Consider the following 144179-nt stretch of genomic DNA (forward strand, 5'->3'; position numbering starts at 1 on the left):
TTGATATGATGCAGTCACTCTCGCTATTGGTCAGCCGTGGGGTTGCTACACCGTTAGAGAAGTTTGACTTTTCAGAAATTCTGTATTCAGCCGGTGGAAAAGTTATATTGGCGAATATGAAATACAGCGGAAATATGTCAAATGTAACAACGTTTCTATGTAACGAGTAGGAGGTGCTATAAAGCACATTGCAACTTTCTGAGTAGATGGTGGGTTTTACCTGGATTTAATAATGAGGAAATACAAGTTAATCTTGAAGCTTTTATAAAAAAATAAACATTAATGGGGATCAGAAAACAAAGCTTAAATTTGATTGTGTACAAATTACACTTTTCGCTGATCTAATCTAGGCTATATCAAGTCTACCAATATTTACCATTTCATGCAAATTGTATGACTGGCTCTGTTTTGATTCACTAACCCACAAATTAAGACATATGTAACATCTACACTAATGCATTGTGGCATTACCGCCTATATGTAAGTGATGTATTGAAACTTTGTTTAGTACCCTGCTCCATGTGTATCTTTCTGCAAATTACTACCACTGATTTCCTTTCTGATGAGATATTGTAAATGCAGTATATACCATATAATTAACAGCCCATCATTTATTAAAATGTATTCATCACAATACGGTTTCCTGATTACATGAGATTAAAAAATAATATCAAATATGCTATCACTTATTGCTTGCTTTAAAGAGACAGTAAACTGAATTTCTGCTAGAGATTCTAGACAGTTATTTCTAATGAGTGAAAAGTTTACTTCTTACCAGTGCTTCTCTGAGCGGAGCTGGCGCATCGCTACCAGGAGGAAGGGCGGCCTGGTTGGAAACAAGAAACGGTATTAGAGTGCTACCTGCTGGATGACTGATGAAGTGAAACTTGGTCATGTTTGATGCCGCTGAACCAAGGTTTTTATACTTAAGTATTAATCATAGACACTTACCTGACCTTAACAGTTACAGATTTGTTAGCAGGATATTATTTCCGAACCTACAGTATTGACTAGTAGTTGGCAGAATGTCAATGATTAAGGCGACACAAATATCTGTAGAAATTGTGTGTGAATGCTGAAATGTGTAATGATGAGTGAGAAATGAATTGAATGAATAAAATAAAATGAATACAAAAACTTTTTTTTTTTAAATACAATACAAATGAATAGTATGAGATGAAAAAGAGATTGGACTGAATTCTGTAATTCAAGTACAGATCATCTGCGCTTCCATTAAAACAGAAAAAAATGTGTTCCCATCACGTTGAATGCGGAATGGATTACATATGATATTACTTAGAATGGACACTGAATTATATTTAATTATACAGTGGAGCCTCGGTTTTCGAACGTCCTGGTTCTCGAACAATTCGGTATTCGAATAAAAAATTCGAGATTTTTTTGGGTTCAGATGTCGGACGAAATTCGGTTGTCGAACCTCGCGAGATGAGCCAAGAGGACCCGCATGCCAACTGACTCGGTTTGTTATTACATTCTCGTTACTCTGAGAATTGCATCAACTCTAATCAATGAAGCAAATGGGAGCAGTAAAGCCATCCTAAAACAAAAAGACGCTCCTAAAGCAATGCGACAGTGAGCGCCCGGCGCCCGCGCTGCGGTTGCGCGATCGGGCCAAATTAAGCTCCCTGCGCACTGAGGTCCACTTAAATTTCGGAAAGTCCATTCGGACTTTACAAATATTTTCTAAATTTTAGCGACCGCTCTGTAACAATAATGCGACCAGCGCGGTGCAGTTGCGCGGCCGGACACGCGCTACGGTTGCGCGTTTGGTGGTGCGCTGCAGTTGCTCGATCGGACAAGATTAAGCTCCCTGCGCACTGAGGTCCACTTAAATTTTGGAAAATACATCAGGACTTTAAAAATATTTTCTAAATCTCAGCGACGGCTCTGTCACAATAATGCGACCAACGCGGTGCAGTTGCGCGGTCGGTGACGCGCTACAGTTGCGCGGTCGGTGACGCGCTACAGTTGCGCGGTCGGTGACGCGCTACAGTTGCGCGATCACGCGATCGGTGACGCACTACAGTTGCGCGTTCGGCGGTGCGCTGCAGTTGCGCAATCGGACAAAATTAAACTTCCTGCGCACCGAGGTCCACTAAGATTTTGAAAAGTACATCAGAACTTTTAAAATATTTTCTAAATTTCAGCAGCCGCTCTGTCACAATAATGCGACCAACGCGGTGCAGTTGCGCGGTCGGTGACGCGCTACAGTTGCGCGGTCGGTGACGCGCTACAGTTGCGCGATCGGTGACGCGCTACAGTTGCGCGTTCGGCAGTGCGCTGCAGTTGCGCGATCGGACAAAATTAAACTTCCTGCGCACCGAGGTCCACTTAGATTTTGGAAAGTACATCAGAACTTCAAAAATATTTTCTAAATTTCAGCAGCCGCTCTGTCACAATAATGCGACCAGCGCGGTGAAGTTGCACTGTCGGCGACGCGCTACGGTTGCGCGTTCGGCGGCGCGCTGCAGTTGCGCGATCAGACAAAAATGCGCAAATGAAAAAAATGACGTTTTTTTCGGAATTTGAACGATTCACTTCTGAACAGCCTTCTGGCACGGATTGTGTTCAAAAACCGAGGCTCCACTGTAATGGTAAAACCCTTTCGCACTTGAAGCCTGTTAACCCATCCACCTTCCTCTGCATAGGCACAGGATACTTTCAAGCAATGACTATGGAACGTTACGTCTTATTAATGAGTATTAGCGTTAGATGGTTGCCAAAAGGGTGTTTATCACTCAAGGGAAATGAACAAGTGTCACGACTGAGCATTTATATTAAATATTGGATTTCTAGAAAAGGCCAATGACAACACCTTTGCTTCCCTGTTCCATGCATGTGACATCAAACATGTCAACATTGTGAGTATAATGGCTTCCCATCTTGGATGGTGCACCACGTTATGACGTTTTACTGCACCACAAAAAAAAGAAAGGGGCTTGTGTTCATTTGATTTAGTAGTCGATGGGTTGCGGAAGTTAATAAACAATCACAAAGACAGCAAACCTTGCCATCTTGACGAGGTCAACTTGTTAACTGTAGATCAACACAGTCCATGACACAGTCCATGACACAGTCCCTCTGCTCTAGTGACTAAATAATACGCAAAAATGGTTTGATGACATTTATGGCGTGGCAACTTTTGAACGCTTTCCAGAGCTACCGCACATTGCTAGCTAGCTATTCTGCAAACAATTCCTGAATAAAAGCAGCCAGACGAGACCAAATGTTATGGCATTTAAAGAACAGAGTGCACGCTGCAAGAGCGCATACTCGTGCATATGGATATTAACAGACAAGTGACATTATTGACCTGTGCTGGTGGATCAGATTGGTCCGTGGATGTCATCTTGCACTTATCAACAAGGCTGCTCGATGTTTGATTGCTTTTGTCTGAGCTCAAAGTCAAGCGCACTCGCTGACCGAAACCCAACATTAAATTTGAAGGCTCAATGAAAATATAGATATAGTTTGCATTTGAAACGGGGCATGCATTCCACCCACAGTTTGAACATATGGCTTCTTTAAGAAAGTAGTTTCTGTACTTTTAGGGGAAAGTGATGTGTACGCAAAGGGGACTACATATCCCACAATTCTTCTGGTCAACTGCGTTCCTGTATTTGAAACTGCCAGAGACTACCGAGAGCGCTCCTGGATTCTTAATAACTGTAATAGTTCTACGTTTCTGCGCACAATGGCGGATCGCAAGCCGTGTAAGGTATGCAATTTTACACGCCAGAAGTCATATGGCCTGGTCGTTCCTTCGCTCGAGGAGCTGAAGGTAAAAGGTGAGATATGCACACTTTGTTGATACTTCGCTTGATTTAACAACGTTGTAAAGCCCGTGCACGCAAAAAAAAAAAAAACAAGGCTAACATAGAATTCCATGTTAAAACTGGTTCATATGAACGACTCTGTGATCCCCATTCATCTTTTTTATTTACAATGTATAGAGCAGTAATGAATCCTACATTGACGTGTTACTGACAGTCGTCACAGCACTGCTGTCGTGGCCACAGAAGCTTATCCATGATCAAGAGCTGGCTATTTGTCTCACTACATTTCTAACGTGCTGAAACTTGCTGGAGCTCAACTTGAAACGAGTGAAAAAACATACCTCCCTCCTGTCCTCTCATTCCTTAAATGCTAGTCACCACCAGGCGTTGGCCAAAATCTTTGCCGGGGTTCAATGAGTTATTGTAGTGAAATTGAGAATTATTTATTTTTCTTTTCAAATAAACAACTACACACACACACACACACATTTCTGATCAGTATGTCCACAGCTGAGAGAAGCATTAAAAGATGTTAGTGAGCTGTGATCATTGTTCTTGTGATATCATCAAATTCCAATTGTTTCATTTCAGGAAGTGAGTTTCTTGGTTTCACACCACATGATCCAGTCACAGTGGTCTTAGAAGACGATGGGACAATAGTTGAGGACGAAGCCTATTTTTGGTGTTTACCTTTAAACACAAAGTTCATGTTGCTGCATGAAAAGGAAACGTGGTCGCCACTTCGCAGAGGTGAGCCTATTTGATTCGGCCCTAAAAAATATATACTGTTTTTATTTTTATTTTGCTTTTTTAATTTGAATAGCATTCTGTGCACCTCTTTGTGCCTTCCATTGCAGTTGATGGTGGCACAGCGTGGATGGCAAGGGATTCCGTGATACTTGAGAGCAACGACACTGTGGACGCAACTGATGGAACTACACCATGGTTGGACTTGGCCTTGCAGCTGAAACAAGACCTGGCCAACATCATCCTCATGTGTGAGGAAGACTTACAGGTGCCAGTCCTGTTTGTCACCGTGTGCATGCGTGCAGATAGATAGATAAATAGAGAGAGAGAGAGAGAGAGAGAGAGAGAGAGAGAGAGAGAGAGAGAGAGAGAGAGAGAGAGAGAGAGAGAGAGCGATACCCTCTCTCTGAGGTACAGTATCTGTAAAAGCCAATACAAACACTGTCTTCCATTATGTGTCATCTAAATGAGTACTTTGTGTAAAATCTGTGTCACATGTTCCAGTGCTTGGTGGATGTCCCCCGCCCTGAGCTAGCTTCTGCTCTTGGCTTCCAAGAAAAGAAGACTGAGAACCTACAAGAAACGCTACAGAGGGTTTTAGACCGTCGGGAGGAGGAGAGGCAATCAAAAGAGTTGCTCCAACTCTTCATCAAAGCAGTGGAGAAAGAAGACGGACAGCCACAAGAAGAGACAAGGCGGCCCAGTGAGGGAGGTAGGTTGAAAGCAGCTTCTTATTAAAATGAGAAATCTTCATTTTACAACAATCAAAATCTGGGCAGCACATTGGTGTTGTGGCAAACACAACAGCCCCACAGTCGGTGCAAATCTCGGCTAAGTCCTACCTGTGGAAAGTTTTCATGTTTTCCCTGTACTTGCGTGGCTTTTTCCCAGCTACTGTGGTTTCTTGCCACATTTTAAAAACATACATGTTCAATTGATTGAGAGCTTTTAACTCTCTGTAGATGTGAAACTTGTGGCAGGTTTAGCTCGAACCTCAGTTTTACATTCATCTAATGTGCCCTGATAGACTGGCATTATTATTATCAGTTACTGCATTTATTTTAGAAAAGTCACACTGATGCCACTAGGTGGAACTATTGTCACAGTTGAATAGTCTGATCTTCTGAAGCGATTGACTTATTGTCTAAGAATCTCTGCGAGCGACCATTTCTTCTGTTTATGTTGCAAATACTATAGGTGCTGATGTGCCTGACGCGATGGAGGTGGATCAAGCATCAGGATTCACTATCAGGACTATGATGGTCCTAAAAGGCAAAACAAGCCCAGAGACCAGGCTGTGCACTGAAGATCTCCAGGTAACAGCATTATGCAGTTCTTGGCACTTTCTTGAGCATTATATGTGTGTTGGTATAACTCAAGTGCTTTCTAGTTCATAATAATTTAGGATTTTCCCTGCCCACCCTTTGCTTTTTTTGTTATAATGACATTTTCCGATTTTTAAAAATAAATGTGATACGCGTACTACGAGGAACATTTTGTAGGAGTTCGTCTGTCGTGTTTCCATGCAGGCTGAAGCGATACATTATGAATATCCTAAAACATCTCAAGTGGATCGCAGGAGCAGGTTAGGGGTTAGCAGACTCTTCAGTGCTATGTCCTTAATAAGTTTTCACACGTTAAGTCTTCATTGCCGGATTTTCTCTCTCCACTGAATCATTAAGATCAACTTCAAACTAGTTGCTACAGTGCATTTTCAAGCATTGAGCAAGGTAGTCCCTCTTTGTAGTGGAAAATGGTTGGACCAATCCAAATTATGTTGGGTAGGGCTAAATCCAATTTATTTTAGGTTTGACCTGAAATAAAATGTGTGTGTCTTAAAATTATGAATTGTACAACTTTAGGCACGTCCAACGTTTGTTGAGGTATTTCTATTAAAATGAAACACTTTGTGTTTAAAGATGGTGGTGTCCAAAGGGGAGGAAGCTATGCAGCAGGTGCTAGGCTGGGACAAAGTCAGGACATCGACGCTGCTTCAAGACTGTGAATCGGAGCTAAAACAACGTCTTGAGCAGGTCCAGGCCGTGCAATCTATGAGGGGCAACGTGCCGCAAGGGGGCAGCAGCCGCCCGCCTCCTGAGAAGAGCGACGAGGAGAGCCAAGCAACGCCACCTCAACAGGGGAAATAGTCTCTTACATTACTTGAGCACAGACTCATAACTGCTTACGTGGACTGCTCCAGGGCCAGCAGAATGAATTCGCACTGCGTTACTGATACTATTTTTAAAGCCGGATCTCGTATGAATGTCAACAAGGTTGGTGTTTGTAGCATTTGGTACATCTTTCAAACTACTTCAATGCTTTTGCCTCAAGCAGAAGTGGAGGGCTTTGCACAAGTCTGACAACAATCACAGATATTCCCTATCTGGATGTGAAAAGAACATCACAAGCTTTTGTGTGTAATTTAATGTCTGCTGATATGAGAGGGAACATTACAGTTGACTTTAATGTGAAGAAATTGATCTCAGAGAATCACATGCAGATGTGTTTCTCTTCTTTATTTCTTGATTGAGGCCAGTCATTTTTTTTTAAATATTGAATCTTCCTTGACATTGTTTCCCATCTGTCCATAAAGCGCTCCATACAAGTCATCTCTTCTATTCTGTCATCAATAGAGTGATCTGGAGTCTATTCCAGCTGACATAGGGCAAAATGTGGTGTACCAGCTTGGACTGGTCACCAGAGACGAGAATCCAGCCCAGAATTTAGACCGTGACGCAGACAACAATTTTCCGCCTAACTTTCAAAACAATGTTGTGCTTTTGTGGCAGTATGTGATATTTGTAATCAGAGCGTGGGTGGGCATGACCACTCCTATGTTGCACGTTTGATTTCTAAGTACAGTTATGACGTTTTTTTTTTATCTTGTCGGGTTTCTATGTTATGGCTGATTGATTGAGTGACAGAAATGCATCTCAAGATCTGGGGGCGAGCAAAATGATTTCCAAGATATACAGTATGCAAATAGTGACTGTACATTTGCGTAGAGCCCGACCCTGCTTGATATCGCGTTATAGTTGAGTGCGCAGACTAATTTATCATTTTCCTAATAAAGAGTTAGACAAGATAAGATGTTCATCACTTTGTATATGCAAGCTTCATTGCACACGCACAGCCATCATGTGTGGGTAACAAAGATTCTGCTTCATCCTTGAATTATGTCAAGCCAGCGGTCTATAATACCATTATTATGAAACGTATCTTTTGCTTTGGTAGACACAAAATGCAGGTCCATGTGAGTCATGCACGACATGATCTTTTCTCCAGCTAACACACGTGTTCGATTGTTCCACAAGGGTGAGCCTTGCGCACACCGAGGTCTCCACGAGCTTGTTCGTAAGTATTTAAGATATGTGTGACGTGAACAACACGGTCCGTTAAAGCTGGAACTCTCACTTGACTTCCTCTCAGATGCCCTCTGCAACACATGTACAATAGTACAGTTTGTATTTTGGACATTATTGCAAAAAAAGGAAACTCATCACATCTTTATAGAATGGGACACCTCAACAAATACTCCAAGAAGTAAAATAAAAAATGAGAATTCAAGCCATCATGGGTGATATCACAGGAGACCATTGAAGTGTACCAGCTATGTCAAAAAGTGTGAAGAGATAGCAACAGACACTGAGCGGACATGGTTCTCATTGTGAAAATCAGTACTAGTTATAAACAGAATTAGTCATTTCCAGTAAAAACCCAAGGCTTTTTTCATTCCTGGATTTCCTATTAAACGTCACAAAATGGAAGCATCACTCTGGACATACCAATTCTTTTTGTTGATATGGCATATACAATTGTTAATTTAAAACATTTCATGAATACATTTTTATGACGCTGGTCAATTCACTTGATATAATTTTCTATGGGTAACATTTTAAATACATTATAATGTCTTATAATGTCAACCTACATAAGAGCAGAATACATTTGTCTGGGAGAAAAATACCATTGTTTCTGTCAAAAAGAATAAGTCATTTATAATCAGTGGCTGTATTTTGTCAATAAATTCATGCATATGATTCAGAATAGAAGTACCTTGGCAGGCAGCATGCTACTGCTAGACACCTTAATGGGTGTCATGGTGGGCGTAATTCCTGTGGAATTAGATCCGACTGGGCTGCTGTGGGAGCAGCCGATTGTGTCACGAGTGCATTTTTCAATCATACTGTGTAGTCTGAAACTCAAGTCAAGTCAAGTTTATTTGTATAGCCCTAAATCACAAGAAGTCTCAAAGGGCTTCACATAGACAATCAATTGACAATTATTCTCAAAGCATCCCCTGATCCTGGGCTCCCAAAAGGGCAAGGAAAAACTCAAAAAAACCCTACCAGGGGAAAAATGAGAAACCTTGAGAAGGGACCACAGATGGAAGGATCCCCCTTTCAGGATCATCAGGCTGCAATGGATGCAAAGAGGGCACATAATGTTTGCATTGAAAAAAATTTCAATTCTGCTCACTTTGTAAAAACATTTGCCATTGAGATCAACAGTATTTGCAATTATTTGGTCCACTGTATGTAACGGGTTAGCTCGTGCTTGATTCTGAATTATTTTGAATTCCTCCTTGTGTTAACAAGCGATAAGCATAAGGGAGTATCCAATCAGTTGCTAGAACATTGTCGTAGTCTGCATCTTAAGTCAGCGAGAGTTCTTGTGACAAACTGATGGACGCAACACCAAAATTATACAGAATGAAAAAAATTAGCAGTTACTATATGCTGATTTGTCATAATGTCAGCCAAATTCCACATTATTCACAGAGGAAGTCATAAAAAGAAATGACTAAATGAATACAAGGGTGCTTCTCTGGCACCTCAACACTTACTCTACATGTGCTCCTTTGCCCCATTTGCTCGATGGAGACGGATTAAATGTTAGTGAGCAAGTGCAAAGTGCCAAATTAGAAGCAATTTCATTATAGTGGAGCACCCTATAATAACTGTTTTGACAGAGAAGTAAAGCTGAAATTAGGTAGGAGGAAACGGCATAATGGATGAAGGTTAAAGAAGTATCTTTCACAGATCATATGCTGCTTTTCCCCCCCTTCTCTCTCACTGAAAGCGAACTGATGGGCATTAAATGCCTCTGTGTCGCAACGAAAACAAAGCACTATTTGATCAGCTCATTCACAATGAAGAATTACCATGGTATGTCAAAGACCCAGTCCGATCACAGACCATCATAAAACATTTTATTTTAAATATGGTCTCAATTGTGAACGCAAGGGCATTCTTCATTCCCATAAAATATACAATTCAACAAAAATACCTCTACACCAAATATGGTTTTGTCTACAATACATAACCATGGATGTCAAACAAATTTTTGTTACTGGCTACATCATGACTAAATACCTTAAGGTTTTAAAAAGAGAAGACAATCTGGATGACTTGGATATTTTCGCAAGAAAAATAAAATCGATGCAGATAATTTGCTCTCGTGGGCCATATAACATGATGTGGCGGGCCAGATTTGACCCCTCTGCCTTAGGTTTTTTTCACTAGTGCGCTACAGAGTCAAGTTTCAGTTAGACTTCATACTCGTGTACTTGATCATCCATCCTGTGTTTTTCCCACTCGAATCAGACCTGAATGCAACATGTACTTGATGACCTCCGTCTTGGATGCCGTCTGGTTTAGTCGCTCCGCAGTACGGTCCGTATTCTCGTACCACTGTCGAAATCTTGCGAATAACAATCAGTGAGGGTGATTTATAAAACATATTACTGCCGGTGAATATGCAGCAAACCACATGACCCAACAGTACATCACCTTAGCAGGGCGAAGGCAGCGACTGACTGCCCACGCACACATGTGGACGAATAAATTGTTGGGTCACTACTTGCAAGTCACATGACTAACCTTCAACATATCGTATGGACAGGGGACGTCTGGGTGTCCCTCTATGTCAAAAGGCTCCATAAAGTCCAGGATTATTTTGTAGCCCTCCGGAAGACGGATGGTGTGGTTGCAGTGACTCATGGGCGGATATGGGTTCGGGTAGCCTGGACTTGTCAGATGTCCTGACATGTTGGTCAACAATTGGCTGAGGCATGTCACTGTTGGGATACAACATTCAAACATACCGCTGTGTCAGTTCCAGTTGTGTTCACAAAACGTTGCTGCAACCCATCGCACCAAAGTCATCCATGGCCTTATTTAATGTTGAGGGCTCCAAGAATGTTTCAACAATGTATTTTGTTTTTTTGCCTGCCAAAAAAACCCCAGCAGGCGCCAGCATTCCAGTTTTTTTATCCAATCTGAAACAAATAGCGTATTGCTTTTTAATCATTGTCATAGTTCACCTAACTGTCAAGTATTTTTACTGAATGCTTACAAAAGTGCGACTATTTTTGCCGCTCTCTGCGTCACCCAAATGATGGCGGTATTAACAAAATGCCTAAAATTGCCTTTGGAAGGAACATATACTGTACATTAGACAGTAAGTGAGCATTGGCCATATTATCTTAATATGTAGCCAACCAATTATGTACAGAACGATAGCGTTTCAACTTTTAATTTAGAAGCATCTCCAAATGGTTTCTTTGACTGAAGTTGTTTGGAAAAACAAGAGTTTTTTTTTTTTTTTTTAATAAAGGGTAGTACATATTTTAATCGACTCCTTTTGGCGCCATAATTAATGGCATTCATTAAGGTTGCATTAGTGACGCAGCAAGTGTGCAGATGTCCCAGACAATACAAATGATGGTTGCACAAAAGTTGTCATTTATGTATATAATTAGTAAAATCTGTGGGTAGATAATCTTTTTTTGCCTATTCATTGCATGATTTATTTTGTCTCCATTCTTCCTCCCCCAGCAAATAATGATCAAGTCAAGGCACGTCAAATCAGTAATTGTGATGCATTACCTGATGTCAGCACATTATTAGTGTTGCATACAGGTATCAATTTTTAATACCAATTTGATGTAGCTTCTCACTGGAGAATCAACAGTAATTAGCCTTGTCTTTTGGCAGTTGGCAGAGATCGAATGCTTTATGCAATTTGACTAAAATTTCTCAACACATGCCAGCTGGAATGAAATGTACACCTCATAAAAATGAACTAAACTGTATGGTTATTATTAATAGTAATAATATAATGTAATGTAATGTTATATTAAATTATATTACTATATGATTTTTTTATGGTTTTGGCAATCTACTATTGTTGCATTAAGTCAGACATCATCTTGCTCACCTGTACAAGATCTTTTATTGAGATGAAGAAGATATCCTGGCTTGCATGTGCAGTAATAGCCACCAATATAATTGTGGCAGAAATGGTCACAAGTTCTCCCTTCATGCATACTGGACAGACACTCATTGATATCTGCAGAAGACGCAGAAGAAGAATCATGCTGGGTGACTCCTTTTTGTCATGGTTATCAACTGATTGCATAATATTGGTCTTAATTGGAGTTTGAGGGTCAAGGCTGCAGCAAGCCCCCAGGTAGTATATTGGCATTATTATTTTTTTATGTCCAATTAAAAAGGACATTTATATTGGACTGAAGAATCTTAAACCTGAGCTCGATAGCAAGACAGGCCATCAAATAGATCAATTACTCTTTGAGACTGTGTGTGTGTGTGTGTGTATGTGTGTGTGTGGTGGGGGGGGTGTATGTGTGTGTGTTACTAAATCTAAGTTATAATTTTACAAGAGGCTATTTTACCATTCATAATTTGACAAAGATACAGAAAAGAAAAAGTTCAAACAAGTAACAAGCAAGCAAAAAAAAAAAAGGTGTCACTATTTTACATCACCTTCAGAGGTGTAAAATGCTTGGAAGCCAGTGAATCGCTCCTCGTTAGAGTAGTCACTCCTAAAGACCACTGACATGCGGTTGCCGGCTGACAGGATGACGGTGTTCCTCGGGGTACTTTCATCGTTCTTCTCTTCTTCTCCACAAAACCTCACGGTATCGTTGCCCTTTGCTAAAACCTGTTTGGACAGGGTCAAGGCACTCGTAACCAACAATCAAATAGAGTAAGAAGGTCGTACCTGGGTGTAGTCGTATTCGCACAGATTTGAGGGTTCAATGCTGAAGTGGGTGAAATAGAGTTTGACCCTGTGGCCCTGTGGGACAGTGATGTTCCACTCCATGTATGTGTTGTCAGGGTATGGCTGGGGGAAGTTGGGGGTGGTAAAGTTGCCATATAAGCCTGTCAATTCCACACTCAGCGACACATGGAAAAAGCAGAATAGGACAAATACGCAGCCGCTACTATCACATTTATGTGTGAGTGCAACCATTTTAAGGAATATCTGTTAGGGGGGAAAAATATGGATACTCACCTGGTCATATTGACATCGGTCGTCAAATATGTTCTCTCTTTCGGAATTGTGCCCCCCTCAGCTCAGTGCTCTCTGGGTAATTGAACCTTTGTGTCCCTCCCAGCTGACAGTTAGGTAAACAAAGTGCGACAGGCACATGATCAGCGTCACCATCACCCACCTCCCCTGGTCACAGATGTCAGAGGAGCTACACATCAATAGTGTGGTGAAAGTTCAAATCTTGCTGCTTCATCAGAGCTTTACAAGTGGGAAGGAGGACTGATGGCTCATCACCGACTTTATAAAACATACAACACCTTTATAAAAAGAAATGACGCCAGAAGTCAAATGTCACTTTTTGCAATGACTCAGCACTAAATGAAACACTTTTCCTACCCTCTGTGTTTTCCAAGTAACCAATGCAAATTACAGTTAAGCGCCAAATGGTAATGCTGGTCAAATTTGCTGTACATTTGTTGTGCAACATACATGCGTCTATCCCATTTGCAGGTGTGCTCAACCATCCCTACATTGAATCCTAGTAGCCCCCAAAATTGTCACCCATCCATCCGTTCTCCGTTCATTCATTCATTCATTCATTCATTCATTCATTCATTCATTCATTCATTCAATCACGAAACAATTGTGTACATTAAAAAAACAACTACAACACCTCTGAGCAGAATAATACGCTGCTTATACAGTCATGTGTACATGTAAGTACATGGTTCAAAACATAATATGTGATACATATGATACGTATAACCACGACCAACATGCTACTATCATTATCAAGCTTATTGTTCTTGGAATTCAGCTGGCATTTTTTTCTAGCTAAGAAACGTTTGGTGCCAGTGACAACCTATAATTGGATGCTCATTAACATGATAACACCTACTAAGACACAAAGGGAGCATTCAAAAAATTTCTATGTCAATTTTTTACTAAATGAGTTTAAAAAGGCTCAACATCCACCCTTAAACCTGCTAGGTTAAAAACGGGATAGAAAAACAAACACTTTTTTGGGGTTGGTTTGTGCAAGTTGTAGGCCCAATTTTTCACCCAAATTGGGTTATTTTTGACCCAGCAGTTTTAAGAGTGTTGTAAAATGTCACTACTCTGATACTACAATTGCCAATTTTGCACATATCCTTGAGAAGGAAATGATACAACAAAAGAGAAAAGAAAGACTGGAATGACATGTTAAGACTAATACAGGGTTATCAACAATCAGCAATGACAACATTGGTTTGGAGGAGGTGTGTAAATTGTTATTCAGATGCGAAAGGACTGGTCGAACATTGATGCAAATCAGAAATGACTCGCACAGATAATTATTTCAGAGTCTGCTCTATTGGGTATCAAATGGTGAGCTGGTTAAATAAAAGCCCCAGACCAATAATGACACTTTTTTTCCCTCCCATTGCTTTCAGCAGACAATCTCCTTTTGTTCAGACATAATCACAGCATACCGTTAGTCATAGTAACAACACTTTACAAGGAAACCTGGAAACGCGGATGATTGTTTGTTGCCTGTGTCTGTACTATGCTTGATATCTTTGTCTGTTTTTAAGCTCGAAATAATATTGATCAATCAATCAATCAATAAAATGTAAGACTTTGTTATAATAACTTATGTATTAGCAGAATAATAAATGATGTCTGTTTTGATGAAATGCATTTTGACAACATTCAATGGGTGCAAGCGTAGGGCAGTTTGTAAACATTTAATACCCAAGCGCATATTTCCCAGCCAACAGTGAATTACTATAATTATGAACATAAACATCATTGTTAACTCTCATTTGCATGTGACCTCTTTGACGCTTTCAAAAGGATGCCATAACATATTTTTTTCAGCCGCAATGCTGGGCACAATTTGATGGCAGATGTTCTCTTCTATATTTCTAATGCTATCCAGCTGTCAGTCTGCCTTTGACGCTCCAGAATGTCACCCTCTGACTCTAAACAAATAGTTCCTGGAAAAATAAATCACAAGTAACGTATTGATGCTTTTTTCTTTTACTTTTATGGCTTATTAGTCATCCGGGTCTGCCGTCTCATTTTCGTTTCCTGTGGTATGGAAAATACATTTAGAAGTGTCAATATGTCGCTTTTTTTTCTCTATCATTAGGCACCGGTTGTATGGTCGTGCATTGCAGTCAGAGTGATTACATCAGTTTTTCAAATTATTTGCAGCTTTTGACAACGCTAAAAAGTTGCTGCTGGGTGACATGATGTTCTAATTAGCACTTTTGTGACATCATAATCTGTGTCAGCCCTTTCACACATGCCTGCTTGTGACATGCTCATCAACCATGCTTTCATACAAATACAGGTACTTTTTCATTGTAGTAATTATAGTGAAAATAGCAGCATTAGTACAAGCATTTAGTACCTGGGCTTTCAAAGAGCAATCCATCTCTTAACACCACCACTACTATGTTGCAATCATCAAAACCATCAATAATATACAAAACAGTTTAAAATTAATATTTATCTAATAAGATGTGATACTAACCAGAGATGCTGATTATTAAATGTATTAATATATGCTGATTGCTAAAGACATGTTTTGGTAGCCAACGTTGGCCATAATTTGTTTTGCTCTGACCAACCAATCAGAGGGCAAAACAATATTTTACTAACAGTCACAATTTTATTATTTACTCAAATATCCAATTATGTGATGAGATAATTGACCCCTCCCCCTAAAAAATACCCTAAAAAGAACAAACATAAAGGAATACATTTCAATCGTAGGGCAAGCAAAGGCTGAACGAATGTATCAAATAATATAGGCTGGTTTATGATGTATATCAGGGGTCACCAATTTTACTAAAACTGACTTTTTTTGCATACTGATGAATGCAAAGCGATATCAGTTTGATCATATTTCTGAAACAACAAGTTTCCTTAAATAAACCATTATTTTTTTAATAGTTTATGTGTCCCAATGATCATAGGAGCGACTGTGGCTTCTAGGTGAGGGACCAGACAAAGCACGACTTAGATTCGGGCAAGCCACCAGCGGTAAGGGTCAAGCTCAGGAAGAGGTACGATTTGGTTTTTGTGGCCTTTGGGGCTCCAGAGGCATCCGATGGGTACCAGCTGGTGAAGCGGAATGCCGCTTTGCCTGTCACAAAGATAAATACTCAGGCACGGGATGAGTTAAGGCTTTGAGGAAATTCTGGTGCACCGTACAGCTTCTCTGAAGCGGGAATCACTGCACCATCGATACTCTGTATAACGAGAATGCAGCGCTGCCAACTTGGCCTGACTCGGTGGGGAGATGACCTGCCAATTCTACCGACACACCTTCCTATAGTCACGACCTGGGGGTCATGACTGAATGAACGTTTTTAATGTAGCTCTTCTGTCGTTCTTTTAATGTGTACCTATTGAAGATTTTTTTTGACTCTGTATGTGCTTTATAATTCCCCAAAGTCAGAACACATTTGTTCTCGAAATGTCTCAACTCTTGCATCAAATAATATCTCAAGGCAATATTTCAATTTTAGACCTTTGCCAAGTGACTGAATATCACTTGAGGGCTTGACACTCAAATGCCACAATGATTAGACATTCCAGGACAGAGAACTACTCGTTCATGTTTTAATGCTTGGATGTTTTATTGACATAATTGTAAAGATTAATAGCATACAGAGAGTACAGGCTTGGGTGACCCACAATAAATTGCACACTGAAAGTGTCCATTAAAACATCTACGGGTGCTGGACAATCTGTTCAAGCCAGGTGGTCTCATAAATTTACTAAGAAGTGTAGCTAGACAGCTTACACGTGCGTCAGAGGTGAGGGGCATTTACAGGACATTGAGGCTGCACGAGCTTGTGCACATTGCATTAATAATTGAAACAAGTCACACGCACACAAGCAAGTCCAAACTTGCGGGGTGCAAGGAGGATGTCGGCTGTCTGTGACCTGTGCTCACGCTTGTGCGCGCTAGTGTACCTTACACAAAGTGCTTTCTTAGAGGAAGTCAGCCAGTCATTAATTACGCAGCAACCAAATGAAAAGATGAAAGAGCCAGTGACTGTGTCTGCAGAGTGCACAAAAGATGAGACCGAAGCCTTGGAATAAAACAAAATCTGGTTTTGAAAGCTTTTTGCTTTATTATGCATGTTGGTCATTTCCTTCTGCTGGCGTCAACCCTGCCGTGGTGCCTGTCTCTTGTACAAGAAAGATAATATTTTCCTGTATTCATCAAATCCTTTGCCATCTTCATCCCTCCTCCACTCAACCGCCACCTACCTCTGTCGTTTTCCTTTGCATAGGCTGCAATCAAGGTCCCTTCAGCCACCCGCATGCTAAATTGTACACGTAATTATGGACTTGAGCAAGTGGGGCTGTGTCACCTGAACACTGAGGAAATGCAGACTTAAGCCACTGTAATTTGCTCATCCTCTGCGACTGCGATGATGAGGTAAAGAAGTGATGCTTTTTACACAGTAGCTACCGTGCTACCTTAACGTCATGCAAATGACTTTGCCAAATGAAGCTGATGTTGGCATTGCATACTCTTCTTGAGTAACAACAGCTTTGATTGATTGAAGTGATTCCCTCCAGCAAAGTCTCATTTGTTAGCTTAAACATATCAGGAGCCGACTTACCACCGAAATAAAAAAATGTAATATTTGTTCCATGAAATTCTTTGAATTGACTCCTAAAATAGTATCTTCCCCTTGGGGTGGAGGGAAAACATTTAGGAATTCTTGGCAAATATTGAACCTCTGATTCGCTGGCTTGGATGTCCCTTACAATGACAGAGACAGGATGCCCTGTCCTGAGATTTCATCAAGAGCAGAATATCACTATTTCATCTCCAAGTTTTTGTAATGTAAAAAATGTGTCTTCACACAATGAAAGTGGGAAACACTACCAGTTCATTGTTGCTAGTCCCGCGATGCAAACATTCCCATGTCAGTCCATGTCCATGTCAGTCATTGTCTTGCTCAAGGGATAGTTTTTTAATCAACTTTGATATGAACAATAGGTGCAGCAATTGATGAAAAGTTATAGGTGCATTAGTTACTGTTCCAAGAGTCACAATGAGTTGGACTTGATGATGTATTGCCCTCCCTGTTTCAGAACATCCCCCGGTGCTATTGATCAAAAACAATCTCTGATGAATTAATGTTGAGGCTTTCTGTGCTGGATTCCGTTCCTGACGTCAGCTCCATTACTCTTTCAATTTGGATCGCCTCAGGTGCCTTTTGCCACACATAACCAATACGGTCATTTCCTCGTTAATTCATATCCAGTCTCATGTTGAGCAGCAGGAGGCTCACACCGTGACATTGCTACCAGACAGCAATGATGAGACGTGTCGCCCAGGTGCGGCGCTGGCCTCGGATCCCTCCATTATGTTGCTTTACCACCATTACGCCACAAACTGCTTATCATTCAGGGCCAACGCAAGACTTTTAAATGGGAAAGACCACAATGGACAAGTACTCTACAAACCCGTGAGAGGCCGATTTTTAAAGCAGATATCATTGTTAGAAAATTAAACAAGAATTGCGACAGACCATGATTCAATAACTCTGATGGGGGTATGGTTTATTTTGAGTATAATTGATGGGGGACATTTTCTGGTCTATTAGGCTGGAGAAGAATGGTATTAACATGAAACATGGATTTCCAATATACAAAGCAATGGTGTTGCCGGCAGTGAGGAGTTCCCGTGCCATTAATTCACAGCAGCCGTCACCTATGGTGCGCTGACATTTAGGATCCCAGTGGTCACCCTCGTGTAAAAAGTGTATGAGTGTGTGTGTGTGTGTGTGTGTGTGTGTGTGTGTGTGTGTGTGTGTGTGTGTGTGTGTGTGTGTGTGTGTGTGTGTGTGTGTGTGTGTGTGTGTGTCCGTTTGAGCACAACCATGTCTGTGTTGCGCATTGTCGTGGCCTGACCATTTAACAAAATAGGATTTCATGTTGTTACAGCAACTTCAATCAGATGTATTGCCATGCCACAAGGGCCCAATTGTCCTGAAAATAGTCTTAAGCAGGCCATTGTGGGATCCTCATCAGCTGCTGTGGCAACAAATCTATTATAGGTGCAAAGGCTAGGCCAGACGAGGACTGCTTTAGTCCTAAGGTGTGTGATTAGACAGCCGTATGGTACATATTGCGCAGGACTTTGCAGTACTTCAAAAGCAGCTTTTGGTGGCTTTTTACTCCCTCTCTGTACTCTTATTTCTTTAATGACTTTGTTTAGATGAGTGACACTCAGTCAGGAACAGAAACAATACAAAATCTAGCACAATCTAATGAACGGAGCAATGTCCAAGCTTTATAAATATGGCTTCCACCCATTCTGACAAATGGAAGGAACACAAACAACTCCTACAATAGTATAATACCTGCAAGATATTGTGTTTCAATTTATGTACCAGCAAAACAAGTTGGAAAACAATATATAGTTGACGTGACGTTTGCTTAAATGACATGCAACGCAAGCTCATTTCAAATGACCATAACAGCTTGAAACGTTTATATTTTATTTCATGTGTATCTTTTATTCAAATGGTACGTGTAGTATGTGTTTTTGTGTGTGTTGAATGTTAGGACTGTTATTAATCATATTGAAACTCTATTAATCAACCCTTACCAACTTAAGCTTCTCAATATGTCAAATATAGTCATTTACTTTGGTTCGTGATCAGGAAAACGATGTTTTAGTGACTTCATGTTTTTATTTGATAATTTCTGACTTAAGTTTGAATTTAAGGAGATTCAGTTATTCCCACAAGGTCAACATTCCTGTTGCAGCAACAGGTCATCCAGGTGATTTTTTTTTAACATTTTGATCATAACACATTGCACTTTTTAAAAATGTCATTATTCCCCCCCAAAAATCTTGACAACCTGTTCCTTACTCTGTGTGCTTAAGGCCACAGACCTGCAAATTGGCATCCAAATTGGAACAGGGTCACCATACGTGCCTAGCATTTAAGATGCCTGTTCCTCATGTGGGAGGCAGCTCATTTTCTGGGGGCTGAGCTTTAGCGGCGAAAGAGCACTCAGGGCCCTGTCATGATCAGCTTAGTTTAGCGAGGGCATTGTGCACTTGAATAAGCCATCAGCCGTCATTTGGCTCAGCTGGAAAAAAAAAAAAAAAAAGCTCTCCATTCCCATCACCAAAGCCAAACAAGAAGAGAACTATCAAAGCGAAATACATCATAGGTACTTCAGCGTGGTGCGGGAGAATGCAGAGAGCTTTCAGTCCGAGCTATTCTTGATGACATGACCGTGAAATGCTTGCTATCTTCTAAATGGAGGTGGAGAGTAATCGTCGGCCAAAAGTCACCAAATAACTGCTCTACTGTTTTACAAAAATACACACCCTTTACTTTCACTAGTAATGTCCCTTCTTCAATGATGAATTTCTCTTTGTGTTGTTCTCCACAGCGATTCAGTGTTAAGCACAGAAGCCGTCCAAAATTTTGCAAATGAACGAAGTGAGCCTGGCTGACAGAGATGGATAACAGCGTTATGGGCATGGTGTCCTGGATGCTGGTTGATAAAATACATTTAACCTTCATCACAGCAAGAGGGCGGAAAACCATGTAAAACTTCAGCCAATTTTCAGGAATCTGTTTTTATTTTTCTGAGGACTTTTTATGATCACTGCGAACACAATGTAAAAAAATCCATAAATAGCGAGATGGTTGAGATCCTCATTGATTGAGATCTGTGGAGCTTGTAAGGCAGAAACAACAGCAGGACGCCAGCATCAGAGAGGACTGGAACAAGGGAGCATTAACAATGACCCCAACCGAAGGAGCAAGCCTGGAGTATTGTATAATGCTGGCGAGATGCAACAACTGGAAGTAATTTGCTGCAGTCAACACTATCAAGGAACGAAAGTTTTAAATTTTAAGCGTAAAGCCTCGTTCACATGACAGGATTATCGACCAGATTTTAGCCCCAAATTTCCCCTCCCGATTCTAGCAATGGCTTCAAATTGGCAGGCATATATTTCAGCTGATCATCCGTTCCTGATACTTTGTAGCATTGCTGTGAAATTTCACTGCAAACATAGAACGATTCACTCTTGAAAACAATGACCTAATATTTTGGTTTAAAAGTTTTGAAGATGTTTTTATACCCCGTTAGGATTGCCAATAACACTTTTCAAGCTGCCATGTCCTGTCTGCCCCTTTAAGATCAAAAGGATGGCAAACAAAATGTTTGGCTTTCAGGCATCTACTTTGATGTTGCTCCTGCGCACGCTCATTTGTGCTCCGTTGAATGAAGCTCTGCAGTGACCAGCACCTCAAATTGTATAGTTTTTAGAATCTCAGTTGCTCTTTTTGAGTGCCTTTGTCAAGAGGCCATAACTGATTATTTTTTGTTTGCCCATTTTGTTATCATTGCATGGCCAGGCAGATGCAGCGATGAGTATCAATAAAAGTGTACAATGAGGTGCTGCTGATATATACTGGTGAAGCTCTGCTTGCCAGGGATTCTCAAAGTTTTGGGATCCACCGATCCCAATTAAATATAACTACCATATGCGTCCCTCAAAATGCAGGAGCAATGACTTATTTTTCACCAACATTTTAACCAAACAGAACATGTTTCATAATTTGGATTCTTCAAAGTCAGCACTTTTGCACGGTTAATAAATACATTTGCAAATTTGGGGATTTTATCAGTCTGATGCTTTATAACTTGGCTTTGATTTTACAGCTGTTCATTAAAGAGCATAGGTTGAATTTCCTGCTTTCTTTGGGACCATTCGAATTAGAAGGTGTTTCCAAACGTCTGACTGGTTCAGTACATATAATTGCTTCAGATCCGCTTCGGCTCAACATCTCCTAGATTATATACTCCATTTCTAAAAGAATCTCTATTTGGTAATGATATTGCTGCTTTGATTCAACACCGCAACTCCCACGTGTTTGTGATCAATTCGTTTTGCTACAATCTGATGGATGCCACTTTATGAAAGAATAATAATCCTGCAGATGCCTTGATCCACACAACAGTCAAAGGATGCAATTACATGGCTTTGAGCACTTACTCATCATCTTGTGACTTTGTGATTTTGCAAGATGGGTCATTAAAGAGCTTTTCTTGCGAGCCCAAACTACACAAAGAGAAGAATTATATCACTCCAACCTTAAATGTTCCAGTCATGATTCAGTCAGTGCTGTGAACAATGTTAACTCAACCTTTGCACCTGTGAAACGAACACATTTCTGACTCATTATCTCTTATTCATCCTGTTCTGGGCAGTGAGAAAGTGATCCAGTAGTGCAACACCTTTCTTGCTTGTTAGCAAATTCAAAATGAATAGTATAGAAATAAATGAATAAATAAACATTTAAAAAAAGTTGTCACCGGAGCGTGCGTTTTGTGTGTCTCTCTCACGGTCATGACATTCTGTGTTCAAATCTTGACTCATATTATGCAGTAGAGTCGGCATATATTGCTATTCCAGCTTCCTGTCACGTTCCTAACATTCAGTTTAGGCTATCTATTTTTCTATTTTTTTTATCTATTTATCTATTTTTTCCTTTCATTTTTAGGTGGTGCAAACTTTAACCACAGTAATAAACTTTTAAATTCCATATAGATAAATTTTGTAATACTGTACAATCAATCATGCAAGAAATGAATCTTTCTTGGAACAGAATGACAAAAATACCAGATGGTTTTATTCTGCAGAATGATTCCACTTAAAGTGCTCGTGTGTTTATTAAATGTTCCTTGTATAACGAGGAACAAGATTAGCCATTTACACACAACATATTCAGTCATAAATCCACATTAAGATGTTTTGCCAGTAAATCATGCACATGAGAAATGAACTTGTAGGAGAGTGTGTCAGATGAAGCACTAATAGCATGGTGATGGGGCAGAAACTTTCCTTTTTTTATCTTTCTTGACAGCGGGAATTCAAATTTGACGGCATTCCGTAAACTGGAAAATGAATTCTTCTTCTCAGGCTTAATGACCCATGATAAGTCATAGGAGCACATAGCCGTGAATAATTAAGAAGTGCTGTCAGGATTGGATGGTAGCTACAAGGGATCTGCATTGATGACATAATGACAATAAATGCAAAGATTCCTTGTTGTTTGCTAAAGGATGATTATCTTTTACATCTGCAATCTGGGCATGTTTAGATTTCATGAAATTAGTCAGATCACATTTGGTGATACTGACACAATCTCACTGTCTTTTGCTTGATTATTAATATGCAGCTCTGGGGGGGAAAAAAAGAGCCTAGAAAACATTAGTGTTTTGTGTGTGTGTGTGGGGGGGGGATTTGAACCATTTATCTTCTGAAAACACAAGCTCTAATGCTTTAGGAGTGATGCCAAAAATTTAGTTTTTACTCAAACATGTACAGTACCTTTTCATAGTGCTTAATGTATTTGTAGAACGGTATATATGTTTTCTTGAATACTTCTAAATTGTTTTGCTTTGCATGTTTATGAGCTCAGCTTTTTATGACAGTCTTACAATTATATGCAACAATAAAGCCCAAGTCATGCATTTTGCCAATCAACACTTCTATTTTCTAAGCAGGTGGAAAGACAGATGTATTTATTTTACCATATCCAAATGTTACAAGATTTTTTCAGAACTCTAAAAAGAAAATAAACACATCCATAAATACATACATAGTATACACAAATAAATCGGTACATAAATACAGTGCACGTATTAATAAGAGACACAGTGTGTCCCATGAAGTCCATCAATGCTGCGTGTCTGACAAGTGGAGGTGATGTGCAGAGCTGAGTTCCACCACAGTTCATGAGGGGCTGGAAGTGGGTTGCGCTGATTCTTTTTTTTTCTGTTAGCAGGAGGTGAAGGTTTTCCAGAAGAAGTTTTTACAGGGCGCCTTGCGGTCACGCTGAGGCAGTGATAGCCTGTTGTAGACAGCCCTCTCCTCCAGCCGCGACTCCAGCGGCTCCTCCAGCTCTTCGGGTGACGTCTCTTCTGGGAGCACGTTGGTGTCCAATGCCCCCTCTAGCAAGCTGGACACCAGTTTCAGGATCAGCTCTTTGCGCTGTTTGCTTAGGTCCTGTCCCTATAGGAACAGAGTAGCACGGCATAGTTACAGATACTTTCCTTTTCCATTTATCGATCACTGTCTGTCTGCCTGTCCATATTGGACATGGTATGAGCTACACCTGCTCAATATGATCATCTTCAATTCAAGCGATGCTTCCACAATTTGTCATCTGGGTCTCAGGTGTCGCCGACAGTTATTTAACAATATATTAATTATTCTGGTTGAAAACTGCTTCTAAATATAAAAAACATTAATGAAGTAGAGTTCTACATTAGTTACACATGTATTTTGCTACTGTATATGTATGTTTAATATACCTGTCCGTGTGTATTGATATAAAATTACATATGCAAACATATATATGTAAATGCATACGCACAAACATAAATCTTGAATTAGCTGTAAAAAAAGTTGCATGAATGCCTCTTTGCTATTACTATGTAACACACTTGTCAAACAAATGAACTACAATAATAAACATATTGAAATATTGATTTTATATTTTCATTTACTATGCATAGTAAATGCATAGGCCTATACAAATGGCCTATACATATATAAACCATTAAGACTCAAGTTATTTGTATTCGTTTTTCATCGATTTTGTTTTGTGTTTTTCTTGCATTAGCTGTGAAGAAAAGTTGTACGTATGCCTCTTTGCTATTACGTAATGCATTTGCCGAACAAATAAAACACAATAATAAACATATTGTTAAGTAACCACCTCTCTGACAACGTCAATCAAAAATGGAACATTTTAGCTCCATAAAGACAATTCTGCAGGTGTACTGTATCCAATGTTGTCTGCAGACTAGTCTGTGAACTCATCCAAAACTGGTCAATAAAAGAAAAAGTGTTTCATCCTCACCCTGTTCAGCCCCTGCATGGGGCTCCTGTCCTCCATAGGAAGCACGGCGGCTGCTCTGACACTGAGCAGAACCCCCATGAAAGCTGATAACACCACCAGGATCTGCATGCTGGGACTTTGGAGAGAGCCGCTGGGACCAGGCAGAAATCCAGAGCAGGAGATGGAAGCAGTAGCTCAGCCGATGGCCACCAAGATTTGGAAGTCGAGAGGTACTGCTTTTCCTCTAAGCCCCTCACTCCTTTTATACGGCTGTCTGACGTGGAAGGTGGTGGGAGTATGACGGAGTGGGTATGCGTGTGTATGAGTTTGGGGGGGCGGAGGGGAAGGGTCAGAGCAGAACAAATGGAAGGAGAGAACAGTTAACTTTTCATCATCCACATCCATGTGGTTCATCTGCAGTAGTGGATGCGTCACCACCCCCACAAAAAAAGATTTAAAAAATCTTAGGTGATGATCCACAAACATAGCCAATCCAAAGGTCATATTTTCCTCCAAAGCACCACTCAAACATATAGATGATGAGAAGCTGACTTCTTGTCAATGATGCAGCATCCGTGTCAAACAGCTTCTAATGGGCTGTGTGACACCTTCAAATGACAATCGAATGGTCCTACACCGGACCTAACAAGACGGTGAAATATGGCCCGAGGAAACGTTTGGAAAGAAGGACCGAGACAATTTTCTTCAGCAAGGAGATGGAGTTAAGGTTTAACCTTACACTTCAATCTAACCATCTAATTTTCATGTACTGTCATGAACAATGGTGCTCTAACAGGTGCTGAGTGTACTTTGAAAAGAACTTCAGCTGTCATAGTGAGACAGTCAGTCGCTGTCGTATTGCAACTGTATCTAATGCAATTCAGTCTGTTTTGATTGCAGTGAATAAGTTATATCAGAAAACGTTTACTATGTAACAAGTTTCTATCCCGGTGAGGCAGCCATCTATTTAATCTACTTTAGGCTGAGAGGAGGGAAAGAGGAAATATTGTCTACTTAGGGCAATAGAAGATGGTGGCAAATGTTTATTTTTTTTAATGAAAAATCCTTAACTCACATCAACATTATACCATGGCACCAAGATGCCATCAGAGGGAGCACCAAAACAGCACATAGGTGATTTTTTTCCAGAGAGAGAGGGGAAATACACAAATGGGCGAATTCACAAATACCAAACTGCGAATATGCACGCGATGACTCTACAACAAACATGTCTTTTCTTTCCAAAAGTTTGATGCAAATCATTTTTCCTAGGTAAACACACACACACGTTTTGCTTGAAAAAGTTTGTACATTTGAAAAACGTGATTAAAAGTTGCTAATATCTGCAATAGCTACGTTTTCATTGTGTGACACCTGACAATTAAGATGTCATGACGTGCGCAGACGAAGCCACCTACGGGGATCAGAGCCTCCTTCCGTTCCAGTCGGTCCATCTTGGTTGCTGTGTAAAAATTGATTGGCTGTGCTTTCGGATCTGTTTTTAACATGGTTGGCTCACTCACTACTTGATGTCTGGATGGCCCTGAGCCAATTCGGAGATTAAACCAGAGATGAAAAAACTACAAATAAAGTGAAGTATTGAGTGGTGTCCACAAAGTTTGTCTACTGTGCAAGAGATGACATCACTTGGCATGGCGTGAATTGATGTGATTATTACAGTTAATATGTTGGCTATTCTGGTTTTGCATGTCAGTATTAATGTCACCCCTTAATAATGGAATGGTGACACTGAGGCCGATGTTGTCTGCATGAATTATGGGTGATGTACCTGACTTCATGACTTCCAGTGCTAGCACACGCGCTATGAAAGAGGATTAGGGCCATGTTGGTAAAAATCAATCAATAGAAAATGACATGCAAGTTGTATATGTTTTTGAATGGAAAAAAAAGTAACATATTTGAGAAAAGTGTCAATCTTATGGTAAAAAAAATAGCTTCTTTTTTATTAAAAATTTGTATTTTCTATAAAACATTATATTTTGCAAAAATGGTCATGCATCTTCTACAAATAAAGTCTCAGTCTTGTAATATTTTCTAAAAAGGTAGCTGCATATTTTGTAGGAAAGGTTTGTATACTAATGTGCTTTGGAGAACAAGTTATATGTATATTAAGATATATAAGATATATATTCAGATAAATATTGGTCCATCATAAGAACTTCATTATTTTTTGTGAAAGACTTGTAGGTAGGAATGTCCCGATCAGCATTTTAGGCCCCCAATCCCTATCCGTTTTTTTAACTTCAAATCCGATCCGATTTCGAGTCCTGATCCAATATTTTGCCTTTAATATTGAAATTTATAAAACTGACATTTATTTTGAGCAAGTAACTCAACTTTTTATAAGAGTTCATCAATAAGTATTACTATTATTATTATAAATCCCATGAAATCAAAATCTCACTGAGAATTAAAGGTGAGCTTCAATTGAACATTTTAGACAAAAGTAAAAAGAAAAACACTGACTTGGTACAGTATTATCAAAAAGAAAGCACTCTCCAAGTGCACTTTGCACTCTTGTTTTCGTTGGAGTATTTGTCTCTCCTCAAAGCGAGCGTTCAGCATTTGTTGCTTTGCTTTAGCAAGATTTCCATCTGCAGCTTTAAAAAAAACGCTTTATACACATTGTCATGTTTTATCCTCAGATGACAAATCACGTTTGTAGTGTTAAATGTACCTTCTCTTGAAATTGCCATGTTGCAGACATTGCAACTACATTTAGGACAGTCTTCACTCTTGAAAGTAAAATATTTCTGCAATTCTAACATGCATTGCTTGCTTTGCACAGCCACGGAGGTTTGAATTGCGGCACGACTCGTCAACTAATGCAGCCGATTTCCGATCACCGGAAAATAGGAAAAGATCGGGTCCATCCAATATCGAGATTGGGACATCCCTTCTTGTGGGCTGTATTTTTTTTTTAAAGATTGCAGTTTCTTTATTATATAGCGCACATTCATCAGCTTTTATTTATTCATGTATTTATTATTTCTGTATTATTTACCAGAATTTCTGCTCATGCACTTTTTTGAAGTTCAGTTTTATGCTTGCCTGGCTTTGCTTGTCTTGGTAATATTTTCACAATACACTTTTTTTCCTTTGTTCTGAAAAAAAAAAAGTAATAAGATCTTATAACCTTTACACCAAAGAGAACAAATTGTTTCTGAGATTTCTCTTTGCAAATCTCTGTGCAATTCAGATAACTACTGTCATCTGCTGGCATAGCAAAAATTACAATACAAAAATGTTACATCTGTAAAATCACCACGAGGAAATCAATAACTGACAGTACAGTCAATAACAAATACATTCAACAATAATTTGCAAAAATATTAAATGGAGAAATGCAAAAACATTGAAACCTCACTTGGACCGACATCAAATTAAAGGCTGTCATCTAGTGTCTGGAAGATGAAAGTGCAACAGAGACAGAAATCCCTTCCCAAAAAATGTCTGTACTTCTATTTGTTATATTTTTGTAACATTACCTCAATTAAGCTAAGAGCCTACATCTTAATTTATATATATATATATATATATATATATATATATATATATATATATATATATATTATATATATATATATATATATATATATATATACATATATATATATATGTATACATATATATATACATATATGTATACATATATACATACACATATATATATATAATATTAATGTAACATTTGCCGCACCCAACAGTGGTTGGGAATTGCTGAGATCTTTGAAAATGGATTGAGCTTTGCAGCCAGAACTACGCAAAAGTATGTCACAATTGATTCAACAAATCTATTACAATTAATGAGTTTTATTTTAAAAAATCTTTTAAGATTCACAGTAATTGGTTTCAGATGTAAGCTAAGCAACCACACTGTAATATAATGGCTTCCCACAGTAAAGTTTAACACAGTCCAAATCCCATTAGCCAAACTACCATTAGCCAAACCCCCAGTAATTGCATAACTTAGCTTTTGAACAAATGTTGCAACTTCTGTTCTAAAAATGAAACGCATCATTCATACAAAAATAGAGTATGAAGCTGTTGTGTTTTTAAAGGCAGCAAATGCTACCTCATACCTTAACACGTACACAACCAGATTGAGAATGTATTGAGGCGCAATCTTTTCAGAATTTATGAGGGTGTGTTTGTACACTCGACATACTCAGCCGGCATGCGCTGACATTCCAATGAGCACAGAAGATTTCCATTGAAACTGCAGCGATACATTGCAATTACATGCAATGTTAGAACGCATTTTGAAACAGTACAGTCCTTGAGCATGAGGTCAGTGTTGGATGGCATCATCATCATTTGTTTATGAGACAAGCTTATGATGAACATAGGTAATGCAACACATGAGGAAATAAACACAGGTGGTGTTTAGGTCAGGAAGGGTGGAGAGAAACAGGGGGCAACTGACTGACCCCACTTTACAAACCCATCTTGAAATCTTGAGAAAACTACACTTAAAAGGGAACGGGTGCTAAGAAGAGGAGGGGAAGCTGTATTTGGAGCCGGTGGAGGATGAACCCGCTGCTCTGCTGTGGCCAATCACGCTTCTTTGAGGACCTGTCAACCACCATGGAAAGAAAGTAGGAAAGGATCAGAACTACTTTTCTTGAAAATGGTATCTGTCCTCCCTCCATCATTTGTTAATCACACTGACCTTCCTTGCAAACTCAGGAAGGACAAATGCTGCTTTGTGAATCTCTGTATTGTAATATTTCAGGTTCATGCTTTCCAGTTCTCCCTTTGAGAGCTCTTTCACCGGCTTCTGGAAATGCGTTTCCTGAAATAATCATTTGAATCAGTCAAGTGGAAATAAGCGACCAAGTTTATTTCTGGGGAGACGGGACACTCACAGGATTCTTACTGCAGAGCATGAATCCAATTTGGCCACTGGGATAAGTTGGGATGGTACCGTAGGCGTAGTCTACCACTGGGAACAAGGTTTTGCAAAAAGTTTGCATTTCCTTTATCAGGTCCAAATGTAGCCATTGACACTCTCCTGCACACATGACAAGAACAGTCTAAAATGAGCACTGGTGCTTGTGGGATATATTTTGTCAAATTTCACACAGAGACTGAAACATGGAAGGGATAAACTGGCCAAATGGCTCTTCGGATTGTTTTGTTTCCTTTGCATTACAGTCAATCCAAGACATTCTCAGATGTTAAGGACAATAACGCTCAAAAAATATTTTGAACCGCCAAAATTCATAGCATGAACCAAAAATAGACACTAACGTTAAACTATGATTGCAAACTCATCACAATTATCTTTGAAAATAGCTGGTTGACAGATAATTTAGCAGTAGCAATAAATGCATACATTTTGCAGCTCTGTCCGAAATGGTAAAAATGTATGTCCCTGGCAGCAAACACCGCACCCACGGGAATCCTTGCCCATGGCTCTCATTGGTAGACCCATACACGCACACACAAAAAATACCCATTCCTGAAAAGCAAGACGCATGAACAGTCAGCCATTTTGGCTTTTAGGACCCATTTTAGGATCATTTTGGTCATTTTCCAAAAGGAAATTTGAACCAAGTATATAAGTGACGTGGGTGAATTACAGGCCTTCCTCATATTAGGTCTAACCCAATTACATTTTGGAGTGGGTGATGAAGGTTCCACTCTTAAGAGTTTCCTATGTGCTTCCCACTGACAGAAATGTACTGCTGCAGTAATGCTTTAGCCCCTCACTGTTCTCACATGTCTGCACGGTTATAGGATCCCCGTGTGCATGTGTGGCTTATGCAACATACTATGTATGTCACATAAGCAAAGCAGTCGGCACACACTTTTAGGCACGTGGCTTCAGGTTATAGAATATTATCTTGGTCTCTTGAATCCACATAACATTTGTTCATCATCAGTATGTGGGATATTTGAATGGAATGTCCGCGGGAGAAGAAAAAGAATCAGTCATTTAATAAATACAAACACCCATGCAATATACAATAAATCAGAGCCAAGACTGTTGGCAACACACCTGTAAAAGTTGTCAATGAAGTTTGCAAGGCTTTCCCCCCAAATACAGTCTCCAAATACATTTTTCAATATTTTTGGAAAACAATACTTAGAAGTAAAGTTGGCTTTTTTTTGTTCCAATACCACACCAGAAAAAACAAAACAATTAAGATAGGAAAATGTCGGCCCTTCTCTCTCATGCTCGTTGAGAAACACTGAAAGAGAGTGTATTTCTTTGGAGAAATACATAGTGAAGAAATTAGGGGTGTGTATTTCTCAAGAAAAACTGATTCAGCACAAAATTCTCGATACGTGGGCTGTGATATGATTCATTTCTATTTTGTTCAGTAGGATTACAATCCAGTTTCATATGTTATGTGTCAATTTGAGAGGGTGCTATACTATGAGTTTATTCCCACACTACAATAAGTCAATTTCAAACATCGCTCCAAAAAAAGTGGAGAGATGTTTATAAAAAGTATTTTAACATGGCACGATTCGGTTTGATGGACTTTTTTTTTTTTTAATCAAAACAGATTTTTTTACATTAATCCTAAAAGAAATGCAATAAAATGTACCCTGGGAGCAGAGAATTCCGCCTTTTGTCAATGCTGTCTTCATCAGTTGATAATAACTCTCCTTGAATAAACTCTCAGCGGGGCCTGCAACATGAGCACAATAAAAATCTTAAGACTCAAGTCAAGTCACACTTGTTTGTACAGTTCTTAATTATACAAGTGGCTCCCTGCGAGCTTATGGTTGACAAATATTCCCAATATCCTCTTATCTAAACAGGGCAATGGCGAACGGACCACTTACAGGATAGACACAAACACACTTTGTAAGATCTTATTACACTTACCAACGGGGTCGGATGAATCCGTAATAATAACGTCAAAGGCATCTTGGTTTTTTTTCATAAACTCGAATCCGTCTCCAACATGGAGTGTGAGCTTTGGACTGAAAAAACCTTTCGCCATGCCCGGGAGGAACTTCTTTGCGACATCAATGACGTCCTACACAGGAGATAAATATGGCCTTTATTGTGAACATAGGCTACTCACATATTAGTCAAGTTTCACTGGATCTCCCTGCATGAATGTCCTGTTTGAAGCTTTTCAAAAGTGAGGTAATGTTGATCACATAATTAGGATTGTCCCTCGAAATGTCAACATATGAGCAGCATGATGGGGACGACGGTTTAAATAAGTGGTACATGAACAAGGGAGTTTGCTGATGAAATCTTTGATAACTTTGTGAAATTTGCTGTTCAGCTCAACGTTAGAGAACAGCAAGTTGTGCCAAAAAAACAACAACAACAAAACCCTTCCATTTGAGCACAAAATTGTCCCTCACCTCGTCGATCTCACAGAGAACCACAGATTCGACCTGGGGATTCTTCACCACTTCTCTCAGCACGCCACCATCCCCACCACCAATAACGAGTACCTTTAAACAGGTGAGCCACGTCATACAATGCTCAAGCATTGACAAAAGACAATACCACATTAAATAGATGTCATTTTCCGATGAAATGATTCTGCTACCTTCTTGGGGCAAGGGTGGCTGTACAGGGGAAGGTTGGCAATCATTTCTTGATATGCAAACTCATCCCTCTCCGTGCACTGGATCACTCCATCCAGTACCAACACGTTGCCGTACGTTTTACTGAAATGAACAAATTGCAGACAACCGTTAGATAAAAGCGTCCTTTACAGTAGATTTCAAAACCTCTCTACATCGTTGCACACACAAAAAAGATGCAATTCAGAAGGTACACATCCTTAGGATAAGTTTACCGATCGTAGTTATATGAGGAAAGTGTTGCATTATTATCTTTAACCTCTTAAATAGATAGCTTGGTGATACAAATACAACAGGTAGCCCACTAGAGCTAGCAGCGTTAGCACAGTGCAGAAACAGTAAAGAACTCACCTCTTGAACACCAGCACATCTTGAAATTTGGATCTCTTGTGATAGAGGACTTCGTCTACTTGGAGACTGGTAGCTTGGCCGGGCCATAGTGTGCACGTCTCCTTAAACCAGCCGTCTCTGATATTGTCCATGCCGGTCGCCCTCGAGCTCGGGTAAACGTGTTTATAAACCAGCCAACGTGACACGCGACAACGTTTTGACACTTACGATATGACTAACAGCCATACATGCTGCTTCCCTTTGGAACGAATAGCAGACGCCTGACGTCACGCTGGACAATTAAGTCATCCAATGGGGTACGGGAATACGAGCACACACAACATAGTTTGCTAGACTTTTCACCGCTGACGACGCCCCGAAACCCACGTGAGGATGATGCGGGGTTGGAGTCAGTGCGCCTGCGCAGTTCTGAAAAGGGACGACAAAGGTGCGGGGGAGTGGAGTTGGTCCCTCTAGCTCTCGTGCAATCCTTCTTGTTTCTCAGGTCCATGACACATACTGTTGAAGAATCTCTCACATAGTCCGATGACCAAACAGTTGTCCTGGTCCTTGGAGTTCGGTCCAAATGGCTTGTCTCAACTCAGGTAGTAAAGAATGCTGTCATTATGCCATCTGTGCAGCCCATCTGTTTCAATTCCCTCTTCAACGTGCTGTGCGCATACTTATTTGACTGTCTTGGCGAGTCCCGAGTAATGCAGACGTTTTCAATTGTGTTCAGATCTGCAAATTGGGATGATCATGACAAGCTTCTTGGCTTCGTGGTCCCTTCTTCATCGCCACCTTGATGAACCAAGCTGTGTGGCAAGAAACATTATTCTGCTGGAAACACCAATCTTCTGCGTTTGGGAACAATGTCACAACTTTGAGTTCTCTCAGCATTTGTGAAGTATTTTCAAAAGTTTCTGTATATTAAATATATTTTCGTAACAAAGTGACAACCAATCGATTTTTATTAACCGATTATTTTTAATGTATTCACAAGGAAAACATTCGTACAGATGAGGAAAAAAAATTGAAATAAAAAAAAAAAGATAAAATCCCAGGGCATAAAAGAACATCTCTATCTTTTGGGCCAGTTGTGTCGAAATCCTCTGTTTAAAAAATAGGAAATAATGGTTATGGGATAGTTAAAAAATGTAGATTTTCAATATAACATTTACCTGTTTGAGGTTCCGGCTAGGTATGACATACTTCTATTTCCAGCTCCCGAATGACTCTTTTTCCCACCCACCATTTTCTGTAAGATGAGAAAAAACAATCTACTAAGCACTAACAAACAGGTAAATTATACATTACTGTTTTGAACAATAATACATAAATATACTACCTTTTTCTTAGGGTCACAGGCTTGCCTGTTTGGATCAAACTGTGAGTTGTCCTTTGATTTAGTATCTGTAAAAAAACAAAAACACCGGTTAAGTATATATACTGAATAACATAACCTGGTGGTAAAATTCTTATTACTATTTACATAAATACAAAATGAGAAACACCATACCGGAAAACACTTTGAGGTCTGACTGACTGTAGTCAAAAGGCTTGAAGCTTTCCTGAGGAGAAACTTTGGTCTTTTTCTTCTCTGATGATTTCAGTTTCTTACTCGGCTTGGGAGTCGACTCTCCAGGCTCACTGGGGATCCTCGCACGTTTCTTTCCATCCACTTTTGCACATTCCTGATCAAATGAGGGAGCCATTATTATCATCACGAAAGTTTGTATGAGATACGTACAATGCGCAGCAAAACCTCAACTTACGGACACATGTGTTTGCGAACAATTCGAGTTACGAGCAAAACTTTCACCGACAAATTATGTCTATTCACGTACTATTGTCAATATACAAACAGACTAGCACAAAAGCACAAATGAGATGTGCTTGTCGAGCTGAACAACTTGGGTGGGGATCAGTGGAGGAACTAAAACACAAGTGTTTGACAAGTGACGGACATATCTCTTTCCAATTTGAGCGTTCCTCCCCAGATGCATTATGTGACAGGCATAAACAGAACTTTTGCGAGTCATCAAATGTCAGAGTGGACATTCAAGTAAGCCATGTGCCGGGAACATGGGAAATTTTCTAAAAGGGACACGGACAGTGCAGTAGAGCTGAATCGAAAAAGAACGAGAGAAAAGTACTTACAGCAGCTTGCTGGCGAACGGTGGCCACGTTCTGCAGGGACTCTTTGTAGCTTTCTTTGGCCTTCCGTCGTTCCTCTGAAGAAAGCAACAATAAAATTGCATTTGGATTATCATCAGTATTGAAGGGGAAGCATGGACAAATGACTTTTGTGTTCTTTGACAGTCTACGATGCTACAAGATGGCAGCAAAGCCCTTCAGTAATTGGTGTAAAGCAAATGAGTAGAGGTGAGAAATCAATCTTCGAATATCAGGGAGGAGCCAAGGTTAACTCTGGTTGTTTGGGGAAGTTACCGAGTTCTGACTGCATGTTCACTTTCGGTGCATAGTTGAGGAAAAATAAATAAAATTAAAAAATTAACGCACGCATGTATATATAAAGATTACAGAATAGGTTCACATTTTATTTAAATTTGTTTCTATCATAAGCAAATTGGTCACACTTACTCGTAAATTCAAGACAATGTTACCTGCTGCCTTCTTTGCTTGTTGCTTTGCTTCCTCCTTGGCTTTCTTTGCTAACTCCAGCTCCCTCTGCTGTTGTTCCATAGTCCGCAGTTTCCATCTTTGACTGATCTGGAAAAACAAGACAGCTTGCTTAGGTTTCTGCTTTAATTCCGCATTTGCTTCAAACTATTGCTCCATTTACTTTGCTGTACCTCAAATATCTTTGTAGAAGGGTCTAACTTTGCATTCTCATTGACATGCACGCCACTGGAAGGCAAGTACTGAAATCACAGAACAAGTAAATATCGTGCCTGGGTTTAGTACATGATAACCCAGTTATCTACTAGCTGGGCTAGTGTCTGGTCAACACTTACCATTCGAAAAGGGTTTTCAAAGGACTTGATAATTCGTCTAGCTTTCATTTGAGCCACAGAAATGGACTTTACGATTTCTTTTGCTTCGGGTTCCTGCAAACAAGAAAAAAAAACCAAACACATTTGTCTACTAGTGGCTCACCTAGCTGCCGAAAGCTTCATAATTAATACATTTGGAGGAAACTTTAAGGTTACCTCAAACAAAGTAATTTTGGCAGATGCCACGAGACTATGTATTTTCTCAACATCGGTGTCAGACTTGTGGTCGTCATCAGAGAAGAGCACTCCTTGTTTAACAGGCAGCTCTGAGGAGGAAAAAGAGGTGACAGATAAATGGCTAAAACCAAGGAATCTCAGTGTGCTTCAAAGTCTCCTAACCCCTTTGTTGCTTCACGTAGGAATTGGTGCCTGAATACAATTCGGTTCCATGTAACTTTTAGGTTCAATGCATTTGCCACTAGTCTTCAAGAACTGTTTGTTTTTAATCATCATTTGATTAGGTAGAAAAAACTGTTGCTTCAACATGTGCATCACAGCCAGCTAACGGTTTTTGATGGATGGAACCTGGCTCTTTTTCTTTTTTAAATAAATGTCTATCGAGAGTACAGCTCACCATCAGCAGCAAGGTGACGTTCAGTGCCTTCGGGGACCCTGGATGTATCATGAGGGCCAAACAACGTAACCTTTGGCTGCAACAGGAACAGCAAAATTATAATAATTGCAAACATTCAGCATCTGCTGCATGCAAATTGCTCTTTTGCAACTGACAAGTTTCTCACCGTCCTTATTGGTGTCAGTCCTTTTGTTTTTTGTATCACAATTTCAGCCTGCGTGCAGAAACCCAAAGTGGTGACGAATGACAAAAGCAGGGCAAGAGTTGACGGGATGGAATGCTTCTCACCTTGAGGAGAGGCATTTCTCGAGCCTCCTGCACTAACAAATGGAGCTCATTGACCTGCTGCCTCACCATTGGGGGGACAGGGCTACAGCAGGCAATGATGCCCTGAGGCTCTCTGAGCAGAAAATAAAAAAAACACGGTGCTGAGTTTATGAATTAAAGTGAGAATGGACTGAACAAATAGATGAGTGTGGAAACTGAGTCAACTTACTTGGGCAGCTCCTCAGATATCTTGATCATCATGTGGGTGGGCAAGACATATCTACCAAAAAAGATAGAAAAAACATCAACTGAGTTGAGAAGAGTACAGTAAGATCTTCCACTGAACGCGTGGGCTGTGAAAACCTGTCTTAAACAGTTGCGATCCATCTCCAAACACCCTACCCAGTGCTTTCATCTTCCTGCCGAGCCAGCTTGTCCCTCCAGGCGAACAATAGTCTGAAGGCAGCGAGCTGTTGGGTGTTAAAAGACCTTTTCTGCTTCCTCTGGACCTCCAGATAAGATTCCTCTGTGAATATTGGCTTTGCATATTTCTGTGTGGGAGAAGGAACACAGTGGGAATTAAGAGAAATATTAGAGAGAGCGAGCGCGAGAGAGGACAAGCACTAAAGACGACTATATCAAAGTGGCATTTCAATTTCTTTGGCGCAGCAAGACAAAGTTGTACAAACTTTCAGGGAAATGTCTTTGCTTTTGTTCCAGACACTCTGCAGCAGACCGGGCTGGCCATGGTTGAAGTCCAAGAGCTGCGCCTTCATACAGTCATAGATGTAGAGGAGATAGTGGGTGTCGCTGCGGGCATAGTGTGCCATCTCATCCGGCAGGGGCCTGTGGAATCAAGACCGTGGTTTGAGCGACTACAGCATCCACAGAACAAGATCAAACAGAAAAAGGCACGATACCGGATCCTCCAATCAGCGAGTTGATAGCGCTTATCCGCATCTGTGCCACAGTAGTGCTTGAGCAGGTGGTCAAGCGAATTTCTGGCCAGGTTCAACACTCGACTGGCCTGGTGCGTGTCAAACAAGTTGACCACGTACAAGCTGAAGTCCCTCTGGAGCCACTCAATGTCCGAGTCTGCTCCGTGAAACACCTGACGGTTAAAATCAGCGTAATTATTTATACACTGCATGAATTCATAATGATTGCATTGCATTCAATTAACACAAACATGGCCAAACTACACCTGCCCACAATGCTTAAAGGAGAAAATAAACTGTCGGTGGGTCACCACTTTTACCGATGCGTCATTGTGCAAGCATTTCAATGCAATGATACAGACGATACGATAACACTGGCAAAAATGATCAGTATCATCAGTTTCAAAAAATAGATTGAAGAGCCGAATCACAAATAATGATAAATAATCCTGAACCAACGGTAATCAATAATATGATTAGTATGATGTCCTCACAAAGCGCCATCTTGATGTAAACAAAAAAAACAAGATAATTAGCAAAGCAATGGCAATACTTTGACTATAGAGGGGTTGGTGAAGGACTCATTCAGGATGTACATCTCACTGCGGAGCTCCAAGGTGTCAATGATGAAGTCCTGCTCTCTGGTGGAGATCTGCATCAGACAGGTCACTCCCAGAAAGCTCCTGTATGAATGGTGCTGTCAAGCAGTTGGCGAGATGTTAGCTGGCAAATAATACCGGGCCTTGATCATTGGCATCGATTTCGTGTCAAACGGAGATTGTACGTACCTCGAGATCCACTGCAAATTCAGACACCTCGTTGAGCTTCTCACTCAGAGCCACTAGCTCTTCCAGTGTCTCAATGAACAAGCAGGGAGTCTCTTCCAAAGTTTTGTACATCTACAATTGGAAACAGATGTGGGTGAGACAACAATCTGTTGGCAGGGACACGTGCTTAAAAATATATTACATAATTAATATAAATTTGAAATTCACACAAATGGAATTTTAAACTAAAGTGCTGTCAAGCGCTATTTTATAACCAACCTGCAGATTTAAGAAAGCAAACATGACATTTAAAAACTCTTGTAACGCCCCTTCCATCAAATCGAAGACATCACACGCAATAAACATGACCACCAGAAGTGGACAATTTGGGTTTAAATACTAAGATGTTTAATTTTTTTGAGTGCCAGAATTTTACCTGAATAATTATGAATTTGATTTTTTACAAAATGCGGGAATGTTGTTAATTGTTATTTATTCTGGCGTTTTCTTCAGGGCTATTGAACGGTGCCATTTTGAAAGGCTTTCATTCTGGAAAACAAGTTAATACACTTTTCAAACAACTTTTAAATGTATATCTCATAATGATGAGATAATGAGAGGGTGGCATGGCTGAAAGGCTTCAGTTTGCCTACCTTGGGCTCCGTCTTGGACAGAAGGCTATCAGGCACTGTAAGATGATCCAATTCAGACTGGTAAGGGTGTGCAAACCTTTTGGAGAAAAGATTAAGTGACTTTAAAAAACATGCAAAGGGCAAAAACAGTCCATCATGGTAAACTTCTTACATGTCTTCTATGTGTTCTTGTGTTCGCTGTTGGTGAATAAAGTCAGCCAATGCCGCCGGGACATCAAGATCTTCCGGTCTCTCTTTCCGCATGTGTTTGGTGGTGAAATCTGTCCTCAGGAAAAAAGGAGCAAGAGAACTGGTAAGGAATGGAAAATGTTTAACAACACTCAATGGAACCATTTTTTAACTTGTTGATCTCTTGTGAGAAATATGAAATATTTTGTGCTAACATCTCACACATATTACAATAGCTATACGTAATATGAAGAGCACCTTACATGAGGGAAGCGGTTTGAGCGCATTGGGCTTGATGAAAATGTTGGGAATAAATGGTGTGTTGCTATTGTCAACTTTCTCCTTGAATTTCAGCTGAGGCCTTTGAATATTCTTGGCTTGGAGCAGTCTGAACGTTTCAGCGCGACTTCCAGAACTCGAACCCTGATCAATACAAGGACCGTATTAGCTCAGATGAGAGGTAGACAAACATATCCAGACGATGAGAGGAGAATGGGCCAACCTTGCGATTCCAGCTGGAGACGACAATCTTGGGAGGCTGAAAGCCTGCGGGCATGACAGGTTGCTGGCTCCTGTTCACGCCATCAGCCTCATCCAGAAGAATCCCCTGAGATTTGGATGCAATTTCTCAAGTTGCTTTGTAGCAAGCATTTTGTAACACAATCTGTGACACTGAAAAATTGTAGCACATACCACTTTCTCCAGGATTACATCGTTGGAGTCCACAACCATGTCGAACCTCTCCTCCAGCCCGGTGAGCTTATCGCAGTCTCTCATGCGAGATCGACAGTTGTGATGTTGCATGATCTGACTCATGCTAACACAGATACATATTAATGTCAGGAGATACAGTCTACTCTTCTTCGAAAGACATCCAAAAGAGGAATGTGAATCAGTAGTTCCCCTTTCATATTCAAGTATATACATACGCGTGAATCTGGTGCTAGCGTATTAGATGTGCAAAAGTATTGGAACAGATAGTTTAAATAGATTTAGGTGAATAAGACTTAATAAAATCCTTTACTGACAGTAACTGCATCAAGCTTAATCTATATCGGTTAAGCAGTTTTTGCAAGCAAATGATTTTGAACCAAATATTAAGTATTTTGCACTTTAATCTGTTTCAGTCTTTCAGTTGGAATACCTTGGCAAAACTATTAAATTGGTGTCTCATTAAAAATGTTAAAAACATGATTTTCTACAATGTGTATTAGATGCAGATGTAAATGCCTGTGGAAATACCACAGGGAAAGTTTCTGACAGGTTGAGGTTTATTGCCTTAAAGGGAGAATCATCACGCTTGAAGAACTCACCAAAGCAAGAGCTGATCTCCTTGAACTTCACAGAATTCCTGAAAACCGGGAAAGCTCCGATAGAAATCAAAGTCGTCTCCAGCTTGAGGCAGGCCGCCAGATGCTTTGGTGGCCAACAATACTGAGCCCAACCCATACTGCAAAGAAGAGACAGGTGCCATTTTAGACATTCAAGGATGCTTTTGCTTTTATTTGCATCCCAGGTCAGAGTTGTCAAAATGTTCTTTAAACAGTCATGCATCAGAGACGTTATATATTACTTGGGGTGTCACGGTAGGCCTACATGCATTTATATTCATTATGTTTTTAAATAACCAAAAATACATCTTCAAATCAAACATATGTATCCAAGGTACTTGACTAACAAGACAGCTGTGCCAAGATATTAGGAAAAATTAAGATGTCCTATTTTGTGTATTGTGACGTTTCATTTTAGCGTTTTCATTTTTGTCGATGCAGTTATCAAGTTCATCTTCAGTAGGTAAGGTAGCCTGGAAAGGCACCTTGAAAATGTAGGCATGTGTTGTTAGATGTAAAAGAATATCGTTTATAATAATACAATGACTTTATAATGAAACATTTCTTGAGTACTTTTAATGTCTTATAACACTGAATCGATTAATCGCCAATAACCACTCGTACAGACATTTTCACACAATAGTACTAGTTTCAGTTAAAACATCTGTTACTGAAATAGAAGTGAAACCAAAACGAAGTAACGTGCATCCACGTTGCTAGTCTCATTAGTCCTTGCTCCTTAAAACCCACACGGACAAAACACTTACTTTAACGAAAGCATCGACATCTTTGTAACCAGGACAGAACTCTTTTTCTTCTCCTTCTGGAACGTCGGAATTAGTGTTGCAACTGCTTGTGACGGCCTTTTTCTTTTTTAAAGAAGACATCGTGGTGTGTGTATTTTGTGTACATGTGAGACACTGACCGACGAGCTTCCTTGTTTGCTTCTTTTACGCCGCTATTTGGACCCAAATGTGCATTTTACGCTCGGTAGCGACGTGGCATGTAGTGGCAACAAAACGCAACTACAGTCTCAAATGATCTTGAATGAACAGTATGTAACAAATCAGTAATAGCACGTTGTTGTTGTTATTATCGTTGTTGGTTGTGATGTTGTTGTTTTTTTTTACTATTTAAATATGCTCGGCTTGCTTTCATGACATTTGGGTAATTGGTCATGTTTTTCACTGAATTATCACGCTCGTTCTGCTCAGGGGCACAAATCTTTGACTGCATCAAGATTCTGGACCCACTGGGAGGCAGTGTTGACATTTGCCATCTGTTTCTGTGGCCTCACATTGAAATGGCGGTGAGCACTGTGTCTCAGCTCCTGTGTGGAGTTTGCGTAGTCTGTCTGGTGGTAATTAAAAGTCTTCAAATTATCTGTGGGTGACCTGAATGCAACAGAGGGCGCTTATGAACTTGTCTTCCCTGTTGGCCTAAACCACCAGAAGCACTGACCTTAGTTTCTACATTTTTAAACTAAACTTTAATATTTGTTCCAAAAATCGAGTTAACCTTTTCCCAACAACCTATTCTCTTTATTTTGTGGTCATTCTTTTCTTCCTTTTCATAAACACCCAACCAGATTTGAGAACAAGTAATGCAGCGTCAAGATAAATTGCCCATGGTTGCAGTGCTGGCCCATGTAACGTAAACGACAGAAGCAATGGGTCATTCACAATTCCAATTAAAATGAAAATGTATCCTTCATAGAGAAATAAGTGCATTTTCCGTCCTAATTGGTTGCTCTGAGCATGGTAATATATTCAATATTACATTTTCTAGTTTTTGTCATGTCATTATCAATAAGAAAATAATACTATTAACCATGATAATATCAATAATAAAATAATATATTTGGTTATATTTTTGTTAGTGAATTAAGAATTAGATTCAGCAACAGGTGGATGTTTTTTCCTGAAATCTGCTAAAGTCCATACTATGCAAACCTTTATGGGTTGAACTTAAACAAAAAAAGAGAATATCTCAAAGACCTGATGTGGTGAAAAAAATTATACATTAAATCATAAAAGCTTTAAAAATATGTTTAGGGACACAAGGGATTACTTTTTTTTTTTACCAGTGATATCTATTCTGAACATTTCCAAATAACGTATTTTACACAAGTATGTGCTATTCGATTGTTTTTTGTACAGTATTGATTCTTTAAGATTGTGACATGATAGTGTTCCCCACTGAAGGTCCAGGGTCAAAATGGACAACTCGTTATTGTGTGACAATGAATGTTTGTGATTAATTTCACATGCCATTTTTGCGAATGGCTGGCAACAATCCAGCATGTACTACACTTCTAACCCAAATTCAGCTGTTGTAGACTCTAGCTCACCAACATCCTCTAATGAGGACAAGCACCATGGAAAATAGATGGATGTGATTTGCCGCCAACATCTTCACTGATGAGGGGAGTATATGCCGTCTCAGCCGATATCCCTAGATAGAAGAGAAAATCAACACAAGATGCAGTTCAGCAATACACATACATAGAAAGGGGAGCAGGTTGAGTGTGCAGAAGATTTCCTGCTGTCTGCACTGCAAAAGAAAGTTTCAGTTTCCTGACACGGTGTTCAATACATGGAGGTGAAGAGCCATCGCAGAGTATTGACACCCCAGCTCGTTATGGATGATCTGCGATGTGTGAGGAGAAACCTCTCTTTTTCTCACTTCCTCTCCTCATTGATCTCGCCACAGGCTCCTCTGCTTCTTATTATCTTAAAAGCATCTCTGCAACACTGCCTGAATCAATATTTCACAGTAGCTTTGCACGTCATTCTGTTGTTTTAGCGCTAACGGTGTGGACTCCAGCAATTGTGAACTTCAATGAAATTGTACACTTGCAAGACTAGATTTTGTGAATATTGAATTTTTTATGATGTGTATGCAAATAGTTGTATTTGGAGTACCTGCCCACCAGTTATCTGAAGCTGAGCCATAATTGGTTGTGACCTGGCTGGCAACTGTGATGTCATCTTCAGTCGATAGCAAGTGACAAAATGGGTGAATTTTGTTGCCTAACTCATATTCTATAAACAGGATATTTATAAGAATGTCCTGTTTAGACTAGGTGGAGGCACATACTACATTATTGCAAAGAAAATGTGGGGGTTGACTTCCCCTTTAAATGCATTCAAATGGTTTTGTCTCAGCTTCCCTCTCTGAGCTCCTCCAGCCAGCCCTATGCGCCTGCTTGCTACTTCACAGACATGACAGCAGGTCCCAAGGACCAACAACCCAGAGGGGATCGAGCCTTTTCTATTACGGGTCCCTCTCTTTAGTATGACCACCTGCTAAATGTTAAGCAACCCCCCTCTATTTGTCCATGACTATAATTTTTGACTCAGTTTTGTTTTATTGTTTTATGTTGTTCGCTGTATTTGTGTTATTGATTTTTTTAAAACCTTTTGTTATTGTATGACTGATTTTTATTCACTTTGTATGGAACAATGGTTATTTTAAAGCACTCTAAGTTGAGTTGAGTCAATGTCACATGCTTGTGAAAGCTGGGTCAGCAACTTAATATTCAACTTTGAAATCTCCTTCCATCCATCATTCTGCACCCTTTCATTCATGAAGCTGGCGAACTTGTGTTCATTTTTTAAATGGTCTTTTTACGTACGTCAGAGAATAAGAATAACCAGTTCATGAAAGATGCCTCAGTGCAGAGGCATTGGATTCCATGTCATAAATTCCTTTATGAGATTGAGTTCAACAAATAGGACAACTACCAATTAATTAAAAATGGCAAAAATGTCATCATATTTTGCAATTTAGAGCTTCTCTATTCCCCTAAGGCACCACATATTTTTGACCTGCAGTAAAAGACAATAAAGCTGCCGATGCGGAAAATGACAGTCACATTATGTGCTGTATAGTGTAGACAAATGCAGTCCAAAATCTCAGTTGATTTTGTATGTTTTTATTAACTGCCTCATTTAGAAAACACAAATGCACCAAACAATATTATACATGCACGGCTTGCTTCAGCATATCAAGATCAGCAAATGACTTTTCAATATGAAAACCCTCCAGCCACGATCTCACAGAGATCACTTGCATGGCAAAATACATACAAGAGAGAAGAGAAAGGCCAAGCGTTGTCATGTTCGGGGCACGCGGCTTGTCATTTTGTCACATTGTAATCAGTTTTGCGGCTTTTTGTCTCTGATCCGAATTAAAAGCCATTGAAAGCCTGTTTGCAACCCTGGAAATTGTTACTTTCTGCTCATGTATTTTTCAAGTTCCACTGAGAATTGACACCACCTCAATTATTAGTCTTCCCTTTGCCGGGCGCTGCTTCAACAAGTACATAATTTTGCCAGCATGTCCTTATTTCTTTGAAAACAACACTTGACCTTTGTGCAGAATTGCTAAAGAAAATAAAAATCCAAACAATCAAGGTCAATAAAACAAAGAGTGCAAGAGCCTGGCAGCGCTCACACTTAATTCATTAAACATCGCCACTGCACTGGTAATTTACAAAAACAGAGATGTCGCCATTGCTTTGCTGGACCCAAAACGCACATTAGAAATGCATTTTTCTTTTTAAACTTTTCAATATACAATCATACAAAACTGAAAGATATGTTTCCTGTGTAAAGATTGGTAAAATGACATTCCTTAATGTAATCATGTACACAAAAGAACTGCATACAAAGATGTAAAAACAACAAATGTGAATGATTGAAGGAAGCAATTTTGTTTTCTAATGCAAAGACTGCGGCCTTTAAATAGATCCCTTTCCTTCACACCTGAAGTTGTTTGAGAGAAACACGCGATTCTAACTTGTGTTCGTCAATGTCGCTTTCCTTTAAGATCTCAATGAGCGACAAATCTTGGCACATTACTTCTTCCCTCAGTCCTGCTCAAATTTATGAAGCTGCTTTGATGTCTGCTCAATAATGGCATCTGTCTGGATTCTCCATTCATCAAATCAGTGTTTAAACGGAGCCGCATGGCACATGTTGTTGTATAGCTGATGTAAAACCCACTGGCCATTAAAAGGACATTTAACACATGAAATAAATGTGGCTGGCTTGAATACAACCAACAATGACGACGGATACTGCACATACTGTAAAGAAGCCAATCCAACAGACAACAACGGACAGATTCACAAAGTGATAAACACAGCTGAACATACACTTTGCCAAATAAGCCAGTGGCGAGAGGGCGACGATCAGACTGGCATGTATTTTTTGTTTGTTGTTTTGGCAGCTCTTGAAACTTCCCCTGCTGACTGCAAACAAATAAGTTGCTGGGCAATGGCGTCGCCCAGATGGATTTCACTATTGATTAATTTGCTGAGTGTATGCCTTATTAATTGAACAAAAATGTCAGGCATGAAAACAAAGAAGGCTTGTCACGGTTTTCCCAGAACTCAAAGTGACATTTTCAAATTGCGCTGGCAAATTGACAGGATAATGGAACTTTGCTTCAGGAGGGAGAGAAAGAGAATATAAATACTGTGATGTGTTCCGGCAATAATTTACGAGAACAATGCACTAAAAGTCTAGTCCGACATTATGCTTGGAAATGGACTAACTTTTGTTGATTTCCGCCAACGACACACTCCATGCTCCAAAGTGTTGCACTTAAACCATTAAATGAAAAGAAAAGAAATGACATTTTGTGCAGTATTCTATAGAGCGTTTGGGGACAAGTCTGGGAGTGTTGCAACCCTTCAAAATTAAAAAGGGGCAAATAACACACTATGTACGTATGATATCACCACTGTCAGGCTCCCATGTCTCCAAATATCATTAATTTCATATTCTCACAAGTCGATACCATTGGTCCATTCTCGCTTCCTTCTTTTATTTGTACACGTTATTAATCAATTTAAAATGCTTAAACTTGCTAGAGAACAAATCAATTAGCCTTCAAACTGTCTCAAGAGTGTCACAAAACTGCCTCAATAAGTGAGAGCCACGCTGCATTGAGTTATCGCCAAATTAAAAGTCTCTATTTTTTTCTGAACAATGTGTGTAAATATTGTAGCTAGACACATTGGATGAGTTTGCTGTAATGCGTCTGTGCAAAAGGAAGCCCATCAGACATACAATTAAGTTTGGGTGTAGAGTTTATCAGCTCATTGTTTTATTTATGACGCACTTATGGGTCATTGAAAAGGAGCGGATGTAACCACAGTCATCTGGTCAGGGAATCGACTGTGGTGTGGCTGGCCGCTGCCAGTGACGTGCCCAACCATTTTAAATATTGACAGCATAATGAATTGTGATATTAAAGCATATTAAGCATATTAAATTAGCATAATTTTGGGGTGGTTTTATGTTGATGTTGGTGCACAATAATATTTGATAACAATAAAGTACAATACCAATTTTGTACCAACGATGCAGCGTTTCCCAAGCCAAACAACTTTTTTTTCAGAAAAGATGTGACTTTGGAGATACGTGGATTTCACCTGAAACAATCCAAATACTACAAAAGGTAATATACTGTAGGTAAGATGCATTAAAAGACTGTCGAGGGTGAAATGACAAACTCTAGTCATAATAAAGCTGGCTTTTCAAAAACATTATGCCTTGCTAATAATAAAACAATTAACAAAAAGTTATTAAGAAATGTTAAAATGAAGGGAATAATGGTGGTAATAAGACAAGTGAAAGAGATCTGGTTAATTGCAAATGATGCTAAACTTAATTATTTTTTTGCCAGTAATGGGAAGTGTAAACTGTCCAAGTTATTATGGTGTTACGGAGATAAAAAAACAAAACAAAGAAAAACATGACTTCCAAATGCTTAACTGCTTAATTTCTCCATAATTCTTTTGTTTCCATTGCATTCCAAACATGGTACTGAATACCCACAGAGGTACCAAGACCTTCCATATGGTTACAAGATACTGACCACCGTTTACTGTAGCAATAAACCTTTTGATTTTTTACCCTTCGTGTGCACAAGCTCAAAAATACACCAGCACAGGACCTGTCATTATTTTGGTCATAGTCATTTGTGATCTATCCAAATGTATCTACTAATCTGCTGTCATATAAAGTGCCATCTATTTGTTTCAGTTATCTGCGATGTATTGATCCTCATCCTCACACCTCCCACCAAAGCTACAGCACAAGTCTGAAGTAAAAGTACCCGACGACCCATTTGACGCAATCTCCTTGCAGATACACAGTAAAAGTCCAATCCATCAGTTTGTAGGAAAGTACAAGGACTGCTCTGAAGCATAAAATCCTTGAGGAACCCTCATGCTAAACGGAGCGCTCCATAATCAAATCACACAAGGTAAATTGACTTTTATGAGTTGAAATCTGGGACGGGACCTCCGACAAGCAAGTAAAGAGGAAGATGGCTGTGAGTGTCGTTCTCCTCTGTCAATGAGCTTGAAAGGCACAGACGCGTGTGAAGGATTGTGCTCCTGCTTGCCAATTTAGACAAAGGGAGGAAAACCCTTAAATACAAAACGCCACTTCTCATTGCCGTTGTCCGGAATACACAAAAATCCTCATGAGAGTCTGTTTCTGGGAGCAAAATGATAGGAAAGCTAAAACTACTGCGGCACATGAATGGAAGTAAGGCATCTGCATCATTCTAGAGTAGAGACAAAACAAAAGGCTGAAATGGACAAGGACAGTGCTTCGACTCCTCTTCGACCTCATCCCTGCTAAAATAGCACACTTCCAAAGCAAAAAGACAGAGCAAATGCATCACAGTATCGACCTGAATGTTGATATTGCACTGGCGAGGAGCAGGAAGGGCAGCGATGCGTCCGCATTCGAGGCTCTCGAGCCGCGAGCACTCATACCTGTAGCACACACAGAAGGTACAATCTTATGTTAAATAGCTATCTGAGCTGATCAGTGCTTGCTAGTTCAAATGTGATTGCACTGAAAGATACAGATGGTTAAAACGACCCAGCCAGACCTAGCTGATGGAGCGAGGTGGAAAAAAAAGCTTTTTGTGGCATTTGACACAGACATTGCAAGACTGGATTGAAATGGTTTATTCAGTCGTGGATGGCGCCTATGTCTATAGCAGTATTAAGGTGACACAAATAAGTATGAATGCCTGAGTAAAGTCGCAAAGTTCCAATAACAAACTTGATATACAAAGTATAATAATAATAATGACAAACAATGAATTAATGTTTCTCATGATATTAAAACACCGTACACAGAAAACTACGACAACTTTGTTCTGGTAAGATTGCATTTTCTATTCACACTCTTTTTTTTCATTTTTTACCAATATTCCATCTGTGCTCAACTTACTGCCAACACAGGTCATCTAGAATTAAAATGCAGTGAGCTCATAATGTCGAGAAGAATATGATTTATATCAGAACAAAACATCATGCTTAGCAGTGTCTATGAATACATTTCCCTTAAAAATAAGAGCACTTAAAGCAATCTTTTTTTTTTCATACAATATTTTGACTCATGCCTCTCTCAACACGTGTTTTTGGGGGACCGAACATAAAATGTAGCTTTATGAGTAAATGATTATTTACACTTGAAGATGAGCCACGAGTGTGTGGAGTCATTTCATTTGGTAATAGAGGAAGTTAACCTGAGACAGATATGAATTGTCCAACAATATTCAGCCATATATACTGTGAACCCGTTTGGCCCACTGAGTGCCCTGAGGACTCGCGCAATTTTGTTTGAAATCAGGATCAAATGTAATTACTTAAAAAACGATTTGAAAAATGTGAAGTTACTTCATTTTGAGAACAACTTAAGAAGAGTAAAATAATCATGGTCAGGGTGCTTAGTAGTATGAAACATAAAATATTGAAATAACACATTGCATTTATTGTGGGTGAATAAAAGCATTGCATTCATGTTTTGCTTTCATGCAAGAGTAAAGGCTATTCCCTTGAACCATTTAAAGGTGAAACGGGTGCTTACTAAGCTGGTGAACTCGAATGGCATCAGAAGCAGGGCCCAGGCCTCCTTCACTCAGGGACTGAATGTGAATGATGTACTCGTCGTCGACCTCAGGGAGCATCAGCTCAGCTGTTGAATTGGTTGTTGTGAGCGTGTTTACTTCTTTGAGTTGACTTCTCCTATATGACAACTGAAGAGGAAAAAATGGGATGAAATGTGCTATACAACTCTGTGAATAACACTCATTTTTGGAGGCAAAAAACAAAACTAAATCAAAAGGGGGTTCAACTATACAGGGGGCTTAATAAAAATGTACAGGTTGTAAAACAAAATATACTACACTCTAATTTATAGCGCATTTCAAATGCAAAATTTCTGTAAATGAGAGTACATTTAAAAGGAGCTATAGAGTTAAAGAGATTGCAAAGCAAAGTAAAGAAACAGCTCATCAACATTACTGAAAGTGCGTACAGCGCAAGAATAAAATTAGCAGAATATGCCCTGTAGGGACAAGCTGTATAGAAAATGGATGGATGGATGGATGGATTTTGAATCATTTGTAATACCTTAATAATAGACATTGGAAATGAGCACACATTTCAAAATTGAAAATATAAACACGTAACTTCGAGCCCTTCCATATTTCTCCATGTATTTTGTTGTTTGATGAAAAAGGGTCGGTAAAATGGTTATCTTATTATTTTTGTTTCAAAAAAGAAATGTAAAATACGATTTTTTTTAAATTTGTGTTTCAGAATTAAGAATAGAATGCACGGAAGGTACATGAAGGAGGGAATGGCAGTAGTTAAGTGATAGCACAAAAACCTCCAAGCTTCTAAGAGAAAGACGAAAATGCGGGGAAAAGCTTATTAGAACATATGAAACTGATTTTATTTAGCGAATCAGTTTAATCACCCCCAATCAATCCATTTTTTTCTTCTTCTCTTGTTCAGTGTCATGGGGAGCTGGAGCAAATCCCAGGCAAAAGCCTGACTGCAGCCTGCATTGGTTGCCAGGCAAGGCACAGACAAGTTTTCACAGTAACTCTGTCACCATTACTGAGAACAAACTGAACCCTCGTAGCCTGCACCAAAGTAAGGACTAATTATTATTATAAAATATGCAATAACTCACCTGGTAACCTGTAACTTCTGACTCGGACTCCAGTGCTACCACAGGCTCCCAGTAGAGAGAAAGTTGGGAGCCGATTAGGGTCCATTCGATATCCACAGGCGGCTGGGATGGTGCTGTGACATGATATATTTTCATAGTTAGAAACTGACAAGAAACACTGTGAGGCAAGGAACAAATAAGAATGAGCAAATTATTATTAGGAGTAGTAGTCATAGCACACACACACACCAATCCACTTTTGGAATGTGTGACACAATAATTAATATGAAGTCTCTTCTCGCCATTATTCATGTTAACTGTCACCGTTCACAATACAAATAATTCAACACTAGGAATATTCTGCAGTCAAAATGTATATTCTGGAAGGGAAATTTTGGCCAAGTCCGTCACGTTTTGTAATGGTCACACAGAGAGTAGGTTGTTGTTGAACTGGGAATACAATACATGTACTCAGTAATTGACTTTGTCTTTCTTGACATAGCAGAGAAAATCAAAAACCAACACAGAGGCACAAAACACAACACAGCAGCCACCATAGGTTGTACCTCGAGATAATCATCCTCATGTAAACAAAATCAAGCAGAAGAGCGGCAGGGTGTCTCAAAGACTTACGGGTTTTTTTTGTGGTGACATTGATTGCAGGAAGGAAGGGGCCGGTGCCCGCTGTGTTGAAGGCGCTGACAGTCAGGAAATACTGCGTGTGCCCTGCCAAGCCGCTAACTGTAACTGAGGTGAAGTTCCAGGGAACGCGAACCTTTCCCATAGTCTCTGGTTTTGTGTCGTCTTCCCAGTACACCACCTATGTGCGACATCAATTTAACATGGATTGAAACAAACTGTCATGACTTGAAGTCACGGAAATTCTCATTTTATTAGTGGTTCAAAGCCAGCAGGACTGTTAGGGATGTGTCGTAATGTGCTATTGTTAAATGATCAGTTCTGACTGTATCTTCTGAAGTGAGATCACAGCATCGATGTATCCGATGGTCTGCAGTCTTTATTTTATTGTATTTTATATTACTTGCTTTACTTATTTTGCCAGCAAAAAGAAGAGCAATAGTATATCAGAAATGAAAAGGACTGCGATGGATTTAAGAGGTTTTCAGAGATATTCAACCATTAAATAAGATGGACACAGCAGTCTACTTGTGTCACATCGGATCACCACACCATATCTCAGAAGGGATCAAAATCAATTATCTAAATTATGTTTTTAATCAGAACAATATTTCAACTGCATTTTTTTTCATTCACAGATATATGACCTGCTGGACATTTGAATGTAGATGTACATTTTAGTGTAGTAGATGTATTAACAATAAAAATAAATATACAATTTCAGACACATGTAAAGTACATTTTATTTCCTTTTTAAAAATAAATTCTCTACTACATCAAATGCTCAACGAAGCACATGATTGAATTTTTTTAATAAATGCAGTCCGTTCATATGGTGTTATAACAATTAGTTCACAAAGCACGTACTGATATTTTCACATGTTCAGACTACAACGCTGAAAGTAATAAGACTACCATTTGCCCCCTTGATACTCTCATCTCTTAGATATGAAATGACACCAAAAGAAATTTTATGAGATGGACAGTTTTAAGCAAACATGCTTTTTTTTTTTTTTTTTTTTTTGGAAGAAAGTCATATCACCACAATTTGTTGAGTCAGATCTCTAAATCTAATCTCCAGAGAGTTTGTTGAGTCAGACCTCTAAATCCAATCTCCAGAGAGTGATAACTACAATAAAAATTTACTTTTTGCATAATCTAAAAATATTTGATTTTTTTAACATTCATGAAAGCAGAACATACGTACTACACTTGGTTTGAAAATCAAACTGCAGTGTTACCTTTAAGAATAATAAAAATAATAATAATGTCACCAAGCCTATGTTGCACTTGTGTTTGCATGCATTCAAACATGTTTTTGAATTCAAGACTTCAAGAATTCATTTTGGGTGATCGGCTGGAAATATTTGGGCAACCAATTCTTAGTGTTTTTGAACTCCAAAGCTTTGTGAGCATGAAGATTTTCATCCATGCTGATGGCACTCAGCATTTCGACCTGAGAGCCAGTGTTGTGTGCGGCCACTGTATTGACTATGTTACCCTATAAATGACAGCCACCATGAAAGGTTTGGTCAGGCAGTTTACTTTTGTTCCTGTGCAAACAATCTGTCATGTTGCTTGTAACAATGGTACAAAGCGCTATATAATTTGGGCTGTAGAAGCAGCTAAAATGAACCAACCGTTTCCTGGCAACAAATGTACCAAGTTGAAGACAACCATCCGAATCGTCTTGCATGAGATTTCTGCTTTTCAAAATTAAAATTATAATAATTATTAAAATGTACCTCATAGCCGAGAACCTTTTCAGGGGTGAAGGAGAGAGCCTGCCAATTCACTTCGATCTCATAGGCTGAGACACTTCTGGCCCAAACTCCCACTGGCACCCCACTTGGCTCTGAAGCAGACAATAGGAGACGGACTTAGCATCACCGCCTTCTCATATCAGCACAAAGAATACATCTGATCTCCAAACATGAATTGCAATGATGGTAGCATCTCGAAACGATGGCAATAATCCAGCAGAGCAAACCTTTCACAGCGCGTGAATGTAAATGTCAGTGAATTCCGAGGTTAACAATATATGATATTTCCACACTTTCCAACCCTCGATATAAAGATTTATTTGGTTGAACAGCACGCCTTGCGGTTTACTCGAGTGCTTCCAGCAATCAACAAAACCCCTTCTGTGATCTTTGTCCTCTTGTGGTATTCAGAAAGTTTTGCAGCTTTGCAAACATTTTTTTTCTGGTCCTTTTTGGCTTACCTATCTCTGCAGAGTAGATGGTGACCACGGGGCTGAAGGGCCCCTGCCCTTTGCTGTTATATGTTCCAACTTTGACATGGAACGGGGAGAAAGGCGCGATGCTTTCGTTGCGGTACACATAGCGAGATGCGCCCGGGGCAGAGGTGGCCACGTGGGTCCAGCTGACTTCTCCAAAAGCGCGGAAAGCAATGATGTAACCAAAGCTTTCACCATTCTGTAGTTCTTCGGGGACAGGCTGAGATTGAAACACAAAACTGTAGTGATATTAAAACATATACAAACCACTCACGTTCATCCCGCCCCTGGGCCGACACCATCGGTTTGTGTGACCCTCAAATTGCTTTAGAGACCCACCTGACAATATGGAATGAAGGAAATGGCTTTAAAAGTGTCGAAGCTCACAACAGTGTATCTTTCAAATGAAAACATTATTTCTCCCTATACATGGTGCTTAACAAATTTATGAGCCTCCCTGTCATAAAAAGAGAATGAAGCTCTCGACATTTTAACAGGAATGAGGAATTTCCTAATAAACTGATTTCATCTTTTTATACCCACGTTCGCCTCACTGGGGTCTAGTCATTAAAGCAAAAAAATCTATACTATTTTTCTCAGTGTCAAACAACAGCAATACAGTTTAGGAATGTCAAACATCAACACAAAATGACACATTTGGCTGACTCATTTTTGTTAGGTAGAATTTAAATGGCTCAATCATAATTGTTACAAAGACAGCTGAAAATGTTTTATGACCACTGTATTTTTAATCGTAATCTGGCAGTCTTATGGAACTGTGCGTGTGGTCAGTTATATTGTCAATTATATAGTCAATTTAATTAGGCACATTATTTTCCTCATCAATGATTGGTATTTAACATACAATCGTGCAATTCGTTGGTGTGCTGCACTTAATGCAGTTAACTTAGTGTATCTTCAAAAGCAACAATGATTGTAAGATACCTGCACCACTTCATTGCGTTGCATTGTGCAATTATCTGAATAATAGTAAACCGACCAAAACCTCGGAAATTATCAAGCCGTTAGTGTCACCCTTCTGGGACTTATGATGTATTAAAAATGAACAACATAAGATCGGTGACTTACCTCCCATGTGATGACCAACTCTGACCTGCTTCCGCCTCCTCCGCCCACATCACCTGGCGCGGCATCAGGGACTGCACAACAGAGAATTTGTCAACACCACCACATAGAAAACTTTTGAAAAAGAACAAGAGCACTCTGGAAGTAAATACGTATGCCAAGGCTTCAAGGAGGCAAAGATTTCACCAGAATAAGAATTTTCACGGGATTAAAAGGAACACAACTTAATAAGAGTCTCGTGATAGGATTTGATAAGTATTTTATTAGGCTCTGAAAATGCTTAATGGGGTTTGCAATGTGGACTTTTGATTGCTACTATCTGTATTAGGTCTGGATTAAACTTGGTTTGCCATTATTGGGTACATATGCAATTTAGGTAAAATGAAATCAAATTTGACAAAGATGTTTAAAAGTTGCAAATGTTTTTTTCATGATGTCAGAAATGGAAACTACACCCTAAGATGTGGAGTCCGTTTCCCAAATGATTTTAGATAATTACAAAACACAGTATGTATAGAAAATAATGTATAAATAATATAAATATAAATGATATGTATGTGTGTAACATATGTAAATGTAGCAAGTATACATACTGTAAATATGTTTTTAGAACTCATTATTAGAACAAGTTTTTTATAACGAGGTACAATTGTATATACTGTAAATATGTTTTAGAACTCTTTTATTATCATAAAAATGTTTTTCTAACAAGGTACAATAACAATACTGTAAATATGTTTTGAGAACTCCCATTTTTACAACAATTTTTTTTATGACAAGGTAGAAGTGTATGTACTGCAATTGTGTGGGCACTCCCTGCTTTCTGCTAGCGTGGAGGCAACTTTCATGCAATAATTCCTCGATTTAATTGTTTTTTTTTTTTGGGGGGGGGGGGAATCCGCAATGTACTGAAGCTGCGATATACCTGCATCTTCTGTCCTTGTCTTGACTGACACTGGGCTGGGTTCTCCAACTCCAACATTGTTCCTAGCCAGCACCCGAAACTCATACTCCACCCAGGCATTAAGATCCACCACAGTGGCTGTCAGTGTGCTCCCATCAATGATCTCTGGAACTAAAAAAAACCAAAACAAACATTATCAAGAAGAAAAGAAGAAATTCATGCAAATGGCAGGATACTGAAAACCTGACAAATCAACAGGAGGTATTTCACAACAGTTGAATAACATTAATTAACCATAAATCAAAAAGCTGAGTACCTAATTAACGGAGATACATAATATGATTGTTTTGATATTGCAAAATTGCAGGGAGCATGGCAGGGTAAAACGATTAGCAAAGCATGCACCCTCTCAAAAGGATACAGATTGGAATATCGGCATTCTTTTGAGTTATGCGTGTTCTTTTGTATCTCCATGATGGTACTAAGACCCTCTTGTTGGTGTCAAAACTGCCAGGTTTGTTGAGGAGCTACTTCTAAACACTTGTGGGACTCAGCAGTGTTGTTTTACAGTGAAAGGGGAGCGGTGGTTGTGGTTGGAAAATTGATCATACTGGTTTCACAGGCTCTTGGCTTTATGTATTCACATTCGAGGCCTGGTTTTCACTTTATGGAGTTAGCATGTTCTCCTCCATGCTTGCACACTTCATTTCCTCCCAGTCTGATTAATTGAATATCTCTAAATTACCTGTAGGGGTGGCTCTGAGTGAGTATGGTTGTTAGACTGTAGAGGATGTTCCCTGTGATTAATAGGCAATCAGTCCACAGTGCATGGTGCTTCTCACTCAAAATAACCTAGGAGAGTCTTCCGCCTCCTAGGGACCCTCAACAATGAATGCTGAATTGGATAATTCAATTGAACTAGGAACACATTTTTTTTAATCAGTCATAGCACTCACCACTGATTCAAGGTCCTTTTTTTCCATTATTTTCATATTTTGCAGTACAGCCATACATGTAAATAAGTTCTAATACAGTCCTCTGGATGGTGTTTTTATTGTTTTTCTCCTTGCAATTATATCGTGCTGAATGACTTGCGAGACACATTTTACACACACTCCACCAACACATCCAATTATTCATTTGTTTGTGTCAGTGCAAGCTTCAAGTCACTTCTGATTAGCTACCCTTCTCACAGAGTCTGCATTTCAGCTGAACTTGGAGGTGACCACAAACAGCACATAATGATTTGCGAGCATAGATAATAAAGAGATTTATCATTTACAATTATCTGCTCTGACTGTTCTCGGATCAGATCTGGTAGACAAAATCCTTCTTAACATAGCCCACACCACAGGATATAAACTCAGATCAATATTAAAGCGATATCTGACAATTGGGGCTTTGCTGACTTTGATTGCGAGGGAGGGAAAATGCTCAAATTGGGCCCGGCTTTTTGGTACGTGCCTCCCTAGCTTTAGTGAGGCGTGTAGAGTCAATTTTGAACACCACTTTAGTTTTTTTTTGCACAATAACGTTTTCACCTAAACAGGATGAGAGGGCTGGTTCTACTGACACAGGTGTGAAGTGGTTCTGGTGAGCCCCACTGACCACCACATCGATTAAGTGAGGAATCCCCCGCTGTGCAGCTGATCTCTAACTCTTTGCACATGACAGTTGACTCTCCCTACGGAGGGCCACGAGATGTCTGGGAAGGTGTGCAATTAAATGAATATTTCTTTCAAAGGTTTCCTACCCGTGTTAACCCTTTGCCATCCCACTGTAAAAAGTGTCCTGGTCTGAATGATGTAATTGATGAGGGGGCTCCCGTTGTCCCGTCCGGGGGTCCACACTAGCTGTGCTGTGCTGTCTGTCACCTCCTCCACCGTCACAGAGTCCGGTGGGCTGGGCGGGCCTAGCTCAAGCACAAAGACGCACAGGCAGTTCAACACAACACGGCTATACATGCGTGCACTCAGACAGCTCCAAGGAATACTATGTTGGTATGAATAAAATATTTCTACCAGAGATTGTCAGCCCTTTTGCAAAAGCCTTAACACCTTTGAATCGATATTAACAAGAGGAAGTATTTCTTAAGTTTTGAGTTCAAAGAGAGGTGATTCCCTTCACAAGGAATTAGAATTGAATTCACAATTTATCCCTAAATATTCACTCAAGCTGCAATACTTCCCTTTCATCGTCCTCCAGGTAATTGATCGATGAAAAGCAGATGCGAGTAGATGCCGGGAGTCACGTAAAAAAAAAAAAAAGTTAAAGATGAAAAAGGGTCTTATCATTGAAAAGGATCAGCATTTAATCGTTTATTTCTATTACTCCTACTTTTGAGGAGTGTTTCATTCTCATCTACTGTTTCCTGTTCTTAATGAAGGTGTCAGCTCATCAGAAATAATAGACCACGGGAGAGCTATGAGGTACACTGCAGAATAACAATGTCGCCTGTTTAAGAGCCACTTTAGTGGCTCTTAAACAGAAGCAAATGATATCAATGATATACTCTAATTATCAAATGGGCTGAATCTTTTTTAACAAGCAAACAATAGATGCATCCTCAGTGAGGTACAATATTTCAATATTGACGCTGTGTTTTTTGCCACGCTGGCATGCACTTATACCTACAACAGATATTGATCTGAGTAAAACTCATTAGTCGCTCCTGATATGAAAAATAACAATGTATGACCTTGCTCATAAATAATAAGGAAGCAAAAGCAATCAACGCTCAAATCTTCATTTTCTTAATTACATTTTGTTGGATGAAGCGAAAGCAAGCTGATGCTGTTAATCTAAAAAATGTGTGAACATATGTGACATGGGAATGACATGGTAAATTTTACAACCTGGGGGAAATGATAAAATTATCACCATGTGGCGAGGACAGGGACAATGACAACCATTTTAGAACTCATCCACATGGTATTATTACCGCCTTTAAGCACTGACCTTCCCAAGGGCTACCATGCTACACTGTAGTGGTTGTGAAGTGCTACCTAGAGTGGGATCAAAAACACTCCCATGGTAAGCATAATTAGGAGGAGCTTGGGAGGGAGCGCTGATCATTTCAGAGTGCCAAGAGAAAAGATCATTGACCTTGTGTTGTAAGCCATGATCACATTTGAAAAATCTACCTCGTGCTTGGTTCGAGGAAGATTAATAAAACCTTTACGATCCAGCCAGCCTTCTTATGCTTGCATACCCAGTTCAATGTACACTTTTTGCTCAAGGGCGCATAGAATTTTCACACTCTTTAGGTGCAATGGACAGGTGTCCCAATATTTATGTCCATATAATGTGCCTCAAATCTTGATGACACTCTCTACGTAACAGAGCCTGAGCTCCACTTCACCACTCACACAACAAAAACTATTTTCCCCAGCACCATTTCTCTGTGTAAAAAAAAAAACCTCACACTCCTAAATAACAGTACTCGTAGAAGCACATTTTCCGGTTTGCATGTCTCCCCTTCCTGCTGCTGTCAGACTTGTATGACTGTTCTGTGTGTGATTTATTCATGAATAGTTGTCACTCCACTGCTGACAGTTAATATTGCTGGTTCCTTTTACAACCGCTTATACATAGCGCATGTATGTATGTACACTGCTGTGTTGGTCACCACGTGCTGCTTTCCATGTAATCATTTCACTTTTATTCTCATATATAATTTAATTTGTATATATACACTATCTATCCAATGCATCGTTTTTTTCTAACGTCTGTATCCATTCATGTACAGATTGCCATCCAATTCTGCATACTGTTCAAAGTATAACAGTAATATTTATTGTTCGGTACATATGTTGTCACTCATCGCATGTGATGGTGGAAATAGGTGCTGCTGTACATGCTGTAGATCAATAACAGGTATCGAGTAACACATTTCTGGGGGGAGAGCACTGTTGAGTACGGCAGCGGGATACGATGTTTATGAACGACATGCAATAAACTGTTCGCACAGCGGTGGAAAAATACATGGTCACGCTGCACAATATTTTTTTAATATTTAGCAAGGATTTTTGTACAAGCACTAACTCTTGAAATGATTAATAAATCCAGGTTATGTGGCTGATGAAGGAGTGAAACATTGAGGTAAAATGTGAGTTTACCTACCAGCAAAATTTTTGAAGTGCATCCCAGGTTGGACTTCATTTGGAAAATAAAATATTCTTTTGACATGTATGTGTGATAAATGATATTATTTGTGGAAGAGACTTTCCTGTAAAGTAGAATTGTAGTTATTCTATATTCATGTATGTATTCTAATGTTTTTTCAAGAACATTTTCCTATTTTCTTTTATTATTATTGGCCACAGGTTGAAAAGTAGCTTTCGGCACATCATATCAGCTGGCAGCTGTACCGGAAAGTAATATCTGAAATGACACATCGCTTGGTTGCCACTAGCTTCATGGTTTGCTGCCTAACATTTGAAGCTGTTTGATGCGTGTGGAATGACACACTGGTGACAGCTGCCATCAGCAGGACGTTCTGTATAAATAATCCAGAGTCACAGGCAGGATTCAGTTCACTTGACATGAATTGCATTGTTTCTATTAAGATTGAGATTTATTTCCACTTAGTCCTCAGCTACTACAGCTCTTCCACTCCAAGATGTTTAAAAAAATAAATGAATAATTTGGTAAGCATATGGCAAAGGACATACCTAACATTGTGGCCCGCGGGTGCTTGCCTCTAATCTTTTCACATACTGAACATCCTCTCTCCGCTCATTTGGCATTTAACAGATTTGTGTGGTGTCAATTTGCGTTGCAATTTAGCACATTGATCCAATCGAGAAGCCGACCTCCTCTCACCCAGTTGCCATACAAATCAGCTATTACACAAAAAATGTCAGTACAGCCTGATGTAGCTCATGATAAATGGTGCCCTTATAATCATGCATGCTGACAATTGGCTGTAATAGGGGAAAAACGTCTGGCAGAGGAAAAAAAAAAACCCTGTCGTAATCAAGTGAAACGACAAACAAAAACTCCAAATAAAACCTGGCGAGGGATCTTGGTGACAAAGTAGGCAATTTAGCCTTCCTCCATTCAGGGGCTGAAAATAAAGCTATTTTAACTTAAAAGCCCGAGTGAACAAAGAACACCCAGAAAGGAGCATGCGTGGATAATGTCACCTCTTAAGGCAAATTGTGCTGTATGTATTAGTTTGACAACACGCAAGACATAAATGGTATTTCGGATCAATTTGTGGCTTTCAGAAACGATAAGAGTTGGGTGGGATTTTTAATGTCTGCCTTCCAGAGCTTCCAAAAAGACCCGGTGCGCTGAGCCTCGTTTTAATTAGCGCATCCAGAGCGGTGGAGAGGTTCTCTTACCTTTCACAATCAATACAGCCACAGCTGAGAGGCTTTCCACATCCGTGTCCACCACGCAGATGTATTTGCCCGTGTGGTTGAGCTGAATATTCCTGATCATCAGATCTCCTGCGGCTCTCTGGCAAGGAGGAAAGGAAGCTTTATGTTGCAAACAAATTACAAAGCATGTGACAGCTTACTAAGGGATGAAGCTGGGCAAGTTGAAGGTGATGTAAACCAACTGAACAAAGACAAAAAAAAGTTGCTGCAGATACTTTGCAGATACGAGCCGCAGACCGATACCGGTGGATCATTTGGTACCGGGCCTCAAAAGAAAGAATAAGTAACTTGTATTATTTTCGTTTCATTTATCTGAGTCTGAGCGATCTTTTATTTTGGAAAAATGGACAAAGACGCAAACATATAATAACATTACTCATGTTAGGTTGTGCGATGTTATTAGGATGCTGCTTGTAAAGTTGCATATGGGTGGGTACACAGTGAATTTACGTTTAGTGTTAAATTGTACCATTGTTTTTATGCTGTTCGGATCATTTTATTTTTGTTGTATTTATCCACCACGCCTTAACAGCCGGTCTGTGAAAATACTGTCTGACATTTATCCGATCCTTGGTTCTAAAAAGGTTTGGGACCGCTGCTTTAAAGGCCCGTTTCAAAGCGATAGTGATTTGGTTAATCACGTCTTTTGGGTGGCGGTGAAAAAAAGACATGTTAAATATTTTATCTTCTGTACATTGAGAAAAGGCAATCATTACCACCGCTCTAAATGATCTGGTAAATTGTAACATAATCTGGAGCAAATAGCATTTGTATCATACATCTGGTTAGGAATAGTGTAGTCCAATGTGCTGATGAAAAAAATCTGGCTTTTTATCATCCATCCATGCATCCATCCATCCATCCATGCATCCATCCATCCATCCATCCGTCCATCCATCCATCCGTCCGTCCGTCCGTCCGTCCGTCCGTCCATCCATCCATTTTCTGTCTCTACACGGTTAATTTTAATGTATGCAGTTTTATCAAAGATATTGGGTATTTTTGCAGCAATGTTTTCCACAGGCTCATCGGCTGTAAACCCTGTGTACAAGTCATTTACAATTCTTTGAAAGTTTAGATTATTATGATCATTAATATTATCCATCCATTTTCTGTACCACTCCTCTCGAGGGTTGCGTGCGTGAGCCTATTCGAGCTGACTTTGGGCAGTAGGTGAGGGACACCTTGGTCACCAGCTAATCACAGACAAACATCCATTCACACCTAACGGCAATTAAGTCAAGCGGCCTACCATGCATGTTTTGGGGATGTGGAAGGAAACCAGGGCACCCGGAGGAAACCCAGGGACAGGGAGAACATGCAAACTCCACACAGGAAGGACAGAGTTGGAATCAAACCCACCAACTGTGAGGCAGATGTGCTGACCAGTGTGCTGTCATTCCACCCATTATTATTATCATTTATCAAATAGAATGTTTTTATAATTTTTTTAGTGTGCAGAGACAGCAGAAGGAAAAATAAACTGCAACAATGTGGTTTCATGAACAATATGGTCAAAACAATTAAACAACATGAAAACACCACCTTTAAAGATATTCTCAAACAGTATTTTAGTCTTTTCCAGCCAAAGGCCACCAATTCACAAAAAAAAAAAAAAACAACACCCTCATTTTGCCCTTAACAGAATATAATTTACGTCACATCTTTTGAGAGCCCAGGCAGTCCTGGGGATTGGCAAACCAGACATAACCTTGTGGTTTAGATGAAAAAGATAAAACTTCTAGATTTATAAATGTGCAAAGGAATATATTTTTTTTATATTTGACAATGTTGCTGCTATCTTTGCCCCTTTTCATTTTGGAGGGTCATTCCCATGAATTTCAAAGATCTGGACTTTCATATTTTAACTTTTGCAGGTTTGCTGGTTTATAGAGAGAAGTGGAAAAATGAGGGAGTACATTTGTAAGAACAAATGTTAAATTAGTGGGGGAATTGTTCTCATGGCATTGGCAGGGAAATGTGTAAATTGTGCCAACATGGTTTAATTATGGAAATTAGATTCCTTGAAGCAGCAAAGTTAAGTTGATAATCTCTCTGAGCGGGGGACATTCAAGCATTTCTGGGGAAGGGAGTCTGATAAGAAAACACACATACACACAGAAAATGATTAATCTTAAAACGTGTGAGGGTGTTCTCAAAGTGTACTGTCATTTGGGGCTTTGCCATGCTTTCGTTCTTTTTAAAGACACCTTTAATTATGTGTATCCGCTTTCTGTTGCATGCAACAAAGTAACATCTGAAAGGAAAAGAGCAACCGAGCTGAGTGAGAAAGTAATGAACACAAGAGCAACAAAAGATATATTTTGACAGAGCAAGGGACAAAAATCCATTCATGGAAGTAAAATGAAATTCGAGGACCCTCATTATCACGGCATATAGGTTTTATTCTAGAAGAAACAAGAGCTGCACTCTTTTTTTTTTTTCAAGGTCTATGTCAATGTCAAGCTCTCTCTTCAAACTAACAGCACAGATGAAGTGAAAGCAAGGGTGGAAAAGAGATGCCAACTGCCTATTCACACATTCTGAAGAGGAAGACGGTAGAAGGTCACTCACCCCGCCCACCAGCTCAAAGTGACCGTCATCATTGCCGATGAGCTGTCCGTTAAAGGCCCAAGAAAAGGAAATGTCAAGGACCGGATCGCTGGTTACTTGACAGGGTAACACGATGCTCTCGCCTACGATGATTTCCATGTCTACAGGGCCCTGGGTAAATCTGGTTGGATCTAGCACAAAGAAAAAAAACAATTTATATTTTTTTGACAGCTGGGATCACAAAGAACTATTAGTGGGTTTGGTGCCTTTTATCCACATGTTTTAAACCTCAGACCTTGTGGTTGCCAGCAGGGGGATGGTTATAGCGGTCGAACCGCATAAATGTACATAAGCCGGAGTGTGATGTTATCACGAATCGTGCATACCTTGAGTTTAAGTTCACGGTTGAGTTCACATTCACATAGTCACATAACCAAAAGCAAAATAATCTGCTCACGGAATATGTAAATAAGAAAAGACTCAAAAACATTTAAAATAAAACAAATGTGACTTTTTTTTTTGTTAAGCAAACTGCAACATCAGCATTCACTCGGGTCTTGCATTTGACACATGCATGAAAACTCCAGAATGACAGATAATAATAATGATAACAATAGATGATAATAATTATTAGTGTTATTTCTGTTCATATTATTATTGAAACTTCCTCTGGGACCCCCCTTGAAAACGAGGCAATACACCTCAAGGGGTTGATTCTGCATCCTTTCATTTTCTATACTGCTTGTCCCCATGGGGATCACGGGCATGCTGGAGCCTATTCCAACGGTCATCAACCTGAACCGGTTGCCAACCAATCGCACGAGACGAACAACAATCCGCACTCGCATTCACACCTAGGGGCAATTTGGAGTGCTCAATCAGCCTACCAAGCATGTTTTTTGGATGTGGGAGGAAACCGGAGTGCTCGAAGAAAACCCATGCAGGCACGGGGAGAACATGCAAACTCCATACAGGGAGGGCTGGAGGTGGAATCAAACCTGCACCCTCCTCACTGTGAGGCGGCCGTGCTACCAGTGCCGCCGGGGTTCATCCCAATAAAGAAATTTGAACAAAACCGGATATGTTAAAGGAAAAACATTAAGATTAGGAATCTGAAAAGTTTTTAGATACTTACAGTTCTAATTTTGTTAGTGTTATTAATAAGATTAAAAGCTAATGTGAAAAAAATGTATTTTCAAAGTGCGGATTAAACTAGTACCCGAGAAGCAGCTCTCACTTTCAAAAAGGTTGGTGATCCCTTTTTTGAGAACATGCCTATCTTCTACAAAAGTCGAACCACATATAGTTCTATGGTGCTATATTGCAATATATATATATATATATATATATATATATATATATATATATATATATATATATATATATATATATATATATATATATATTCATTGCAGCATGTAGATGTGGCATGGTGATGGAGTTTGATGACTCGTCATACTCTAATAACTTGATCCACAAGGTAAAATTGAACCGAGCGTCTTGTGTGTAGTTCAATCCCTGCCCTGAGGATACCGCTTTGCTTAATTAGTCACAGTGTCACTAGGAAAGGTCAACAAATATCATATATTAATCTTCTCCTTGAAGGTCGTTTATATGATTGCTTTCAAATTCAGACAGGGCATACAAGACAAAAAGAAGCTTTTGAGTTCAAATCAATGAATTTTGCTGAAGCGCTCAGACCTCTCCCACTCAAGGTGGGTTATTATTTCCCCGGTTGAGCGGTCTTTATACTCACAGTGGTGCCCCTTACAGAAAGAATATTCATGTTAAAACTCAGTTCAAAGTAATCTTATTTTCTCAAGATTGTCATTTCAGCCCATCACACATCCCCAAATGTTATTTGATTTGATATATCTTTATTTTAATAGTTGTTAAAAATAGGTGATGGTTATTATTACTATATTAATAGAAACACAATATAATGATGACTGTCATACTATCCGACCATTATAAAAACAATTACAAAAACTATCTGACTCACAGGGAGGGCATGGGTTTGATCGTGGTTCAAATTTGTGTGGAGTTTTGCTTGTATTCCGATTGTCTCCCTTGATTAAGTTTTTACCAGATACTCTGGCATCCTCCCACATTCCAAAGTTGTGCATGTTAGGTTCATTGAATACTAGAGTATTCCTCATAAGGAGTTGTCTGTTGAAATGCGCCTTGCAGTTGTGGCTGGGGATCAGCCACTTCTCTCACCCAATAATAGGGACAGGGTGCGGATCACCCACCATGCTAATGACAAGCAAGAGATATAGAGAATGGATGGATGGATAATTGCATATTACAAGTAGCTCTGGCCCATTTTCATGGCCCTTGTGTTATCAGTGTAACTGCACTCATTAGCACCGTTTATTTGAAAGACGTCTAAAAGGTCATTGGATTACTCAAAGGATGCAAACTACAAATTTGAAACACTGCTATGCATAATTGTTCTCTTGTGATTTAAAAAAAAAAGTTATCTTGCATGTTACTTTGCTAATGAGGATGAGGCACGGTGGTGCACTGGTTAGCACGATACGGGTGATTTAGTATAAAAAATGCCTCGGAAAAGCACTGGAGCTGCAGCAAGGCACCGTTTTTTTTTTTTTTTTTTAATCTTGTCCGTATCCGGTGCTTTAGGAGATCGACGGTGTTTGATCAAGTGAATTTGCTCTATTATTATCATGATTCTGATTCTGATTATGATGATGATGATGATTATGATGATGATGATTATTATTATTATTATTATTATTATTATTGGAACCTTCTCGTGTTGTATCAACATGACACTCAGAAAGTACATTTCAGCGAACGATCCTAAAACGCAGGAAACGTAAATTCTGTCAAACCTTGGTCGGAAAGCAGCCACGGACGCCAACTGAACAAAACCAAGGCGTTCAAGAGTGAAAGAAAACAAAAAGAAACTCTACTGATGCGTGAGTACACCGAAATCACGACGGAAATGCATTGAATAAGGATACGAGTCAGTAATGCACGAAGAAGTGGTTCAATAAATGAAATCTATGAAAGCAATTTTGCCAATGCATTGCATATTCTCCCCGTGCCTGCGTGGATTTTCCCGAGGTATTCTGGTTTTCTCCCACACTCGAAAAACGTGAATTGTAAACCGATTGACCTCTCCAAATTGCCCGTAGGTGTGACTGCGACTGCGAATGGGTGTTTGTCTATGTGTGCCCTGTGATTGGCTGGCGAGAAATTTGGTGGGTAGGCTCCAGTGCGCCCGCAACCCTTGTGAAGATAGAGCTGTTAACCACTCTTGAACTTAATTGAAAAATTTGTAGTCTTCATGACTGATTCGTTGTTTATTCTGTCATGGGCTCCTGCCGAAAACGTGCATTTTGAAATATGATTCATGTTGATGCCACTTCATTATACTTAAATTGAGGTGGTTGAAAAGGGATTAACATATTTTGCTGGAAGCATTTTGGACTACTTACGTTAAAAGGTACTTTGTGGTTTCAAACCAAATAGGCCTCCAGTATTTTAAGAAGACTTTCCCCTGCATTGAACGTTTGATTTATTTGGTTGACTGAAAAAAATGGGGATGTAACTGCTGCGGAGGACACTCTTTGTAATACTTTATGCAGGGTAGTGTTCAGAAAATCGTTGAAAACGAAATAATATAATGGCATCCAGCCTGTCAACACTAATATTTCCTTGTTTGGCTGACATAAAGCTTTTAAAATCTAAATAACCCAATTTTGTGTCATTGCTCCTTTGGCAAATGTTGCTTTGAAGTGGCATGAGAGGAAACATGTTTTTCCCCCCCAAGTGGATTTGTTTATTTACAGACGTGGTCTGAAATAAAGAAATAAATTGTCAAATACCAAAATGACTTAAATATTAGCAACATTCTTGACAGCTAAAGTAAAATGATACCACCGCCCTTAGTGTCAATCCCCAATTGTTTTCCTAGTATCCTACTGTGCTTCTAATTATGTTTAGTCATTCTTGATATTGTCTTACACTCCCTTCCTTTCTTGTCCATTATTTGTAAAGACACACCTAAGAGTTTAGTCCTCTCTCTTTCAACTCTACTCTGCCTATCCTATCTTTGCCAACCAAAATGATTTGTTTAGGTTTGCCCCTGCTGCCCGACAATAAAGCAGCCAACTCGACACTCCCAATTCCTCGTTGTCACCATTCTTATCTGCATACTGAAATACGTATATAATATCCCTGTAATTTATCCAGTGTTTAACAGCAGATCAGTAAGAGGTTCTGCTGGAGATTGGAGTTTAACGGCGCTGAAAAACATGGCCAGACTGATGGGATACGTCAGACTTCTGACTGGACTCACTTAAAAAAGCATCAAACAGCTGCAGCTCATTTCAAATGCTGCAGCTCAGGTTTGGACCAGAACTAAGACATCAGAACACATGACAGCAGTCCCAAAGGCTTTTTACAGTGGCTCTCAGATTTTATTTTAAATGTCTGCTACTGGTTTATAAATCTGAAGGGTTTGGGCCCTGGAAACTTTTTAAATAGGATGCTAATTCAATATAAACCCAGTAGGGCTGAGGTCAGCAGACATAGGTCAATTTGTGGAGCCCGGAGTTCAAAGCATGGTGATTGTCGATGCAGCAATCCCTTACTTTTAAAAATCTTTAAGTCTTTTGGTTGTAAATGTGCCTTAATAGTGTCAATATATAAATATATATATATTTTGGGGGGGGGGGGGCATTTTAATAAGATACTTCTCTTTGCTCAGTGAAAGTCTTATGTTGTTCTGTCTCCGAACGGTTTTAAATGTTGCGCTTTTGGTTGTGTGAAAACATGTCAACCTGCATAAATAAAGTTGCCTCGCCGAAAACTACTACGATTGCACAAGGGTTTTCCAGGGGTTTCTAATCATCCATTAGGCTTCTAACACATTTAGCAAATACAATGGAGCATTAGCACACTGGAGGGATGGTTGCTGAAAATGGGCCTTTATACATCTACGTAGATATTGCATTAAATACCAGATGTTTGCAGCTAGAATAGTCATTTACTACATGGACAATGTATAGAGTGTATTCCTGTTTAGTTTAATGTTGTCCTCATTTTTTTTAAAGGACATTTCTAAGTGACTCCAAACTTTTTAATGGTAGTGTACATGCAGTCCTTTTCCCAAATTTCTTAACAAATTTTACAGCCACTCCTTGAATGTCGTTAGACCCTGTTAAAATTGCTTACGGATAATAAGAGTTTGATTTTATTAATATTTTACTTCAGATAAATTCTAAAATGATGGTATGAGATTGCAAAAGAAATTTTCTCAGACATTAATAAGTGTACAGTACTTTGAAATGGCATGCTAAGGGGAACACCTTTTTTCAATTTGACACAGTTTCAGCTAAATACACGTTCAGCAGTGACCAATAAACCATCTACTCTTCTAAACGGCTCAGAAGGCGGACAAAATTAGCTTTATTAAGGGCTTTAAAGTTGTCACTCCCGTGAATCCCAAAGTAAGTAAAGTTGTGTGCTGCGATTTTAAATGCCAAGCTCAGGAGAGGGCTATCATTTGCTGGATTATTCAGAGGAAATAACTCACTTCTTTTTAAATTGGGGTTGTCATCTGATATGGTGCCAATTGAAACAAATATGGTCAGAGCCACAGGGATAGAGATGGAAATTAGAGGTGTAGAGGAGCAAATTGTCCATATAAAGAGGGACCTTTGTTCCACCCTATTCTTAAGAAGAAAAAAAAAAAGACGTGGTCACAACGTAGCGTAGCGGAGAGGGGCTTGATCGCAATGGCAAATAAAAGTGAACTCACGAGGCAACCTTGGCAAGTAGTGCAATGAAGAGGAAAGTATGCTGACTGGGTGTATTGTTTGTCCTCACTGAGGCTAGAGGATGTGAATACAGTAGTTTCACCCATGTGACAAAGTTCTTGCCAACGCCAAAATGGATACCTCGACACCATTTCTCCATTTATTGATATGATACCTTCGAACAGAAAGGCCGAAAGGTGATGATAAATTACATCAAAAAGTCATCTTCAATAAAAACAAAAAAGTGCTGATCTGCAATAAAGACAGTTTTTGAATTTTTAACAGGTGGTGGGAAGAGTAGGCACGGAGGTCTTTGTGCTTTTTAAAGATAAGAGAAATGGAAGCATGATTGAGTGTTAAGGGTAGATGAAGAGACGCAAATGACTCATTTGAAATAAGTCTCAAAAGGGGAGTTAATTTGGGTTGACATTTTGTATACACTAGTTAGCAGTGTATTAGTAACTGAAAGTTCAATATAAATGACTTTTTTTCTTGTCTTGGATTTTTTGTGTTTATGATTTGCACTTCAGGGCCACCACATTTATCAGATGATCAGTGTGACCACTGTGTCAAGGCTTGGTTGATAGATTTTAATATAAGAAACAAAGCCACTTTTGTTTTTGCTCGGAATCAATGCTCACTGCTTGCCAAACATAGTAGATGAACATAGTGTAAAAAAAAAAAATATACATATTTAAAGTATTGTTGGATCACAAAGAATTTTTTAATTGGTCTGTGGCACTCTTAAAGTGTAGGAATGACTGAGTTAGTGTTTGATTCAAAACAAATCTTTATCTACAGCATATCTTTTAGAAATTACAAAGTATTCACCCTCAATATCCTTGAATCAAAGGAATTAGACTTGACAGGGCTAAAATAATAATAACAACGGTTCAAAAATAGTTCAATTTCCATTTTATGTGCAATGTACTTGCTTGCATGGATGATTTACTTATTTGATCTGTTTTGCCATTGTGCATTTTAATCTACTCATTGTGAACATAATTTATTTATCTGACTACTTTGTTCTTTGCTGACATTGTGTTATGTGCAAAAAAAATGGAAGCTTTGGTTATTTATGTCTTTGGAAATTACAGAGAGGAGCAGTTGAAGGGGACAGGGTGATTTACCCATACAAGTTGTCTTACTCCAGAACAATTTGTCTCATCTACTTCTTAATTAATGGCTCTGCCCCAATCCAGCTTCCCCATGATGAAACCCAGATGCTGCTCTTATTGTTACCAGGTTCTGCAACATCTAAAGTACTTTCTACTTTCTTGTTCCTTAAAAGTTAGCTTTTGAGTCTTCATCTAAAGGCAAGCCAATTCTGCTGGAATTAATTGAAAAACAAAGAGAAGATTTGCTCTCAAACTGCACCTTTAAGAGTCTGCCAAAGGATTTAAAAAAATGACATCGAAAGGCTGTCCCTAACTACTTAAGCTAGTAATAATCAACGTACAGGTCGTGGCTCTGTGTCACTGCCTGCATTATAGCCTTGAGAAATGTGCTGGTAATTTAAAAGAATAACAGTTATCACTTTTTCGCTACAGACCTGCAGAACATTGAACAATCAAATCAATTAATTGTGTCAAGGCTCCAAATGAACTAAAGGCACAGTTGCACAAAAAGGGCGAAACAATATATAGATTTTAAAAAAATCTGTGGGTGACAAAAAAAAAGAGTGAGAAAGAGACAGAGGCTTAACAAAACAAACGATGGACCGTGATGAAAACTAACAAAGTGAACAATCTACCTACAGGATCTATTAAGCTACAATTGTTTATATTAAATCTCCTTTCTTTGACTGTCCTCACAGCTTGCCCTCTCTATAGTACCCACTTGCACCGTTTTCAATTTCTTATTCTCAACTTCAACAACTTAGTTGGTGAAGTAAAGGAGGAGTCGCAAAGCATGCATTGACGTTTTGTGTGTGCATACATTTTCGACTGATCGGACAGCTTTTCAGTTTATAAATTCAATCACATGGGAACTCTGTGCAGTTTATAAATTCAATCACATTGGAACACTTCCATGTCCGGCTCCATCTGCTATAGGGTCATTTTGTATCTTAGTAATTTTTTTTCATGATTTATTTAATATTTTTGTTATTCAATGAAATAATCTGATGAAACACAATTTACAACTATTAAGAGACAGATCCCCCCAAAGACTGCTCGGATAGGCTCCAGTACGCCTGCGACCCTCGTGAGAATAAAGTGTTCGCACTGTTGTTCCTCTTTCTATATGTTTTATTGGGTAGAGTTGTTTATAGTCTGTCTTGAACAAGGAACGGAGTCTCCTCCTGTATTTTATTATCTGTTAATTATTAGTTTTGTTCCACGGTCACACATGAGGGAAAACTGTGACTGAAAAAATATGTGATTCCTATTCAAGTACTGTCAAATGTCACTCACTACTGGACTCAAGAGGCAGTTAATGGCGCTACCACTTGATAATGAATGGTGAGTGGCAGTTGGCTTTCTGTGAGATGATTGTCAGCATTAACTGCTAAGGAGTAGTGAATTGTGACTTTGTACTGTAGACACACTTCTAGGCTGAGAAAACAATGTGTTTGAGCAGTATTATACTGCAACATTTTTTTTAGACAATATTCGGGTAACCCATTACTTTCTGACATGTTCATTTGTTTGCATAATTTAGAAGTATTAAATTGATCTACAAAATCAGAATGAGCTGCGCATGTCAAATGAAAAAAAATTCCCGAATGATTAGAAGAAACCTATTTTTTAGCATTTTAAAATGTAGTATATTGTAATGAACTGGGCTATGTGTTGCTGTTGAGGGTTTGATGTTGAGGGAGCATGTGTGCTGTTCATGTTTTGACATCAGTGCAGCATAGAGTATCTAAACCTGGCAAGAACCAGATTGATACGTTAATCATGCTTTGGAGTTCTTCACAGTAGATGTGGCAATTTGTGCAGGCTACCAAACATGTTTTGACTAATCACTGCATCGGAACTCCTAATCAGGAAGTTAGAAAAAAAACTATTTTCCAGCTAAAAATCCACAAAACACCTTTTACTGCTCTTTCATAAAAGGAAACTGTGAGTGATTTTGCGAGAACAGAATTAATTGCAGGGTCTGTGCATTCGTTCAAGCGTTCGTGTCGTAATGTTCGGTTGCTTTGTTTGTTTCCCCCGGCCTTGTTGAGGCTATGTTGCAGACACGACTGTTCCTATGTCAAAAACGGAATCATGCATCAGGCACAATCTGCTTTTCTTTTCTTTCACAGCCATGCTGCCATAAAAGACAAGCTTGCATGGCATTGTTTTGGGTGAACCTTTAGAATGTTGCTAACATCGATTAGCCATGAAATTGAAGTGTTTACATCACGGATGATCTGGATTACCACTACTGCGCACAGACAGGCAAGACAGAGAGCAGCAGGAGGCGAGGCAATTTCAAGAGGAAAAACAAAACTGCAAAAATAAAATTGATAACGTTGACTACTAAGTACGTATGTCATTGGTTGGCGACATAGTCATGATTAGCCGATTAATCTCAGTAACCCTAATCAGGGACGATAGAAAAAGTTTACTAATGTAGAGGAACAGGGAACATAGAGAAACCAATGAATCTGGATATTATGACGTATCATCTTCAACAATAACATTTGTAACAACTCCCCACAACACTTTCATGGCCTCCATTCAAGGTACAAAATGGCTTGTTTCACCACCTCTAAGGGAAACATATGATGGGGGTATTTTTCTCAAACACCTTCCAAGCGATTTAATAGCAACTGTGACAAAATGCAACCACACAGAACAACCAATGTAAATTTAAAAGTGACCATAGATTGTTTCCATTTGCAGAGAGGGTTGAGCAAATTGACTCCACCTTGACAAAGGAATAGAGCCAAAATATAGATTCAAATTTTTGCACAGGTATCCATAATGTAAGGACATTTTATCAGTGATCCTCCCAATGATAGGAGGCTTATGATTCATCAGTATTGTTACTATATTTGTTTTTGAGCTTTGGAGTTTCAATGTTCTAAGGGCTAATTTTTTTAAAGCTATATATAATTCTAATTCGTTTTTTTCTTAAATGTGTTAAATGATTCTTTTCCCTCTTTTGGCAAACACTTATTTAATTTCTTTGAAATAGTCATTATTTAATGCTATAAGAAATTGCCCCATTACTGTCCTGAAAAGTTAACGGATTGATGGAAACTGTAATACTAGATCAGGTCTGTCCAGCTCTGGCCGCTTTCCTGCCAGTTTTCCATAGCTCCTTGCTGTGACCCACCTTATTCAATTGGACATCATTATCAGCAAGCTCTGAAGAACCTTGATAACGATCATGAGCATTTGAATCAGCTGAGTTGCAGCAAAGAAAACCTGGAAAACAGGCAGGACATTGGTCCTCCAGGACCGAGTCTGCACACCCCTGCACTAGTGTGGCATCAGTGGCTGATGATTCACATTCTAGTGGTAAAACCCCAACAACAATAGTGATTAGAATTGTCTGTAACTTGTCACCTTCTTTTATCAACCCTTTTTCCATTAGCTGTGCTAAATGTTTGTTGATAATTTCTGAATGGGAAAGATCTAAATGAACCAAAAGTCAAAGTGAAAAAGTCATTGGCACTGAGCTGTGCAGTGCACCAACATCTTGCGATTAAACTGAGTTTACCTGTGACAAGGAGCCTTCCAGTTGTACTCGCCATGCCAAATCTATTCCTGGCGAAGCACGTATAGCTGCCCGCATCAGCCTTGCTCACATTGGCAAGCCTCAGAGTTCCATCTGGTGAAAGAGTGATCCTAGAGGAGTTCAATGACACACACACAGCAGTTTTTGAGCCAACATTAATGCCAAGTCACTTTATCATGTGATAAAGTTAAGAGTCCTGACTTGATTCTAGGATCTGAGCTCTGTCAATGAGCACCTCACGCATGGCCGAATGAGCTTAATTTGCCGTTCATGTTTCAACTGAGAATTTCATTGAGTCCTCTAAAAGAATGTTTTCAAGAATCTACACTGATCTAAACAATGAATGAATATCAGTACTTCAGTGCTTACCGGTTGTTGGTGAGAATAGGAAGGTTTCCTTTCTTCCATAAAATGCTCGCCAAGGGATATGCTTGGGGTTTGCACTCCAATGTCACCGTGCTTCCTGCCTTGGCCTTAAGCAAAGCTCTGAGGACAGTCCCTGTGAAGTCTGGAGGAGAAGCTGATGAGAAACAAAAATATTTTTTGTCAATCATTTTCTACATTGAATCGATTTTTTTAGAATGACGAGTCTGAATCAATACACTTTATTTTCCATGGAGCTATGTTAAAATGAGGAAACCTTTGAAGTCTATAACAGCGTCACAGTGTCCACTGTGAATTCGGGCTGACGATTATTTTGCTTTTTTTGACGATTAATTATTACCGTTATCATACTTCTCATTTGGCAGGTAAATATCGGAAAATATATTTTAAATGTGTTTGACCTCCACAAAATATCCTAACTGACCCCATTATCCACCAAGCCAGACAACCTTTTAAAATGTCAGTGAAATGACCTTTAAATTCTGGAGCAACAATGATTTGATGATTTAAGGGAGAGATAAATGCCACCCTACCTAAAACCATTAGTTCAGCAGCAAAATATATAATGCTGTGCTCATTCTCAGCCACGCACTGGTACATTCCGGCATCCGATAGTGTTAGCACAGACATGGAGAGAACGCCGTCCTTCACAAGGATCCTGTCCTGTGAGGGATGAAAGAAAGTAATTATTGCCTGACACTTAAGATAGCCTTAGCTTTGCTCAGTGGACGGCGTTGAATAGGCATCGGATTGGGCATAGATCAATACTGGATTAACAAATAACAAAATTAATTAATCCAGGTAGAAATCACATTTCTTGTTGCAATAAAGAACCCAGCAAAAGCTCATGATTATGTAAACCGCAAATTAAGGTTTGCAAGCCAAACTTTCTTCCAGCAGCCTTATTCAATCAATAGAAAAATATTCTATGTTGAATTTGTCTAATCATCTCTAATTTTGATCACATAACATTTACTAGGGATAAGAGGCATTTTGTGTGGTAGAATATGCTTGATCACGATCAAACAAAAGTCAGCAGCTTTCATTTTCACAGAAATTCAATAAAATACAAAAAAAATAGCTCTGATCAGATTCGGGCAGCCACAAAAAAAATCGAAAGAAGGCTGTCGGTGAAAGGAAAAGGAATGCTTTTGATGAAGAAATATTTTATTTTTCCAAGTTGAAGACTATCAGTTTCTTTTGCCTAGGACATGCAGTTACTCAGATATTAGTATTTTAAATGATGTATTTTTTGGGAAGGGCACCCTCTACAATAGTGACACCGAACATATTCAAATATTGAACGAACGCCTCATGAAAGTATGTACGTATTATTTTGATTACCGTTTTGCATTTCCGGAGATTCCGTCTAAATCTTCTGTTGTAAAGTTAACATCACACAGACGAGCCATGAGATAACGCTTCCTGAGCAGTTCTAAACGCCTACGCTGACAATTTTGCTACTGATTGTGTGTCTAGTGAGCTCATTTCATTTTTGCTTGTCTTGTAAATACCTTCAAAGACATGCCGTTGAATGACGAAACAACATGTCCACTTGAAATAAATGCTTTTGTCAGACAGGCTGTGTTGAAGTCAATCTCATTGAATTAGGCCTGCGGTTAGGCGTTATTCAAGACTCTCATAAATAAATCTCTGTAATGTTAGACAATCAAGCTAAAAGCTGTGGTTCTCACATAGGCTAACACAGGCTGCGGTAGCAAGGTGTATTTCAGACTACATTAAGATCACTGTCCCTTAATCAGGCAGGTCTTAAATATGCGGCATTAATAATGAAGAGCTGCGAGTGACTCTATTCAGATGAAATGGAGCAACCTCCGCAGGGACCACAGTGCTGCACTCTATGTGATCTGCCGAGTAGACAGTGAGCCATGTCTCATCACTCAGTGACATGTTTACACTCTCCTTCCATCGCACCCTGAATTGCACTTGGAAAAGCAGCAATGAATTTGATGGCTCACATTGAGAAAAAAAATCAAAGGGTGGCTTGAATGAGAATATTAAGTCTTGCGAATAAAACACTGGTGAAGACAAGTGCACATTTACCCTGGAGAGCAGCTGCTGGCCGTTCTTCAGCCATGTGTGAATAGGTTTAGGTTTGCCGTTGGCGCGACACTCCCAGTTCAAATTCTCCTCTATGGCCAGGGCTGTGTCCTTCATGGTCTGAATCCACTGAGGCTTGGCTGAGGGAACACAAACACAAGGCCTAGTAGATATTTGGATGGGGCAAAAATGTGCCACTGCATTGAAAACAGGTCAAATGAGAGCCTGCTCATATTGAGCATAAACATCCTGCAATTTGTGTTAGCTCTGGCCGAGTTAAGGTTTCCATTCATTCCTTTGGACACAATATAATATTGGTCTTGTCCAATACTACATCAAGTACTATTTTATTCCACTCTCAAATTCACAGGCAAATGTATCTGGCCCATATTAAAGCAAGAACTGGGATACAATGAAAACGCTTGTTTTCTGAATAGATTGCAATGTTTAGTTCAGACTGCATTGGTCCAAAATGGTTTTAGTTCAATCATTCTATTGCCAAATTATAATTCTATGCATCTCATTCAGGCTCTTTGACAAAATAAAAGCAAGACCATGCCATATCTATTAGCCACACCTAAATGAGGAAATCAAGTAAAACCAAAACATTTTTTTTCAAGCATCCCCTCTGAGAGGTTAGCTCAAATGTAATAAATAATTATGATAAAAATACAACTTTTTGTTGGTTAAGCGCCTCAGGCTGTGTCTCCCAAAATACAAACTACAATGTCTTGTCCAAAGTCTTTGCTTTGTAAAATTGTGAACGTAACGCAACGTTGACTTGAAGCGCTCGCCTATTTTTCTAATTTCATTTGTTTTGTTTTTTTCGGCAAGTACATAGTCAACACACTTATTACAACTTCATTTCACATTTTGTTTCACATGACTTCTCAAAAAAGGAAGCAGGTTGAAACAATTCTGCTTATCTCGTTCTGTCCCGATTTCAACCAAAGATTTCACTGCAATCTACATATCTACGGTACTACCTATAATACCACCATAACCAAGAAAAAAAGAAGAAACAAAGGAAACTGAAATTTGAGGATTTTGGTGTATTACATGTTACTGTACAATACAGAGTGCAGAGGCACCCATTGAAGCAAGTCTCAAAGAAGGAGCTCAGAAGATTGTTAAATTTGGATTTTGGGATCATGTTTTGGGTAAAATCAAGAAAAAGAAGCATGCAAGATGCTAGACGCAAGACTTGCAACTCAAAGATATGAGATAACTCTGACATGTAACTTTACCTGTAACTGTAACACCATCAAAGATACATAGTTATAGGCTAGGTTAAGGCCACAGATAGCAGTTCAAATAGTACATAACCTTAAAGCTTCATGTCAGTTATGCGTTTAATTGAAAAGACAATATAGATGATACAGAGACTGGTTTTGGAACCAATAAAAGCTACTCAGTATGTAATGTATTTCAGTATGTTGTGACTCAGCAAGTTTGTATGACTTAAGACTTGCTCAAGTAATGATGAGCTTGAAATTTGGTGAGGACCTGACGAGCTTAATTTTTGCCACAGTAGCTTGGGACTTGCTTGAATCTTGATCGGGTAACACTTACAGTACAGACTCCCAGCTCTGCGATAAAGCATGGTTCCAAAACACAGCTGTTTTTTTTATTTTTTATAGCTCTCTTGTACAAGGTGAAAGGTTGACAATCAATATGAAATTAAAAAGTGGTATACCAAAGAAAGTCAGGAGACCTGTGGCTGTATTCTTGCCCATCTTATTCTCAACCACACACTCGTATCCTCCTGTATCTTCCTGTTGGAAGCTGGGGATCTCCAGCACTGCGTTGGCGTACTTCATTTTGACTTTACTGGGGAATGGAACGCCATTGGCCCTCTTCCAAGTGATCTCTGGGACAGGACTGCAAGGAGACAACACAAACTCTCATTTAAGTTCCTCTGAAAGTTTGAGAGCGTTTAATAGCAATGCACTAAAGTGCTTGACGGAGCCGAAAGGGATGGGACAGAAGCCGTCAACAAAATAAATCTGATTTACATCACACGTTTTCAGACCTGTCAAGGTTGAAAATGCTACCTTTTAAGAAATATAATTGCCACCGTAACTTTTCTTTATCCACTAGTTTCTCATCCAATGGCAAAGGATTGAAAACAAGCGTTGAGGAATCCAGCTTACTTCCCGAGAGCGAAACACTCCAGCGTAACTGTTGATCCTTTTGCGGCGGGTACATTGTCTGGGAAATTAACTTCTATTTTTGGCTCATATTCACCCATCACTCCTATGAAGAGGAAAGCACAAGATCTCATTCTTTCATTATTCAGGACTTACAAGCCATATGGTTTGAATGATAGGCTGTAAAAGCAAAAAGCACATGAATGACCACATTGTAGAAAATCACTTGAGAGCATTCACAACAATGTCGTGTGGAATAATTCAAATCTGGTCTTGAGTGAAAAAGATTTTGACTGCTAGACAGTGTGTCTATTTTAAACTTGTGACTTAATTGAAGACATGTACTGTGCAATGAGTGGAAAGTAACTGGTCGAGCCACTGGAACACTCAATGTAATGGTCCAGTGATGTATGGCTTATATTTAATTCATCTCAAAGCCAATCTTTGGTCACTATTTTTGTGAACGTGCACCAAAAGGAAACCGCGCTTGAGAATTTACCAAGCAGTACTTTTAAAGTGAGGAACTAGGAACCATTTGACGCCCATTGTTTTCCTTCCCTAGACGGGACAAGCAACTATTTATTTAAAGGCATATGAGTGCTTGGTGATTTAGCAAAGGGCCAAACAACTGCAGAAACACAAAAAGTTCAGAGAATTGAAAGGAGGGGCAATGAACATCCGAACCAGAGCACAATGTTATTTTTTACCATCTGTCCTGAGGATGAGCGATGTAGGCGAGCTATGAACTTTGCCCTTGGTGATGCTGTTCATCACCACACATGTGTAGTTGCCCACGTCAGATGGCTCAACCTTGGCGATGTAAAGGTTTCCTGTCTGCTGAGAGACGAAGCGGCGATTGTCTTGCTGGACAAAGTATGGGTACTCATTAAAGACCCATGCATATGTAAGATCTGTGATGGGAGGGGATTAATTGGTCATGATACAACTTTTTGGGTGAGCTCATTTTATCTGATGATTTGTTTTTAACCTCCTGAGGAAGTGGGCGTTCCACAAAGCAACACCACTCCTTGTCCCTCACGAACGGACACGGCGCTTCTGGTGTGGACTTTGAAATGATCCAAGTCTGTGGTGGAAGAAAAGACAAAAGGGACGTGATGACATGATCTGACATACAGACTGAGTATGAGCGGAACAGAGACAGGGTAAAAGCTTTGAGCAGCACACCGACACAAATCCATTAGAAAGGATTGTTGGGGGAATTGCACTTCAGCCACGCCTGAGCAACACAAAGAGGAAGAGTGACACAGATAGACACACTAAAGACTTCACTCCAACTGAAAAGTTAAAATTCCCTCCTGAAATTGTAACCAAGATCTATACTCGACTGCCATCCTTGACAATAATAGTACTATGCTACAACATAGGAATTTATACTATAGGCCTACTATGTCATACTATACTAACACATGGCATACACTAAAACAATTAAATCTACCATGCTGTCTTGTATATAGTTTTATACGACACAATAATTTCCTATACCATGTCATGCAATATGATAATATATCATACCATACCACAGGCCTAGTATAAAACACCATCATAATGAACCATCTTATGGCATTTTATAGGGCATGTCTTGCCTTGCATGCCAACTCGTGTTAGAATTTACTTATTCTGATTTTGGAGGTTTCCCACTTTCAAGTATCTAATTAAATCAAATATATAATAATCACTCTGCGGGGTCTAGTGATTTGATTCAACCTTTTAGTTACAGTGACCTCGATGACTCACAACCTACACAGACTTGTTCCATCCAATAAAACTGTGATGGCTCGATGCTTCTATGTTTCTAGTTTATTCCTCAACTATGCAGATTTCTATTCAGTTCTCACTGTCTTTTGTCACCCTGTGATTAACATACAACTTTCAGGCATGTTGGAAGGCTAAAGTTTGAAATAACCATGACAAAAATCTGCAACTTCATTTTCATCCTAACTTCCTTTACACAGGCTAAAATATGTAGTATGTATGCAAATATGTCTGGTTTGGTGGCTAATGAGAGGGACATTCATTTCAAATCATTTGTTTTCGTAAAACAACCATTACTTCTGAAGTCTGTGAACCTCACATGGAAATTAAGCAGTTTATACAGTTTGCTTTGTATAATCCTTGACGCTCGCCGCAGTGGATTAATGGTAGCAACACTCTATGTTTGCATTGAAAAACAGTTAAGGCTCTCTTCGGTGGCTCCAACAGTGAATTTAAAGAAGTTGTAAAGGCCAATATTGTTTCTGCAAAAATGATCAAAGCATTTACATCTATTTGTCAAATTTTCAACAAATCAGACCAAAACTCAGCAGCAGATGTGTTAAAAGCTTGCTGATTGGAACCAATGGTGCATGGCTATATAGCTCGAAGCGTAGGTGATCTGCATGAGCGAAGTCCTTAATGAGTGGTGGAAATCCTTTTTTGTAACACTGTCATTGTCACACACCCACATTGTGTGAAAAATAGGATTATACCATATATTTGGTAAAACGTGCTATTTGCTAAACCATGTAACTGTTTTCCAAAAGAAATGGTCTGTTTGATGCTTTACTTCATCCCAGACTATCCAATATCATAACGCACCTGGGATTCAGTAAACAAGTCATTGGGGTTGTTTCCTGGTCATGAAGTTTAAAGTGATGAGTCAGAGGTCTTCACACTCAAGCCCCCCTCACACACTTTTAACATTTAATGCAGCTTCACACTAAAGCGGTGGCAGTCTGATAAATATTGCAAGTAACTGCTGCGTGCGCATCTGCATTATTTGCTGACTGAGTGCGATGTCCACGCCACCGCTGAGTGACGAGTGACACAAAGTGACAGGGAGTGACTTACAGGCAAACTTGAGATGTGCTCTCCTGCTGAGGATTGCTCCTGCAGTGTTGTAGGCCATACACTGGTAGACTCCTACATCCTGGTAGCGGTCCAGGCTGCTTATAATGAGGTTGCCCCCTGACAGACGCCGCCGTCGATCCAGGCTCAGATTTATGAAAGTCCCATTCAGCGACCATCTGTGGGGGCAAAGACACAATTCGTCCCTGGCAAAATGCACCATTCAACCTCCTCTAACCAGGCAAGATGCTATCATAGACGTTGAGTAGGAAATACGTCATTTAAATTCTGAACAATATAGTGGATATGTGAAATGAAAGATCGAGGTATATTCATAAATTCTATAATCACAGTTTCAATGCTTCTTTTTAGGCAAACATCTAATAAATGTGACAACAGAAGAGACAAGTTTTGAGCTTTTGCCTGGCCTCTGTTTTTTTTTTGCAGGTTTTTTTTTATCTGCACATTTATTCCTCTTGTAAATGTCTAGACCAGGAGTTACCAACTATATTTGCCAGAAGGCCAGAATTCTACCGGATAGTCACCTTAGGGGCCAGACTCTCAAATAAAAATTGAACAAAAATCAAATTTTGGCATAACATAATCATTTGTCTCTTTTTAAATATATTTTTTCCCAATTCATTACAAAACTGAAGTCATTTCTAGCCTTTATGAGTCATGCACCTATCACTTTGCAATACCACAGCATTGTTGCTTTGGTGTGAACCACATGATATTTTCTCTTTGATCCTCATAATTATGGAATACTGTTGTGGGCTGGATTGGATGGTTATGTGGGCTGGATCCGCCAGTTGATGATCCTAGGTCTAGACCATTTCAGGAATATTGGGGCCGTGACAATAAAAAAAAAAAAAAAAAAAAAAAGGACAGTTGTGAAATTAAGAGAAAATCCACTTTTCCACTGATTTTCAATCACGCTTATCCATACTAAAGTGAGTTGGGAACAGTTGATTTGGGGCGTTAGGCACATCCTGAACTGCTCAACAGCCAATCACGGGGCACACTTCCATTCTATGGATAATCTAGAGTCTTCCAACCTTAGATGGAAGAAAAACCACACGCACAAAGAGAACATTCAAATCCCCCAAATTTAAAGGTAAACGTCTGATACCCACAGCAAGGTACTCTATGTTAATGATCATAGAGAACTTTATTTTATTTAACATGAGAACTTAATTCTTTTCAGATTTATTGCCGTAGTCATAATGTTTTGCTGAACTGGAAGATTGGATAAGGGTTGCCATAAGAATTGATGGGTATCCATATTCCCTAAATACCTTCTATAATAGTAAAACGATTTTGCTCCAGGCTTCCCCACTTTTGCTGTGAAATAGAATTTATTCCACAGTAGACTGAGCACCCGTACTCTCGTTGGTGTTCACACGTATTGGAATGACTGAAGGAATACGGAAGATGTCTGCAGGGATACCTTGTAAAAGGGAACAACGTCATGGTCAGAAATTTCAAGAAATCCTCTGAATAATACCACTATTGCTCAGAGGTGTCCCAAGCAATATTACAAGTATGAATATAAGTTATTCATCACAGTATTCCCCTTCCTAGAATAATCCTGAGTCTCTCAAGAAGACCACTTCCCTTGAGGAGTCTTCTTTGTGCCCCGCAAAATGTCTGAATAGTTCGCCTTGATAGTACTTTTAGGGACCATTGATAAAGGTAATCCAAGGTTACCATGGCAACTTCAGAGACATTATTTTCAAGTATTACAGAGATATTCTCTGTATGACAAATCGGCACCACCCATTGTTTTTAAAGTCAGAATAAAACACATTAAATACTATTCATACTACTTCTTGTTAAACCCATGTCCATTCGATAGAGATGTTTCTCAATTAGGCCAAAGTTTTGCAACTCTTGTTAATTCATGTAAAAACATAGCACACATGTTTTATTTACACAGTAGGCATACGGTTTTATTCCCTTTCTATCAATTTTAATCCGGTGTCTTTCAACTATCATGGCCTGCTGAGGCAGCAATCTCTGTTTCCCAATAGGGACCATTAATATTTAATCCTAGTGTATCATACACAAAGCTGTCCTCTGCTTTTTAATGGGGAGCAGAACACTAACTTTTTAAAAGGCATTCTAGATATTATCATCAATATCGACCACAATCAAATTTTCTGTCATATTAGATTGACAAAAAATAATATTATTCCACCTTTGAACTCTCATCGTGACCCAAAAAATGGCAACTGTGGTATGACCATACACAAATAGCTTTTGCACTACTTTTAATCTTCCATGGCATCTCTTTCACACAGAGCAGTAAAGTAAAAACTATCATACAACAGATGCGAAATGAGCTAGTGGGGGCACTTTAACTGATTTGAACTAGAAACATGTTAAATTAGTGACTTCCTTGCAAAATAAAATTCAAAAAATATCTCTACTCTTCCGGCCCTGCATCAGTCTTTTATGCTATTCAAAAACAAACTGTGGATAAGTTCAAGGACAGAGCATATTCAAGAATGTTCCCTCTGTAAAATAAAAAAAAAATCTTTTTCCTTTGCCACATTACTCGTTTTTGCTACTTTTAAGTGTAATAGAAAGATGTGGAGAACATAATGGCAAATTTATCAAAAGCTTTCTGGTATAACCTTGGAAAAAAAAATTCTTCTTGGGGAATAAATCCAAACCACTGAATGCCAATGGGTTCCTACTGTCAAGGCTGTCGCATGTTGGTGTGCTTTTAGATTAACCTTAGGATCCAAGACTCCAAACGGTGTGAGGGGATGAAGGCAGAGCCAACTTGCTCATTAGGCAGCAGAAGCAAATGCTAAAGCCCCCCCCCCCACACACACACACACCAAAAAAAATCACATTCACTATTATCATATGAAAAGTAGTTCTTATAATATAAACTCCAGCATAGATTTGCATGTTAATAGTAATGGAACAAAGCATTATTTGTCCTGTGTCAGTATTTTAGAACAGTGTATTGTTAAGATCATAACTTGCTTCAGTGAAATTGGCCTTAAAATATTATGCTTAGCAGCCAATAATTCATTTTAAATTTTTGTACCTGGGCAGCATGGAGGGGCGTAGAACTTCATGGATCATTTGTAGAGCTTAAACCCTCTCAGGTGGTGCACATTGCCTAAAATCTACATTCTTATTAGTTTTAGGCCAAAATGCCTATTCATCAAAAGTGTGGCAGTGGTTTTATTCCCAGAAATGATAGGCTATCCATATGATTGTTAGATACTGTAATATTGTGCACATTTTGAACATAAATATTTCACTTGAATATCAGAACATAAAAATAAGTTTTACTAAATGGATGTTTCAATTGTAGACAGAAGACCGAATAACATCTTCACAGTGCTTAAGTGAATTATACCGTTGAGTGTCAAATTCAGAGTCATCTTGAGATCAGTTTTGTCCCTTTATATTAATGAACCAATCTTGGATGACTTTTAGACCTAGTGCACAGACGCCTTTTTGTACAAGTTGTTTTTCCCCGAAAAGAGGATTGCTGCTGCAGTTTTCCTATTGTGTAAATTTCATCTTGCCGCTTGAGTGACAGGACTACCAGATAGAAAGAGATAGGGAAAAAAAAGGAAAGCTGTGCGACAGAGCAATAGGAGCCCATTTACACTTCAAGAGAAGAAGTGGAGAGGTGCTGAGGGCATGCAGAATCCTGCACAGCCAGCTTGACAAGACACTACGACGAAACGTGCTCCATTCACCTTTAATCACTACATGGAGATACCTGGTCTTGGGCACACGGTGAGAAATAATGAGCCTACATAATGCGCTCCACTATCATTCAGCTCAGGAATTCAACGCACAGTGCAGGTGACGATCATAGTCGAGCACAGTGGTTCTCAAGCATTGTGGGACCAGGAATCCTCTTACTGGGGAGATTTTTTTTCCTAGGAAATATATAGTTCATTACACAAATTTATCACTACAATGTCCTTGCCTAAATGCCATAGGGATTAAAAAGTCCTTTATTTTTGAGCGGAAATGTATTAATGTGATGCTGACGCATTCATACATCTACCTATCAATCTATTCATCCATCCGTTTGTCTGACCGCCTGCCTAGCCCTCCCATCCAATCCACCCATCCATTTGTCCATCTGTCCAGCCATCCATCCCTCCGTGTCATGGGTGAACTGAAGCCCATCCCACCTGACTTCAGGCGAAAGAGACACTTGACTGATCACCAGGCAGTCACACGGCACATTTATCGAAGTAGACAACCATTCACATAGTTATCGAGCGGGATCTGAACCCACGCTTCCAGCATCACAGTCAGATATAAATGTACCTACTGTACTGTAAATCAACCTGATGGTGACTCTGCACATGGGACACCAACTGCATACAATAGAACATATATTAAACATAGAGTAGTGGTTGAATTGCAAAATTAATGTCACGCCTATCAGTGTTGCTGCGTGCTCCGGCTTGTCCCATCAGGTGTTGTTACAGTGAATCCCTTCATGATACAACCCATTGATTTTCCTTCTTGTCTTTCATGGAACTGGCAATAGCTGGGTATTGGATACTGTCTAAAGAGATGTTTTCTTGTTGTTGTTTTGTAAACATTCTTGGTGTGTGTGTCTGAACCAATAACTTTATTTGATCATTTCAAAGATTTTTCTGCATATTTTTGTATCTTATGATATCTATGGTGGCCAGGATTGAAATACAATATTGGGACATAAAAGTCCAACAATAATTTCCATCAGTGGTATAAAGTTAAAGGAAAAACAGAAAAGCTTAATTAATAACAATTACATGGAGCACAATGAGAGAAGACTCAGGAGAGTCTTCTTTCAGTCTAGAATAATTACATTCCTATGTGACATATCTCAACATTGAATCTGTGGTTTGAGTTTATCTTGTAAATTATTCCTGGGTGCACAGAGCATAAATTAAGTTCTGGGCGCGCTCGGCCGAGTGTAGATGAACCACTTCCATGATGTGTTGCGATAGCGCTTTGAGAGACGAAGCATTCAACTCGAGCCTCTTGTGGCACTGACAGCTCGGAGTGCTCTGCAAATAAAAATGCTCTAATCCTGTTTTCAACAGGATGCTGACTTAAATGACATAATTAGACGCAATGTAGACAAAATAGAAAGAATAGAATGTACTTCTACCTGTACTGAGGAGGTGGGGTACTCTTGGCGTCACAAGTTAGAATAGCCTCTTCCTCAATCGAGTCCATTGGAATAAACAGATCACCTGGCTCCATCCTCCATCTTGGACCATGGTACAACCCACTGTCTAGACAATCTGCGAGAAACAGTGAGACTGTTTAATTAATTAAGGTAGCTCTGCAGGGTATGTTTTTTTTTTTTGGTTAGTAAATATGTGAGACCATTGGCCTGTGTGTGTGTGTGTGTGTGTGTGTGTGTGTGTGTGTGTGTGTGTGTGTGTATGTGTGTGTGTGTGTAAAACAAAATAATGTCAAAATTATGAGCCCATTTATGTAAATGTGAAATCTCAAATTGTGCAGTAGCCTTCAAAGGTCGAAAAGCATTGAGCTCATATTGACTGTGAGTTATCAGTAATAGAATCAGCATTTCAACTGTAACATTAAATACTGTGAGCAGAGTTTTACATGAATAACATTTGGAATCTTCATGACCAAAAGAGTGTTTCATTAAATAAATGGTTTGGTGTAAATCATGTACCATAATGAAATATGTCGAATGGAATTGAGCTTTGAAGAGGTGCAAAGTCTGGCTATGTTTCCATGATTGATTTTGCTTGAAAATATTTTCTGTATTCAAACTCACTTGACCTTTAAGCATTTCTGTTTTGTTGTAGTACAATACAAATTGCAAATTGCTATATGATTAACATTATGACTGGTGGCTGAGCATCCCTGAGGTTCAAATGCTAGATTTGCTCCCAGATGGTAAATATTCATGATGTTGCTATTTAAAAGCATCATTGATTTTGTGTTAATACATAATCGGGCTGGCAATAAAATTCAATATTAAAAATCCAATTGCTCTACCAAAACATGTACCTTGAGAAAGACAATAGTTGTTTGATTGTCACAGTTAAAGAGGTATTTGGTTTTGTACTGCATCATACTGAAAGGTGATTCTGATGCTTATTTGGCTTTAGTGGATGGGCAAAATATAGTAAACAGCATATGTAAAATATATTAAATATATTTAAGTCGTTTATGAGGGTTCCAGACCTTCTGGTCCTTGAGTATAGGCTTACTGCATGTTTTCTAGGCTTTGAAAACTGTCAAAACCATTCAGTTCAACAATTTTGGCTCGATTCGTCTGCATTCTGTTCGATGCATTCGGAGCAATAAGACTAGATAGCTTACTAGATAGATACAGTAGATGACGACATGTGCATCATACGGCAGAAAAACGTATTTCAGCAGGGTGCGTCCTGCCTCCAATGTCTCCCTGCCCTCTCACGTTGGACTCTCATCATTGTACATCCATCGCTACAGTCTCCATACCTCGAATGCAAATTCGCTGGTACATAAAACGGTCAATTTGGAATTACAAGTTGCTAGAAATTGCTATGTTGATGACTGATTACCATGGAAACATGTTTAACCCGAGGAGATGTGACGCTAGCATGCAGCTATCAACAGGTAAAAACAAACATTACAAATATTATAGTATACGTAATGTGTACTAATATACATATCATAATATATTAAATAATATGATATATGAACAATACACATATTCTCTGTCCTTATGAGACTCTAGTGGATGTGCATCATTCGAAACTTATTAAATAACGAGTGCTTTTATTTAGGAGAGTAATGATTAGATTAGTATTTTCATTACTTTAACCTAACAATATTAAACATAACATTTCCTATCCACTGGCCTTGTACTGCCAATCAGAGAGAGAAATTACGCACGCTGCTGCTTACATGTAGTTTACTTGCTATTCTCACTCAGACAGTGGTGGTTCTTAACCTGGGTTCGATCAAACGCAAGAATGCACAAGAAGAGCAGATATATGTTGAGCAGAAGAAATATTATAGTCATTTCTCAATGTGTGGCTAAGCAGAGCTACTGCACAACAGTAAATGTCTGCTCATCAGCTAAATGGAATGAAGAGGAGTATGAAGAGCAGTGGATGTTTGTGAGTACATGTTCATATAAAGGACTTTTTTCCCCTGTTAAACCAAAGTCAGCCCATCCTCTCCGACAATGACATGATTTCCATCTCCTCAGTGAGCATCCTGCACCTGTAATTGTCTAAATGGGAGAGAATCATTGCACCTATAAAAAAAAATACAAGTGCAGCTTACCTGCCAAACACTCGATGATCGATAACAGTAGAATCTGTTTCCATGGCAACGTCATCTTTGGCAACCAAGGGCAAAGGACACTTTCATCCAATAAGCTTTGAAATGGCACTTGTGATCCTGGCGAGACAGCGTTTGACCTGTTTAAAAAAGATAATTTTCCCTTAAAATGCCAAACCCGGCAGCCAATCATTTTTATGTGATGCTTGCAGTATCATGTGTTGTCATAAACTAATCTGGAAGCGCAGAGAATGACACAATGAAATGGAACTTCGAATTTGAGGAGCGATGCATCACATTGCAGTTTCTGTCTCAGTTGTGTTCACGTTGCACCCAGAGGTGTCTCATAGGGAGATACCGCAGGTATATGGGACCTTAGGTAATGTTAGACTATTAGGGGAGCGACCCAAAACACAGCTCATCTGTCACTCGGACGGGTTCACTTTCTGGCAGCCTGAGGAGACTTGGCCCTTACAATGGGGTGCTATCCAATCAATTACCCTAGATCTACCTGCAGTGGCAGAATGTGTCTTCTCCACATTCTGCTGCGGACCCGGACGGCCCCATGTGGAAGCCATTTCACCTGGGTCCGTAATCAAGGACAAGTGTCTGTCTGCTTGGAGCATGTGTTTGCAAATTGCCATGCACTTGCTTATGGCAGGAGGGGTGTGGGGGCAGATGGAGTGAGTAATGATGCAATTACAAAATGTCAAACACACAACAAAAAATCCTCAACACTGTATTAAGGTGAGCGAGTGGGGTGTACACACAGACATGACATTCTGTTTTTGCACATTGATGACTGTATTGAGGGTACCCATCAGTTTTGCCAATATGTATTTTACATTTTATGGACGGCAGTGATTTTATTGAGAAATTAATATGCTGAAAAATAAAACCATGTAAAACATTGTAAATATTAGCGTAATGCTTCTGGAGTCTTTCCCTGTCTGAGTTCCCTGTTCCTATTCCATGAGCGTAGTGCAAATAGCGTGATTCAGACAGCCTTAGCGGGCATGGCTGGCATATGGCAACATTTTCATAGGCTTATGAACTCTGCCTTGCAGGAAGAGGCCGAATTAATGTGAATGTTGTGCCAAATTCACGATGCATTAGAAATGCCTGTAAGGAGTGCCTTTAAAAGAGTGATTTGCAACCCCTGAGCCAACAAGTGTGTTATGAAACATCATCAGGTCTGCAGCTGGAAATGATCCACACTCACTTGACTGGTCAGAAATATACAGTATGTATTTTTACAACAAATGATGGAACTTTGTTTATCTATTAATACCAGTGATATATTGTGACAGGTAGAAAAATGTAAATTGTTTTCCGCTAAAGGGCAGAAGGTACAATTAACCTGTGTTTCCACCTGCTCCTGTCACGATTGCGTGTATCGAAGCATGATTCAACACCTGGAAATTATGTCAGTAACGCTGAAGCGGTTCAGATTTAACACCCGAAATTGAAACTAACCCCACTGTCACGCCCGTGCCAGGCGGCAACTTCCTTCAGCCACACCCCTTCATTACCGTAATGACTGTCACCTGCTCCCTCATGTATTTAAACCCTGTCCGTGTGTTGCTTCTCCGTTTGTGTCCATGCCTGTTGTGTCTTTGCCGGGTCAGAACCTTTTCCTAGTCTGCGCTTGGTCTGAAGGGAATCCCGTTTCCCGCTCGTTGTCCGTGAGCCCCTTTCCGCCGGTTACTTTGTTCACCTTCACCCTTCCCGTCAATAAATCCTGGTTCATGCTGCATTTGGTCACCCTGGCTCAACTCAGTCATGACACCCACTTTGAGAACCTTCCCTTGTTTGTTAACCTATACTGAAACCATAACCCTGATTTGAAAGTCTACTTTGAAATCTTAAACCCAGTTTGAAACCCTAAATTGAAATTCTACCCTTTGAAACCCTACTTTGGAACCCCATTTTTTTTTATCTGTGCTCCAATCAAAGTCAAAGTCTGTTTTATTGTCAATTTCTTCACGTCAAGACACACAAAGTGATCGAAATATTGGCTTAAGCCATACAATGCCACTTGGAGTTTTTACCACAGGGGTCTGTATGCATACAATTCAACTTCCCATGTCTGGTAATGGGATCTGCTAAACTGATAATCTAATAAACAAATCGACAAGATTTTTCTTAGTCATAAATATTTTTCTTTCAATCGCATAAAGCAGGGTTAGACAACTCTGGTCCTCAAGAGCTGCTGTCCTGCCAGTTTGAAAAGTTTCCCTCCTCCATAACAGCTGATTCAAGTGATTAGGATCATTATCGAGCTTCCACAACGATTGCTGATCAGCTGATCATTTCAATCAGGTGTCTTGGAGGAGTGGAACATCTAAGACAGCGGCTCCCAAGGACCGGAGTTACCTACCCCTGGCGTTAAGTGTGCACCTACATAGAGACGCACTGGCACACATACATAGTCTAGAATTAAAGTCTTCGGGAGGGGTTCATGATGTATTAAGGCCTACAGACCGATATCAACACCAATCTGCTAAAATGTCAAGGAACACACTCGCGCATACACACACACAGACGCCCAACAACACTGTGCCTCCACACATGCACTCACTCTCCATTTAGAAGACATAAACTGTGATGTGTGGCTCATTTGCGGTCTAATCCCGAGAGCGCCTGGTTCACAGCACTACTTGTTGAGGGTCTAATTGTTTGTCAGCTGCCTTGGATGTCAAGTCAGACACGTGGAGTCTCAGCCAGGATTTTATTCACCACCTTTCATGTGCGCTCTGGCCTTTTTTTTTTTTTTTTTTACCCTCCCCCTTCCAAGTCGGCCAAATTGGATTTTTATGCTTCTTTCCTTCCTGCAAAGACTCCTGCACTCCGTAACTCAGTGATGGGAGCACAATGTACGGCACCTAGAGACTGAGGAGTGATGTGTGGAAGGCGCGCCAGGTAATGCACTCCCTGCCTACTTTGTATGTGTACACTTGGAGTGGGGGTTTGTATGCACAAATAGCACGTGTGCATTTCAACCTCAGCTATCAACTTGGAGGAACCTTAGCAGAAGCAGACTCGTGATTCACATGTCACATGTGCATCATTGCCAATGCTTACCACACACCACGCACATTCTCAGCTTGCACTGAAACAACGGTGCTAACGATGATGGTGGTGTGAAAGCTTCACTGGATGAATCAGTCTCCAAGTAGTTCTTACCTTCCTTCCAGTCTTTAAATGACATAAAAAGAGAAGATGGTAACATTCACCACCTCCATCACACTCCTCCAGCATCCAAGTAGGGTGATGCTTGAACAAACAGCGCAGCTGGAAGAGTGGGATCTACTTAGTTTGAAGGCCTAAAGCTGCATTCATCACAGCTATTTCAGCTGACATGGTGGCATGCCAGTATGCAATTACCTCGTGAATAAGTGTGTGTGTTTGTGTGTGTGTGTGTGTGTGTGTGTGTGTGTGTGTGTGTTTGTGTTAGTTTACCAAATGCATTTCTGAATGCAAAACTGCAAAACCACAGCTCTAGAAATTAGGCGTGTGTGTGTTTTATTAGCCCACCTCCCCACAGGATAAAGAATATATGATCTGCAAGAACTGTTAAACTGTAACAGCCACCTCGTTTGCTGTCAGGGTGAACTACATGCAGGTGATAATAAAGGCAAACCACGTCAGTGGACAATCATTACTGCTGTGATGTTCCCTTTTGGGTAGCCGAGGACAAGTATCAGCACGTCCATTGCCAAATTTATTTGCAAAGAGTTTTGCCCTTACAGCGTGGTCAAAAAGGACTAGCTCCTATAATGTAGAAGACTTCTAAAGCGCTTTATCTAATTCATACGTTGCAGAAAATGTTTTAAAAGGCTAGATATTCATTTATTTGAAAACGTATTAACCAGACCCATTGCTGCCATTTTATTCTAACTGCAGAATTGTTGTGGGGATGATTTGTTTCAAAAAGTAGAATTTCACATTGCGTTGTGGCCAACGCTAGAATCTGGGTCAGTTATTGCACACATTTGGTGATGCAAAATAGTGATAAATAATCAAACACTGGATATTAGCTTGCATGTTTCTTCTTGGAAGCTAGATATGCAACAGCTAGTGTTTTGGCTCACTTCATTATAGCTCATTGATTCTTTCGCAATTTTGATGCGGATTGGGTTGTTACAAACCTCAGACATGCAGCTATGGTACAAGCCACGTCATTTTATAATCGAGCCTTTAACAAAGAGACCATTGAACGACTGACTATTCAACACCGCTGTAAAAGCTCTATGCATTGATATCTATGTGGGTGCCCAATGGGATTTCCTTGTAGCAAGTAGATTTTTAACCCCAACTGCCATTTCTCTCACAAACTGGTCTGTTGACTAGCGCTAACAACAAAACGGCAGTTCCAATGATGTCACACCACTTCATCCAAGTTTGCAAATTATTAATATGCCAGATGAACGAGTGAATGAATTACAACTCATTTGTGCATTTTTTTTTTTTCAATAAGGGTCTTTATAGGTGTCCCATTTGATTTGCAAAGAGTAGGTAATTTTCTGATCTGATGTTCGAAGCAGATATGTAAACTCAAGTGTTGGTCTTTATCAATTGGACCCCATTTTGATTGATATTGTAGGTTTGAGAAATTTTTGAGGTTGGATATACTGTAACATTTGAGAATGAGAATGATGCAGCTGTACACTTGCTTTTAGAAAGGCAGCTGCTAAATGGGTTTAATCTCTGTGTAGAAGATAAAACGGTGTTCTCTCGTAAGCCCCTCCAATAGAGCGTACTGTTTCCCCAACTTGCACTTTTTTTTTTTAAATCTGCTTCTTTGTACAAGCAGCAAAAGTAATTAAATATTAACTACTAATATTAAATACAAATATTAAATAAATGGAAAATTGGAGTTGTATGAAAATGTTTCTGAAAATATTTTAATGGAGATGTAAAGAGCTACAAAAAGTGGCACTTGCCAATTACAAGCCTCCCCGACCTGGATGGTGAGGTATTGCACCATCTGAGGTGAGGTGACAATGAAATCATGGACATGATTAGATTCTGAAATATAAAGCAAAGAACAACATTCAAATGGAAATGAATTTTATTCAACCATAATTTGTTTACTGTCTCCTCTGAGTGACTGTGTTAAACCTATCATGGAGTACCTCTGTCAGCTTCAATCAAAACTGGATATTATCTTTGTAGAGGCAGACTTGTAGATATCCAACACTTGCATTGCATCTCATTAGATTTTAGAGGAAGTGGTGCTTTATTGTACCAAGCATAAAATCATTCGTAATGCAATCCACTGAGACCGAGTTGGGCGTGAAATGTGTTGCTGTTGGGTTCCTGCCACGTATTTGACAGAGTGATCACAAGTGAGGCTGCAGTTAGTGTAGCATCACACCAGGTATCGGCACCCCTGTAGCTTCAACCACTGTGACTATTTTAACATCATACATCACTATCTAACCAAAAATAAGATAATCGCAATGAATACACACAAAAACAAACAAACATGGGTACACATGGTATAAAACATGACCTCGTCAAGCAAAAATAAGGTGAAGTCTATGTGGAGGAATTGGCTCCATTTATGTGGGCATGTCACAATATTCTAGTCTATAATAAACTATTCTATACTATATTATGATGCAATACGTGTGAGTATGACTAGACTGAGGCAAATCGACAAAGTAGACGAGAGCTGGTGAGACTTTTTAGGTGCAATAAATATTAAAAGACATATGCCCCACTAAATAATGAAGCGTACATGCACGTTTATAATAGCCATGCACGCTCACAGATTTTACTGTTTTCTCGGCTGTCTCTCTCTCTGCGCGCGTGTGCGTGCGTGCATGTGTGTGCGCGTGTGTGTGTGCGTGTCTTACCGTTTATCTTTGAGTGTCTTGAGACCAAAAGCGAGCAGATTCAGCTCTCAGGGAATGGGCGACACATGTATCCTCCATGGAAAGCCTTTTAGGAATATTTCGGTCACAATGGCAAGGTCGTTCATACAGGTGAAATTGAGTCGAGATGACACGCTTTTCATAGCTACTGCTCCCGCCTCTTCCTCCGCTCCTCATCACATACACACACAAAAATGAACACCCCCAAAATAAAAAAGAAAACAGCACACACAGGCAAAGGCACAGCTCACACGCACGCACTACACCCACGTTGCTTGTGGCGCTGCATCACATTGAAATGATTCCACGGTCTCCAATCCAACGCGCGCAGCTTTCAAATCGGGCTTGGACCAGAAAAAAAAAAAAAAAAGACCAAAAAGGAGAGGGGTAATTTTGCAGAAGTGATTTATTATGCGCATCAAGCCAGCTCCCACTGCAAAAAGGAGGAGGAAGAGCAGTAGGAAACGGAGGAAGGAGAAGTGGGCAGCACGGCAGCGGCGAGGCAAAGGAGCTGCTGCAGCAGCAGCATGGATGGACGTGCACCCACTTAAAGGTGCTGGTGGGAAAGGCACCTGGCAGGGAATTGCGCCTCCCGGCGCCACATCACATCATTACCACCAATCTCTGGCTACGTTTACACAGGCGCATTTCTTTGGATTTAAAGCATGATCGGAATAAAAAAAAATCACGTACACACCTTATTCGGAATATTCTGATTGGATCAAGCCCATTGCAATCAATATTTTATTACAATTAAGAGGGGTGGTTTATGTCGATTGATGATCCTATCGGCGCACATGAAAAAAAAAACCATATATTTCAGAACTAAACGTCTTTACCGTGCAGGACTGTGAGGTATGTATACGTGTTTCCACCATGTCACCAAATTGTCAGGTGTGCTGGGGAGCGGCACCTGTCTGTGTTGGAATGCCCAAACTGATGCAAAGTGGTCTGCCAAAATCCCACACATAGTAATAAACTAGAATTGCCCCAGCCTGAAAATGAATTTGCGCAGGTTTTTGCACCAGATGCATCAAAATAGGACCATCTAGGACCTAGGTGTCAAACTCAAGGCCCGGGGGGCAGATAGGGTCCGCCACATCATTTTATGTGGACCGCGAAGACAAATTGTGCGTCAAATTCGTGTGTCATGACTAGAATTGCAAATTGTCTTCACTTTTAATTGTATCTTTTTTTTTTAATATTTGACCCGTTTTTACTCGTCTGATTTGAAAACGAGTTATTTGTCAGTTTGTTTTGTAGCTTTTACTTTATACAATATGAGGCGCTCATAAATTTATTTGGGTTGACAGTCATAATGGCCCTCTGAAAGAAGCTATGACTACAGCCCACGAAAAGAATGAGTTTGACACCCCTGATCTAGGTTAATGAAGAGGGGGAAACTCTTGTGGTCCACAGGAGGTTTTTGGAAGAGTGGAATTTATCAAACACAACACAGAGACAAACTAAAATGCATAAAGAGGTGAAAATGATCATTAAACTATTGTGTTACCCAAAAGGGTTGCGGAAACCAATATACCAAATTCTCCGATAAATAAAATCAACTTCGCTCCTGAGGAAATTTTCTGCCGGCTACATTATGGTAATCTATGACCATTTTGCTTGTTACAGTCTGAATTTCTTCATTTTTCTTCTTCGCTCCCTCTTTACTCAAAACAAGCTTTCATTTCACATTGACAATGTGGCATCAAATGTGAGTTTATGAGATGTGAGTAGCCACCAGATATAATGCGGGGATGTCAGGCAGAGCCACAGGGACCTGGACTGGCAATCCAATACAATGAGCTGGAAGTGACTAAAAACACAAAAGCGACAGAGTGGGTGATAAAATTACTCAATAAGTGTGTTTGTGCGTTCATGCGCGCGCGTGTGCGTGTGTGTACGCGTGTGCGCGCGCATGTGTGCGTGCATTTGTGCGAGCGTCTGCGTGTACGCGCGCGCGAGTCTCTGTGTGCAAGCAGAGCGTGTTTTGAATAGGAGGGGGCGAGGGAAATTTAGTTTCTGTTTAGAGGAGATTGAAGAGGACCTGTTCTATTCTTCCATGTATGACCATCTGGATGTGGTGAAAATTAATCAAACAATGCACAGGATGTTAAAAACCAGGAACTCGCCCTCACTGCTGTTGATGTTGATAATAATTGTATTTTAATAGGCTTTTTTTGTGGGAAATTCAGACATACCAGCGTAAAGAGCACACTATATGCCTTAATTTTCGCCCTGTTTTCCTCATATCACAAATGTTACAGCTGAAGGGGACATATTCACTCAAAAGCCTCAAATGAAAATGCACCTCCATAAATCCAACCCAAAATGAGAGGATTTGGATCATTTCGCCTTTCCTAAAGTCAAAACTTTAAATATCCAAGAGGTATTCATTTACCTCTATTTTTGTCATTTTGATTGTAGTTTTCAGCGGTGTAGAATTGCTCTGTCCTGAGGTTTTTCTATCGTATCCCTTTTTGCTTTGAATCTCTATTTTCTCTCCCTGTATCAGAACAGAAGATCTGGGGATGAATGTTTTTTTGTGGAGAATTCAAATCCTTTGCTGAGCATATTTCTGGATTCTGGACTGTGTAAGGAAAATATACTTCACTTCAATTGATTGCAGTTTGAGGTCCCTGCCTTAATGAAACCCTGAGTTACAGAAAGCTCACGGTTCACTGTTTTTGATAAGCATCCAATCATAGCTTTGGGTGAAACAACTTATTTCCCACGACTAAAAATAAAAAGGAAGTTCTCCGTCCCTGTGTCCCTCACTTTATTAGCAGTCTGTTGTATACACAACCTGTCCTGCCCATCCTTGTCTGGACTTGTGTAAGTCATCCTTAAATCCCTTGTCTTTATGATCACCTGATTGTTTCCCCTCCGATGCCGACACACTTGTCAGTATCAATACATTGTGAACCTGATCAACTTTCATTGATTGTCTTCATCTCAGACTCCAGATCCTTTTATGTGAGCAGGGTGCTGTTGTTATAGCTCCATACAGACGCCAGCTGACATTTCCGTTAATTATACCTGTAATTTATTCATGCCCTTGAGCCTGGACGCTTGTTGTTAAAATCTTCCTCCCAGAATACTTTATCACTCTCCTCCTGAGCCCCACAGAGTAACCATCTAAATAGCAGCTCCTGAAGGTATCATTTTCTTCCCTGAGAGTGCCGCTATCTGTGCTGTTGTGTTAACTGCCAATAGATGCAATGCCTTTAAAGTACAAACAGGAACATTTTTTTTTTTGCTGCAATAATCTTTCATAAGGTTATCACGTGTATTTTGCCACTAATAAGAATATACAACTGCAAACACACAAATAAATGGTTATAACATCATTGTAGAATGTTTTAATCTTTACGAGAATGTTTTAATTGTGTCACATTCAACCATATTCCTAATACTACCACTATACCATCAATACATTACAAAACATTACAAAAAATGCAATCTGCCAGTTATGCTGTAAATACTTAACTAATAACATGAAAGGAAAAACATTTAAATTCATAAATCATATTGACCGGGCATGCTGTTTATTAAATGTATGAATGTGTGCAGATCGCTCCAGAATAACTCGCTTGCTCTGAATAACCAATCAGAGGACAGAAAAATGTATAACTTTTTTACTTCCATGGCCCTCCAAAGTGAATCTGATTGGTCAAAGAAAGTCCTTAATGTACATCAGTCAGCACTATTGATTCTGAAGGCCCTGGGCTGATTAAATTGACATGACAGCACAATGAAATCTGACTGGACAAACAAACGCCTCTAAGCTCCACATGTATGTTCTGGAAGCAGAAGAGAGCTGCTATGAAAAAGGACATTTTTTATTCATGTTTCATGTCAAAATAAAATAGAAGTGATTGCAATGTTCTGACGTAATAATTTAAACCGCAATTGACCACACGTACTACCAGTTTATGCTCCAAACTGGTAAGAAAAGAAGGCTGAATGTGTGAGCTGAAATTTATTTATTTATTCATTTATTTATTTATTTAATTGAGTCTTTTCTCAAGCTGTGCTAATATTGCTAACGTTAGTGTGTCCTGGCTGGTTCTCCTGTGTTGTAGACCACGAGAGTAGGTGATGTGGGGTTGCCATGGCTATGATAGACCCACTTTTCTCAATCACCACCCCAATTCACTAGCTGTTATTTTAAGATAAACATATGACATTTTGTTGCGCTGATATCTTTTGTGTGCTCTACATGCCATACATGTCATAGGCCTACTGTTTTTTTTTAGACTCACTTTCAATTGTTTTGCAATTCCAGCTTGTTCCATTTAGGGAGAGCAAGAGAAGAAAAGTGCAAATGTTTGCAAGATCTGCAAGAAGGCAGCTTTTCTCATATTTAACCCAGTTTTGCAGAAGTGGATGTGGGCACCTAATTTGCTCACTTTGCAGATTGGTTAGCAGACAGCGAAATACAACAATTTTGCTCAAAGTAAGCGAGCAAATCACACAATCACGAGTGAGCAGACTTCAGGTGGCCCTCAAGATGTTAATTATGATGCTTCTGATGTCGATGCTTCTCTGTAGACTTGAAAAACTGTAATGACATTTTAGTATTTTATTCACCCACAATCTTGTTTTTTTTTTTTTTTTTATGTAGCATTTTCTTATTGAAAATGCTTTTCCAACCCTACTATTTGTGGTCATTGTTGTTTGTTTTTGCAAACTCGCAAGCACTCCATTTGATCCCCTGAGCCCTTTGACACAGATTTCAGCTGCAGTTAATGGGGCCATAAATAATTGAGTCCCGAAATGAAATCTTTATCGAATCTATTGGTAGACAGACAATATATAACCTACTTTATGATATCATAAAATATTTACCAGCCACGCTTCAAACAGGTAAACTTACATGGCATTTCCTTCCATTGAAATCCTGTTTCACTAAACCTTAAATCGTTTTTGCCACGATCGTCATGCACTGCGCAAAGCATAAATCACGTCCATAAGATTAAACCATGTATGTATTCTTGTGTTTTCCTCCTTGTTTTTCCCTCTTGCTGTTCTCGCTCGCCCTGTTCTGGGGACATTAGCTCATTAGCCAGACTGCTTAGGAAAGGCTCTCAGAGAGGACTAATGATAATGAGCCAACGCGTGTGCCTTATATTGCAGAGTACACGTCAGTGTGGAGGATACAAGGAGCGGTTCTAATATAGAACATTTAAATTTATTGCGTCAATAACCACCACATAGCACCCTTACCACTTCCTCTTGTTTCTAAGTCAGACATACTTTTAACATTTCACTGTCTGCACTCTTGGGAGAAATACGCTCCCATTTTTCTCATTTCTTTTAGTCAGAAGCAGGGAAGAGTGCTCTGCACTGTGCCTTTGAATGCTCTACATTATTGATATGAACCAAGAGTAAAAGGACAAGGGACTAGGGACTGATAATGTGAGGCATTTATGCATTCCGTTCGCCTTGAAGCAACAATTCTCAACCAATCAACAGACATTAGTGTTTATCGCTGCACCGTTCATAAACATTTGAACAGATTAAAATCCTCCTCTTATATCGGCACAACTTCCAATAAATGCCTGCTGCTTTCAGCAGAAGATGCCTTGGTTACTTTCTGATGAAATATATAGTAGCATTTATGAGTCTATCCATCCTCCAGTCTGTTGGGAGAAATAGGGCTGTTCGATACCATTTTTTCTTTTGAGACCGATACCAGTACGGGTATTCTCTAGTGGTCACCGACACTAATACCAAGCACTGATAGCAATAAAACATGAGGTACATAAAACCTTCCCTAAAAACATCAAGAGATTATTTAAAAGACCTATAAATCTCAATTTAGCAAATTTCCTTGAAATTAAATTCAAATTTATTTGCATGCAGAAAATGTACAAATGTACATTTTTGCGCTTTGAAATATTTATATATATTCATGCAGTTAGTAAATACTACAATTCCACATCTGATAACAATGATTGCATGGTACACACTTACAATACATAAACCAGAGTGAGGCTTGAACTTTTCCTTTAAAATGTTCACTCAATGACAAGAGACAAATGTGGCGAAGCTCTTAATGGCCAATTGTGCAGGAGATGCTCAATGGCCATTCAGCGGTTTTCATTTGTGGTGTTATTGAGCAAATGTCGCCGTTTTGTGCTTTTCGTCGCCGCTGTAAATTCAACCAATACAACCGCCCCATCCCTCCCCATTACTGCTTTGCTGTTCGTATAATGTATTGACTGAGAATCTTCTTTGGCTGCTTTATACTATTATACTCCCTGGTTTGTGAGGAATACTTGCAATTTCTGCTGTGACACCTGTTTAGCAAAAAGCCATCTTCACACAAGTCAGTCATTCAGAGTTGAATAGCAACCAGCAGTTTTCCTCATCTTCACTTTAACAAGTTTTTCTAAGCCGACAGTCAATGTCGAGTCCTTCGAGTTCACAGAAGAAGGCACAAAATGGACAAAATTGGAGGCCCTTTTTCCTTGCAGGAGCACGTTGCCCTCACAGTAATTTGGGTGTTTAGTGTCTGACTGAAGGACTCTTTAGCTGTGTTTGTGGTGCGTATCAACAGCAACATCACGCCTGAAAGTGTGCCACACTAATGGCCTTCACTGCAGCTCCAGAAATCAAAGTAGCGGAGCATCATTGCTCTGAGGCCAGAGTGGCGGGTGAAGAAATAAAAATAATAAATTGTTGCGGCATCATAATTTTTCTAGGCCTTTGCTGTGATGTAAAAGCTCTGGTCAAGTACCCCCCCCAAAGTGATAATGCTAGTAACCACATGTACAGTGAGCAAATCAATCAAAATGGTTTTAACACTTTAGCACGGATAGAGTCGGGGAGGAATGTTAAGAGCGGTGCAGGGCTGGAAACAAGATCTTATGACATGCAATAACTTGCAATAGTTTGTCTGTTTTTCAACAGGATGTTCATCTTCCCTAACAGAACTTTTGAAAACATTGATAACAAAATTACGCTTAAATCAACAGGTTGTAGTTTTGCACAACAATCTAGGAGTGGTGCCTCAAGCTTGGAGAACTATTTAAAAAAGGATTGATTAAATAAATGAAAAAAATAAATAAATAATGAAATTAAAGTCTCTTCTTAAATATAATCGACACACTCCAATCTGAACAACACTAACACTTGCTGACAAGCAGTCTTAAATCCTCATGTCAGCCATAAGTGAATTCACAGAATGCCATCCTGTAAAAGTAAAAGCACAGACAACATACTCTAGGATTTGGATGATAAAACGAACATGAGCAATGGTCGGTTAATGTCAAATAAAATTCAATGAGGGTTTCTCTCAACTGTCAGCCTTCAGCTCGCAGACACTCACAATCTTCTTGTCCTTCCACTGACCCCGCCCCTTGACTCACCCATCCAATCTCAAATCACAGACACCAAGTGCTACTCAAAGTGTCATCTGCACCATATTGTCAAAACATCAATATTGCTTCTTTCTCGATAAAATCAATGAACACCGCGATTGATATATAATCACCATATGTATACTCAGACTCTACTTCCAGCATTATGTGCACTATCACAATATCTTTTGATTTAGCCAATATTGTCAGCACCCTTGATGAGAGTTCAGACTCAACAGAGGATGATGAAACAATCACAAATGAAATTATGCATTCATTATTGGCCCATTTCCAGGTGATAAAGCCAGAGGGTCTTTAATATCAGTTTGTGTATGAAATATAATTGTTTTTACCAATCATATTTCTTTCTCAAATTATATCCGTGGCACAGGTTGTGAATTTATTTTATGATTAGATGCTGGCATGTGTGTCACCGCTTTGCAACCCGTATATAAAACAATTACTATTTTGCTATTAGCTGCTTTATTATGTGTTTTTCCCAGTGATATAGAAATACTCTTTTTTTATCCATGTATTGCAAACAACTCTATCTTAAGTAATTTATTGCACCTTACATTGACCGGCTGACCAGTGCCTGCTGATCAGCTGTCGTTAACCACCACTACTAGTAATGATCCAGATCTATCGCTGCATTGTCAGGTCAGCCGGCCATCACCTGCTCTCTTCTCCAAAGCTTTTCCTAAACTTTTTGTAAGCTCAATTATTCCAAGGTAGCGTTGGTGCTTCAAAATTTTCAGTCTGTCCATCCACCCATTTTCTGCACAGCATACTGTCTCGAGTGTTGCGCACGGGGGTGCTGATTTTTCACAACTCAACTATGAAATTTCACCAAGGCAACCGGGTTGTTGTGCAACTCTCTAAACAAAATTCACTGCCTCAAAGCGGCCACTTAGTGAGCACACACCACGATGTGAAACATTCGCCTACCTCCAGAGCTTGTGGATGAGGTGTTTATTCTAAATTGCCGCCCACTTGCACCACGACGCCGACGGCTTCATGAACCGACTTCTTGATCGGTGTCGAGCTCAAACCTATTTGACTGCATGAAGCCGCAAATGGTGCTTGCTCTTAGTGTTCCTTATTTTGTGATCTAGGAGCTGCAAGTATGCCGTATTGGTTTTTGTGATTGAGTAGAGCAGGATGCAGAATTTGGATACTTACCGAATATTGGGATGATTTGACTTTAGCCGACCTCTGTGCCCTACTAGGTGTCATCCTAGTTTGACTGCTTTTAACAAACTTGAAATGCTCTCCCATTGAGACTGATAAGTGTAGTTTACATCCATCAACATGTAGGTGGTGTGTTTGCACCTCTTATGCAAGCACATATAAATATTTAAACAGGAAAAGTGTCGCTGATGACACAAATGTTTTATCACCTAAATATTCATTACGATAAATATTTTATCTCTTGTTCAGAGAGAGGGATCGAGAGAGAGAGATAGAGAGAGAGACGGCGAGAGAGAGAGACGACGAGAGAGAGACGGCAAGAGAGAGAGAAATGGCAAAAAAAATGGCAAAAGTGTATTGACCTTTGTACTGTTAAACACTAACTGTTCTGCCAAGAAATATCCCGTCACCTGTTGCTTTATAATACCTAAAATCAACTGGTACTTTGAATTAATTCATTTTACATACATGACCAGACTTAGCTCGAAGGTTTTCTTTCACCTTCCCATTCACTATTTTCAGTTTAAATAATCACACTTCTGCTTGCGTTGGAGAGTGCAAACCACAAATACCTAACCCTCTCGTTACAAACAACAGAAAATGCCAACAGAAAGTGGCACTTAAAACTGTGAACATGACTAGTTGTCCAACATAGAATCATTGATCATGGACATAGAAATCTTCACTGCTATAATTCTATCGAGCAGCCTCCACAGTAAGTCTCCATGTCCCTTGCGTAATATATACGTATAATATATAAAAACCTCCACTGAGGTCTGGATCTCAGGTCTTGCACAAGGGTACAAGGATGGACTGGGATAAATGTCTCTGGACCAGGCTCTGCCTCGACTCCTCCTTGAGAAGCTAATTGACATTGTGTTGGACCCAATACATCCTGACCCAAAAGAATTTAGTTAAAATGCATTGCAAATTTGCCAGGTGAGAAACAAGAGGATCGGTATCGGGCAGCCGGTGCCACGAGGTGGACCAGACCATGCTGTACACATCTGGATTATTAAACCACTGAATCTTGAAGAGTTCTCTTATAGAAACCAGCAGCAAACTTCCTGATCTCAGATGAGTGTTAGAATTTAGAGCTGCTGTCCCAGCATAAATAATGGAAGGCCTTCCTCGGTCTGTTTTTATGCTTTATGTTTTTATGAGGTGCCCAACAGGTTAGCGATGGCCAATGTTTTGGACTTGAGTGATACAAAATATCCTCAATCGTCAGTAGAATCTATTGATGATTATATTTCTTTTACTACATTCTCACATGTGGCTGAACTGTTGTTATTCTTTAATTTGTATTTCCACCATTGCTGAGTGATTGAAAACAACTTAAAAGCAGCTCTAAAAGCCTTTTCTTTTGAAAGAGCTGTATTCAAATGACAGTCGGCCAGTAGCGGCGTCAGTGCACAAAACATGGCCATTAGGATACATTCTACTTTTGAATAATTGTTTGTGTTAAAATAAAATGTTGTTTTCTGTCTACTACTGGTTATTTGGAAAACCCCTTCACAGGTCAGACATATTCTTTTCTTCCAGCTGCTCTGGGAAGAAACATGATGTGACCGTGAATGATTTGGCCAGACGACGTCGCGTCCCCACTGTGGACTATTCATCGTGCAGCAAGCTCACTGTGCCTGTTCCATTAACGCCTGCTGTGGGCTCAATAACATCTCTAACCCGGGTGGGTTGGATGGGGTCAACCCCACCAGCAGTTTTGATGGACACTACTGCAGCAATCAGTTGAGACGGGCTATAGAGCTTCACATCTTGACCGCTGGGAAGGACCACGCATTTTGTTGCTTTCAAATAGTCTTGACCTGGTATGCAGGTGTCCTTCACATCAACCACTCAAGCTGAAAAGATCACTGATAAGCCTCCTAGGATAGACAAAAAGTCTTCCTCAACCACTCACCTTGGGATTTTCTCCAGTCAATGGCCTCAATCTTAAGACTTGTTTTATAATGGTTCCCACAGAGAAAAAAAATAAACATCCAGTCTCACTGTCCTGGCAGGTTGAGGTTGCCCGTTTTGTTTTTCAAAAATTATGTTTACCTGTCTCTAGTGACACACAAACCCCAAAGACATAATTTTTATCATCATTCTCATATGTGATGCCAGCTGGTCATATTGAGAAATATCTTTAGCCAGTACAGTGTTTTAAAACAAGAAGAGGAAAGTTATTCTCATAGCAAGGCTAGCCTGCTTCCAAAATGAAACAGGAAGGGTCTTAAATCACTGCAGAGTTCTCCACCACCTTGCTGACGTAAGCTTTGCTATCCAGGTAGATGATAATGGTGCTTTTCATGCGCTGGCAGATTTCACGCTGCCGTCCCCCGTCACCTTTCCAGTCGCTAACCATCATTCATCAGCAGGGCTCGGCTCCGCTGGGAACAGTTTGATGGCATGACGTTGTGTCTGTCCGTTATTTAAACTCCCCCATGGTGGCGTCTGCCAATGTCATGAAGCCAAAGAAACAAAACTCCGTTACCACCACCAAACTACACCAATCAGCACAGACCAAAATGACCTCAAAGTAAACACAAAAAAATATCACAAAGTGAAAAAGTAAGAACACATTCACTTGAAATGCTTAAAAGTCAGTCGCACTACACTCTCAGCAAGCGAGAGATCAATATTTGGTTGTTATGTCAGATCAGCGATTAAGGGTGCTGACCCAAGAGCACCCTTTGGCTTCATACATTCAATTGGCTCATTTTGTCTTGGAAAAAGCTACATGTATCAGCTTGGGTCTCGTTTTAGGCTCGCTGTCTGATCCATTCTTTATTATTCACGGACACGAACAAGATTTCTAAGAAGAAAATCTTTTCAACATTTTCACACAAAGAGCCCCCTACTTTTTTTATATATTAAAACCGCCTCGCAGTTAGGAGGGTGCTGGTTCGATTCCATCTCCGACCCTCCCTGTGTGGAGTTCTCCCAGTGGTTGTTCGTCTCTGTGTGCCCTGGGATTGGCTGGCAACCGGTTCAGAGTGTCCCCCGCCTACAGCCCGATGACTGCTGGGATAGGCTCTAGCACGCCCGCGACCCCCGTGGGGATAAAAGCGGTACCGAAAATAGATGGATGGAAATCCCATTATGAAGCCCTCTTCTTGAGGTCAGCAAGTGTTGTCAGACTATAAATGAGATGTTTGCCTCCTGAGTGAGATAACCAAGCATTTTAGTCTTGTGTTTACTTCCATTTGTGAGCATTCAAAGCAGATATGCGAGTTATCTGTAAAGTCTAATGGAACAAGCAATAAAGGTGTTCGTTCGCCAATCTTCCTTTCCTCTGCAGACACATGCAAGAAAAGTTCAGATCTGCGCAGCTTGACAGCATTTGTTTTTACACATTGTGCTCATGTGTTCAATAAAAGAAATCTATGGCCAGTGAGTGGGTTTTAGCTATGTGTTGGGCTAAGGTGCAGACCTCAATTGATTTTCAATAGTCTCTTCCTAATGAATGTTTTCTCTCTGCTTTCGTCGATGATACAATGATTATATTTTGCACCTTAAAGCCACAAGCATATTAGATAGTGTCAAAAAGGTCCGTGTTATAATTGTGGCCATCATGTACGGATGAATGATCAATATCTGTTTCAAGGTTTCACAATGTCCAGCTCAGCTTTCAAATGCATGAATTATTCAGTCGTCTTCATTAACATTAAGGATTTCTTTGGAATCAACACACTGACTAATGATGAGTATGCATCATCCATTATCTACTCTGCCTTCGCTGATATTGGTGGCCATAGGTGTGGCAAAATTGCGGTTATTGCTGTACATGTGTAGTTTAGTGACTATTTCAGACACTAAGTGAGAACAGAACATGACAAAGCATGCCAGAAAACACTGTTACAATGCTTGCTTCCTTCCTTCCTTCCATGACCCAGGCTGATGCTTGAAAAAAAACAATCCCCGCCCATAAATTATGGGCATCATTAAGATGTGCTGAATGTAGTCATAAAAAAAAGCATTAGATCGTTAGCATTTTTCATTTTAGTGCTGACATCATTTTTACATACACATACATATACTATTACATCAGTGACCATGTTCAGCCAAATCAATGGTCGCTTTAATGCATGCTTTTAGTCCGTGGCAGGAAACCTGTTCCAGATGGAACACATGTTGCCACAAGGATAGCATTCAAACTTTGATTGCAACAAATGTATTTTAACTTTGATAAAATTGCAATCTCTGCTAACATCATTTTTTTTTCATGGCTGTAACTCTCAATACATCTTTAAATTTCTAGTGTTGATTTTTGCTTCTTCCGCTTGCTCGCCAAAGCAAGACGCCAATTGATTTTGAGGATTTGATCCAATATGTCCCAAACAGCAAACAAGGTCAAATTTGATTGGTTGCTTCATTTTCCTTATCAGTGCTCTACCCAATTCTAGTATTTTCCCCCCACAACAGCATCATTTTAAAATAAGAAGATTACTGTTCCTTATCAAACTCGATGAATGCTAATTACATGAAAGCCGCACGATAGTTATGGTCGCTTAGGTTAAATTCAAACATCTTTTGATCTCGTACCAGCTGCCATTTTCAAGACATTTTCCTTGAAGGTCTCAAGTACTGTTGCTGACAGAAATAACGGATCACTGTTTTAATGAGGTGTCCCCTAGGATGTTTATTTTTTTGCACCATTTCTCCACCGTGCGGCAAAAATGAGAGATTTACTATAGGTTCCAAAATCATAACAATACTACAGGTGCGTAGGCCAAAGCTTCAACAGATCATTAAAAGACACAAATTTAAAATTAAGAGAGCCTTGAGCAACATGAATACAGCTCCTCCTCTGACCTTCCCAAATGTGCACGTTTATTAAAGCCATTTAACATTTCAATTTCAATTCTTCCCTGAAGCACCAATAATGTAACCAGCTTGAGTAATGCTGTCAAACGGTGATGATGTAACTCCTTATTCCTTCCGTGCAAATTCAGCATTCTCTGGAGTCAAATTAATGATTGGGAGCTGCAGGCTTTGACCGCACTTATCAGTCAGCATGTGTTCCCAGTCAGTCTCCATTTAGCATCCATCACCTCGCTGTTATCTTGTCATCAATTTGCACAGCGCAGTGCAGCGTTTGCACGAGGCACTTGATGGTCCTAGTGTTGTCTGCATGGCGTAATCAGTCATTAAAACCTCGTGTAGCATCTTCTCTGTTATGTCTCTCCTCAGATATAACACAGATGGTCTGCATTCTCTCAAGGACTCTTATTTCAGATGGACCATCACTTTTCACAGATTTAGTTCATTCTGGCGCACATAAAGGTAGAAAGAACTGAAACAGCATCTGACTTCTGCACAGTAGCTATATAATAAAATTCAGAAGGGATGCACAGAAAGATAGCATGTTAATGTCTGGATGAATTTTGCAGAAGAACAGCATAACTGCAAAATGAGCCAAAGAAACTAAACCTCAAAAAACAGATTGCAGAGATGGAATTTTAGTGCAATGTTGAGTATGCGGAAGCAGGAAGTCTTGATGAGTTTGCCTTTTGAATGCTTTCAGAATGTTCCAGGAAGCACATTTGGTTTGCATTCAAGCCATTCGACACTTGCTGTTTTAATGAAGGGGTGAGAGTTTTCCCCATAAGTGATCATCTTTTAGTAAACAAAATAAATATCTTTTTCAAATGATGTACAGAATGTATAGGATCTGACTGGCTCATACAAACTTTGCCAAGTTCATCTTCCTGCATTCTGGCTGCCTCTCGCTATTCGATTGCAACCACTGCAACTTTAATCAACAAAAGAGAATAGCAGTCAGTGCTGGTAACATTTCCTTTGATAACGTATGCAGCAACATTTCATTCCTCCTCCACTCGACAAAAGAACGTTGAGGACAACTGCTTCAGAAACTGACACACAGTTGAACTTTTGCTTCTAGTCAAAAGTATGAAGACTCCTCCCGAATGGTTATAAACAAAGCAGTTACTTTTATTCCTTGAAACATGAAGACTGTGACTATGAGGGTCGACCTTTTTGTTTATTCGCTGGTGTGCTGGGCCATTTTAAAATGTCACTAGGGGGCATTGTTATACCACAGGAGGCCACACTTGCGCCAGTAAACTGTACAGTTACCATTTACCATGTTTCTCCCCTCCAAATTACTTGATGAACTATTTTTCCACATTATTATTTTGTTGTATTATAATGTCATGTAATGTAAGATTCACATTAATTGCTCACTTCATATCAAAGCCAATGGCCAAAAAGTCAACATAAACAAGCACTAGGATTGAATATCCCGCCATCAGTGCATTACATCGCTGCTCGAAAGCTGTCATTTTCGGGTGCGCATGAGGGGGTGAAAGGTTGAAGTGTCATGTACAGAATTATTTTGACATAACCAAAACGTGCAGCAGAATGCACACGTGTTAGTTATGAACAGCGAGGCACTTTGAGCCATAGCCAAACACGGCAAGATTACAGGTCAGCGGAGCACAACCTTTCCAATGAGTGACAATTTGTGGAGTGCCAGCACTATCCTCCAGAGGAGAAAAGGGCCAAGGTTCAAGCAGTAACATTTCAAGGCAGGTTTAAATGGAAATTTGAACGTGAAGCTCTTTTCAGTAGCCTTGAAATGAAGGCTGTTGCTTGTGGGAAGAACTTAGAGTCAGTGAATGTTGAAAGGGTGAGCATGAGTTCAAATTCTTATCCCTCACTTTTACACAGGGTCATGCTACGCTAATATTTATGAAACAAAATGTCACTGTATAAACATCCCCTTCTATCATCTTGTCTTCACCAGGGTCACGGGTGACCCTGACTTTGGGTAAGAGGTGATGAACTCCTCAGACTGCTTGCCTTCCAAACAAACCATTTGGAGAAACTAGGCACCAATTAACGTAACACATTTTGAAATGTGGAATGTAGCTCAGATGAAAACGCAAACTCCACACAGGAGGGCTTGAGCCAAGATTTGAACCCTGAATCGCTCAACTAATGTTTAAGACCGATGCCCATTATTCCATTTGCTACCCCATCTATATATTAGCGTTCTTCTCTCTACAGTCTCTCGTACTATTCCTGAGTACATTTATAGCTGGTAACAATGTCATAATCCATTCATCCATTTTCAATACCACTTGCCCCCACGGGGGTCATGGGCTTGCTGGAGCCTATCCCAGCAATTATCAGGCAGTAAGCGGGGGTCACCCTGAACCAGTTGTCAGCCAATCATAGGGGATACAGAGACGAACAACCATCCGCACTTGCACTCACACCGAGGGGCAATTTGGAGTGCTCAATTGGCCTACCATGCATGTTTTTGGGATGTGGAAGGAAACCGGAGTGCCCGGAGAAAACCCACACAGGCACAGGGAGAACATGCAAACTCCACACAGGGAGGACCGGAGGTAGAATTGAACCCGCACCCTCTGAACTGTGAGGCGGACGTGCTAACATGTGCGCCATTGTGCAGTCTATGCTTTGAAATAATTTGAGACTAAAATTGAAAACAAACATCAATGGAGAAATCATTTTATGAATTAGATATAAGCTTATGATACTCTCATTGACGAATACATTCTCAAGTAGTCAGCACGTCTGCTTCTGATGACTCCTCCTTCCTATGGGGAAGTCGTCCTTGTGTAGGTTTTTTCTGTACATGCCCTACAATTAGCTAGGATGTACGGTGCACCACTTCTCACCCAAACTCATCTGGGATAGGCTGCAGCAAACCTAATGAGGACAACAAGTGGAATATGTATGTTGCTGTCCTTGTGTTCATCACTGAGAACCACTTAATCGCTCTCAACTTGCACTTCACATTCCTGTGCGCGAACAAGTAAGTGACAGCAGAATGCTTCATTTGAACAGCACACACACACGCACGCGCACACGCGCGCGCACACACAAACACACACGGATGGGCTTATTTAAGTCTGTACTCTCCTGCTCCTCTTCTGCAATACAGTATATATTGTATTACCATGAGGATAGGGACCAGGCCAGCTGCGAATAACAAAAATCCCCATAACATTGATGCCTGTAATAAATGCATTTGGAGAAAAAAAATCAACCCCCATTTATTTATTATATTTTTTAACTCTCAAAATTCTTGAAGAAGAGATTTTGCACATGAGCATACCAGCAAAATGCAGATTTGCTTCAGTAGGTATTCAAGGTTTGACGATATTTGCCAAACGATTAATCATAGTCACGACTGCACAAAATATATTTCTGAATGCAGAAACTTGACCAGGTAACAAGGTTTTTTAGACATAGAAATAAAATAAAATACAAACAAATTGCAAACATTGCTCCAATTTAAATGATGAGCTATGGAAAAAAAATGAAATTAATGGAACCCTGTAGATCAGTCAAATAAATACGTTCTGTACGTACTGTACATCGCAATATTGTTATTGACTTTTTTTGTCTCACAAATGCAAGGCAATAAAATGCATTTAGAGTTTCTTCTTCAAACACAATGCATGTGCTCGGGGACTTAAGGAAAACCATTATGGAGCAATGAAAAAGCTTCTACCTACAACTCCTTGTAAATGGAATGCCGTACACTTGCATGCATTCATTAATATTCTTCTCCAAGTGCATGCAAATGACAGAGAGCAGAAAGAAAATGGCAGAGGCTAAGCTTGCTTACCCAGAAAAGACAATTACATGCATGGATTAACAGTATTCATCAATCAACTGGATGTGGAGGGAAGTAAAAGAACACTACAGGTTGCCCCCAGTGAAATAGGACAGACACCGGTACTGTGCACGCTCAAACGTGCTGAGCGAAATATTTCCTTTAAGCCTATGCGTGCATGCCTCTCGTAGTATATAAATGTCACACACACACACACACACACACACACACACACACACACACACACACACACACACACACACACACACACACACACACACACACTCACTCACTCACACACAACAAACGCAGTCCTCTGACGTGCATGTCCTTTGACCTCTTTTGCTTCCAAAATAGAGGAGGGACGTCGTTGAGACTTGAGGTACGGTTGCAGTGTGACATACTCACTCAAAGTAAGTCGTTGGCTGTCTGTGGAAAGGAAAACTGGACCAAATAATGTAATCCTGACAGGAATGTGATGATAGGACAGCTGAGTCGGACGGTGGCTCATATTTTGGACACTCCTACGGGAATCTAAATTGGTAGGGAACTGTCATCACTGATGCTTCCTGAATAAGAAACTGCGCTGAAACATTTTGTTTGCTTGTGGCTGTTGAAGTTTTACTGTGAAGTTTTACATTTTACTGTGTCATAATGTAGGGAAACCAGAGTCACTAGTAACTACCGGTAATCATCTGACTAATTCCGCCTGCTTAGTAGACACACAAATGTGACCTGGCAAAATATGCCATGAATGTCAGAGGAAAAAACGGGTTACAATCATCATGCTCTGTGGTCCCCCTGATTATTTTAGCAAATATTGTGAGACTTCAGCTTAGTGAGCATCTATCTATCTATCTATCTATCTATCTATCTATCTATCTATCTATCTATCTATCTATCTATCTATCTATCTATCTATCTATCTATCTATCTATCTATCTATCTATCTATCTATCTATCTATCTATCTATCTATCTATCTATCTATCTATCTCTCTCTCTCTCTCTCTCTCTCTCTCTCTCTCTCTCTCTCTCTCTCTCTCTCTCTCTCTCTCTCTCTCTCTCTCTCTCTCTCTCTCTCTCTCTCTCTCTCTCTCTCTCTCTCTCTCTCTCTCTCTCTCTCTCTCTCTCTCTCTCTCTCTCTCTCTCTCTCTCTCTCTCTCTCTCTCTCTCTCTCTCTCTCTCTCTCTCTCTCTCTTTCTCTCTCTCTCTCGCTCACTCCAGCGAATCACACTTCGGGCTACTTTTTCAGTCGTGCTTACAGACAATCCCCCAGTAGACGAGTATATCCAGCATGTGTTGCCACATGTCAGGCATGCTGTCTCCACCTAAATAAGAGGAGGAGGAGTAAATAATTGCTTCTGTAATTGCATAATTGGTCATTCCATGTGTATGACTTTTTGCATGCTTTACTGCACTGTTTGTAAAACATGGAAAATTATGTCTTCTATCGTATGGATGTATGCATGGACTATGTTGTTGGTATTTATTGTGTGGCTGTGAATGGATTTGTACCAGTGAGAAAATAGTGTATAGTTTTCAGCATTTGATCATTGTTATCCTCAGAAGTGCCATAAGAGCCTTTCCAGGCAGGAGATGACATTCTCAGCCTTTTAATCAGTAATGAGCTTGGGAGCCCCATGGCTGCCAATCTGGTATAGTAAACAACATTATTCAATCTGTATCTACTGTATACATACTGAGATAGATATGACATTTGTGTAGTCACGTCTTACATATCCAACCAAGGTACGCAGAGAGCTTTCACAGCATCAGAGGGCTGTTTAGTATGTGCCAAAAATCTCCCACCTTCTTCATGCAGTATTTCTGGGCTCCGGCAATGGGGTGCAAGATGCATCCCTTATCTCTGCAACGCAAGTCACAAAATGTGTTGCAGTCCGGTGAATCCAAGGATGAACTTTCTGGGCCATAATTCCAGAAGGTAGATATGGCAGACACACAACACGGCTCATTACAAAAAGAACAACTTACTTAAAGTGAAGCAAAGTAGTGGCACAACCTTCTTTGGGACTGTTTTGCGTTCATTGGAACTTGGGCCAAAGTCACGGTGGAGGCAATTATGAACAGTACAAAATACCAGTCAGTGCTAGCACAAAATCTCCATGCCTCTGCTAGAAAGGGTCAGGAAAAGGTGACTAGAGCCACTGAAATGTTTTGGGAGTTATTCTGAGGAATGATGGTAGGTGTGTGATGACTCCTTTTTATTATAGGTTTGAATGTGGGAGATTAATTTTGAACTACTAAACCCAGTTTATATACATTTTTACATCACATAAACCTCCTTGTATTTCAGCAATGGTGTAGACTTGATATAGACTGTAACTGGTCTTCTGTCACTCTCTAAGTGGATTGCAGATGATTATGTTTGTCGTTTGAAGAGATTTATTCGACAGTGGTCTTTGCCTTTGTTTCACATTCAGTGAACTGGATTAAAATGCAAAATTGCTTCTTAGCACCCTTATAAGCGCTGGACAGACAATAAGGATTTCATTAAGCGTAAACCTTTCTGGAGTTTGGAACAAGAAAATATCTGTGGGAGAGAATGGTGTGCATTTTAAAATGTGTGTAACTAATAGTCGTGTCAGTTTGTAAGCAGAAAGAAACATGTTCACTGAATTTGGTTTAGTAGAAGGGCAAAATATCACGTCATTATTTTGCTGAATAATTTCATGTGCATTAGCAGTTTAAATTGTTTGATCAGATAAACTGATAATTCTGCATAATGTATATGAATATTTTTCATCCCTCTTCTCAGGAATCCTTGAAAGCAGCTGTCCAAAAGTTGGTTTTTTCGGATGCTGTCACGATGTATGCATTGCTTTGAAAGAGATCTTATGAGTAGAAACTTTGCAAATTAAATTGGGGTTTTCAATTGGTTGTGCCACAAGACCCACATTTTCCACTGGTCATAAAGGTGTAACCCAATTTAATAGAAGTCAAACTTAGCAAATGTATTTTTCAAAACATTGTTCAGGTGGAGAGTGCATGTCAGCATTTTATTGCAATTGCACCAAATAAATAGTACATAATCAGATCGTTTTACATTCAAACACATTCTGACGAAGAATGTGACACTGAGCAGATTAAAAAAGACCTATATTTCATTCAATATTACACGTGAGTCTGTCCTTTTTCATCTTCAGCAAAAGATTTTCCCCATACGTAATACTTTTGCTTGTTATTCCAAATTGATTTAATTAAAACTAGCAGTTTGACCTACCCAGCGCCTACTTTTGCTTTGTGGCCTACCAGTTGAGAGACTCCCAGCTTTAAAGACAATTTGATGTAGAGGGCCAGGTGGCAATGCCATCTTTTTCCCAGGCTCTTGTCTTCTGTGATTGTGCACCAGCACCCTTCTTCCATGGCATTAAAGGACACACAAGAATCACTACTCTGCTTCCAGTTGACTAGTTTGATGAAGTCAAGCGAGTGAAAGAGAGTAAAAATGTTCGTGTGTGTGTGTGTGTTTGTGTATATGTGTGCGTGTGTGTGTGTGTGTGTTTGGTTAGGGCAATTTATTGGGCTCCTCCGTGAACAGACAGTGCACAGTTGGAATGCTTGTGAAATATTTGCAGGAGTCACTGACAGGAGAATTCACCACAGTTAACACAGCGGTTTAAAATAGAGGGGTCACTGTCGCAAGTTGATTGGGTCATCACTCTGTCTTGCTGACTAAAAAAAAAAAATGTTTTCTAGATCTAAATCAATCCGTCCTGCGTCAAGGGATGTGGATTTCTTTTAACAACGCTCAGTAAATGTCTAACACGTTGTTCTTGTTGCCACAGCGTCTGGCTTTGTGCCCTTCGGCCTGCTGATTCCCGACAACTAAGGGCAAAGGTGTTTACTGGTGCAGCCGACAACTGTTTGGTGAAGTCAAAGTCTCGCAGAGGGGGCACAAATAACTTTGCACTTCGGTCTGAGTTTGAGCAACTGAAGCAAGAGCTGTCATGCATGTTGCTTGCTTTGTACCAATTCCCTATACTGTACTTTCCATCTCAAAGTGACAACATTATGCGTGGGTATAAATAGATACCGTGATGGGACAGTGATTCTGTTCAAGCACACTTGCGCATTGCCAGTCACCAAGAATGTTTACAGTGGGCCATTGGGAACAAAGGAATATGGTGTTTCCAAAGCACTCCATTCTCAAAAGCATTGGTGAGCTCCTATGAATTGACATGACCACACTGACAATTGCGAGTCTAATACCAAGACTTTTTTGTGAGAGGCGGAAAAACAAGTATGAGTTATGAGTAGCGGAAAATGACAGGTGAAGTGAAGTTGAATATTAGTTTGTTGGCAATCTGCCATGTATAATTCTTCACCTCATCATTTTTATTCTGGTGAATGACTTGGGGGATTTTGTGCAAAAACATTTTGTGCAAAAACTTTTTTCCCAAAGAGGAAAAATCCACTTTTATACAGCCCACAACACAAGATAATCGCTTAGAACAGGGACTTGTCAACCAGTGGTCCAAAGTAATCAAGTGGTCAGTGGCAGTACGGCAGGTGGTCTGCGAAATTGGAAATGGAAAATAATTGCAACATTTTTTTAAATAAAATTGGTTTATTGTTTATTTATTATTATTTTGATTTATTTTCCAGTTAATTTTGTGAATTATTTACCCATCCAAATTATGTCAAATGCACCTGAGATTCACAAAATAGACATACAGATGCAAATAAACAGTCTGGTTAGGTCTATCCTCCTTCGTTGCAAAATAAAATAATATTCCGCCAAAGCAGCGGCCCCTGATTTGTTTCTCCGTTATAGTGGACAAGACCAGTTGGAAACCCATGGTTTAGAATAATCCTTCACAGACATCGGACCTTTACTGACTTCTGAAGGGAGTCAACGTGATTTGGCCCATAACCAGTGACGTTAACGATGTGTAATGTTGGCTACTTTATGTAAAAGTGCTGTCCTATAAAAGGTTACTGTTATGTGTTTATTTTTAAAAAAAAATCATACTTAATTTGATGATTGATTTATTCATTTATGGAAACATTAAATCAGGGGTGGGCAATTCCGGTCCTAGAAGGCCAGTGTCCTGCATGTTTTTTGTGTCATTAGATGGAGCATGCTATGCTGTCACATACTTGCGATTCATCAGGACACTTCTTTTTGAACAGTAGCCTGACTGTTAAGAGTCCTTTTCTTCTTCTTCTTTTTTTTTTTTTTTTAAGTACAAATGCTCACTTTGAGACAGAAATGCAGAAGATAGTGACAGCATGTCTCAGAGAAGGAAGTAAACAGCCACTCTGTATACGGCCACCTCCTGCAGATTTCTCTGTGGATCACTGCACTGTTTTGTTTTGCTCCTGGAACCTGTGGAATAAGGAGCTCCACAGGTGGCCTTTTTAAAAATCAGCCCATGTCAGTGTAAAAGGACTTGTCTGACGGCGCCATTTAGGCTTCATCATAAGAAAGCTTTTCATTGCTGATAAGAGAAAAGAATTTGGCTGTGATGGTCTGGCTGCTGTGTGCATACTCATTCTCTCCTGTTAGGGCTTGGATGGTCGACCGCAAGTACCACCCAGCAGATGCTTAAACCTGCATCAAAACATGTCTTGGCACGTATACTTAAACTTTGTTTTCTCCACAGCGTTCAATATTTAGTTGAGTAAAAAAAATTAAAAATGTTGAAATTAGGAAGAGGAATACATCTTTTGCACACAAGAATTGTACCTAATGAAAGGGGGGAAAAACATGTGTCATGTTTAATTAAACGTGGGGAAAACAAATGCTGTGCACGTGATACGTTTTTGGGTGGAAAAAAACACATTTGAAGATCAAAGTGAATGTTTGTACAGATGCCAGATGCTTGTCTGCAAAATCAGAAACAGGCACATGCATGTTTTAAAATAAAGCATAGTAGTTATTTCTATGACTCATCACAGATGCCCACAAACCTCCAAGGACCCTGAAGAGATAGCAATTTTATCCGATCATTCTGACAGACATCTTAGTAGTTTGAAAAAAATATTTTTACGTCATACGCGTGGTCGTTAGGTCTGTTGGCAAGAGTCAAACCCACGTGTGATGCATTTTCAACAAGGCATACTTCTGGCTCGTACCAAAAGCTGCGTTCTTGTTCTTCTTGGAAGGCATAGTTTGAAGACACCCTTTTCTTAAGATGGTGGAAAATCTTAGAGGATTGGAGTCACAAGTTGATTGTCAGCTAGTAAAGTCACAACAAAGTTCCTAAAAAGCAGCTTGTTGGCCAGCCCTGACTTAGCGTGTTGAATCTCAGTTTGTTCTGGATGTATAAAGTTATCCCCAAAAGATTATTTTTTTTTTAACCAAAGAACATAAGACATTTTTCCCTACTCACCTTCACTTGCTTGTGGGCACTGACTGTTTTTTCCTGCTGCTGGAATTTGATTCATATGCTAATGAAATAGATTCCCATGGATTTTCCTCTCCTGCGCAATGGATATTTTTTACAGAATTAGCTAGACCCCCTACCCACCCCCTCCATCTCCCCTATCGTCTGTGTTGATGTCTCCTATGATGCAGCTTTCTTTTGTTGTTTGGGATCGTAACAATATTCCGTTTAACTACACGTTATTTTCTGAAAATATGCCATGTTACCTTTGTAGCAGGCGTGGATGCAACTCTCAAGCCGTTTAGAGATTTGAAAGAATCCTAAATCATCTTGCTGTTTTGGGATCGCTTCTCAAATTGAACAGAAAATAAAAAAGAGCATTACTTTGCAAGATTTTCTGAAGATTCACCATGAAGAAATCTGATGTCACGCAACAAAGGCGGCAGCCATTTTCAATGTAAAATTAAGTCTGTCATAGATTTTATCTGCGTCAATATCTGTCTTTCTGTCTCCTGTACTGATAAATCAAAGTGTATATTGCACCTTGAAGGACAGTAAAGAATGATTCTATTCTATTCTATTCTATTCTATTCGCCATTTATTGGCCATTGTAGAGCCTGCATTGTTTTACAAGTCACTGACGGCGTCGTGGTTCACTCTGAATTTTTGGAGGAGGCAAAATGGGTTCAGTTCAAAGTCAGTGATGGTGTGAATGAGGGTGTGAATGGTTCTATGTTTCTTATTTGCCCTGTGATTGACAGGCAAAGTCTGGGTGTGAATGTGACTGTAAATTGATGTTTGTGGTGACAAGTCCAGGATATATCCACCTCTCGCCCATAGATACCCTGGGATAAACTCCAGCTCAGTGTGAACCCTAACGAGGACAAGTGGCATTGAAACGGATGGATGATCTGCCTAAATGAAACGTTCAGTGCTGCGAAACACAAACAAACAAACAAACAAACAAACAAACAAACAAACAAACAAACAATAGCGTAGTTCTAGTGCCAAAAAAATTCCTATGTCCTTATCAGGATTTCCCTGTTTTTTGTTTTTGTTTTACTTTCTATTAAAACGCTTTTAGGTCGGTGGTAGCAAGTCTGCTGTTTGATATATTTTACTTCCCAGCTGTCTGTCAGACCTGAGCTCTTAACCCTTAAAATTGTAAATGTCTGTGAGAGTTCAAAACAGGTGTGACTCCCATAGGGATAGCTGTGTGTGAGTGTGTGTGCGCGTGTACGTGCGCGTGAGTACATGTGCATTGCACGTGTACACAAATGTACTTGAGACAAACTGAGCCCTTTAGGCAATTGTATTCATGCAAATTGGTTTGACCGATCTTTTTTGTGTTTTGAAAAAAATGAATGCAAAAGGAAATTGCTGCAGGCAATTTTTAGCTTGTAAATCAATTCAAGTTGAGTTAGTATCATATTTTAACATGTTTCATACTTTATTGTATTTTGACATTACATACGTAAAATTTTGATTAAATCACAAATAATGGCAAAGTCCACAAAGGAGCTGGATTAATCCCGCAAACTCTGCACTATGAGGCAGCTAACCAGTGCCACAACGTGCCGTCGCATTGCACACTTTTATATTTTGCATGTAACAGCAAAAATAATACTACTAAAAACAGATTTTAAGTCACAGTATGTTCATTAATCTGCCACCAGCTACGACAGTTTCTAATTTAGTCAACATTTGTAATGAAAACATTATACATGTTTTCCACTGATGTTAGAGTCACCCAGAAACGTGTCAAGTGATGTACTGTTGGCATGCAGAGTAATCTGGACCACCATGATGGCTGCTGACATTGGGAGTATTTTGTTCACTCTGTCGTGCATCAGATTCCAACAAACAGTACAATCCTCCAAACACTTTTTAATAGAGCAATTCTGTTCAGCCCACAGACTGAAACAATCACTTTTATTCATGGAGCTCCAAAAATGCAAATGAAATGAGGCCTTTACACTTGCACAGACATAGTACCTTTGTCAGCACTCCGTGTTGGACAGGCTGTAAGTCAGGCTGAGAGATGAAAGGTGCAGCTCCTATGGAAGCTGTCTCATGTGTAATTTAGACCTACCTGCTTCACGAGCACCACTGGACTAAGGCCAGAACATTAATTAACAGATTAGGTGAAAACCAGGTTAAAACAAGATGAGCTCATCATCTTGCTGAAAGAGCTAATAAAGTGCCCCAGCGGGATTTATCGTCATATTGCTGTTTTTGTAATTCATCAAATTATTCTTATTAATCACGTGATTTTATCTGTGACTCATCTGATAAACAAAAAATATTGACTTATGTATTACATTAAATACCATAAAATTGAAAAAAAAAATAATGCTGTTAAATTTTGCCTCCCAAGCTGAAATGTTACTTCAGTTGTGTTGAGCTCTAACTTCCAGGAGATCTGAATATCGATGCCCAGAATGACCATGTTTTAGTGCCATAGTAGTCTGCCACCAGTTGTCATTTAAATGTCTGAAAGTGCTGCTTCTTTTAAGTGAGTACATTATATTTAGGAAACACTTATCACAGAGAGGACTCTCAAAGTGGTCCATATCGTTAAAATATAGACTCACAAAGCAAGGAAAAAAAATCTGACTGAAATGTTTGCCAAAACAAATGTATTTTCAAAGGCAAGTACTTAAAACTGCCGAGAGTAAGGAGGCAGCTTTTAGCTCAAATGAATTCCACCGTCTGGGAGCAAAGGACTGCAAGGCGCTATCGCCTTTTTTTTTTTTTTTCTTGTGTGAGGGGCAGTAAGTAAAAGCGGTCAGCCAACCGCAGTGACCAAACAAGACAATCAAATGACCCCACATCCACTTACGCATGGAGCAACCTGACCACTGAGGGAATTGCAGGTGAGGGTTAAAATGTTCTATTGAATTCTAAAATGAACAGGATGCCTGTGCAAAGACGACAGAATGGGAAGTGATGTGGCAAACATGACCTCAAGGTTTCTCAAGCTGCAGGATACATTTTTGGAAAGTGACCCTTAACAGGTGGCAACTTAGGAGCCAAGCTGTCTGGGGCAACATTGTACTTCAGTTTTTTATTCAACTGAAGTGCGTTGTGAACTATCCAGCCTTTAATTAGTCACATTGCAGACTTACACATTGCTTACCATGGTTAATTTACTAGGTTTGGACAACTCATGTTTGTTTGTTCCATTCCCATTATTGGCTTGATAGGACTCTCACTGGATTTTTAGCAACTGAACAAAAATAATTCAATACATTTTATTTGACTGATGTAGTACATTTGAGTCAATTTGTTTGAGCGATTTAATTAAGATCAGCTTATATTTGTGTGACAACTAATGTTAAAAAATATTACTTATATTGTAAGGTTTGATAATGGCGACAAATTGAATTTTTGGTAGATATTTATTTCAATTGCGTTCAATGGCAAAGTCAACCAAAGAGGGTTGACCATTGTCAAGGAACGGATTCTTGTTGTGCTCAGAGGTGCTCATAGGTCGCTCGAAGATAGTAGGCGTGTGCTCTCATTTTTTGACTCATAGCCCGTGTTTTCCCAACATGTTGCAACAGCCCATTGATACTCAGCTCATCATGGTAATGGCGGCGAGTCATATATTGTTTGTTTTTTAAGTCAAATTTTCAGAGATGATGAGATAACAAAAAAATCCTTATTTCACACATGCAGGATAAATAAATAGATAGAGAGAAATATAGATAAATAGATAAATAGATAGACAGACAGACAGACAGACAGACAGACAGATAGACAGATAGATAGATAGATAGATAGATAGATAGATAGATAGATAGATAGATAGATAGATAGATAGACAGACAGACAGACAGACAGACAGACAGACAGACAGACAGACAGACAGACAGACAGACAGACAGGCAGGCAGGCAGGCAGGCAGGCAGGCAGGCAGGCAGGCAGGCAGGCAGGCAGGCAGGCAGGCAGGCAGGCAGGCAGGCAGGCAGGCAGGCAGGCAGGCAGGCAGGCAGGCAGGCAGGCAGGCAGGCAGGCAGGCAGGCAGGCAGGCAGGCAGGCAGGCAGGCAGGCAGGCAGGCAGATAGATAGATAGATAGATAGATAGATAGATAGATAGATAGATAGATAGATAGATAGATAGATAGATAGATAGATAGATAGATAGATAGATAGATAGATAGATAGATAGATAGATAGATAGATAGATAGATAGATAGATAGATAGATAGATAGATAGATAGATAGATAGATAGATAGATAGATAGATAGATAGATAGATAGATAGATAGATAGATAGATAGATAGATAGATAGATAGATAGATAGATAGATAGATAGATAGATAGATAGATAGATAGATAGATAGATAGATAGATAGATAGATAGATAGATAGATAGATAGATAGATAGATAGATAGATAGATAGATAGATAGATAGATAGATAGATAGATAGATAGATAGATAGATAGATAGATAGATAGATAGATAGATAGATAGATAGATAGATAGATAGATAGATAGATAGATAGATAGATAGATAGATAGATAGATAGATAGATAGATAGATAGATAGATAGATAGATAGATAGATAGATAGATAGATAGATAGATAGATAGATAGATAGATAGATAGATAGATAGATAGATAGATAGATAGATATTCGGCAACGAGCCAGATATCTTGGCTCAGATGCTTCACTCAAGACAAAAAAGCAGACAGATGCAACACTTTGTCGTTTGTGATCCTTTGTCTCAGGTGGAACTGGAAGATTTCTGGAAAAAAAAAAAGAATTGACTATAAATTCCACCGTTGTGCACCTTAGGCTGAGGACATGACATTAACGTCTGTTTAAAATGCAGGGTGAATGTTCAAAGCGTGCGTATACTACAAGACCAGGCAGGTGAAGGGAACCTTCATTTTTTACTGTAATCTGACCCTTTGGAGATTAATGTTAATCCACAGGTTTGACAAGCAGCTGCAAAATCACATTTATCACAAGTCGTCACTGTGCATACAAGCAGTTGTAGCAGACAGTGAGGTTGAGGGATCGTTAACAGCTTTTGTCATTGCAACATGAACTTTTGTTTGTGCCGTCCAAAACAGATCTTAATGCATTGCCTTTAAGATTTGGTCGCTCAACATTTCAAGAGTTATATTCTAGACACAATTGCAATTCAATTCCACTGAATCATCAGAATTCTTAACAGTCACTTAATTAAAAAGTTTTTTTCTGCAATATAACTCTCTCACTCAAAATGATGGTAATGAATTGATTGTTGTATAATATTATCAATTCAATTCAATTTTTCATCAGTGATTCAACATGTTTTTTTCCATCTGCGGCTCGAAGGAAAATATGAATGTAAAATTGTATGGCATATATAGTGGAGTGAAATAAATGATAAATAAATCAATTTGACATCTTAACATCAGGTCAGTAGAGGCAGGTACCTGGTCTTGGAAAATAATCTGTGCCAATCACAACACCCATTCTGGAAACACTCTTCAAATTCTCGCATGTAAAATGTGTACAAGTGTTAAAACACATTGACACTTCGCCTATCTAACATCCCACTGAAGCATATCTTGTACATACTGTAAATAGAAACACTTTCAGTAGCAGCACTACAATGATAAATCTCCTGCCAGCTGAACATACAGTAAGGCAATTGTTGTTGGCACTGAAAATGTAAACAACTGAGCATGGAGTCATTGCGCTATATCTAGTGAGGGGTATCTTCTCTCCAATAGTTCCTTTTCACATTCAACTGCTTCGCCAAGCCAACTAAATACCACTTAAGGCCTTTCAGCTGATCCCATGAACTACGTAATTTGCAGCTTAGTTAATACTTTGGAGCAAAACGGTACTTGCAAGTTGGATTTTCTGGATCAGTGATGAACAATATGTGGCGCTGACGAGAAGGTGTGAGGAGGTGGCTGGTATTTGAAGGGGAGAAGCTGAGTGTGACTTTGTGTCGCCACGCTGTCTCTGTGAAGAGTGGAGATGCTCTTCAAAGCCACCCTGTAGCGCTTCTCACCCTGACAATAACCACTTTCTGCTATTTTTGGGTCACCCAAACTGTGCAGGGTAGGTTACGTTTTGGCAGGTTTACAAAACTGTTTTTGCATAAATTCACATGAATGTGACGGTATAGATAAAACTTTGCACAGGAAAATTGTTCTTTGAAATCCGCAATGAAAGGGTGAAATTGTGTGCCAGCCCAGCATCCTATTTATGGCAGCTCATTCCAACCACTGTGTCATAGACTACAATTAACTACATGGTAATCCCCTCCAAACGTGTGCATTAAAACCGCGTGTAACACCGCTTTTAGGGATGAAGAATGTTTTTCATTCTGGTGTAAGCCAGAAAACACATTGTCAATGAAAAAGTGCTTTAGATGATAGCTACTGGAAGTGCAGGTTTTGATGTGTGTCAGGGTGTGTTGTTTGTGTGAATTCCTGGGATGATTGCAGGTTTGTCAAGGTGCAAACAGACACGAGCTGCATGTGACCGACAGATACTAATTCACAGACACATTCACCTTACAGATAAGGCGCCTCCATTTAAATATGCCTACATTTTGCTAGTCCTTTCTTGAGGATTACAGTGGTACCTTGAGGATGGGTCCAAAATGTTCCTGAAAAAAGTGTCTTTGGGACTATGTGACATATCACGGGGGCACTAGTAAGATTCAAGCCAAATCAAAGGATTCCCTTTTTTTTCCCCCGCCACTTTGCGACATCTTTTCTGAACAAACGAGAGTGGTAAAGACTGACACAATATTCACCACTCACCAGCACAATGTAACCTACTTTTGTCCTGTGTCAGTGATTGTTTCAGTGTAATGTTAGTCAAGGATCATCCATTCTAGTCATGTTGACGACTGAGCAAAGGTGTGTGATTTGTATTTTCTCTGATTGGTACTTTGAGTCATATCTGTTTTGTGATGTTTGAAAAGCTCGTGATGGTGTTGACTGCAACATTAACTAGAGCTAGGCATTTACTCAATAGCTGATAACATGAAAACTTGGGGTATTTTATGTGTATACTTTGTGGTCTATTCTAATTATGAAAAGAAAATATTGCACAGTGTGCTTCACAGCTCTAGATTGTGATGTCAGAAAATATTGAGAATGCGGATGGTGTGTGGGTAGAAGCCAATTTGTAGTCTTCTTGTTCTGGCTATGATACTCATGTAGTATCTGCCAGGTGAAAGAAATGTAAAAGAATTAGATCATCCTGTGATTGATTGGTAAGAAGTAACGGATGGAACCACCTTTTGTCCAAAATCTACTGGGATAGGCTCCAGGTTCCCCATGATGAGTGATGACAAGTGCTGTGGAATACCAATGGATGAATTCATGTTTCTACCGTAGATTCAAAACACAGATGGATGGATGGATGGATGGATGGATGGATGGATGGATGGATGGATGGATGGAAGAATGGATGGATGGATGGATGGATGGATGGATGGATGGATGGATGGATGGATGGATGGATGGATGGATGAGTTAGAGTGAGGGTCACCCAGTCATGCGCAAAATTACTTTGCATTAACACACACCACCAACTGTTTTTCCATGCGCAATAATATAATGCTTGATTTAACAATTTACACTGTTATCAAGTACAGCTCAAGATTTAAAAATAAGAATATATGTAACAATTACATACTTGTGTGCTTTATTTGCTTTGAAACACAGTAGATTAGTAATCATCAGTCGACTGCTGAACAGGAAGTGCATCATCCTTGTTAGTCACCATATGAGACTTCAGTCAGGTATGAAGTCAAAACTCAAATGATTTTTCACTTACAATTTTAAGTCGTGTTTGAATGTTGTTTAGTGCCCCACAATTGGGGAAATATGTTAAATACCCCATCAAGCAAACACGAGAATGCTTTCTTGACGCCACACAACCCTGCCAAATTTCAACGATTACAAAAGCCTTCAGGTAAATGGTGACTATTCAAGCTTTGTCTCCCAAACACTGTGTGTGTAATTTTGTCTTTTATCCTTCTTTTGCAATAATTGTGGAAAAACGGCGAGTGAAAAAACAAAACCTGTAGAGGCTAACGATTTTTAAATATTTTTTTAACTGAGGATGAGTGGGCAAGTCTCAACTCGCAGAAATAAAATGTTTTTACACATCCAACACGGGAGCGGTATCAAAAAAAAAAAAAACAATGGAAAAAACACAACACTCAGTTTTAATTGATAGTCTGTCTCCCATGCATCTAAATGAGATCACTTTAATGTTCAAAACACATTTGGATGCACTGCAGGTTTAGTATAAAGTGTTAATGTTGAATGTAAATATTGGGTCCCAACCGACATAGACTATGTCAACATCCTCAAATGTTCCTTCCTTTACAGGCTTTATACTTCCATATGGAGTCACTGCCCATACAGAGACTCATATGAAGTTTCCCAAAAGCAAAATGAAAAAAAAAACCTCAAATTCCTATTATGGGTTCAGGCTTACTAGTTTTGATTATGTTTGTTGTGTATGTTTGGTAAGGTAGCAATTCATGTCTAACAGATGCACACCGATCTTTTGAGCATGTGCGCGCACGTCAACGGGGCATGTCAGGATGTGAATGGTCATGCAGGTCCGATGGGCTCTGCTCGGAGTAGCTTTCTCTGTGTTCACAGCAGCTATGCACAGCTCAGTCGGCAACAAGTCCTTTTGAAGTGACAACGAATGTCTGCTTTTAAACACCCACGCCAATCATGGACATTTTTTCTGCAGTGAGAAAAGTATAGAAGAGCTCTGAGTCATTGCTTGTTGTGCAAAGTGAGCCTTGATAGTCTAAACATGGTCCGCTGATTCATCTTGCGTTGGTGGTATGATCATTCATCAGATAAATCCACATCACCTGAAGTTTTTGACTTGAATTTTGGGTTACATGCCTTAGGTTTGTCTTCAGGGTAATATTTTCACTTTGCGGCTTCACGTTACAGTTTGCTTGCATTAGGGTGCCGTGTGGCAGTGATGTCACATGTTATGTCATGTGTAATCCTGCCACTTGAAGGACTTGAGTGGAATAGTTTGCCATGATTATTCCATCTGCCGTGATCACGACTGAACTACTAAAGTTGTAGTTGCAACTTTGGGAGAAAAAAAATGATACTTCAAGGCCAAAATAAGAAGATGAGATTGACAAACTACAGAAAAGAAGAAAAGAAAACAACATTTCTCTTTCAAGCATTTGCTCCCATTCCTCCAGTTACTGTACGAGTAGCCTGGAGCAAGTCAAGCCAAAGACAGTTCCCTCTACAAAAGCCCCAATCTTCAAAAAGATGACTCCCTGTTCCTTTCAATGGCACTCAGACACATTGCATTGAAATCATGAGCACAGTGTAAATGGGCGTGAATAGTTTGTGGAAGGCGTGATGGAGGAATCCAAGTTAAAAAGAAAAAAAAAAAAGCAGATATGCTTGTACTTCCTCTTTCATGCTCCCGACAGGCCCCCCGCAGTGCAGGCTTTGTCACTGGCTTAGAGAGCCTCTTTTGCCAGGCGAGAGGCTTTGGCAACATATGTCACTTGAGCGACTCTCCTGTCAACCCTTGGGCGCTTGAGTAGAGGGGCGTGTTCAAGTGGGCAGGCCTGAGGTGGAGCAGGAAGAACATGATGTCAAATGTGCTTGTTCAGAGAGAGGAGTTGGAGCGCTCTCCTGATGGTGCTGTCTCTGGAATTCTAGCTTTCACCGTCATGCACATAAGGATGTAGAATGACTCAAGAATTAGTAAGTACTTCTTAAAAGTCTGTTTGCACACAACATTCAATTGGGTATTATGCTTTATTTCCATTTCATCCAGCAACTTTGTGAGTTACAGAAGGTGGATATAACAAGTAGTTCATATTTGGGTTGTATTTTCTAATTGTACTTTAAATTGTGTGTTGGCAAGGATTAGTTGTGTAGCATGGTAGCCACAACTGATTTTCATACACAGGTTTAGGTAGCATAATCCCTAATACTTTAAGGCCATGATCTGCCATGTGCTCAGGTGCTGGATGGCACTGAAAGAAATGCTTAGCTTTCTGTTCACACTGACATTAAAGATTACTTGTGTTCTCATCAAAGTTGCAGGTTGACAGATCCCCATGTGAATAACAATTAATTCATGTTCTTCAGGAGTGCAATTAGTGGATCTGTGCACATGGATGTCATGTGCCGGGGCCTGGTTGATGCTGTGTTGTTGGGATTGACACACATTGAAATGAAAGGCTCAAACGTCTGCTACTGCCTACTACGGAGGGCCTTTCTGTAAGCAGCTTGTTTGCTCTCTTGGCACTAAAGCGTGTCTTTAACTATTGTACTGGCGATGGATAACTCAGTCGAAAGCTGCGCGTGAGAATGCATGTGAGCCTGCACTTCACAATAGTAATAGAATAAAAGCAGCTTATCGTGTTTTGACAGTGGGAAAATGTGTTTACTACACCACAACAAACATCTAGCCAGCTTTATTTACCATTTAATCCAAGGAAGATAATCACATAAGGTCTGTGTAATATATAATGCTTTCTCAATTTGTTTAATTGATTCTAAATTCAAGCAGCTTAATCTTGAATTGAGTCAACACCAATTACCACATTACCCTGCATTGCTAAGACGGGCTAACACATGCCCACTCACATCTTTACAAGTCCTACTCAGTCATTGTCGGACATCCCAGCCTTCATTGTTCAGATAGCGGGATTAGCTGCAGGGCGAAGCCATTTGGCACTGCCAAGGATGCCGCTGCAGACTCAGCGCTGTAAACCGTGAAACGCCGGTGAGCTTAAACCAATGTCTAGTCTGATACTTGAATCTAGCCATCATAGCACACAGCAGCTCAGCTTTTGTGCCAGTTGGGTTTACAGTAAGCATGCCATGCCACCGGACGAAAGAAAAAATAGGGTTATCTACAGACAATTTTTCTGCTGCATTGTTCAATAACATCCCAACAATAAGGTACATGTGATGCTGTGCTAACTGGCTTATGTTCACTGGATTTGTTTGCATTCATTAAGGCCATGCCTACAATAACATGGAATCCAAATAGACTGGTTGAGGAAAAAGTTTTGAATTAGTCATAAAATATCAATGAAATGAGTTCAAAAATTCAAATCTGAACTAATTTATAAAATTTATCAGGGCTACAATCATTATTTGAATGACCAGCAACTAATTGATTATCAAATTCTGAACACCACCACCTTGTTCATTTGCAGACAAGCAACTCTTCATTTGAGAGGTTTACTCAGTTGTGCATATAATTAGAGCAGACGCTTGCAGTGCTATTATCTTACCTTTTTATTCTAAACGAACTAGACTTGCCATGACCGTGTTTTTAAAATGCCTCTCTGCAGGTTTGCTGTGCCTTAGAAAGTCCAAGGATTGCCAATTGATCTTTCTCAACGCATATTCCATTACTCCTCTGTGTCCACTGACCAGCGAAGGGTGATGAGGCTGGCAGGGAGCCTCCACTTTGTTCTGCTGCTGGCTCTGAGCACTGAGGCCACAAGTCTCAATATCCCCCCTGAAGGTAGGAGAGTCATTAGTGATCAGCTCGCCATCAGTATTGAACATACATTCGATACATCCTTGGAGGGTCAGCGGGGTTAGCAAGGCTTTCTCTGCTGGTCTGAACAACATCAGAATCACATAGTACATTTTTTATCTTGTTATTCATGTTAAGATCATTAGATTGGGCATCCATACTAATGTTGTTTTTGGTTCATATTCATCTTTACATCGCATGCTTTTGTCTTCTAACGACAGTGGAGCAGCTTCCCACAATTATATTTCACACGACGGGGCCCATAGTTGCCCTTCCTTACGACAACACCGTGACAATCAGGTGTGAAGCAAAGGGAAACCCTCCCCCAGAGTAAGCAATAGTATTTTCATTAATGCTAACTGTACAAAAACGGGATCAGCTTTTTAATTTGCATGTCACCCCTCTGCCTTTTGTTCTCTGCGAGCAGATACAGATGGACAAAAGATGATCTTGACTTTATTCCTCCCCAGTCTGCAACTATCAGAAGTGACCAACTTGCCACGGATGGTACTTTTGTGCTTCAAAACAAAAGCCTTTCTCGATTTCAGGGTAAATATCGATGTTATGCTTCCAACAAGCTGGGAACCGCCATGACGGAGCCAATTCAGCTGATAGTACCTAGTAAGTAACAGTGACTGGAAAAAGGTTAACTGTTGTGAACAACTGCAGCCAAATTACTGCCATGATAGGCTATTTGTTTTAATATTTATTTCCTTTCCCTTTGATTAGGTATGCCGAAATTTCCAAAGGAGACAATTGAACCAATTGTTATTGAGGAAGGAGAACCTTTCGTCTTGCAGTGTAACCCTCCAAAAGGCGTCCCCCCAAGAAAGATCCACTGGATGTCCATTGGTAAGATCACAATTGTGTCTGTCATTTACACTGACCAGTCACAACATTGCACAATCCAATGATGTTTGATTGTTTGATGGAAGCAACTTTCATCAAATCAGGGATAAGAACCCCATAATTAGTAGCCACTTGGAAACATTATCATTAGATTGGATTATGACATTAGTCTCAATATTTGAAAGCAAGACTGTAGAAGGTAGTTGATGCAGAATGCCCTACCTGATGTTTGAATTGTGATGTTTGTTTGCATCGACCTACACTATTTTGACCAAAGCAGTGGGAAACCTGACCATTTGCCATCTAGAATGTGGAAATGGAATAAAATGTGGGTTGATGCCTCATTTGCTGCCACAATAGGACTTGTGGGAAGACTCGTTACAGAATGCTTGCATTTGTCGAAGGGATGTTAGACTGAAGAAGGAAGGCCTGGTGCCCCGTTGTGCTTTATAGGAATCATTCACCCTTAAGTCCTCCAAGCATGCCTTAAGAGAATTTGCTGTATGCACTGGAAATAGGACAGGGCCTTCACCAAACTGTTGATGCAAAGTTGTAAGCACACAATTTTTGAAATGGATAGATGTTGCTCAATAATGCTGACTATAGAGTAGGACTGGAAATGTAATCAAATTTGAATTGTGATTCAAATTTTTGCTTGTCACCTTAAAATCATTATCATGGGAGAAAAGCAATTAATATACGGAATTGCGTGGTGGGGTTTCAATAACCTCACGCTGTGAAAGTAGCCTGTATGTACCATGTTACTTATGGGGCAAGCGTGTGATGCATATGAGTTCTTTAGGCTGTTTAATGACACCTCAGTTGGAGTTGACTAGAAAACCAAACACAACAGAAAAACAACTACATTGTACAAGGCATGTTTCTTTTTTATTTCACGTTTGACTGACGACCAGTTCAGGGTGTTCTCCTCCTATTGTCCAAAGACCGCCGGGATAAGCTCCAGCACGCCCACGACCCTCGTGAAGATAAACGGTTTGGAAGATGGATGATTGAATGAAATGAATTTTCATATCAATGAAAATCATCCTGATGATTATTTTTGCCCCATAATTGCCCAGACCTACTGCTTAGTATGGCCACAATCAAACACTGTGCGGAAAAGAAAGATCCACACCTGGGTTTACCTCACATTGGGCCACTTTTCAAACCTCTGCCAAAACAAAGTGATTTGTTGAGCAAAAGGTGACCTCTGTTTTTCCCTAAGAGGTCTAAGCCAAGTGTCTGCCTCTCGAGGAGCCTTCAAACAGATGACAGAAAGTCAGAACTCAAAAGAAGTGCTCGCTGTGCTTTTCTTTTATATACGACCCAAATGCAGAAGAATAGACGTCGAGTTCTCCCAAGTGCCATGGAACATAACTCTGTACTCAAAGTGTTTTATGAGTTTGCTTTGTGTATTGACTTAAGCAATGACTTCAGGCTATGCTTTAAATGAGACTCTAAATGAAGCTTCAGTGACCCGAGACATAAATAATAGGTCTGTGCGAACCAGCACACTTCCAATTGGAGTTCACTGGTTCCATTCAAGTACACTTTGTGTTGAAGTCAAGAATAGTATGAGACTACATTGTACCCCCAAATTCATCCATCCATTCATTTTCTAAACCTGCTGATCTTTGCCCAAAAAGTGGACAGTATTTTGTAACACAAACTAAACAGATTGCTGGTCGTATTTATATCTTTGCGGTGACAGAGGCAAAAGCCAGACACTTAACCCTGTCATTAGCAAATCATGCCACGCAGTTCGACACCTACTGCACCGATAATTACTATTGTTTGCCTTTTAAACTATCACTGTAATTGGCGAAACAACATCTATTCATTCACAGGTAGATTTATTTGCAGACACATCAAATGCAAATTATGTAGAAAACAAAACTATTGTATTTGTAAAGACAAGTATTCATCAAAAATTCTAATCCATAACTTGGTCTCTACAAAACACAGATTTTTTTTCTAGTTTATTTAGCAATGGCAGTATTGAAATGGTGGTAGATGGTAATTTTAACAGTCTACATATGCAGACAATGATGTTCAAAATTTTATTGGGATGAAAAAGCTGCAGATTTGTACGCATGTCACGTGTGACTATATAGGATGCAATAAAAAACATTTCCCACAATTCCTTGATTGTTGTCAAATAAATTTGAGTGATGGCTTTCAACATCATTCCTAAAAAATGTGTATTTATAATTGTCCTCTGTCACTTCCGATCCATGCTTTTTGATTGATAATGAACTTGTGAGAGTGTAAAAAAACATCTTGCTCATTCCACATATTTGTTGCACAGCATACAGTATGTCTAGTTTTGTTTTGGCATCAGTATCATGTCTCTAAGTGAAATGTTCACTCTTTTTGCAGGTCTGCAGCACATTCAGCAGGATGAGAGGGTTTCCATGGGCACTGACGGCAGCCTGTACTTCTCTCATGCCTTACAGAAAGACAGTCGTCAAGACTACTGCTGCTTTGCCGACTTTCTTCGCATACGCACAATTGTCCAGAAACCCGCTATGGCTGTTGAGGTCACTCCATGTAGGTGTATTAGCCTTCAATCAAAACTATTATTGTAGTGTGAGAGACATCTGTGAAATGGTGTACAAAAAGAAGTCACTTTGACAAAGTGTAGAACACTTGGATTTTTCTTTGGAGGTTTGCCATATTTCCCTAGTTAACATGTTTATTGCATACCAAAAAGCAGGGCTTGTCTTGCTTGGTAGACTTGCTTGGGGTGTGTTACTTGGGATAGCTGCTGAAACCTCTGTATGTATATTCTACTTACAATGTTTTATTTCCACTGCAGGGACACCAGCGAATAAATTTGCTGACAGCAGACACGTCAGTGAGTGATTCCCCTGCCCCACTTCTTTTATCAGATCCAGCAAAACACAGATGTTTCATTTTAGTACTTCTTTTGAAATTTTGAAGCAGTACAACTGGGAGATGTAAATAGCTTTTGCTGATATGCCCACTAAATTATGCATAAAAGTGAGGATGACTATTGTTGTGGCAGGCCCCCCTGTGAGAACACCCAGCCTTCTGCTGCCCTCTGGTGTCCAGACAGAGAAAGTGGTGTTGAAAGGAGCTGAAATTCAGCTTGAGTGTGTGCCAGGGGGAAAGTGAGGATCCGTACTGCAACCACATTTTTATAATTCCATTTACCTACTATGCCTTGATTGACTTAGAAATGTATGTTTTTGCAGTCCCACTCCGAAGATAGAATGGATGAAGATGGGAGACAAGCTTACCACTCGAGCAAAATTGGACAACTATGGAAAACTATTGACCATTGCTGCAGTCGAGGAAAGTGATGAGGGCAAATACATGTGCTTAGCCAAAAACTCAGCTGGAAAGGCTTCCCACTACTTTGACGTCATAGTAGAAGGTTAGTCAACATGAGGTGCTCACTATGCAAGAAGCACACCGTGGGCACTTTTGTTTTGACTCAGAGTGATGACAGCTGATTTAACACAAAGCAACCACAACATGTTTTTTCTCAACAACTCCCAGAGCCTCCAAAGTGGCTGACAGCGCCGCCTCATAGCCAGCTGACTGTGATCAGCTCTGATGTGCACATCAAGTGCTCGGTCAGCGGGAAACCACAACCAGACATTATGTGGAGAAAGAATGGACACGTTTTTGAAGGTGGGTGATGGAAAGTCATGTTTTCATGCATCTGTTTGCACACCAGTCACTGTTGTCAAACACAGAGTTCCAGATGACAAGCATACACCTCCTCACAGCAAAAAAGATTAACTTGACTCTTCAAAAAGCATGACAATTATAGACCATGTTGACACCACAGGCCACAGATTCCAATTTAGTGGAACAAATTTGCTGACGTCCCTTTTTTATGTTGCGCCCCAGTGGAGTCCGTTTAGTGTCAAAGAACAAGCGTGCTGACCTCAACCCCAACAAATGTGTTTGGGATCAACTCAAACAGAGACTGGACAAATGTTCTTCCAGATGCAGTGACAAGAATTCCCTTAGACACATGTCAGCAATCTGTAGAAAGTCTTCCCAGGAGTGGTGGAAGCTGCGAAATATTCTCACAATTTTTCCTGTGTAATGATCATGTGTTGATAAACTTGTATCCATACATATGTGGTCTTTAAAATCACAAGTTTTGGTGCACACATCTTTAAGTATAAAAAAAAAAAAAACAACTGTGAATTTTTTGGAGAATTTAACAGAACAATTTTTAACATGATTTAGTGTTTCTTTTTCAGATGACCCCTTGAACAACAAACGAGTGCTTGATGACACACTGGTGCTCCACAATGCCATGCCAGATGACAGTGGCGTATACCAGTGTGAAGCAGCCAACAGACATGGCGTTGTCCTGGCCAACATTAACATCATGGTCATGAGTGAGTAGGATATTTTTTTACACAGCATGTTTAAGATATGCTGTCTCTCTAGTCCACGCTACATATAAAATCTAAAATCCGGGAGTGTAGACAAAATGTTTACAAGTAAAATGTTAAACACATGTACAGAAAAAACATTCTTATGAAAAGAAATAAAGTGCAATAATGCATTAATGAAGACAGGTAGACAATTTGGGTAAATATAGACAAGTGCATATACAAAATAAACATGTAATGGAAAGACATGTTTTAAGAAGTTGTGTGTACACTTAAAACATATTCATAATGGTGTCATTTACTATAATGGTAATTGTGTGCCCTTTTACAAGAAATTATTCACACTTTATATTTCTCATGTACAGTAAGTGTGTCATGCTCTCCTGGAGAGACGATTACTTACTGTGCTCGAAGATATTAAAGTGCCCGTAGAACATACTAAGGGCTTACATTTTAACAACATTTTATACCCGGGAAAATCCAAGACAACACAAAGCTGCCACAAGATGACTGAAGATCAACAAATTAACATAGAAAGAAGAATGAAACCTTATTAGTTGATGGTTTTGTGTGGGTTTTAATATCGCATGAACAAGGCATTGGTCATTTTTCCATTCACTTATAGATATGGCTCCTCTGATCCTGACCGCGGACTACCTCGAGTACGCAGTGATACGTGGTGAAGATGTGGCCATGAACTGTAGTGCTTTTGGCTCGCCACCTCCCACTATGTTTTGGTAAGAAGCACACAGGATTATTGGTGAGAAATTTCACAGAAATGACACAAAGGTACCCACAGTGGAATTTTCTGGGGGGGTGGTCTTAGTCGTAAATAAACACATCGCTGAGTGTGACTGAGGGGGAAAAAGCGTATAACTGCAGTGTGTGAATCAACTTTTCAAACCACACAGCTTCAGGTATTCACGCCACATGGGCTTCTGTCTGTTTAATGAGATTATCCTTGCCATCCTCGAAATTGGGGCTAATTAGATTCTATTAATGAGCATTAAAGCTCTGCTTCATTTCCTTTTAAAAGGATCTTACACCCTCCAGATACACTTTTTGGTCTTACTAGTTTGTGTCTGGGGATGATCCACTTAAAAACTTGACTGACATGGATTGAGATTATTATAAGACTGAGAAATGGGCTTTGTTAAATTGAAACTTGCAGCAACAAAAAGAGTCTTCTGAATATTCTGGTATGGAGACAACTGATAGAGATTGGCACAATATGTAGTAGTCATCCATTCATTTTCTGAACAGCTTTTCCTCACGAGCCTTGAAGCCTATTCCAGCTGACTTTGTGCAGTTGGCGAGGGACACACTGACTGGACAAACATAGACAAACAACCAGTCACGCTCACACTCACACCTACGGGCAATTTGGAGTGGCTAATAAGGCTACCATGCCTGTTTATTGAAATGTGTCAGGAAAGCGGAGCACCCAGACGAAACTAACGCAGGCATGGGGAGAACAAGGCCAGAGCTCGAATCCAACCTACAACCTCTGCACTGTGAGGTGGACGTGCTAACCAGTCAACCGTATGTGGTCATTTGATCTCAAAATATCTAACTGCCTGACAGTTCCAAGCCCTGAGCCATTTCATTGCCATGGGAAATACAAATTAAGTGCACTATATGACATACGCCTGTTGATTTGACCAACTACTTCTGTTGTAGGGAGTTATGTAAGCAACTCAACTGGAATAGAAATAGATGCCTAGGTCACAAATTGAGAGCGCCTAAAATTGAAATGACCTTGAGCACAATTGGAACGGGCTGACTACGGAGACGCTTGGCTGTTATGCATAAGATGTGAGAGTGAAGTGATGAAGTTTGTCAACAAGACTACACATAACAGTGTGATGTCTATATGTGCTTTATGACTGACTAGTGTGCCTCTTCACCAAAGTCACACGGGATAGACTCCAGCTCACCTACGACCCTAATGAGAATAAGCGCTATAGAAAATGGATGGATGGAGTTATTCCCGTTGTTGCAATTAGCCTACAGCAGCTTCCACACTTCTGAGAAACTTTGTTCAAGAAATGTAGGAAATTTTGCCCATTCACCCTGAAGAAAATAAATATACGTGATATTGTGAACACTGTAAAATATTGGTTTTAATTTAGTTCTGCATAATGGAACTTGGCTGTCAGTTATGGAATAACTACTATATATGAGTGCATTCTTGCTTTCTCTCAGGGCCAAAGATGAGACTCCAGCAACCATTGAGAGAGAAAGATTTGTTGCCCTTCAGAACGGGTCATTACAAATCTCCAGTGTAGAGAAGAACGACAGCAGCAAATACGTCTGTGTTGCAGATAACAGCGAGGGCAAGACATCTATCACGGCTGTTCTGGCAGTGAAAGGTAACGCAACAAAATACGAAAATTGCTGAAGTATTAGTAAACAAGATAGTCCTTCAAGGGCCAAGCACAAATGAACCCAAATGATGACAAATGAACTTATTACCAAGAGGTGTAATGGTTGACAGAAATTAGATGCTTGGCCTGAAGGATGATGGGCATTTTGAATGGCAGTTGATAATGACTTGGTTTCAGAAAATGGAATTAAGTGCATGAAGTTGGCATATTTTCTTGAAGTCTTCATTTTTAATATTGGCAACAACAACAACAAAAAAATTAGGTAAAGCAATTATATGCAAAACAACGTTTTCTTCAATTGAAATTGATGCTGTTCTGTGTCTCATTGCATTCTGAAGGGAAAATATATAATAAATAAACAATTTAAGACACAATTATTATTTTGTCAATCTCCGAACAAAAATGCATTCTAAACTTTTGACTTAATAAAGTCACCTGCCACCTTTGGCAGGTATGATATCTGAAAATAAGGTTCAGGCAATCTTACCTGTTTTTTTTCTTCTGTCGCTAGACCCCACACACATTGTTAATGGACCTCAGGACATGCAGGTCATCAGTGGGACCACAGCCCAGTTCACGTGTCAGGCCAAGTATGATACAAGTCTGGAGGAATCCTTTCAGTTGTCTTGGATCAAGGATGGAGAGAAGATGACATTTTCCATCGAGGACGATTCCAGGTTGGCAGTTGCGTTCATGTATATTTACAAAGCATCATATAATTAACGCTTTTTATGTTCAGGTATTTTGTGGGTGATGGCATGCTGCAGATTATGAACGTGGACCTGAATGATGAGGGCGTATACACATGCATGGCCAAAACACGTCTGGATGAGGCCAATGTTACTGCACTTCTCACGGTGCTCGGTAAGGTGCTCGCTCCTGTTATGTTATGTGGTAAATGACTATTCTAGCTGATGATTTGTAATGCAATATCTACATTCTAGGTGTATTCCAGGAACCATCCATCCAGTGTTCTCATGGACCATTGTGTTTTCAAATTGTGTTAGAAGGCTAATGGATGATTAGAAACCCTTGACAACACTTGTGCAATTGTGTTAGTTTTCTTGGAAAACACAAAATAGTTTGGGTGACCCCAAACCTTTGGACAGTAGTGTCCGTTTGTTATGTCTCACTAAGAATGTGCGTTTTGCCACATTGATATGGTCAGCGTATCGAGTAGTGAATAATGATATGTAAATAGTGACCACCACATAAGAAAGCATCCAAGTTTTTTTTAGAAAGTACCTAAATTGTTGGTGCCAAACAATGTTTTGGATATTATATTACCAATGTGTAACTCATGACAGTAATCATCCTTCTTTCATATTGAAAACGTTATTGTGACCGGGATGTTGGTGTGTGTTGCAGATGTTCCTGATGCCCCGCAAAACGTAGAGATAAGTGAACTTGAGAATAAGAGACATATCCGTTTGGCTTGGGTACCTGGCAGTGATCACAACAGTTCCATTATAGGTGAGGCAAACCTGATGTGAATTATGGGTTCCCCTTTTAAATTAATGTTCACAGACACTTTGTCCCTTTAAAGGTTTATTACAAAGTTTTTGTTTTTTGTTGTAATGTCACAGTTCCCAACAATAGAATAAGGCTGACAGAAGTTGAAATATTGAAATGTTTTCTATGCTATTTTGTGTTCCTCAAAGTGTTGAACTTGTGCGTCCAAGTGTGCAAAAACTATTTATTATCTTTGATAACAATAAGGCAAATATGTTTTCTTTCTCGGTTAGTTTACACATTGTCTTCAACTTATTATCAGATTGAATTAGTTCAAATTAATTAAATTAAGTCAGCACTGTCTTCATGTTGAACCACACTTTGACCCTTCATTAAGATAATACATCAGAAACGCAATGTCCATATATTATTTCAGAAGTTCAACTGAGTGTGCTGGCGTGTACGTGGGTGCGTGATGATAATTAAACGTGCACTGCCCCCATCTCCTGCATGAATACAGAATTCGTTGTGGAGTATGAGGAGAGCCAATGGGAGGCAGGCAAGTGGAAAGCGCTCCACAAAGTCCCTGGTAACCAGGCAACAGCCGAGCTGGCACTCCATGGACATCTTAATTACCAGTTCAGAGTGTACGCAGTGAACGCTGTTGGACCTGGCCCCCCTAGTGAGCCCACTGAGCGCTACAAAACCCCCCCAGCGGGTGAGACACACTCACTCACTCACTCACTCACTCACTCACTCACTCACTCACTCACTCACTCACTCACTCACTCACTCACTCACTCACTCACTCACTCACTCACTCCGCACTTGCGTGAATTTGTGCTTCCTGCGCTGATGAAATTTTCACAGTTCTTTTAACATTGTCTCGGGCCAGCCAGAATAACACTGTAATTCTGCAGCAATAAGCTTACTTAGAGTTTACCTTTGAACAGCTTTGTTCCACAATATTTTGTTGCAGCTTCATGTTAACAGTACTGTATGTATATAAATGAGTGTCCAAGAATTAACAATCCATATTTTCAAAGCTCCTGATAGGAACCCAGAAAACATTAAAATCGAAGGCCACCAACCTCATCAAATGGACATCAGCTGGGATGTAAGATTTTACTCGACTTAAATATTTCCATATACTGGGATCCAATGCAATGAAATGTTGCCGTTGTAGCCACTGCTGCCTGTTGAACACAATGGCCCAGGCCTGGAGTACAAAGTGAGCTACAGGAAACTTGCCGTGAACGACACCTGGACAGAACACATGATCCAAAGACCCTCCTTTGTTGTGAAGAACACATCAACGTTCATCCCATACGAGATCAAAATTCAGAGCAGGAACAGCCTTGGCTTGGGACCGGAGCCTAAAATTGCTACAGGTTATTCTGGAGAAGATGGTGAGTGCATATTGCACCAGTTACTACACATTTAGCACTTATTTATTGTGGATATACTGGGAAACAAGCTTTCATGCTCATACTTCAGTGCATCATGCAACATTTTCCCAGGGGTTACTAAAAGCTGTGTGATTTTTTTTTTTTCCTTTTCCAAATGGTGTTCATGAAATGGCTGCAACTATAGGAGCTGTCCATTTAATTCAACTTGCTTGTGTTCCATTGAACAATGGATGTCAGGATGAGGGATGGATAGGTGCACGCACATACTGATTTTAAATATCCTAAACCTTTTTTTTTATTTTGTTTTTTTCCCCTAACCCTACCCTTAACTTACTACTCAAATACACAACACAAGGCATACCATAAAAATATCATAATATTTCCACCGACAATAGAGTCTCCTCTCATAAACCAGGAGTCTGTTGTGGAACCAATACTGACCTGTGAGAGGCAACATGGTGCCACAGATGATCCAGACTGCCAGGAAATAAAAAGAGAAAAGAGAAGAAGCTTGCCTTCCTTTTGTTATCTTATCTGGTAATTATATTACAGTTGCTCACTCTTCTCTTAATATTTTTATTGTGGTGAATTAAGGACATGGTGTACAATAATCCCTCGTTTATTGCGCATAATTGTTTCCAAGACCACCCGCGATATGTGAAAATCCGCAGTGTCACCCTCTCATTTTTAACATACATACATTTTTTGTGTATCAATAAGTGTATATTAAACTATATAAGTGCATATTTTATCATTAGAACATTAAATAATACTTTCAAACATGTAAATACTATATCAATAGTGTAAATGACATATATATGTGTAAATAACCCTAACCCTAACAACTTTTTTATAAGAAGGTACAAGTGTACATACTGGAAATATGTTTTTAGAACTCTTATTATAAAGTTTTTTTACAACAAGGTACAACACTAAAACTATTTTTAGAACTCTAATTATTATACCTTTTTTTTTTTTATAAAAAGGTACAATTGTACGTACTGCAATTGTGTGGGCACTCCCTGCCTTGTGCTGGCATGTGGGCAACTTTCGTGCCATAATTTCTCAATTTAGAAGTTTTATTTTGAATGTTTAATGTTTTTCATTTGAAAAAATCTGCGATGTACTGAAGCCGCGTTAAACAAACCACAATGTAGCAAACACTCGGCACAAGCATCCTCTATTCTCGCCTGGTCTTGAGGTTGTATCCTCAATGCCTTTTCTTTTCTTTCACATCACAATCACATTGTCCATTGCGTGGATGAACTATAAAAATGTGATCGGAAATATAGATCAGATTATTAATTTTTTTACTATTGTTGGTCCTATTCTTTTTGTTGGCAAAAGCCAAACACTCCACACCACAGAATGATTGCTGAGGATAATCTTCGGGGTGTTTTTTTCTTTGCCATTTCAACAATGGTGACATCATCCCTCAGCATTCACACACAATTTCCAAGGGAATGTTCATTTCTAGGTACATTAAACGTCACTTCTCTCTTAACTTGAGGCTCAAGTAGCTCACATTGGATGATTTCCTGAATTCTTTGTTTTATGGTATCCCATCTTCAGTCATCTTTCGCCATTGTCTACGGGAAAATGTGTCAGGTTAAGTTCTTTCCTTTTTTTTTTTTCCTGTTTGCCTGTGCCGCTGTGCTGTAGTAACTTCTCCCACCCTCGAGTGCAGCAGGTGGCAAATAACCTTTTGTAGAGCTGTGAGATCTGAAATGTACCACTTCTGTCTCTGAATCTGTGCGACCTTTATTAGATCACGACGCGCTTGGCAGCGTAGGCCAACTGAGGCGTGATGCTGCTGATGTCGCTGCTAGTGTCTGCTTAGCTTCTGTCCTTTCCAGCAACCATGTAGAGCAGAAATTATGTAGAGCTTCATTTTGGTGTCTTCCCCCCTCTACATAAAAGATGATTTGGGGCATTCTGTGTGCCTGCTCATTTGCTACTACCATTAGCAGCTCAACCAAAAACACTTGCACCAACATTTCTGTGCAGTAATGTTTCTGAGTCCATAAGCTCGACTGTAGTCTCTGTAGAGTTGTGTGACCTCTCTCCATGTGTCCTTTAGTTCCCACCGCTGCGCCACGGGATGTTGCGGTGGAGCTGATTAACACGACTGCGCTGAGAGTAAGCTGGACCCCGGTTCCGCCTGCCACAGTGAGAGGTCATCTAAGGGGGTACCATGTGAGTTTTCATCAAGTACAACCCCAAAAAATGTGTATGCCTTTGCAGATAATCAAATGAATAAATGGTTTTCAAATTCCAATTGCTTGCTGGCTTGGTACTGTCAAGCGGTGTGCGTGAGATTGAGGACCCAAATGCAGGGAAGCAGTGAGCCAAGTCAGTTTCAAAACTGCATATTGCTGATGTCCAGCCAAAACCTGTCACAATTTGGGAAATGTCATATTTTGGGGAGTGAGATTGTTGATTTGGATGATGTCAGAGAGATATGAAAGAAGGATGTTGTGTTTTTAACATACCCATACAAAAATTGGAGTGGATTCTCAGCAAACGCTCTGGAAATTGTATTCCCTCGCCCCCTTGTTGCTGTTGAACAAATTTCAAATATGTCACACAACACCCACCTTGTAGTGAAAGTAACAGGTCCAAACATCGCATCTGACCAAGGCTTGTTATTTTAATGAAGTTGTTAACATTTAAATCGAATTTAAAAAAAAATCTTCTCAGATATACCATATGCAGTACACACAACATACGAAAAGGAGTAGGAGGAAGCATAGTTTTTATTTTGTCAGCTTTGCTTGAATTTTTTTAACGGATTCTGCATTGACAATACAAATGAAGCCCCGAGCATGATCATCGTTTTTCATCGACTTTCTTCAGCACAGTTTTTCTATCTGTTAAGTACACTGGAATTCTTCCCTTAAATGACAAGAAAATTGGAAGCAAAACAGCTCTGTATTTAGGTCAAGGTGAATGGAAAATGTCTCTCCTCTCGACAGTAATTTACCAATTCCTGCTTCTTACAGATTCACTGGCTGAGGAAGCGAAGCTTCCTGAATCCTGACAGGATCTTGGCTGAGCGCCACATGCTGTCATTTCCTGGGAAGAGGAATCATGCCATTGTTCCCAGCCTTGACGCCTTCTCAGAGTATTCACTCACTGTCAATGTCTTCAACAAGAAGGGAAATGGGCCTAGTAGTGACCCAGTCACCTTCACCACTCCAGAAGGAGGTGAGGTGATGACTCCAACTCTATATCGACCCAGCTCCTGATACTCACAACTTTCACATGAATGAAAAATAGACTAATAAAATGGCAACTAATTGTTGGAAAGATGATACTAGTTTTATACTTACTATGCTTTTTTTTTTTTGCAGTTCCAGGACCAGTGCCCATTCTGACTACCTCCAATGCCCAGAAAGAGTCCATCCGACTTGTATGGGGTCCACCACTGGTGGCAAACGGCATCCTGACTGGCTACCTCCTACAGTACCACCTCAGTATGTGTACATGCGCACACACACACACACACACACACACACACACACACACACACACACACACACACACACACACACGCACACACGCACACACACATACTAAAGCCCTCTGGGATTTTCCGCATTAGTATGTGTAGCACATTTGATTTTACGTTTTGTGGGAGGCAATGTGTTTGTTGCAGAAAGGTTATTTAACAGGTTTTGCATATATAAAAGGTTTAATGTACATTTAATTTACATGAAAACCTCTTTTTCTTTAAAGTAGTCATTTCCATTCGGTTATAACAGACAGTGTCTCCGGTCCTTACATTTCTTTCAACAGCTACTGTAGACCGGAAACAAATTTGCTGCATTGAAGATATACAGAATTTTTTGTACTGTTTTTCGTGGTCACGCCACGTGTTTGCATTGCCACTTGGCATGTTTACTTTTAGAATTTAAGAATAGTACACTGACAAACCATTGGGATTTCTCTCATAATAAGACTTGTTATCCATTTTCATGTGTATCTATATTAATTTCCCCAGTGAACCTATGTTCTGGGCTGAATATAAATTAATTGGAATAAAGAAAGGCTCACTTCTCATATGTATGAGTCAATGTTAAACTCTAGATGGCAGTGTTTAATTCTGAACTAAGCCCCACCAACGCCCCAAAGAGTGATGACTTCTTAAGTCTTCTAACGTCTCGCCTCCTCTGGGACTGCAGATTCTTTTTCCAAAACAATCATTCATTTCTAGGCTGCTTTTGCCCCTATGCCCTCCCCCATTCACAAGCTTTTCCCAGATGCATGAGAAATGTTGGTGAGTGAGGGGCTTTGCTTTTTACATTTTCATTAGCTGGATAATGTGATATGATAGCACCAGAGCCTCTTCTATGCCTGCCACATTA

The 144179-nt window shown here is 39.7% G+C and overlaps 8 protein-coding genes across 23 annotated transcripts in view; 2 read left to right on the top strand and 6 right to left on the bottom strand.

The window, feature by feature from the left end:
- Positions 1-3408, bottom strand: part of pex14 (peroxisomal biogenesis factor 14) — a 45853-nt gene extending 42445 nt beyond the window's left edge. Inside the window, exons 1-2 of the mRNA XM_085911008.1 lie at positions 3335-3408; positions 776-826 (exon numbers count right to left, since the gene is read on the bottom strand). Coding sequence (XP_085767134.1) covers positions 776-826; positions 3335-3370 — 87 coding nt within the window. The 5' untranslated portion in view covers positions 3371-3408. The remainder of the gene's footprint in view (positions 1-775; positions 827-3334) is intronic.
- dffa (DNA fragmentation factor, alpha polypeptide) lies at positions 3171-7626 on the top strand. 2 transcript variants are annotated; one of them, XM_085911009.1, is made up of 6 exons: positions 3171-3809; positions 4389-4547; positions 4655-4812; positions 5049-5256; positions 5742-5860; positions 6464-7626. In XM_085911009.1, exons 1-6 carry the CDS (start codon positions 3716-3718, stop codon positions 6689-6691), a joined length of 966 nt encoding a protein of 321 aa, XP_085767135.1. In that variant the 5' UTR covers positions 3171-3715; the 3' UTR covers positions 6692-7626. The 2 variants fall into 2 exon arrangements, with proteins under 2 accessions (XP_085767135.1, XP_085767137.1); XM_085911011.1 differs by having other exon boundaries at positions 3173-3739.
- Positions 7627-8740: 1114 nt separating this feature from the next.
- Positions 8741-12944, bottom strand: masp2 (MBL associated serine protease 2). 3 transcript variants are annotated; one of them, XM_085911044.1, is made up of 6 exons: positions 12864-12944; positions 12570-12692; positions 12332-12509; positions 11766-11897; positions 10427-10623; positions 8741-10247 (listed from the first exon to the last, which is right to left on the bottom strand). In XM_085911044.1, the coding sequence occupies exons 2-6, from the start codon at positions 12669-12671 to the stop codon at positions 10089-10091; spliced, it is 768 nt and encodes a 255-aa protein (XP_085767170.1). In that variant the 5' UTR covers positions 12672-12692; positions 12864-12944; the 3' UTR covers positions 8741-10088. The 3 variants fall into 3 exon arrangements, with proteins under 3 accessions (XP_085767170.1, XP_085767161.1, XP_085767151.1); XM_085911035.1 differs by having other exon boundaries at positions 12570-12789; positions 12864-12939; XM_085911025.1 differs by having other exon boundaries at positions 12570-12933.
- A 10735-nt stretch (positions 12945-23679) lies between these two features.
- sst6.1 (somatostatin family member 6.1) lies at positions 23680-24874 on the bottom strand. Of its 2 annotated transcripts, none has more exons than XM_085918205.1 (2): positions 24767-24874; positions 23680-23907 (listed from the first exon to the last, which is right to left on the bottom strand). In XM_085918205.1, exons 1-2 carry the CDS (start codon positions 24872-24874, stop codon positions 23680-23682), a joined length of 336 nt encoding a protein of 111 aa, XP_085774331.1. The 2 variants fall into 2 exon arrangements, with proteins under 2 accessions (XP_085774331.1, XP_085774322.1); XM_085918196.1 differs by having other exon boundaries at positions 23680-23913.
- Positions 24875-28356: 3482 nt separating this feature from the next.
- On the bottom strand, positions 28357-33017 carry srm (spermidine synthase). Its single transcript, XM_085919585.1, has 8 exons — positions 32684-33017; positions 32296-32416; positions 32105-32197; positions 31611-31764; positions 31327-31410; positions 29635-29780; positions 29439-29561; positions 28357-29341 (listed from the first exon to the last, which is right to left on the bottom strand). The coding sequence occupies exons 1-8, from the start codon at positions 32812-32814 to the stop codon at positions 29324-29326; spliced, it is 870 nt and encodes a 289-aa protein (XP_085775711.1). The 5' UTR covers positions 32815-33017; the 3' UTR covers positions 28357-29323.
- Positions 33018-33629: 612 nt separating this feature from the next.
- On the bottom strand, positions 33630-41311 carry exosc10 (exosome component 10). The gene is made up of 25 exons (XM_085919583.1): positions 41145-41311; positions 40360-40496; positions 39740-39863; positions 39549-39653; positions 39310-39469; positions 39030-39138; positions 38879-38954; positions 38247-38357; positions 38012-38155; positions 37441-37631; positions 37210-37366; positions 36923-37071; positions 36750-36800; positions 36542-36653; positions 36420-36467; positions 36254-36329; positions 35836-35945; positions 35641-35733; positions 35479-35547; positions 35290-35395; positions 34823-34896; positions 34182-34356; positions 34011-34075; positions 33844-33920; positions 33630-33774 (listed from the first exon to the last, which is right to left on the bottom strand). Exons 1-25 carry the CDS (start codon positions 41262-41264, stop codon positions 33744-33746), a joined length of 2670 nt encoding a protein of 889 aa, XP_085775709.1. The 5' UTR covers positions 41265-41311; the 3' UTR covers positions 33630-33743.
- Positions 41312-47730: 6419 nt separating this feature from the next.
- Positions 47731-94744, bottom strand: cntn3a.2 (contactin 3a, tandem duplicate 2). Of its 4 annotated transcripts, XM_085916130.1 has the most exons (24): positions 94537-94744; positions 94249-94435; positions 88388-88524; positions 86241-86376; positions 81092-81267; positions 79233-79328; positions 78952-79155; positions 78248-78350; positions 77791-77975; positions 76098-76234; positions 74567-74696; positions 74019-74169; positions 73632-73759; positions 63205-63374; positions 60592-60709; positions 56997-57155; positions 55265-55414; positions 54343-54413; positions 53239-53473; positions 52760-52869; positions 51009-51195; positions 50397-50509; positions 49284-49452; positions 47731-48178 (listed from the first exon to the last, which is right to left on the bottom strand). In XM_085916130.1, the coding sequence occupies exons 3-24, from the start codon at positions 88440-88442 to the stop codon at positions 48081-48083; spliced, it is 3081 nt and encodes a 1026-aa protein (XP_085772256.1). In that variant the 5' UTR covers positions 88443-88524; positions 94249-94435; positions 94537-94744; the 3' UTR covers positions 47731-48080. The 4 variants fall into 4 exon arrangements, with proteins under 4 accessions (XP_085772256.1, XP_085772265.1, XP_085772247.1 ...); XM_085916139.1 differs by having other exon boundaries at positions 88388-88504; positions 94249-94744; XM_085916121.1 differs by having other exon boundaries at positions 94249-94744.
- A 17100-nt stretch (positions 94745-111844) lies between these two features.
- Positions 111845-144179, top strand: part of chl1a (cell adhesion molecule L1-like a) — a 50747-nt gene continuing 18412 nt past the window's right edge. For 6 of the 9 annotated variants that reach the window (XM_085922226.1, XM_085922157.1, XM_085922183.1 and 3 more), the window contains exons 1-22: positions 127445-127535; positions 129143-129318; positions 129555-129663; positions 129761-129954; positions 130063-130185; positions 132562-132732; positions 133001-133039; positions 133211-133316; positions 133401-133582; positions 133708-133842; positions 134427-134567; positions 135190-135301; positions 136770-136936; positions 137463-137628; positions 137691-137815; positions 138320-138424; positions 138924-139121; positions 139450-139520; positions 139590-139812; positions 141893-142008; positions 142815-143019; positions 143166-143288. In XM_085922226.1, the coding sequence (XP_085778352.1) occupies positions 129237-129318; positions 129555-129663; positions 129761-129954; positions 130063-130185; positions 132562-132732; positions 133001-133039; positions 133211-133316; positions 133401-133582; positions 133708-133842; positions 134427-134567; positions 135190-135301; positions 136770-136936; positions 137463-137628; positions 137691-137815; positions 138320-138424; positions 138924-139121; positions 139450-139520; positions 139590-139812; positions 141893-142008; positions 142815-143019; positions 143166-143288 (2893 nt within the window). In that variant the 5' untranslated portion in view covers positions 127445-127535; positions 129143-129236. Of the gene's footprint in view, positions 111984-127444; positions 127536-127925; positions 128058-129142; positions 129319-129552; positions 129664-129760; positions 129955-130062; positions 130186-132561; positions 132733-133000; positions 133040-133210; positions 133317-133400; positions 133583-133707; positions 133843-134426; positions 134568-135189; positions 135302-136769; positions 136937-137462; positions 137629-137690; positions 137816-138319; positions 138425-138923; positions 139122-139449; positions 139521-139589; positions 139813-141892; positions 142009-142814; positions 143020-143165; positions 143289-144179 lie in introns of those variants that run through there. The other 3 variants (XM_085922166.1, XM_085922175.1, XM_085922210.1) reach the window with 3 other exon arrangements.

Source organism: Syngnathus leptorhynchus, chromosome 1 (assembly GCF_054491065.1).
Source record: "Syngnathus leptorhynchus isolate UIUO chromosome 1, UIUO_Slep, whole genome shotgun sequence".
NCBI lineage: Eukaryota > Metazoa > Chordata > Actinopteri > Syngnathiformes > Syngnathidae > Syngnathus > Syngnathus leptorhynchus.

Coding starts and splice junctions, on each gene's coding strand:
- sst6.1 (XM_085918196.1), bottom strand. CDS start 24,874: ATGCAGATCCTGGTGGTGTTATCAGCTTTCATGGGGGTTCTGCTCAGT. Junction 23,914..24,766: donor CCATGCAGGGGCTGAACAGG/GTGAGGATGAAA, acceptor CTGTTCCTATAG/GGACAGGACCTAAGCAAACA.
- cntn3a.2 (XM_085916111.1), bottom strand. CDS start 88,577: ATGATTGGCTGCCGGGTTTGGCATTTTAAGGGAAAATTATCTTTTTTA. Junction 81,268..86,240: donor ACCCCACCTCCTCAGTACAG/GTAGAAGTACAT, acceptor TTGCCCCCACAG/ATGGTCGCTGAATGGGACTT. Junction 74,697..76,097: donor GCCAGCAGCTGCTCTCCAGG/GTAAATGTGCAC, acceptor CATCCCTCACAG/GACAGGATCCTTGTGAAGGA.
- masp2 (XM_085911025.1), bottom strand. CDS start 12,821: ATGGTTGCACTCACACATAAATGTGATAGTAGCGGCTGCGTATTTGTC. Junction 11,898..12,331: donor AGCATTTTACACCTCTGAAG/GTGATGTAAAAT, acceptor CGTCTTCTGCAG/ATATCAATGAGTGTCTGTCC. Junction 10,624..11,765: donor CAATAAAAGATCTTGTACAG/GTGAGCAAGATG, acceptor GTATCCCAACAG/TGACATGCCTCAGCCAATTG.
- dffa (XM_085911009.1), top strand. CDS start 3,716: ATGGCGGATCGCAAGCCGTGTAAGGTATGCAATTTTACACGCCAGAAG. Junction 3,810..4,388: donor CGAGGAGCTGAAGGTAAAAG/GTGAGATATGCA, acceptor GTTTCATTTCAG/GAAGTGAGTTTCTTGGTTTC. Junction 5,257..5,741: donor AAGGCGGCCCAGTGAGGGAG/GTAGGTTGAAAG, acceptor CAAATACTATAG/GTGCTGATGTGCCTGACGCG.
- srm (XM_085919585.1), bottom strand. CDS start 32,814: ATGGACAATATCAGAGACGGCTGGTTTAAGGAGACGTGCACACTATGG. Junction 31,411..31,610: donor GGATTCATCCGACCCCGTTG/GTAAGTGTAATA, acceptor CTCATGTTGCAG/GCCCCGCTGAGAGTTTATTC. Junction 29,781..31,326: donor CGGAATTCTCTGCTCCCAGG/GTACATTTTATT, acceptor TCATGTGTGCAG/GAGAGTGTCAATGGCTACAT.
- exosc10 (XM_085919583.1), bottom strand. CDS start 41,264: ATGTCTTCTTTAAAAAAGAAAAAGGCCGTCACAAGCAGTTGCAACACT. Junction 38,358..38,878: donor TGTCCAAGACGGAGCCCAAG/GTAGGCAAACTG, acceptor TTCCAATTGTAG/ATGTACAAAACTTTGGAAGA. Junction 34,357..34,822: donor CCGTTCGCCAGCAAGCTGCT/GTAAGTACTTTT, acceptor TCATTTGATCAG/GAATGTGCAAAAGTGGATGG.